This window comes from Phyllostomus discolor, chromosome 1, assembly GCF_004126475.2.
Source record: "Phyllostomus discolor isolate MPI-MPIP mPhyDis1 chromosome 1, mPhyDis1.pri.v3, whole genome shotgun sequence".
Taxonomy (NCBI): domain Eukaryota; kingdom Metazoa; phylum Chordata; class Mammalia; order Chiroptera; family Phyllostomidae; genus Phyllostomus; species Phyllostomus discolor.
This window is the reverse complement of record NC_040903.2, coordinates 179,742,268-179,886,446: the sequence shown is the minus strand read 5'-3', so window position 1 is coordinate 179,886,446 and position 144,179 is coordinate 179,742,268. Positions and strand designations below refer to the sequence as shown.

At 42.1% G+C, this 144,179-nt stretch overlaps 2 protein-coding genes and 1 pseudogene across 2 annotated transcripts; 2 read left to right on the top strand and 1 right to left on the bottom strand.

Annotated features, from left to right (window-relative positions):
• Positions 1 to 48,216: 48,216 nt before the first annotated feature.
• LOC114492178 lies at positions 48,217 to 49,652 on the top strand (annotated as a pseudogene).
• A 17,686-nt stretch (positions 49,653 to 67,338) lies between these two features.
• NID2 (nidogen 2) lies at positions 67,339 to 124,263 on the top strand. Its single transcript, XM_036010031.1, has 19 exons — positions 67,339 to 67,759; positions 68,397 to 68,708; positions 76,686 to 76,918; positions 82,168 to 82,325; positions 93,802 to 93,936; positions 94,376 to 94,621; positions 96,008 to 96,208; positions 97,599 to 97,829; positions 105,546 to 105,689; positions 108,889 to 109,008; positions 109,962 to 110,192; positions 113,643 to 113,864; positions 114,466 to 114,635; positions 117,504 to 117,633; positions 118,353 to 118,524; positions 119,199 to 119,356; positions 120,836 to 120,959; positions 123,615 to 123,727; positions 124,048 to 124,263. Exons 1-19 carry the CDS (start codon positions 67,529 to 67,531, stop codon positions 124,056 to 124,058), a joined length of 3,342 nt encoding a protein of 1,113 aa, XP_035865924.1. The 5' UTR covers positions 67,339 to 67,528; the 3' UTR covers positions 124,059 to 124,263.
• Positions 124,264 to 124,858: 595 nt separating this feature from the next.
• On the bottom strand, positions 124,859 to 141,104 carry RTRAF (RNA transcription, translation and transport factor). The gene is made up of 8 exons (XM_028505810.2): positions 140,933 to 141,104; positions 139,344 to 139,468; positions 136,564 to 136,663; positions 131,697 to 131,783; positions 130,266 to 130,354; positions 127,589 to 127,657; positions 125,311 to 125,359; positions 124,859 to 125,186 (listed from the first exon to the last, which is right to left on the bottom strand). The coding sequence occupies exons 1-8, from the start codon at positions 140,991 to 140,993 to the stop codon at positions 125,032 to 125,034; spliced, it is 735 nt and encodes a 244-aa protein (XP_028361611.1). The 5' UTR covers positions 140,994 to 141,104; the 3' UTR covers positions 124,859 to 125,031.
• Between the last annotated feature and the right edge of the window lie 3,075 nt (positions 141,105 to 144,179).

Here is a 144,179-nt window from a genome sequence, read left to right as displayed (position 1 = left end):
ATTTTAGAATCTATTCTGAGGAGATCATCAGGCGTGGATATGCAGGGAGATTTATGCACAAGGCTATTTCTTGAATGTCTATAAAAATGAGATTTTAGAAAAACTTAACTTTGCAAAAAGAGAAATAGTTAAATAAATGGCTATCGGTAGGCATAAAATGTTTCAGAAAAATATTTAGTCACGCGGGGAAACACAAATTTATAAATACTACATTAAGGGAAGTGTACCACATTATCTCTATAAATACCACATTATCTCAACTTAGAACCACATGTTATTGATGTAAGAAGTGTTTCTTGAGTGTCAGCTAAGTGCAGGTGCTGGAGATACCACAGTGAGCTAGTAGTTGCTCTTCCTCTTGAGGACACTCATCCTAACGCAGCATCCTCTGTTAACGAGCCAGAGGAAAATGCTTGTGCATATCAATGGCCACTATGTATTGGAATGTAGACTATCGTGATTGTTTACATTTGTTTGTATTTTTTACATTTACATTTTTAAAAAATGTGTTACCTTCATAATCAATAATATAAGATACATGCAACAAAATTAATATATCAATAATTGCATGCATTTTATGGAAGAATAGAGTGCAGTAAAGAAAGCCAATCAGGAAGCAGTACAGCCTAAAGTTTCAAAGGTTTCATTTGAGTCTTGGCTCTGCCACTTACTAGTTGAGTGAGAGCAGGCAAGTTCTTCACCCAAGAGGTTAAAAGAGTTATTAATGTGTAAAGCATGTGGATGAGTTTCTGAGACATATGGTTGTCCACTATTATTAAGATCATATTTTCAAGAAAGTTGATGAGGTTTAAAAACATAGTATGTCCTAAATGATCATGTGTTTATTTTTGCTCTTTTTCAAAATGCCACTAAGTAAAGGATTTTAAAAAGTAGAAGTCTATGCCCTGACCCATATAGCTCAGCTGGTTGGGCAACATTCCACAAGGTGAAATGTTGCCAGTGTGATTCCTGAACAGGGCACTCGCCTGACAGATGTTTCTCCCTCACATCCAGTGTTTTTCTCCCTCTTTTCCTCCCTCCCTTCCCCTCTAGGAAAAGAAATGTCTACAAGGGACAAGAGAAAAATGGAAATGTAGCACATAAAGAAGGCAAATGGATAAATATTCAAATCAGGATTTGTCCAAAGCCAGGGCCAACACCAAACAACTTCATCATTGATTGAATTTCTAGAATACAAAAATAAATCTGAAGTTCTATCACATTTTAATTATTTTAATTTATTATATAAAGTGTTAGTAGTCAAATATGAGAAATGTAATGCTATTGCAAAGTCATGACACTACAGATTGGCGATACTAATGAGATGGCAGGCTTGTAACTGAGGAGGGGAGAGCAGTGAGAGTGTAGTAGTAGCAGTGACAGCAGTAGTGGTGGTTTGACTAGTTCTCCCAGTGTGATGCTATCACTATGTTATCAAGTCTTTGTCGCTAGAGCTGCCTAAAGTAAAGAGCTATCTATCTCCTCTCTGATGCCTGCACATTAAAACTTAATTGATAGTGATGATGCAATTTCATTGAAGCAAACTGCTTCCTGAAAAAGATGCTGAAATATTTTCAGAAACAGACTTTATATTGCTGCCCTCATTTCTCTTTCTCTTCTCTCTTCTTTCTCTTTGTCTTCTCTTCTTCTCTCTTCTCTCCCTCTCTCTTTCTTTGGGTGGGGAGGAGGCGGTTTTGGGGGTGAGCACTACAGGTATTTTATGGTTTCTCACCTGAAAAAAAAAAATGTGTCCTTAAATCCTCATCTGGAAGTGTGGTGATAGATTGATGATGCCATTAGCTCTGCAAGTTTTAAGAAGATCTTTGGGTTGCTATCTGTGTCTCAACTTCCACAGCATGCCCTCTAATTTCAGCTCTACCCTGGACACACGGATAGAAGGCTCTTTGCAACAGGCCTCATAATGTAGAAGATGCCTCCCTGGCAACTCAGGTGGGTGTGGTGTCCTCTTCAGTGTACTCCAGCATGCTAATGCTTTCTCTGGAAGCAGCTATTGAATTTTGTTCCCACTAAGCTGTCCTTCCAAAATAATTTCCTGAATTATATTCTGCTCTGTGTTATTTCACAATGTCCTGATTCTGTAGACTGTATCAGACATTTGGACACATCTCATGTGACATTTTGGTGGATGAGTGCTGGTTATTGTTGGATTTGCTTCTACTTCACTTGGCTGCCAAGAAACTTGTAGGTCTTACATGTCTAAAATTACAGTGAATCTGATTGAAGAAATATTTATGTAATGGAAAATTAATGAAGTATCTGGTAGTTGTCATTGACAATGTGACAACCACAAGGGAGGCTATAAATGATTTAGAAACCACAAGCACATATTCTCCTCTTTATAGCCCTCAGAAAGTAATTATAACACAAAGCAAGGTAGCAGGTCTTAGCAGTGAACAGGAAGAAAGTGGGCTCCCCCTGTCAGTTCTTCCTCCAGTCCCTGAATCCTCCAGGGAACCAGGAGCTGCCATGCCATGTACACATCCATCTTGTTGACTTAAGACTGAAATAGAAGCTATTCAGTGTTAAAGCAGCTATTTGAACAAATGCAGTTCTTTTTAAAAACCCTCACCCAAGGATATGTTCATTGATTTTTAGAGAGAGAGGTAGGGAGAGAGAGAAACATTGATCAGTTACTTCCCATACACACCCGACTGGGGATTGAACCCGCAACCTTTCAGTGTATAGGATGCTGCTCCAACCAACTGAGCCACCTGGCCAGGGCTGAAAAAATGCAATCTTAAATTGACCTTTATATGTAACATTTTTCAGCCCAGCTGGACCAAAGTTCACTAAACTGATATGCTTGGTTTTCTATAAGGAGCTTTGCACCTAGAATTCATAGCTTAAGCAAGTTGAAAAAAATATTTTGTGTTCAACTATTAAACATCATGTCAGTACACAGCAATCATTTTGACAAGTTTCCATTTTTTTACCTCTATAGACTCAAAATTATAGTGTTGCCTTCTTAAGGCAGTTTTGAAAATTCTGCTGTTTTGAAGTTTGATTACTAGTAACAACATACTTGATTACCAGAAATATTTCTCCTCTTCTGCATGTGCTTTTTCTCTTTATTCTGATTGTATGAAGATGACTTATTATGCACACTGTAGTTCAGAATTTGTAGCTTTTTTCTTTCTTGTGAAACTTTTAAGTGGTGAACTTTTTATTCTGCTTCCTACCCATTTTCACAACATGTGAGCAACAAATAAAATATTTTCTTGAAAGACTCATGACCTACATGGAATGAAATAACTAAAATTTAAGTATAATTTCTCTGATCTATTTTGTCTGATGTTACAAATATATGTGTACCCAGTAGTGGTGCAAAGTTTGGAACTATAACTAAATTTCTATTACTCAGCATCACATTATTACTGGAGTTCTCATAAATATTTGTTGTTTCTAAAAGGATATATTTTACTCCAGCTAACCCATCTTCTCTCAATATGCACATTAACTATTACCCTATTTCCCTGTATATTCAACTTTTTGAAAATTCTTACCTCTTTTTGTACATAAAATGAAAGCTTTCACAATCATTAATTATTGTAGAATTTGCTTTTGCAGTAATAAATATGCCTACATACTGTGGTAAACTGAAAGAATTTCAATATACAGGCACTCCTCTACTTATGATGGGGTTTATGTCCCAATAAGACCATTATAAGTTGAAAGTATCATAAGGTGAAAATGCATTTAATGCAATGAACCCACCTTAGCCTGGCCTGCCTACCATGATCGTGCTCAGAGCATGTACACCAGCCTACAACTGGGCGAAGTCATCTCTTTGCCTCTGCCCTGCATCACCACAGAATAATAGTGTGAGGCACATTGCTGGCCTAGAAAAATATCAAACTCAAAATTCAAAGTATGGTTTCTACCAAATGCTTCCACACTGTTGTCAAGTCGAAAAATCGTTAAGTCAAGCCATCATAATTTAAGGGCTATCTATATAAAGTACATAAGGAAATTCTGTACCTCAAGTTACAGCTACATGTTTTAAACTGAATATTCAGAAACTAACAATACATCATAATAACTAGTTTTATGTTACTAACATGCTTAATCTCATCTGATATGATGGTAACTTTTTCAGCAACCTGGTCATTGATCATATACAGACTGAGAGGACAGAAATTGTGTTGACATAGTTGTTTGGATTTTGTCTTTTCAAAAGTCAGGACTAAAGCCAAATAGTATTTTTTTTTTTAAAAAAATTACTTATTTTTAAGAGAGGGGAAGGGAGGGAGAAAGAGTGGGAGAGAAACATCAATGTGTGGTTGCCTATTGCAAGCTCCCTACTGGGGACATGGCCCACAACCCAGGCATGTGCCCTGGGCTGGGAAACCTACTGGCAACCCTTTGGATCACAGGCCAGCACTCAGTCCACTAAGCCACACCAGCCAAGGCCAAACAGTAGATTTTGATAAATAGCAAAGGTGAAGATAAAGTTCAACATACTGCCAAAGAGATCTGAAGACTAGAAAACAGTGGATGGGAAATGGGAAGGCTTGTGGAGAGGTGGCTGATAGAGCAAGGCAGAGGAACTGAGTACCGAAGTGCCTACAAAGGACATCCAAGCCCCCTTGGCCACATGGCCCTGTGGATTCCTGGAGAGACTCAGAGCCTGGGGACCTGCAGTACTGCAGAAGGCAGTGGTGACGTGCGAGGCTGACGACAAGGAGAGAAAGCTAAATGTATGTGGGGTGACCATCCCTGGTCTCCACTCACCCTGCAGTGGGAAACGCTCCTGCCCCCACATCCTTCCCCACCTACCATCTCCAGGGGATTAGACATTTATTTGCTTGTGTGTGTGTGTGATGGGTAGAAAGTAAGACTAGAGAACTGCAAATTCCAGGTATAGCCAAGTAGAAAAGTGAGGAACAAAACTTAAAAAAAAAACTTTAAAGTGTGGGAAGCTTCTCCCTAATCCCCAGCACACGCACCACTACCACAAGCAGCCCTTTCCTTTTCCTGCCTTGCATGGGCCCGGCATGCACCCTTTCTCATGAAGAGAAGGGTGAGGGTGCACTCTCTGAAGAAATCACGTTCATACATTGGCCTTTGTGGGCCCCCAAATGCAAAAGCCTGTTTGTCAGCCAGCACCTCACAGCAAAGTCATCGGTGGACAAGCCCCAGCCTCACATGCAGAGTTAGCACTTAGCTTTTCAGGTCTTGGTCTTAAATGTGAAGAGTCTGGCAAGACTCCCCAGACTTTTGAGGAAAGACTCCATCCAAAACATATCACAACAGGAAGGACGCCAAGAGCTTCAGGAGAAAAAGTGAGCAGAAAAAAACCTGCTTCCCTGCACGTTACTTGAACTGCTCCCTCCGCTCCATCTTTCCACCTGGGGACCTGAAGATGGTGTGCTTTCGAATCCACCTGAAGCGTTGTAGCTCTCCCCCATCATTCCTAGTGAGATTCCGTCCTGCCTTGGCATATACGAAAACTCAGGTTAGGCTCAGCTAAACGAGGAATTATTTGTTTTATGACTTTATCATGAAAAGAAAATACAAAAGCTGGCAGAAGCTTTGAAACTGCAGTCGCTCTTTATGATAGAATCCAGGATCAAATTCCTAGGCACACAGTCTGCCCACAGAGGAGGCTGCAGGGGCACGGGCTATTTCCTTCTCCTAGATGATTATCTTACAAACTTTGAAGTGGTTGTGATTTTGTTTGCTCAGCTGTCCCCACTGCTGCCACACGCACGCAGTGACTGCCGAGCTGAGGGGAAGCTTTTCCCTGGGCCCCAAAGCTCTTTCGGTTAACCTTAGACTCTCTTGATTTCTAAGTGCTTCAAGAGCTTTGCTGCCCCTGATCTATGATCTCCTCCTCCCTGGAGGACATGCACAGAGCTCCACCATCCGTGGGCCAAGAGCTGCTGGAGGCTGGCCCTGCTAGCTCACCCCTCCAAAGGTGGGTCGAAGTGTCTGAGTGGTGACACAGCTCTGCTTCTCATATCACAGTGGCAAACAGGCCTCTGGAGGCAGCACACTGGTGGTTGATTCAGAGCTAGACCCCAGAATTCCTGGACTTGGTGCATTATTCTCTCTACTCCCTAAAATAAAGGGGCGAAAGCAGGGTCAAGGAGGCAGGAGACGTACCTGAAGGCAGCGAAATAGCACAGGTCTGGGTGAGAAGGGCAGTGAATCTAGAAGGAGACTGAAGGGGCAGATTCCTGCTGTGAGGATGACAGGTGCCACCAGGATCCTGATGACTTGACTGAAGATTGTCTCACAAGCCACAGCCTTTCCTGACCCGCAGCCCATTTCTCATGGCCAGACATAACTTCTGGGCAAAGGAGGGCAATCCTGAAGGAGGGCTTACTTCCCTAGGGCCCATGAGCTGGGATCTGGAACTTCTTATATTTTTTTTAATCCTCACCTGAGAAGATGCCTATTGGTTTTAAAGAAGGGGAAAGGGAGATAGAGAGAGGGGGAGAGAAACATTCATGTGAGAGAGAAAATTGATTAGTTGCCTCTCATCCGCCCCTACCAGGGACAAAACTGCAACCTAGGTATGTGTCCTGACCCAGGATCAAACCTGTGGCTTTTTGGTCTATGGGGTGATGCTCCAACCAACTGAGCTATACCAGCCAGGGCTGGCACTTCTTCATCACTGTTATCATCCGCCAGGTTTCCCCAAGCAGAGCTGGGGCTTCAGAGACACGGAGATTCGGAGATCCGTGAAGCAAAGGAACCAGGACTGCAATGAGCCATCCCCCCAGGCAGGCAGGAGATGGAGGAGGGGCCTGCAGAGGAGAAGGCGCAGCCATAGGGAGGGAGGACTTGAACAAGCATGTTGCTGTGGGAAACTAAGACTCTCAAAAAACAGAGTCAAAGATGCCAAATGCTGCAGAAATCAGAGGTGAGGACTACGGAGGTTTAGAAAAGGTTGTCCCTTCAAGAAAGTAGTCTGTTGTGCTGGAAGAACACTCTGGTTGCAAAGAAGGAAGTGAGGTGGGGGTTGTGAGATGGGGGTGGTAGGTGAGAATTTGCTACTATAGGAGCCTGGTGTTGAAGGAAGTAGAGAGACATTTAAGAAGGGCTGGCAGATAACCTTGGCCTGCTTACCAGTGACAGTTCAGTGTATGGTATTTGATATATATGATGCACCGCCTGGGAAAGCTTGTCCCTTTGAGGAAGGGTTTTAGAGAAAAACTTTCAAGATTGGGGAAAAAAAAGTCTCTGCTGGTCTAATTACAAAAGGTGGGACACCAGGTGCATTGTTGAGTGTAGAGGTGCTCTAGCAACATCCGCATCTGAGGCTTGGCCAAAGGACCAAGCTTTGAGGGGGCCAGCTGCAGTCTTCTCCCCAGGGTGGCAGAAGGAGGACCCTGCCCCCTTCTCCCTCCCTTCCTTCAGGCTGTCAGTATATCTCTGCCTTCAAGGCCCAGAGGTGCAAGAAGCACATTGCCTAGACTGCCTCCTGTCCACACGTGCTGCAGAGGACCTGGGAGACAGAGGGGACTCTTTGGTAATCCTAGTTATTTCAGGCTTGTCTACCCTTTAGCAGGGGATTGGCACCTGCTCTTTTATTTCCATAAGGGAATAGATAAATTAAAACTTGCAGTGACATTTCTGAATGGTTAACAACTCCTGATATAAATCCCATAAGGAGTGGCCTGTGACAGAATGTCCAAGGTAGGGAGGAGAAGAGATGAAGGGAGAGCTGAGGGTTGGTTTCTCAGCTCTTGTAAGGTCTTAGAATTGATATGAGACTGGAATTGAACTGCCCACTGTCAGTGGCCTCTGAATTCTCTGCCTTGGGAATGTGCTTCAGTTTCTATCGCAACTTATGAATTGAGACTTTAAGTGTGCCCAGCAAGGCACAGGAATGTTCCCTGTGAAGACACTCTGCTGAGATTTGATCTTCCACAGATGGAAACTGGAAGAAACTAGACGGTTCTGCCAACAGTGGAAATTTCCAGATGTTTGACATGGGCTGTCTTTCGCTGTCCAATTTGATAGGTGCCACCAATGACACAAGCAGAACTGAAGCCTTCTGGGTAGAGACTCAGGCCTGTTTTTTCCCTTAGGCAGGGCGCCCTGTCTTATTCAGGTCCTCCAACCCAAGGACCGCCCAAGAATCACGGATTAGCCTGATGAGGAGGAGGAGGTGAAAGAGAAGGCAAAGGAGGAGGATACTGCTAATAACGAGAACTTAACTGTGTGTCAGGCACTGTCCCAAGTGCTTTGCAAATATTGCCTCTCTGAATCCTTCCACAACCCAACAGGATAGCGACATTGTCATTTCCATTTTGCAGTTGTAAAAGGGGTGGTGGTGAAAGCAGATCTCCACCACTTACATTAACTATATGTCAGCTTGTGTTAACATGGCATCTGCTCTGCTCAGTAACTCTGCCAGATGCTGGAGACCAAAGGAATGTGTGCAATGTGTTATAGATGGTATAATGCGCGTGGGGTCACGTGCAGGCATTGCAGTGGTTGAGTGCAAGCCTTCGTATGGGAATCCCTGGGTTAGACTCTTGACCCCACCCCCTTGGGTAATTGACTTAAGTTTTCTGTGACTCTCTGTCTTCATCTGAATCAAGGCAACAATAATGCCTTCCTCTTAGGAGAGCTGGGAAGATGAAGAGAGACAATCAATGTATAGCATTTAGCACAGCACTTGCACACAGTAAATTCACTAGATATCAGTTGTTATAACCATAGTTCAAATGAACTATGCATTTGTTAGAAAAACACCACGGAGTTAGTAATCTCCAAGATGTTGGGAGATAAGAAGGTGGAACACTCTGGACATGCCTTGAAAACAAAGAACTGAAACATAATGAATTCAGAGTGGTTGTAATATGCATCCCTTGTTTTTGCCTGCACAGCACATACTCTCTCTTCCTCTGGTGAAACGACCCAGCTTTACTTGGGGGAATGGGTCTTCCTGGTTCCGTGGGGTTCTGGCCTGGTTCCTCACCATCGGGCTCCATGGGCTCCATTCTGTTTCCCTCCTGATTTTCTAACCTTCTGGGATGGCAGCTGGGCTGCTGACAGTGCTCTTCCCTGGGCTGTGAGGAGAGCCTGCTCAAGGTGGGGAGAGCGAGTCAGACTGAGCCAGAGCTCTGAGGAGCTTATTTGCACCACTGCCTCCAGATGTGCCTGAAGCTGCATGCACATCGGGTGCCCACGACTTGTGATTTTGGTAGTCCTCTTTTTTTCCCTTAAGTTATCTGAACTCAGCTTCCATCTTTGTAATTCAACAAGTACTCCAGATATAGTTATAAATGCTATTTGAATATATCTCTAAATCCTAGGTAGAGTGCAATTTTATATTTTATTACTCACAGAATATTTTTGTATGCACACAGCTTACAAAAGGTAATAATAATAATTCCACCTATCCCTGATCTCTCTGTCAGTCTGACACAAGGTTGATTAGGTTAAGTAATTGGTTCAAGGAATAAAAAACAGAGGCAGGATTCAAACTCAAGTTTTCTGGCTGTAGAATCTATGAGTTTCCTACCACAGCAAGCCTCCACGTCACCTGGGGTAAAAATTTTTTCCATCTGAATGCATTTTTTACATTATTACAATATAAAAGTCAGTGAATAAATAGATTAATTTAGCAAAATTCATTTTGAATGTCTTTTGTGGATCACTCTTTTTTAGAAGGACAACTGGAAGTGGAGCTTTTTATTGTCCTACTCAAGTGCACCCTGCCTGCCTCGGGGCTGTCACTCAAGCCTCGTTTCCTAGGGAAGAGCTTGGTTTCCTCTTCTGGGAAACTCTAAATTAATATGTAGTTTACAGTCACCTCTGTGCGAGGTAAACTATGAGGAAATGGGGCTGAGAGTGGCCTTTGCCTTCAAGTGGCTTGATCTCCAGTGGGGAAGATACAAAGGCAGTGAGCTGAATCTCTTATGATCAGCACAAACGGTGGGCTGTAGCCACAGAGGCAGTTCCGAGTATTGGTGGGAATGGGTCCATCGGGGAAGAAAGGCTTCCAGGAAGAGAAGTATTGAGCAATGTCTTTAAGGTGAAAGAATTCCTCAGAAGAATGTATACTCAGGTGACCTAAGAGTTTACAAAGCTGGATCCTAGAACGCTCTACGGTTTCCTTGTTGGCCGGCTACCTGCAGGCATCGGGGCTGGGAGCCCGGAGTACAACAGGGATATAGACGGAGTCCCCACCGTCACAGGGTTTTTAGTTGGGTGGAGAGGACCAGCAGGGGGATTCAGTGAAGGGCAGTGAGAGTGAAACTCGAGCGAACGCAGGGTGCTGGGAGCATGCAGTAGTGGCGCTGTCTTCGAGGTCAGTCCTGGAGACTCGTGGTAAGACGACCCACTTAGGGAATGGCAGGTGGTTTGCTAGAGCGTTTCTACAGGGGCTGGAACTGGGAGATGAAGTGAGAGCGGATGTAGGAACCAGACGGAGACTGGAGAACTCAGGGAGGAGTTGGGGTTGTCCCTAACCCCACCCTCTGTCACTGACATTAGGTAAATGTGAAGGGTTCGCTTCCAGTAAAATGGATTCGAGGCTTGTAACAAAGAACTCTAGTTATTTCTCTAGCTCTCATTATTTAATCCCTCCTTCCTCAGCTCATCCTCACAAAGAGTTTCCACCTCCTTCTACCTTATTTGTTACACACAGGCCCAAACCGACATCCCTTACCTGTGAATAACATTGCAGGAATGGCCCCCTGGAGATGGCAAAGCAAGTGTCTTTCCTCCACCCCAGCCCCGTGGCATTTCTCCCCTTTTCTCTGAGCCTCGTGGAAGCCTCGTGGAAGACGGGGATTAAGCAGTACAAAAAATAGTCATGGGGATGTCAAGCACAGCACAGGGAATACAATCAATAATATTGTGATAACTACGTATGGTGTCAGGTGAGTACTAAACTTATGGGGGAATCACCTCCTAGTTACATAAATGTCTAACCTTTCGCTTATACATAAGTAGTTGAAAAATACAAACAAACTTTAAAAAAGAAATTCTTAAGCTATTTACACCAAGTAGGACTTGTTTATTCTCCTGTGCAAATTAAAATTAAAATGAGATTAAAAGAAATGAATGCCACTGCTATCAAGAAGGAAACCGTATTCCTCCGTTGCCTTACATAGGAGCAGGCCTGCTGCATATCAGCTGTAGTATTTAAGATTCACCACTAGGTGGCAGAAGGGGATAAAAGTTTTCCTCCGAAGGACCTCTGTCAAGTGGAGTAGCAGACCTTCTGGTTCTCTTCTAGCTTTGTTTCTCCGGGTTTCTTTCACGCTCTCTCAGGAGAGGTTTGGGACACAATTACAGTGCAATTTTTGAGGCAGAAAGGTTGTCTAGGTCAATGATTCTCCAAGTGTGGTTCTCAGATTCCTGAGGGTCACTGAGACCCTTTCAGGCCGACCATGAAGTCAAACTTTTTTGAACTAATACAAAGACATTATTTGTCTTTTTTCCCTGGGCCAACATAGCTGCGCCAATGGCGAGGAAACAATGGTGGTGTAAACTGCTGACATGTTAGCGTGAAGCAAAATACCGGCGCCAAACTATCAGTGGTATTCTTCATCACTGCACATTTGTAATAAAAATAAAATAAAATAAAATGCTAGTTTCACTTAAGAGTGTCTTTGATCAAGCAGTATAAATATTAATTTTACTAAATCTCAACCCTTTGATGGGGGGCTCAAATGTTGGGAAAAAATTTAGTTTTACATAATAGCTAATAAGCTTAGCAATCAATGTATGTAAAAAGCTTTTGTTCCAGGAACTGAAGGGATGACCCACCCTGACTGCAGGAGACCATAAGCAGTTGCACCTTTGTGTCCCAGGAGGGCTGCAAGCAACTCAAGATGGTCCTGGAACCACTGTGCTCCAGGGTGAGATGACCACCATCCAGGGCACAGATAAAGAGACCACTGCCCACAGAACCAATGAAAGAATGCTGCAGCCTTTTATCTGATTAAGTTTTTCCCTGAATTCCAAATCCCTTACCTACCCTTTCCTTCTCCTTATAAAAAGGGTTGGTTTAAAATGGAATTTAAGACAGTCTGTTAGGGTTCAAACCTGCCCTCTTCTCAGGTCGCTGGCCGTCTGAATAAAGGGCCCATAAAAATTCAGTCCCTATCTTTGCTTATAGGGTCTGGTTGGTGACTGGCAGCATGAAGGCCAGCTTTCCTGGTTTCACCTTAAATGCATGTCTTTTTAGTGTTTAGTGAGACAAAACTGAAGTACACGGAAAGCAGTTCTGCGCATCAAAGTAGGATGGTTGTCTTGGAGAGAACCATTTGTACAAGCTCAACAAGATTCCCTTTTTTGAGCACCATTTTTACTTAAAAAAACAACAACAACACAGTCTGGCAAACAAATTATAGTTTCTCATACTCCAGGTGTTTGGCAGGTAATTTATTCATAAGTAAGGTGAGCTAATCCCTTTGAGAAAAACAGCTAACACTATTTGTGCCAACAATAAATTTTGAACTTTCTAGTGAAATGAGAAATTTGGAAATCTTGGATCTAGCATAGTGAGCTTCACAAGTTTTCTATATTTGAAATTTTCTGATATATTTGGTGGCGACATTAATGAATTTGATATATTTGAATATTGTATGATGAAATGTGTCAAAAATCTGATTTTCATAACCCATTGAATCCTGAGTAAAAAGATCTATTCAAAGCACAAGAAAGATCAATATATTTCAATGTAACAGAATACAAAAAGTTCATCAATATGGCTTCAGATTCCATGTTGTTACTAAACCTTAAGATACTAATATCGATAGTTTGGTATTGTACCAATAATTACAAGTATATCTGGAACACCTCAACCTTTTCCATCTACTTATCCGTGTGAGGCTGGATTTTCTTCACATGCGTCTAACCACCAACTCCACGGTGTTTGAGGAAGTGAATGTCTTGATTTGTTCCCTTGTCCTTTATCTGTCCTTGTGCCACAGATAAATATGTGTCCTCCTTTGTCTACAAACTCTCTTCTTTAGAAAATAAGATCTTGATCTAGTATCTTGATCTAGTATCTTGATTATAAGATAATTTTGCTTGGCTATTTATGCTTTGCCAACAGCAATCTGATTCTATCACCTTGTATTGTAAATATTTTGCAGTTTACAAACACCATGTGGTCCATTCATATGCCCTAAGGGAGAGGAGGTGGAGAGGGTATTTACCTACAGCCGTACTAGCTCTGGCTTTGGATTCATTTGCTGCCCCCATTACACGGTTCTTTTGGAAAGCAGTTATCGACTTGGGTGGCTTGTTAGAGGAGGGAGGGAAGAAATTAGAGACCAATCAATTCTGCATTTGATAAACACCTAATCTGTGTCGCTTAGGCAGGACTGACAAGGGTGAGATTCTTGTGTGTGGCGGTAACTGTCCCAACTACACGCAAATTCAGATTCTTTATTCAAGTGTCAGGGAGCCCTGGGAATAGGGAGAACATCTGATTTGCTTCAGAATCAAAGGCAGTGGCTCCTTCCAGTTGAGCCCTCGAGGGGGCACTAGAGGGTTTAATTTGTCTGTGTAAGAGGAGTGGCCTGATACTGGCCAAGGGTACTGGGCTCTCTTCTAAATTGCTGTGTCTTCACTTCATCCCTTGTTACATCTTTGTTTTAAGTATAAACAGAGCTGCAGAATAACCTCAAGTGAGGGAAGCTATGAATACAGTCAGAAGGATGATTTCTTCAGAAGCTAAGTGTAGTTTGTGTAATCTGTCATCAGCGTCTCTTCCGTTTATTCTGTTTTCCTCCTTTAGACAACTCATCTCTACACTTGGCAACTTTAGCAATATTTACATTTGTGTGGCCCCTCTCAGTTTTCAAAGTATTTACACAATCATTAGGAGACCGGATAGTGAGAGGCCAGGAAAATTCCTTGGCAAGTGGAACAGGGAAACTGAGACAGACAGCTGAAACAATGGTAGAGCAAATTACAGCCAGGTGCAGGGGGTCATCAAGGGCTTAGGAGCCCTGAGTGCCCACCAGGGGGCAAAACTGGGGAAACCAGGACCTCCCCCCCTGGTAACCTACCTCTCCTGGCCTTTCCTGCCTGGAGATAACATCTAGGCCTCAGTGGCATTTCACTCCAGTCCCTGAAAAGCAGCAAGACCAGGGGAATGATGCCAGGACTTCTGCAATGAATAAAGACACACCCCCACCCACCTGGCGCTGACCAATCAGTGGAGACCACGATCCTGAAAGAGCATATTGGGACAACTGATGAATATCCTACTGAAACCCTCCCCTGAGGTCACCCTTAAGATTCTGGCCTGCAAGAGAGAGATAAAAACCCTTAAGGCAAAGGACCCAGAATGCACTCTCCCTCAGGGGAGCAGCCCATACCATTCCTTTTCCTTTTTCTTCCCCTACTTCTTTCCCCACAGGCACATGTCTCCTAAATCCTTAGGCAATGGGAAGATGGCAGGTTGTCCCAGGTTAACCCCCTGAACCTGCCCCTAAGGCCCCCTTTTCTCTGACTTCCCAGTGAGCTAAGGCAGCCCTGCCTAGGCGGTCCTGTTGCTTCTTCCATGCTAAGCCCTTCCTTGTCTTACTGTCCCCAGCTTTAATAAATGTACCCTCGTAGTCTCCTGGACTCATGTTGTGAAATCTTTCCTACATGAAGTCAAGAACACACTCGCTACGGGCTGGCCCTAGGCAGACCCACTCAGGGCCAAGCCCCTGTCCAGTAACAATTATGTTCAATGAACTTGAGAACAGAGCCTTGACTCTGTGAGGAAGGTCAGCTCGGTGTTATTGGCCTGTGGTACCTTGGTTTTAAAATAATATACAAGATTGCTCTAGACTTGCCTGGACAATAAGCTGGTAGGATGAGGAGGAACTATACCAGTGCAGCTTCCCACAGGCCCAGCACCATCTCCCACTTAGAGAGGAGAAAGCACCAGAATCCAACATTCCCCAGACCAAGGAACCAGTGTTTCCGATTCACTCAGATCAGGGTGGGGCCTGAGAATGTGCATGTGTATCAAATTCTCAATAGATGCACAAATTGGCAGTTACAAAATAGTCACAGAGATACAGAGTACAGCACGGGGAATATAGTCAGTGATGTTGTGGTGACTATGTGCAGTACCAGGTGGGTCCTGGGAATGTTGGGGGAGCACTTCGTGAAGCGTATGATTGTCTGGCCACCATACTGTACACCTGAGACGAATACAAAATAATGTTGAAGGTGAGCTATTATTGAAAAAAAAAATTCCCAACAGATGCGACGGCCTGGGGGACTGCACTTCGGTAACCACTGCTTGAACTCATACCACATAGGTTTGCAGAGTTGGTTTACACCCTTGTTGCTGGGCGGGTGGCATCCATGTTTATAAAAGAGCCAATGCATCTTTTTTTAAAAGGTTTTATTTATTTATTTTTAGAGAGAGAAAAAGAGAGAGAGAAAGAGAGGGAGAAAAACATCAGTGTGTGGTTGCTTCTCACACACCCCCTTACTGGGGGCCTGACCTGCAACCCAGGCATGTGCCCTATCTGGGAATCAAACCGGTGACCCTTTGGTTCACAAGCTGGCATTCAATCCCCTGAGCCATACCAGCAAGGGCTGAAAGAACCCATCTTTTATGAATAGCCCTTTTTACTGATGATGAAGATGAATAGGGATTGTTATTTGTCCAAGGTCACATTGATAAAAATTTGTATTCTGAAGTCGACCCAAGACCTTCTGATTCCTAATCAAAGGTAGTTCCTAAAACCATTAGCCTTGTGTAACTTTATAGCAGACAGAGATGACTGGCAATTATTACTACGTGCTCAATAAATATATGTTTAGCTGGACTATTTTGCCAAGCATGATTTAAGAAAACAGCAAAGAAAAATAGTTTTCCCTATTTTTACTCATGGCACATTATTTTAGACATGTCCTTCAGCACAATTAGAAACATCAGGTCCGGACATATGTAAAATATTTAATTTCAGCTCTTTAAAATCACATATTTAAATGCTCTTGGATTTCCAAAGATAATGATTTTAACCTGACTTAATACAATTTTTTTTTTATGTTTACTCTGAGCCAATAACTCTGCTGGGCTGTAAATGAGAACTGGTCATTTTCTTAAAGAAATGTATCATCCAGTGGGAAGAAGCAGAATGTTCACAGTCAATGGCAGTACTACTGCAGATGGAGAGTAGCGTCCCCCAGGCCAGAGGCCCACAGTGCGCAGTGCGGGGAGACAAGGCAGGGAACAGCCTTCACATAGAAGAGTTAATGAAGGATTTGTGGAGGCAGTGGCATCTAAACTGCTTCTAAAAGGTAGGGGCACGTTGGCTGGTAAACCAAGAGGAAGCATCCCTCGGCAGAAAAAACTGCCCAGGAAAACATACAGGTACACACACGGCTTGCGTGGGGAGCAGCAAGCTTTTCCATGTGGTCTGGGAAGAACACACAAGTGCATTGTTGAGTACAGCGGGAATATCATCGGGAACAGCCGAGAAGCATCCAACGGTTCTGAGCCAGGAGAGACACTGTCAGAGGCGTGCTGCTGAGGAGGTGGCCAGGGTGGGCAGCAGCATGAAGGACAAGTGAAAGGGACGGGAAGAGACCAGTGAGGAGGACACTTCAGAAGTTGACATGAGTGAGAGAATGGGTGTTGAGTCTTTCATAGAAAATCTGTTTTTGAACGTGGTTTCACTTACCTCTGTGACTTCAGCAAAATACAACTCTCTGAGCTTTAATTTTCTCACTTGTGAAGAGGGAGGGTAGATGTCAGCTACTGTCAGAAATCCCCAACATTCTGGGATGCTGAGACTCTTATTTGTCCTCTGCTACAAATCTACTTCCGGATGGCTTGGGTAAATTCTTCATACTTTAACTTTGCTAAAATTAAGTGTGGTTCCAGTTAAAATCACAAAGTGAAATAAGATGCAATTGAGGGGTCTCATGGATCTGGCCATACTTTGGGGTAGAGAGGAAAAGATAAGATTCTTGTGTTAGAAGCTATTCAAACCTGCCTCATTAGACTTATTTCAACTAACCAACTTTTCAGGCATGGTGGATTTGCAAAAGAGAATATTTTATCTTGCTGAATTCACAAACTCATGGGACAGGAAGCATGATTTCAACTTTAAAGATGTGGTAAATTACTTAGGTTACTTCTTATAAACATGAGGGTTTACATCAGGGGTAGAGGTCAGACTTCATGACTATATCTGGAAATCTTAGGGAACACATGAATCATATAACCCATCACTTCAACCGGAAAGCAAATGTATCCTACTGCTCGAGTTCATCGCAAAGTGCTGTGTGAAGTATCAGGGAGCTGGCAGAGCACGCGGCCCACCCCATGTATGGGTGTGATGGTCTAGCACGGGCTCCAGCCAGAATACCGAATATTGCCTTTTGTTCTTTCCTAGGGGGTGGAAGGATATGGAAAACAATGCTCTGGCCATGGAGAAGATTCAAGGGAATAAAAATGAGTCATCACTGGCCTCCAGGAAACACCAGGAGTTCTCTAAATGGAATAAAGTCCCCCTGTACCTTGGATGGGAGGAGAGGGACTGAGGGGAAACAACAGCTGGCAGGGGAGTCACAGCTGGAGAAAGGGCCCCCCGCTGCCTGACAGGCTCATGACCATGGGGCAGGAACAGACCCAAAGGGATGTAGTTTATGCTGGTTTCCTGTGGGTCCCTTAGGGAGATTTTTTTTTTCCTGAGCTGCCCTTGTGATTTCCTAATCAACTGCCCCAGCCTCCAGTCTCCACCCTATGCAGTGTCATCTGCATGAAAATGTGGAGAATGTGACCAACTATTCTCAGGACCGAAGGGCTCTGTGAATTATGAGGCTGCCTGTGCAGCCTGCTACACAAAGGGCCAGGCACAAGCTGCGGCCCTACGGCCCTACTACGCAAGAAAGGCCTGAGGTCAGGAGACATCTGGAGTAGCTTCCAGGCCCTGAAGCAGGGATTTAGGGGAATTTCAGGCACATCCTGCCGCTTGTTGGAGCTGGAACATGGGGTTTGAGCTGGATTCTTTCTTGCTTTCTTGTGCTCCATTAATTAATTAATTGCTTTTTTTTTAGCATCCTATATCTCTCCATTTATTTGGGTACTTAATATTTCTAAATAAAGTCTTTTTTTAAGATTTTATTTATTTATTTTTAGAGAGGGAAGGGAGGGAGAAAGAGAGAAAGAGAGAGAAACATCAATGTGCGGTTGCTGGGGGCTGTGGCCTGCAACCCAGGCATGTGCCCTGACTGGGAATCGAATCTGCGATGCTTTGGTTCGCAGCCCACGCTCAATCCACTGAGCTACGCCAGCCAGGGCAGATAAAGTCTTTTTTAAAAACCTTTCTTGTTAAAGACATTACAAACAGACAGAAAAGTGACAGGGTTGTATGATGAACCTGCACCACCTACCTTCAACATTTATCAATGTTTTGCCAAATTTGTTTTACTTTTGTCTCCTCCATTTCCCCCCAAGAATATACTGAAGCAAGTCCCCAAATCATATCATTTCTACTGTAAAAACTTCAGAATATATTGCTAGCCACTAAGGACTTTTTAAGAGCATAACAACAGGACTACCATGTGCAGTAACATCGGCCATTGTTAACATCACATAACACCCAGTGTTCTGCTCTCTCCAGTTGTCTGAATACGTCTTTGGTAAAGATGGTTTGAGAGGAGGTCTCGGATGTGTGTGTGTGTTTCCAACATTACCAAGGAATTCTCCAGTTCTCAGCAGACACTGAAGGGGAGCCCTACAAATTTCACTCATTCTGACACTGTCTACCTGCATCAGACAGCATCAGATCCCACAGGGCAGGGCTCAGTTCCACAAGCCTGCCCCAATTCCAATGTCAGCTGCAAGTCCAGGCTCTTACCTGCGCTCCTGACTGGCTACAGATTGGAGGTTTCTACCACTCCCTCTTCAGGCTGGATTAATTTGCTAGAGCGACTGGTAGAACTCAGAGAGATGTTTAGTTTTGTTTACCAGTTTATTGTGAGGGACGCAGATGACAAACAGCCCAATGCAGAGATATGCGGGGGGGGGGGGGGGTCCAGATGGCCCCAAGAGCAGGAGCTTCTGTCCCAGTGGAACTGGGGGGCACCACCCTCCTGGTATGTGGATGTCTTCACGGATCTGGAAGTTTATCAATTTTTATTGTTCAAGAGTCTTTATAGAACTTAATCTGTAGCCCAACTGCCCCTCCCCATGTCCCCATCCCAGAGCTGGGTGGGTGTGGCTGAAAGTTCCAACCCTCTAATCACTAGGTCATTCTGGTGACCATCCCCATCCTAGGGCTACATAGGGGCCCCCACTGTAAGTCACCTTATTTATCATAAACTCTGTTGCACACTAAAGCATTTCCTTAGAATGACAAAAGACACAAGCATCCAGGAAATTCCAACAGTTTTAGGAGCTCTGTGTCAGTAACCATGGACAAAGACCAAATAGTATATTTCTTATTATATCGCAGAACATAAACAGGATCTACACTTAACACACTCTTTTTATGACATTTATTTGTAGATGAAATTAGGTCATAAGTTTCCATAGAATTTCCCACATTCTAGATTTGGCTTAATGCATCTGTGGATGAAAAGGAGGCCACATACCAACCCTGACAACCTCAGGGGAGGCCTGCTCGCTGGGCCTTACAGACCCAGAGATGGAAAGTAACCACATAGAATGGTCTGGACATGAAAGTTCCGAAGTAAAAGCAGGTCAAAGTGGGCAGTCACATCCTTGGCCTGTAGCTTCCTTGACAAAGGTCAGTCTTTACCTTGGGTGAGACTGTCCCTTTGCACCTAAGATAATGTACCCTTCCAATGTCAGTCTTGTCCAGACTCCGCAGGGCACACCCACTGCACCAGGGCACAGACCACAGAGCCCCTCATTGTTCTCTCGCTCCCCACACACCATCTCCGTGTGCTGTAAGTATTATTTATTAACTATCCTGTACCCACCAATGTAAAAGAAGAACATGTCTCTCTGTTTTACCTTTTATCCAGTCCCAGAGATTTCCCCAGTTTGCTCTCTCCTGCCACCTTAATCCGCCACCAATGGATTTCATGTAACCCTCCGTCTACCTCCTTCTTGGAGTCTGATGTATAAAGTGAGCTACAAACTGTCCTTCCCCAGAGCATTTTCTCAACCTGTGGTCTTATCGGTCAAATAAACTCATACAAATTCTCTACTGGTCTAGAGCGTTCTTACATCGACAGATGCTTGTGATATTGTTACAGAACACAACAAGGGGGGCCTGGGATGATATACTATTATTGAAAGAAGGCCCCGGGTCCGTTATGTCCGCCGCCAGAGGAAAGACGTCTCTCAATGCCAGAGATTCGTGAAAAGGAAAGGAAATGTTTATTTAATGCTATACTAACTTAAAATAGTGACCTAATGTCTTTATCAAAAATCCCAAAGTCCCTTAAAACACCCATAAACAGACACAGTCCTTCCTTCCTTCCCCCTTTGCCCAGTCTAGAGTACCGTATCTCAGGAAAGGAAATAAAAGTCCATGGCTCAGGCAGTCCTCTGGTTCTTCCCAGTTAGAACTCCATCTCGACTGGGAGACCTCCCTGGATTCCCAGCACCCTCGGCTGAGTCGCCTCGATCTCTGCTAAAACCAGGTGGTGGTTCCCCCTTCTAAAGCTGTGGGGGTCCCCACTCTGCTAAAGACACATGGTTCTCTCCCTCAGAGCTGCTGTGTGGTTCCCCTCCAATGGCTGCACATGGCTCTTCTTCTCAGGGCTGCGCATGGCTCTCCTCCTAAAAGCAGCATGGTTCTCCTTCTCAGGGCTGCCCATGGCTCTCTTCCTCAATGGCCGCCCAATCTGGGTTTAAATCCCCAAGGCCAATCTTCCTCTGCAGCCTCATTTCCAACTCCTCCCACACTCGGCTTCACATGCCAGAACTCGTATCCTTCCAGCTTTACTGGGCTGCCATCATGAGTCTGGGCAGGTGTGGCCCCATGTCCTGGAGCCAATCCTCTCTGAGCTCCCACACAGGCACCGTAACTCAGGGGACCCGCCCCCCCAGTTACATCTGGGTGGGGAAGTTACTTCCATTCCCCTGACTTAGAGCTGATCACAGCTACTTAACATGTCTATGCAACCAGTCAAAGGTTATAGATCTGCCAAACGACCACGCCAGAGGTTAGCTGCAAGGCTGTTGCTATGCTAAACAGCTCTCAATGACCCTACTCCATTTGTCCCTTCCCCCAACCCACACCCTGGGCGGGGGGATGGAGACATCCCAAAATCTCCTGGACACCTTAAGTTCTGGACCGCATTTCACATGCCCATTTCGGGTCCCCCCTCTTGGCTGCACCCTGTAACAATATATTTTTAAGAATCGTTAGTTTCTCTTATTTGGGGAAAGTTATTTAGAGACTGCCTTGTGGATAGAAGCGATATTCTTTGCTACCATATTGTCTTCGTTTTTGGATTTCTCAGAGTAGACAGGGAAGAAATACACCTTTGAAAAGGAGAAAGACTGAGTTCCTGTTGGTCACAGAATTTTAACTTCATTTATTGGGTTTTATATTTGTATCTTGGTTTTTCCTTTGCTAACCAACCTGATTTCTATGATGATAACAATTACTTATTAGCTGTATTTGCAACATTACAGAATGTAGGTTGAGATTGCTTTGCAACAATTATATGGAGGCAATGTCTATTATGCTTCTGAAGATATAGTTCCTTTCTGCACTGAGGTTTTCATTTTTTTCAATATAGTTTATTGATTATGCTATTACAGTTGTCCCATTTCCCCCCTTCACTCCCCTCCACCCTGCCCACCCTCTCCCACCCACATTCCCCCCTTTAGTTCATGTCCATGTGTCATACTTATAACCCCATAATCTCTCATATGAGCAGCAAGTATCAGTATGAACTATTAACCTAAAGATAGAATGCTAAAGTGAGAGACCACAAGCATTTATCTGAGATCTAAATGAATAAATAGCTCTTTGGGAAGGACTGATTCAGGCAGAAACCCAAATAGTACTCCAACTAGGAGGTGAAGGCAATGGGTATTTATGGGAAAGGAAAGGGGAGCAATTACGTAGACAAAAAAGATTCTATAGGTACAGATATGCTAACACAGTAATGCTAATTCTGAAGAATGCCTTTAGTTTTCAGCTTGTGGTCATAATGTCTGCTTTCCTGTTAGCTTTGCAAAGAGTTGTTTTGAGTACAATGCTGCTTTGGGCCCACTCTGAAGGTTACTTTGCCCAGTTTTCACATCCCAAAGGTTTGAGGAGTAAGACTTGCAAGGCAGTTCCCCTTGAGTGGCAGCTCCAACTCCATTTTGACATAGTTCCCTTTGTATTATTTTTATACAGAATTCATTTTTTCTCTTAAAGTAAATAAAAAAATACATATTTCATCACTCTGCCCCTTGAAAAGGCCTAGATGTAATGACAACCCAGGAGTAATAAGCACAGTAAATGTTTGGGTTGTGGTATCTAATTACATTCCCCACTAAGAGAAACTGGAACTTTCTGGAAAAATGCCTGATTCCAAGACTAGGGCAAGAAATTAGAGAATAAGTCTTGGACATTGTTTTCTGTCAAAGAAGAAACAAGGAATCCTTTCCAACCAAATGGGGTCACATCAAAAGCCACAAAAGCCACTTTTGAGGCTCCCATTGACCGGGGATGAGGAAATTTGAGCATGAAAAGAATTAGAACATGTCAGATACCTAAAGATTCATGAATTTATTTATTTTTTTTAAAAGATTTCATTAGTTGTCTTTGGAGATTGCCTAGGCACCAACTCATTTCTTAAAAAAGTATTGAAAAGGAAAGTATCAAGAGTTTGTCCTGCCTTTTCTATACATGCTGATTTCAGGATAACCAAGTTGTTGATGAGGAAAAGTACTTTATAGAAGAATTCCAACCAGTACATGCAGAAGGAATGAGAGAATTTTAAAAATCATCATTCTGTGACACCTACTGAAATAATGAATCTAGGCAACAACAATCAGGGTTTGATGAGACAATTAGGTGAAAAGCCAGTGAAGAACTTCATGACAGAACTCTTAGACTGCTGTCACTGGAGCTCGCCGATCGATCTTGTTCTCATTGTAACAACTGAACCAGGTAATCATGCCCTACAACAGAAAAAGCCCAGCACACCTTAGGAAGTATTCTTGCCTAAAAAAATTAAATCTGAATCTTATCAAGTTGGTAGATTTAATGATCTCTAAATAAGCAGAGTTTTAAAGACAATAGAAAAAATAAATCTTGGTAAACATAAGGGAGAAAAGGAAACTGGATATTTTCAAGAGAAAAGTTAAGTGAACACAATAATCTGGTGAGCCAACCAGCTCCTCTACAGAGCTCCGTTTCTCTCTACACTGTCACTACCAGTGCCAATGGCCTCTCTTCCACATGATCCCGGTAATACACAGACATTCAACTGTTATGACTCGTTTATTTTTTCATGGCTATCTTCCTCCTTTTTGTATTTGTAATGCCACCTACTCCATGCCATGATAAAAATCTCATGATTGATATGATTTACAGGACCTCGATTTGTTTTATGTACTTAGATGCTAGATTTATATTTCCTGAAGTCACTAAAGGGGAATTGCACAAGGAAGCCCTATCTGAATCCCAGTGCCCGTGGGGCTTAGCTCCATCCTCCTAAACTGGGTTGGTTCTTCTCCACTGGCAAGTCCTGGAGTTGCCACTGAATTCCTGACAGCAAACTGGGGACTCATTTTTCTCCCAAGCCTGTTACCCACCACCCACTTACTACAGTGACTATAAGCAGAATTTTTTTTTTTTGGTTTTTAAAAACTAGCCTATTTCACAACACAGCTAACAACTAGCTTGATTCAAGAATTAAACCTCTCCCAGTACAGACTTCTCCTTCTCCTGAGAGGCAGGGGCTAGGAGGAAACAAATGAGCCTTGTGCTCTGCCCTCAAGGTCAGCACATTGAATGTGGCCTTGTGAGCGTTGTGAATGTACAGTACATGACATCATACATATTCAGTGGGCTTTTCCAACCACCCGTCTCACTAATGACCAAAATCTCTCTTTTTAGAGGAGCACTCATCTTTGCCTTCTGAGACGATTTTACTGTCTTGGGACTTTTACCTTTTTTTTCCATCTTAACCATGAATATTCTTCTTCCTGACTTGCTCCTTCTTCTTCCTCCTCCTCCTTTCCTCTGCTCTCCTTTTCTTCTTCTTTTCTCTCCTTTCCTTCCCCCCGCTTGCCCTGTTCTCTCCTCCCTTCCCTTTTCCTTCCGTTCCTTTCCCCATCCTATTTCCCTCCTGCCCTCTCCATTCTGCATGTATAAAACTAATAAAGATGTCTGACCTCAACACTTAATTTTAGGTGGATACATGGAAACTTTGTATATCACTTTCACCAAGTTCCAATCCTGCCTCTCCACCAGACTACTGAACACTTGTATTTGCATATCCCATTATGAAATCTAAGGTAAAATTTATAATCTCCCAGAAAGACTCTCCCTCCCATTTTCTTTGATGTTGTGAACTTGGAGTTTGGAGTTTGGAAAAACTTGGAGTTTGGAAAACTTGGAAAACTTGGAGTTTGGTCTCCAAGCTGCCCAGTCTTGGAGCCTTGTAGCTCTCTCCTGTTCTTTCACTCTATTGAGTCAGGCAATGAATTCTGTTCTTTTGGTCTTTAAAATGCATCCTCGTCCCTCCCTCCTTTCCACTTCTACCATCACCAGGTGGTCTAGGCCTTGTCATGGTGAATTATAATAATAGACCTCTTTATGCTCCTCCACCTTCTACTCATTTTTGTCCTTGGGTTCCCGGGATCCACTGTTCCCCACCCCCAGATGATTCTCACTTGAACACTGCTTAACTCAGGTCACACCTAAAACCTTGGGTAAATATTGAACGAAACCTTCTCTTCAGCAGCCCAGGTTGTCAGGCTGGCATTTGACCTTTCATACTCATTTCCACCCAATCTGCTCACCCTTCTTTCCATCCAGATATTGTATTTACAATGCTTATTTCCTGACAGAATCCCACCTTGTACTTTTATTCTCATTGAGGATGCACACTGCTTCTTCTCCAATGTCTATGACCTATGCATTCTGCAGGTCCACGCAAAACCTTCAGAAAGGATTTGTGGAGGAAATGACTGATGTTTGGTTTTGCTTTACAATAACCCCATGGGCGGTGGGAAAAACAAACAAACAAAAAAATGTGACTTGGCCACGTGTTGGTGTGTTAGGTATGCAGGGGTTCATTATCCTAGTCTCTCTACTTTTTAAAAAGATTTTATTTATGTATTTCTAGAGAGAGGGGAAGGGAGGGAGGAAGAGAGGGAGAGAAATGTCAATGTGTGGTTGCCTCTTGCATGGCCCCCAGGGGGGCCTGACCCGAAAGAAACCCAGGCATGTGCCCTGACTGAGAACTGAACTAGTGACTCTTGAGTTTGCAAGTCCGCACTCAATCCACTGAGCTACATTAGCCAGGGGCTCTAATTTTTTATATGTTTGAAATCTTCGTTATTAAAAAGTTTAAATGAAAAATGAAACATGGACAGGAAACAGGGTGTCCTGTACCAGCAGGACTTAGCAACGGCCAGATTCCAGCAGAATGGCAAGTTGGTCATGGGGAGGGCTGGTGGAAAAGAGGTGGCTGATGGCTATGTAATTTCCTATAAAATTAAATCCTACAGGATTTGTGGCTATTCTTTTATTGCACATGGAATATTCGTAGCCTTACAGAGTATTTGTTGGATGAATTTATTGAATGAATAGATGATCTATAAATCAAGGTAGATCTGCCAACAGTTTGCAAATCCACTCTGTAAAAGAAACCGGCCATGTTTCCCTTGGGCTCCAAATCGTATCACAGCGTACCTCAAAACCACAGGTAAAGGTACCAGGCAGCTCACCTATATGGAAAGTTGTCATCGTGTTCTCTTTCTTCACCTGTGAATGAAACGAAGAACAGAGAAGTCTCTGCACTCTAGGGCTTTTATAGTAGAGGAGACACAGACCAGAATACCTATGGTCCGGAGAGAGAGATGCAGAGTGAGGCACACAGGTTCATGGGCGCACAGAAGAGGCACAGCTGACTCTGGAGCCCCAGAAAGGCTTTGCGGAGCTGAAACCTGAAGGATGGGAAGGAGCCAGCTTTGTGAAAGGAAAAGAAAAAACTCTTTCTAGCAGAAAAAAAGAAAAGTTCGGAGAAGAGAGGAAGAGATGAAAGAATTTTGCCATGGATGAGTCACAGAACAAAGAGGATGGGGTGGGGTGGTTGTGGTGTGGCAAGAGATAAACTGGACAAAAAAGCAGGGGCCAGATCCTGTGGGGTCTTGTGCGTCACTTTAGGAAATGTGAACTTCATACAAAGAGCTCAGAAAAGACATTACAAAGTTTTGGAGAAGTCAGAGTGAGTCATCGGATTTTGCGTTTTAGATAGTCTCATCAATCTAAAAGTGCAGAGGACAGATAGAAGGGCAGGGAGTAGGCCCTGAAGATAAGAAAAAGAGTTCCACGGGGCAATCATTTTAGGAGATTAGGTAATGAGTCTTTACTGTGCGTAGAGTGGGAGTACAGACATTTTAGAATGCATGGTGAACCCCAGTTTCAAAACAGAAAATGAGGAAATAAAGTAGGTATCTATTTGTTTGGACCTTCCTCACCCATGCAAGTTTTTTCTAAAATTTCTTTATTTGGGAAAATAAAGAAATGTCTCTAAAATGTTCCTACTATATAGGGAGCACCCAGTTTAGGAATGGATTGCAATGTGAAGAAGGGGAAAGACTGGCGGCCTGAGAGGAAGGAAACTGGGTTCTAGTCTTTAAGGGCTGTTTAGATTGTTCCACTAACTTTGTTTTATCACCTAAGTTCTTCTGCTTCTTTCTTCATTGTCTCCATTTATGGAGGCTGATTTTCTTATGTGCTCCATGTATCTTGTCTGTGGGCTTATTTTTGTGGTTGAGAGATTCCCTGTTGGATTCTCAGTCACATCTGCCTCATGGTTGGCCTGGGAAAGAGGCAAGAGTTGCCCTTGTAACTTGCACTCTGCTGTGCTTCCGGTAGGAGGAAGGACAGGCTGTGTCATCTGGCAGTGCACCTTGCTGGTTGGTCTCTTAGATGTTGGTACTCGCCATTCCCTCCTAAGATCACATGGGCTACCTGCTGCCCTGTCTCTGACCTGATGGAGCCTAGAGGCAACCATCCTACCGTTGCTGCCTGGCTGCTGTTGCTATGGTATCTGCACTCTGTCTGTTGCCCTGGGCTCCTTTCTGCTGCAGGTTTACAGGGCCTCCGGGTGTACATTCCCATAGTCTGTTCCCACCTTTCAGATGGGTCTGGACTACAGATATTTAATCCAACCTCCTCAAATTTCATTTTTTAAGTTATTTATGACCAAACTCTTTTTTTAAAAAAAATTACTTATTTATTTTAGAGAGATGGGAAAGGAAGGAGACAAAGAGGGAAATAAACATGGATGTCTGAGAAATACATCCACCAATTGCCTCTCACATGCCCCCAATCAAGGACCTGACCCACAACCCAGGCATGGCCCCGACTGATAATTGAACCAGCAACCCTTTGATTCACAGGTGGGCACTCAGTCCACTGAGCCACACAAGCCAGGGCCAAACTCCTAATCTAGTTTTTAAGCACAACAGTTTCTAAGATTTTCTTTTTGAAATGAAAGTCTCAGTACTCACTAAACCAACCAGGTAACTCAGAAGCCAACCCTGAGATTGGCATTAGTGTTTATTCATTCATCTTTGCCGATAAGAAGAGGACTGACAGTCTGCTTAGGGAGCAGGAAGAACTTATTTTCTCAACGCTGATTTCAAGTATACATATACTTGAGTGGGAAGTTAGAAGTTTGCATCCAAAAGAATATCCTTAGGTTGTTGGGAAATGGGTCAGTCAATGTCATAAACACACTCAAGGTCAGAAAGAAAGTCCTCTGCTTGCTTTTTGGAGTTTGGAATTATATAAATCCCCAGGTGAGTGAATTTCAAGCCCCTGGTTCTGGCAGAGCTGCCTCCTCGGGACTGAGAAGCACTTTAGTTTGGGCAGCTGGAGAATTTATGGGCCCCTGCGTCCAATTGAACTGAGCGGGAGAGGAACCAGCCACGCACAGGGACTGGTCAGGCTACAGCTGGGAAGGAGGGATTCCCCAAGGGGGAGGGTCAGCCGGAGGGGCTGACTCATCCACACAGAGAGTATTTGAAGGGCTCTGGAATTCTCCTTAGGCCTCGGTGGTAAAATGAAATTGGGCTTTGATCCTCTGCGAAGAGGCAGACCCTGCTGAAAGACATTCCAACCAGAGGCTACTCTCTGTTTCACGGGAAAGAATTACAAAGTCCAGAAAAAGAAAAAAGAAACCTTTTCAAGTTCTCTCTCTCTTTAGTAGGAGTGTATCTGTCCATTGAGATACAAGGTACATGGGATTTAATAACTTGGTTAAGAAATCATTGCTTTATTTTCCAAAAGTTCTATAAAAAGATTCAGGACCACTTGAACATTTTCTAAAATGTAAATGTGTGTGGCCTGCACAGGGGTGAGGGTGAGTAGGTGGAGGCCTGTGAATGGACAGAAGGATTAACTGTGGTGCTTAAGTTTCAGAGTCTTCTGTTAGAGTCCCCACCAGGACCCTGACTGTGTTCTCCTGGTCAGATCACAGGGCATTCAAAGGCATTTTGCAAAAACAGGGGTGGAGGTGTATTTTGGGATATGGCCAACAGGATGCTAAATTAAAGACACATTGAATCTGAGTTCAGTGTAATGTATTTATGTATTTTGCAGACACTTCTGGTACAGTTATTCTCACTGTTTCAATATAGGGATGACTTTCAAGAATGCTCTTTTTAAAAAATTGATATATAATTCATATACCATATAACTGACCCTTTTAAGGAAACAATTCAGTGACTTTAGTATGTGCGCAAGGTTGACTATCACAACTACCTAACTCTAGAATATTTCTGTCATGCCCCAAAAGAAATCCATTCCCTCCCCCACCACCCTCCACACACACACAAGCCAGTTTCCAATCTTATAGTCCTCCCCTAATCCATTTTCTGTCTCTAGGAATTTTCTTATTCTGGATATTTTGTATAAATGGAATCATTTGTGTGCCTTTTCTGTTGGCTTTTTTCACTTTATATGTTTTTAAGGTTCATCCATGTTGTAGCATGGATTGGTGCTTACTTCCCTTTTATGGCTGAAATATTCCATTTTGTTCTCCATTCATCAGCAGATGGACATTTGGGTTTATACATGGAGTGGCCTTCCTAACCAATGTGCTAACTCGTCCAACACGAAGGGCCAAGGCCAGTGCGAGTGCCGTGCTGTGAGCAGGGCCTGGGGTGCCCGGTGCCCGAAGTGGAAGGCTTGTGCGAGAAACAGGCTTGAGGTACATGGAGTCAGAAGTTACCATGCTAAAGGAAACCTATTTTTTTCTCTGTAGAGAATGACATTACAAAATTGTCAAATAAAGAGACCATCCAAATTATTGGGGCCAAAAAATGTAAAAAACACATTATAGAGCTGTGTCAGGTAGTTAGTTAATTAACGTATCTTACTTTTCTAGATTTGGGATATGTTTGGTAATTATCAATTTTTTTCAAAATTTGTGATTTGTGGATTACTTTCTCATTTTAAATAAGCACTTTAATCTAATTTTATATTTGTAATTTTGTCTTTTTCCTTAAAGGAACCCTCCCAAATCATTCATATATATATATATATATATATATATATATATATATATATATGCTAGAAGCACCTGAAAACCAGGATCCACTCTGCCCTAGGGCAATACTTTCAACCTGCTTTCTCTGTCATGTACTTAGAATTTGTGTGAAGGATTTCTTCCAGGGAATTATACAGCAAGCTGCTGATTTCGTTGTCTTCCACCCTTTTTGTTCTCAGCTCTGGAGCACTTTCAGGAGAAACTAGCTCATGAAACACCTTCATTAAATGTGCAATACCCTGAAGAGTTGCTGTGGTTTAATCTTGTTCAGCAAATATTCTCTTCCCCTCTACTTGGAGGCGGAGTCTATGTCCCTCTTTTTCAGGCAGTGGTCTGCACCATGTGACTCATTTTGGCCAATGAGATGTGGACAAAGATGCCCACATGACAGATGGAGTACTAGCTTCAGGAGCTTTGCAGGTTACCTCATTAGATCACGCTGCAGAAGCCTGTGGTCCATCAGCGTACGTCTCAGAAGAAGACATGCAGGAGAGACCTGCCTCCTGTAAGCCCATATTCAACTTGAAGAGGAGTCACTGCTACTGACCTGCAGACCAAGAGTGAGAAACCAACATACGTTATTCTGAGCCAGTGAGAAGGGGGCTGCTCTGAAGCATAACAAAGTCACAGCAGGAGCTAACACAGTACACATCCCAATCTGAACGGAAGAGTGAACATCATCTATCTTGCAGGAGGCAGCTGAGCTTAATCTCAAAGCGCAAACTCTCAAGATCTCTGACAGCAGTCCGATATATCACCTTTCCAGGTTCCCACCCGAGCGTGCTTCCACCTTTCAAGGAAATCCATTTGTGAGTTAAGGTTACGTCTCCTTTTCTCCTCCTCCCTTCAGCCATGATTTTATAATTGATAATGTTCCCATCTGAAGCAAGCAAAGAAATAAAATCAATAAAATTAAAATGATAAAATACAGGAAGGAGATATAACAGTAAAATATTTTGAGGTAAAATTGTGAAGCAATTGAGGGAATTCTCCGAAGGGCAATGACTCTTAGTCATATAAAAGAAAAAGCATGTGTGGTGACTAGGGAAGGGCTAACTAATGAACACATGGACTATTGCCTTTGCTGAACTACAGTATTGATCATCATGGCTCGCTGAAGAGCATGCTGTCTTGAAGAGCATGTATATAAAATAGTAGGGTAATATTTTTAAGCGTTAAACAAAGGCATCTGCCATCCCAGAGTCCAAGATTGAGTTTTAAATTCAATAAGATAATACAAAACTCTAAACTTGCCGACAGTTTGTACCTGGCATTTTGTCTGCAAATACAGCAAGACGGTTCAGGAAGGAGCTACATGGGAAGGTGTGAGAGAGAAAGGCAGCCCCGACATCCAGGAGCTGATGTGGCGCTCACGGCTAGGCCTTGTTCTCTTGTAGAACAGGGGCAGTTCACAGAATGCTGACATCAGACAAGGCCATTCTATAACCACAATGGATCCTAAGAAACACACAACCACTCTGTGACTATGTCTGAACACAGGCTAAACGTGAATGTTGCCCAAACCACAAAAACAAGCAAACATCCTCCTAATCTGGCTAATAAGAGTGAGTCCTGCCTCCTTACCAATCCCAGCTTTAGTTACCTTCATTTCTCTCACCTTCTAGATATGATGCCAAATCATAGAATTACCTGTTTTCTGATAGCATTCAATCTAGAGCAAGGCCCCGCTTCCCTAACCCTCCTCAAAAATGATATAACACAAGCCCAAAATTGTGAAGCAATCAAGTAAGCTACAAGGGATCACACAGTAAGCCTGTCCAAACAAAAGAGGTTAGAATGGTGGCGTGGACAAGAGAGCGTAGCGAGAACTTCTCATGGGGCTGAGGACCCTACTGGATAGCCACAGGCCCCTGGGCTTGGCCATCCCGGAGCAGAGGAGGTAAACTAGTGGAGTACTGGAGCAGCTGATTGCATGCATCTATTCTTGACCGAATTCATTGAAATCAGTTATGGTGTGAGTATTTACACCGTAAAAATCAGCAAATGCTATAAATCAGGGCTGCTATCCTCAGAGAACCGGGCACATCGCTGAGATAAATCATATACTCTTTGAGGGAAAAAATCTAGGGACACGCAAGAAGTCCTGGCAAAAGTTCAAAAGTATACAAATCCTTCCCGAATCACTTTGCCTCACTCCTTTTGCCCCACCCACCACAGTGCCCCAGGGCTCTCAGAAAACCCACCTCCCAAACACTGGCTGGTTATGCCCAAGCAGGAAGTCCCCCAGGGTCAATTAGGCCTGAAAACAGGGTACATTCTCAAGGAGAGCAAAAGAATGAATGAAAATTTGACTCCTGCCATGCATAGGGCATGCTACCTCTAAGCACAAAGTGAAACTTGAACTATCCCTTTGAACTTACAAGGAAAATATAAAGGAAATTAAAAAGGCCTTTAATGGCACTTGAACATGTAGAAGAGCAAACCTAACTTCCTTTATACTTTTTCTCTAACATCTGCAGCTCTGTCTTGAGTAGAATTGCAGATGGTCTTTTGTAACTTTTTTTTTTAATGTCTGGAGAAACAACTCAGCTTTCAAAGTGGAATTATTAAAATAACTCCGGGTAAATGTAAAATCTTCCACTTTCCCCAAGCCATCAATTCTTTCTGTATTTTCATAAATTCTCCAGCATAGTTACTTCCCTCCCTCCCCTCCTTGGCTGCATTCTTACTACAATGGGCTTCAAGGGATGTGATTCCTTCTAACTGGGTTTCTATGAGACGAAAAGGCAAAGAGTTAGGGAAAGAGAGAGAGAGTGACTAGACAGCTCTGACAAAATGACATACTATTTTACTGTCTACACGGTTGTCATTTTTTATGCTGGTGTCTTCCAGTCTTCTATCTATGTATGATCTCTCAGTGCTGCCTGTAACATCCCTTTAAGAACAATTAAAAGCTTAAATATCCCTTTAAGAACAACTAAAAGCTTAAATGGCTACAATATGTAAAGAGGAATAAAAAAAAAGCTCCTGATCCTGAGCATTATTTTTTAGAAGATAAACTCTACTTAGGTGAAAAATAGTGCTTTAATATTTCCATTATAAAAGCATCCGAGCATATTAAAGAAAACTTAATGGACACATGGAAGATAATAGGAATCCCCCAGAGTCCCATCTTCCAGCCGCAATGGCTGTTTTTGTTTTGATGGGGTTGTTTCTAACATCTATCTGTGTGTGTGTGTGTGTGTGTGTGTGTGTGCGTGCGCACGCGTGCCTGTGTGTGCTTATTCATATATACAGCAGAAGATGCAAATGGGTAACCTTTGGTCCAAAATAAGTCTGGCATGTTTTATTTGGCCCATGCAATATATTTATAATTTAAATTAGACTTTAGCATGTACAAATAAAATCCAGATTTAAAAGTTTTCTAGAAAAACTGAACCTGCATTCCCAAATGACCAGAGCTCCAGAGAGGCTGTTGCCCTCAGAAGGGGCAGGTGCCTGCCAATTTGAAAACTGTTTCAACACAGTTTTGTAAAAAAAAGTATTTATGCTGTCTGTTTGGCTCCAGTAGGTATTTTAAGTTTTATGCCCTTGATGTGGAGTTTTGTGGCTTTTAAAAATATATATATTTTATTTATTTTTAGAGAACATGGAAGGGAGGGAGAGAGGAAGAGAAACATCAATGTGTGATTACCTCTCACACTCCCCCTACTGGAGACCTGGCCTGCAACCCAGGAATGTGCCCTGACTGGGAATCAAACTGGTGACCCTTTGGTTCACAGGCCCACGCTCAATCCACTGAGCTACACCACCCAGGGTGGGGCTTTTTACATAATTGTACTCATTTTCTATATGTGATTTTATGCTCAGCTCTTTTCCTTAGGCAGTATATCATTAATCTTGCCATATGTTTTCCCTAGCGTACATATAATTGTGCATATACAGTGCATAAACATAAAGTATTATTTGGAATATTTCCTTCCAAATTCTTTAATGCAAATATTCTTTTTTAATAGTGAGAATCATATTGTAATACAATTTTTGCTTTTCCTTGTATTATGAATACCTTCACCATTGATCAGCTACATGCAGCTTAGTTGACTGAGTCTTCTCCCCAGGGCTGAATATTTAGGTTTTCTTTTTTCTGTCATAATGAATATTTTTGTGCCAAAAGCATTTGTATTATTATTATGAAAGATTCTTCTGCTAGGACATATTCCCAGAAATGGGCTATGCAGATAAAGGAAGAAGCAATCTTAAGACTCTTGGAGGGTGTTGTCAAATTGTATCCCAACAGGGCTATCCAGTGTTCTGATTTACATGTACACCTGCATTATGTGAGGATGTTTTGTGACACCTTTCATCGCATTAAATGTGATATACATTGCCGATTTGATACAGAAGCATAGTACCTGCTGGTGCTAATTTGCATTCTTCTCCTCCTCAAGAACCCAAGATTGTCTTTTGAAAAGAGAAGGTCACCAAGGAAAGAGAATCCCTGATTGCAAAGGGCAGCTGTGGGACAGCCACAGCAATGAAGGGGGGAAAGTGTTAAAGGCAGAAACCCAGAAATCCCCAGCGGAGGCAGCAGCTAGGAGCAGGGGCAGGATGAAGACAGGGTGTGGCAAAGGAGTGGAGGCCAGAAGAATCAGCTCTGGGAAAACCAAAAAGATTTAGGCAAATGCCTATGACCCACACCTCAGAGCTAAAGCCCACAAGAGCTAAGTCCAAAAAAAAAAACTGATTTTTTTCGTCTTCTAGTGTGTTATGTTTTCAGGTCCAAAGTCATAATGAGGCTGGTCGTCTAGGGACCACTTTAAATTTTCCACCACAGGTAATTTCTCCATTTCTTTATCCTTCTCCCCAAGTTATCCTACCAACTGAAAATCCCTCTTGAAAAAGGATTTGTCCAGAACCTACTGCCCTGAATCCAAATCATTTATTTAAGTCACAGAAGCGTGTAACCAAACTAGAAACCAAGTATTACCACTGACCTGGACTGGGGCGCCTGAACAAAAATCCCCCAAGACAGGAAGCAGAAGCCAGCATGGCCAATGAGACTTCAGAGCCAAGGGCAACACGGGGAGTGGCTGGTGCTCACTGCCTGGAGCTATTTATTATTAAAACAGAATCAAAAATCTTTTCACATTTTTTTCTGTGAACATTTCATAAAGCCAAAGTTTGAAGGGAAAAGGGAAATATGAAAATATGAAACCTCATATGAATAAATAAATATACTTAGCTACAGCAATCTGTAATCAAACCTGAAGGGATCAGTTGTTTCTACATTTAATTTGAACTTTATTTCATTAAAGGTATTTTTATTAGTTTCCTCCTCTGGGCTTTAGGATTTGACTCTACTGATCCTAGTGCCTGGAATACCGAGAGAGAGGAGCGTGAAATTTATAGTTGTTCCTAGCTTACAATATATTCATGTAAGTATTGATCTCTATACTAGGGCTAGCAAAACTTGCCAAATCTGGCCTGTTTCTGTACAGTCTGTGACCTGAGAATGGCTTTTAGATGTTCAAGTGGTCAGAAAAGAAATCAAAAGAAAAATGTTTTGTGACATGTAAAAATTATATGAAATTCAAATTTTTGTGTCCATAAATTAAGCTACTTTGGAACATAGCCATGCTTATGTATTTGCTTATGTGTTGTCTACAGCTGCTTGGTTTCTCCTTCTTCTTCTTCTTCCTCTTCTTCTTCCTCTTCTTCTTCTCCTTCTTCTTCTCATTCTCTTTCTTCTCCTTCTTCTCCTTCTCCTTCTTCTTTTTCATCTCCTTTTCTTTTTTTTTAATATTTTTATTTATTTATTTTTTAGAGAGGGAAGGGGGGGGAGGGAGAGAGAGAGAGGGAGGGAGGGAGAGAGAGAGAGAGGGAGAGAAACATCAATGTGAGGTTGCTGGGGGTTATGGCCTGCAACCCAGGAATATACCCTGGCTGGGAATTGAACCTGGGACACTTTGGTTCCCAGCCCGCACTCAATCCACTGAGCTACGCCAGCCAGGGCTTCATCTCCTTTTCCTTCTCCATCGCCTCCTCCTCTTTTTTCTTCTCCTCCTCCTCCTCATTCTTTTTTTTTTTTTTTGCCATAGTGGCTGAATTGAGTAGTTGCAACAGAGGCTGTAAGCCTTGTAAAACCTAAAATATTTACTCTAAAACCTTTTACAGAAAAAGGTTGCTGACTCCTGCTATATTGTATTTACATACACGACCTCGCCCAATTTTATACCCTCACTGAGGGCTTCTATTAATAGTGGAAGATAAGAGAAATGTCTTACATGACTTGAAATCAAGTATTGTACATCTGTTGGCCAGATTTGTAGATGCCACTAAAGCAGGCAGGACAAGGGGGGAGTTGTTAATCTCGTGTCAGAAAAAGAATTAGAGATAAATAAGATAAATGATTATGTTTAAGTGGGCATTTAGGATCTAAATGAAATGTTACAAGTCCAAAATGAGGAAAGCCTGAGGGAGAGTCTGGCATTAACATTCTGAATAATGTTGCCAAATTGTAGTGTGAAATAACATCACTCTCTCAAGGGGAGTGAACATGGACAAGCTTTTGCATGGAAAATGGTCAAATCAGCTGTTGTACTTAAACTCAGGAATAAAGAAGAAGCAGCTCTGATATTGTAGAGGCAGGACTGGGTATAAAACAGAAGGCTTGGTCTTTAATGGCAACCTTGCCACTTACTAGCCATGGATTTGGATCTATCTAAGCTTCTTTATCTGATTAATAGAAATAATATCTCCTTAAATAATTCTCAAAGGAATTAGATAAGGTAACATTGAAAGAGCTTTGCAAATTCTAAAACACAAACAAATGTGGGACAATGTTATTGCTAGAAAGCCAGGCTGCAACGATGACTATTCTCAAGGACTGAAGAACATTCCATACAACTGCAGGGTTTGTGCACTGCACAAAGGGTGGCAGCCAAGTGGGCTGTGGGGGCTTGCCACACTGCTCTGCTGAGGCTGAATTCATCAGGAAAAGGAGCATTCTTTTTCTCCTACTGAGGCATTTCCTGCCTATCAGAACATGCACTGATCCAGAGCAGGTATCTTTCCACATTCATTCTTATAAAACTGCTCTTTAGGTTTCCTGTATTTACACATCAGTATACAGGATTGCATATTTCAACAGTAGTCAAGGGATGATGCTAGATAGTTGTTTTCCATCTTCCTCAGAAGCGATAGAATATTTGCTGAATTTGCAGCAAAAAAGATCTCAGCCCAGCAAAGAGAAGCTTTCTGCTGATCTAAGCAAGGTCCAACATTAGACCACTTGAGGCAAGAACAGAACATCTATCTTTGCAAACTCTTGCAAAATAGAAAACCTAAGTGACCACCTTCTAAATGTCCCCCTAACACTCCCAGTTCTCTGATTCTCACGTTATTCTGAGACGGGAAAACACAGAGACTGCCAAGTGGCTTCCCTGTGCTTCACTCACCAGAAAATGAAATGGTTTCTTTTTCCTCATTAAATCTGTATTTGTCAAACACCAAACTGTGCTGCATGGTGATGACAAGTAAGGAGAAAAACACACAGGGAATGTTTGAAGCATTTTGGAGTCTTTACAAATATCTTATGTCCTGTGCATATATCTTATTTATATTTCCCCTGACATTTACTGATTAATTAATTCAACTTTTTAACCTAGTTTGTAAGAAATGATTCCCATATGGTGATGCTTCCTCTGCATTTGCAAGAAACTCAGTGATCAGTGAGCAATACAAGTTTATAGCAACATAGGCATCAGCAGCAATAACACTGCCTGCTCTGAGGCAGGAATTGACATGAAAGCAAACAGGTAGGCTGTTGGCCTGAGCCAGATGTGACGCTGAATGATCCCAGCATGCTGATCTCTCTTTCACTTTTGGAAATCTTGCATAAATTGTAGCTAAACTGTTCTGGGAGAAAATAATGACTTTCTTCTCAGAAATACTTTATGCAGAGGACACTGTGCTTTCAACATTTTTTTTCTTTTTTTTGCAAAGCAATGACCCTGTCATCTGTACCATAGAGAGCCATCTGATTTTTCAGTTGACGGCAAATGTCCCACACCACAAATACTGCTTAAAATGCATCCAGTGACTGAAGGGGTGCTCAAAAACATTTAATATGGAGTAGTTGACATTATATATGCCTTTCTCCATTATTAAATGTTTTAGAACAACTCTGTGAGATGCAGACAGATATGGCCCTTGTTTAACAGATGAGGAAATACAGCTGGAAAGAAGTTAAATGTTGGATTCAGGATCAAAAACTTAGTAGCTAAATCGGTTACTTGAGAGTAAACCCATTACTCTTGGTCAGGTCCTCTTTGGGCTACCCTCGCTGAATAACAAGGAGAAAAAAGAGACTTATTCAGAAACTATTCTGAAAGACAAATAAGCAGGCACCACCAGTTCACACTGGATGTTCCCTATACTGATTCAGTCAACCTCCTGGCTGTTGCATTTTCTTTTTTTTTTTAATTAAATTTATTGGGTGACATTGGTTAATAAAGTTATATAGGTTTCAAGTATCTAGTTCTATAATATATCATCTGTATATTGTATTATGCATTTTCTAATATTGCATGGTTTAAAAATTATTTTCAGGGGTCTTATGAGTGAAACATAGAATAAGATAGAAAGATCTTGACTTAATTTTAGTTATTCTTCATTTCTCCAGATTTAAACCTCTGTTATATTTGTTCCATCATCAGCCAGTAAAAGTCCCATTCATACTGAATGCCTGCCCTTGGGAAATTTATAATCATGTCAAGGAGTCAGATTATACATATTCAAAGTGGAAAATATAAGTGTAATTGCAGTGTCTCAAGCTGGCAAACGCAACTGTGGTCCCAGTTGTGCACATGCGAGTCTTGATGGCAGCTGACTACAAAAAGCTCTTCCAAATCCTTTTTCCCCCAAAATAAATCTTGGAATTTTCAGAGATGCTCACTGTGTCCAAGGCTCAGTTTCAGTTATTGAAGCAACTGTGGATGACAAAGCCCGGTTCCCGAGCCCCTGGTTCTGACAGCCCCCAGAGGTGTCTCTGCTGACAGTGGAGTGTTGCTGGCCCTTCATGACCCCTGCTGGGGCCATGCATGTGAAGCGGCCAACCACCAAGAGATTGGCTGACTGTTCCTTCCAGTGTTGGAGTGCTTAATATTGTTCTCCATCTCTGTTGGGGAAGCAAACCAAGCCTACCTGTTCAATGAATTTTTACTGAGCAACTAGTGCATACCAGACACCACTACATTTAGGCACTAAGGGCACAGCAGTGAACAAGACAAAGTTCCTTTCCTAGTGAAGCTTGTATTTTCAGTAGAGGAGAGAGAAAATAAAGAAGCACACAATTTTGTCAAAACAAACTCCTAAAGAAGCAATTTACCACGAGGGCCTCAGTCTCTTTTTGATGCAGTGTCAGCACTACAGGAGTAGTGCTGAAAGGCCCTCATTCTATTTGCAATTATCCTCGTGAGATAATTACAAACATCAAAAGAACACTGGAACCCATTTTGCATTTAATTTTCAGTCATCCTAGGGCCTAATCAGGAGAATAAGTTTCAAAGGATTGACTTGATCAGTTTTAATTAACCAAGTGATTTTTATCCTCTATATTGATTAATTGTATTGTCTTTTTTAATGTATTTACCTAGGTATAATAAAAGGCATTAAATAGCATTATCAGACTCCATATTGACTAGCCAATAAATAGTCCAAGGAATTTTTATTATTTGGGACTGTTTTAGCCAACAAAGTATACTAGCTTTGTGAGCAACTCAAGTTTGTGTTTTTTTACTTGATATTGGGGCCCTTGTCAGAGAAAACTATAGATTATGCATTACAGTTCAGGAATCCTTTTGTAAACCAATGAAATTTACTGTATTGGACAACTCTTGGTCTATTACTTTACCAAGCTCTCAGTAAAATGTGAACAAATGAAAGAATGGTTTTGAATACTAGGAAAGACTGAATTACTATCTCCAAGACCGGATCACACTTTGATATGGTAAGAACAAGAAAACTGTTTCATATTTCAAGAATAGACTCAAGGATATCCATTGAGGTGCTGTTTAATGAGATGCTGTTTAATAGATACTAGTAGCAGTCTGATCTTCATTGGTCTAATTGTGGAGGAAAAAATCCCAGGGAGAGTTAAAAAAAATACTTCAATGATTCCTGAACAGCTTTATGGGACAACAATTGGGCCAGTTTGCATAATTAGTCACATGTCTCCCTATTTTCTGGTGACCTTTGGTCCCTCTGAAGCTCTAAAAAATATCAGTTACAGCAGCTATTTGGTTGGTGCCTAGAACCCCACTGAAGCATACAGATGTGCCACACTTTAAAATATATGCATACATATATATATGTACATGAGTGTTGAGGCTTTATGTCAAATTGGGTGTGCAGGGTGTAGGGGAGTGAAGGGGGGAAATGGGACAACTGTAATAGCATAATCAATAAAATATATTTTAAAAAATAAATAAAATTTAGAAAATGTAGTAGTTACTGACATTCTTTGAAAAAGGCAAATTTAGGTCAGAGAATTTTACAAAAAGTAAATAGCTAAGAAGAGAGCAAAAGAGATTAACACAAAAGGAAAGCGATAAGGAAGAAAGAGACAAGCAATAAATCTTCAGTCCAGTGACAAGCCCTTTGACCCAATAATGGGTGTTCATTCAAAGGTACAGAAAGGAGACTGTTTGTACATGATGTCCCCTTTTACATCCATGTAAGGTTGGGAAGGAAGCTGATGACTTCCAGAAGCCGTTTACTCCTGGAAGTCTTTGGGGAGCCTTGAGTCAGGTACACAGGGGTCTAGACCGTGGGCGCCAGATGGAGGACCCTGAGTGTTCACCAGTAAGCATGTGTTTATGTTGTGTGTCTTGGAACTTAAGAACAGTATTTTTGTTGAAAAGTACTGAAAAAGACCCTTTTCTGTGTGGTTTTAAGGCTGATTTTCATTGGAGTCTGTTTGAATGTATTTGGTCTTCTACATCTATGTCATGTGGTGGTGAATTCAGGCATGTGCCTTCGGAATTTCAAGTCACATCTGTTGGACCTATGACTACGTGCCACCCTGATCATATCTGACAAAACCAGGATGTTCCAAATGGCTTCTGTCAGACAAACAGTCAAGGAAGGCTCACAGGACTTGAGCTCCCACCAAAATGGAAAACCAAGATAGTTTTGATTGTAAAATACCATCAGCTCATTTTCTGTTCTTAGAGTTTCAGAAATAGTATGTAAATGACACATTTTTAAAAAATGTTTCCTTAACTACTTTAACTATAAAGTGAGATTTTTAAAAAATCACCTGGGTTTTCCTGGATTATTATAATTATAGATAAGGCAAGGTTTAATTACCTATTGAGTCTCTCAGGTGAATTTTTTCCCACCCAGAGTTTTGTAAAGTCTGAACGAATTTGACTGGGCCACTATCACTTGGGTTATTTTTTCATGCCTGTGTATAAAAGACTGCAGATGTGGTTTGGAAAGATATCCAAGGATGTGAAAAAATTTTGAAGTAGTCAGTACCTTTTTTTGCTAGTGGAGTAAATTGTTATATTTGCGTAAGTCCAGATTCTTCAGAAATAGGATTGAACAACTTACTGTCTTTTAATAATAACATCACTAAGGGTTATTTGTTTTGCTTAATAGTTGACTGATATATTTCCAATTTTAGTGTATGTGCTGCTGAAGTGAGCACCGATATATTTTCTTTTAGAATGGGCTTCAGTCTTAATTACTGAGATTTTCTTTAGATGTTGGATTGTTCCAATGCACAGATATTAATTTCCGTTTTAAAAATTTGATTAGGATGTCCCAAGAAGTTAGAAAAACCCTGTTTTAAAATTAAAATGTCAAAATCATGAAAAATAACATTGACAATGTTCTTAGACTTGCCTTAATTGGAGAATATCCATGTCAGAGCTATCTGAACAGAATAAGCTATTGGTAACAGAATATTTAGAATGCATTATTCATATAGCCCAGAATATGCATTGACTATTCTTAATATGTGAGCGATTATCAAATAGTATAACATTCAGGCTGTCATCAGGTTGAGCGTCGGTCTTTCAGTAGCTCTTATATGTAATGAGGTTCACTTACATTAGGAAGGGAAAGTAGAATTACTGGGTCCAGATCAGAGCAGCAGGGAAAGTTTATAAGTGATAATCAAATGACCTAAAGGGTTGGTTTTGTTGGGCTGTCTCCAACAGGTAAATAAGCTTTAGATGAGGGGTTGAGAAAAACATAAGCAATGGGCTTATGATACACGTGTAGTGTTGAATAAGTACTATTACAGTATAACTTTGCCCTTAATGCACAAATTGTGAGAAGGAGTTAGTGTAAGTCAAAATGTCCACAGTAGGGTTAATCTAGTTTTTGCTTAAGAAAGGAAAAGGCTCATTTGACTTTTGGATCCGAAAAGCGGGCACAGACACAAGTACTTCAGTCATTCGTATAGTTGCTAGAGCTAATTAAAAAATGAAGAACATCAAAACCCTGGCTGGCGTAGCTCAGTGGATTGAGTGCGGGCTGCGAATCAAAGCATTGCAGGTTCGATTCCTAGTCAGGGCACATGCCTGGGTTGCAGGCCATGTCCCCAGTGGGGGCCACGTGAGAGGCAACCACACATTCATGTTTCTCTCTCTCTCTTTCTCCCTCCCTTCCTCTCCCTAAAAATAAATAAATAAATAAATCTTTAAAAAATGAAGAACATCAAACATATTATTTTAGTATCACTCCTTTCATTAGGTGAGGAGCTAAATCTTCTTTGGTACCCAGGGACAATCTGGAAAACCTCAAAAATACATTAGATGAAAAGAATCTTAACTTAAGTTTGAGTTTCGGATTTAAATTTAGGAAAGACCAAAAGTATTTCTATGTATCAGGTGATGCTGTAAGATAATTTAGAGTGGAAAGGGTCTGCAGCCAAGGAAATCAGGAAAATATTGCGATTGCACAGGCCTGTGGTGATGAAGGCCTGTCCTCGAGAACGGAAAGGAAGAAACAGATCTGCAGCATCAGATGAAGTGAGAACTGGCTGGATTTAGGATTGCCTGGGGGAGAAGGCACATGGGAAGCCAAAGGTGATGTGTGGCTTTTGACCCTGGGTCACAGGGATTAAGAAGGAGACCCCAGAGTTGGTAGTATGGTGGAGCTGAAGTAAAAAAAAAAAAAAAAAAAAGGCAAGGAAAAAGGCAAGTGTAACCTTGTGAAAGAGGGGATAGAAGGAAAGATATATGTGCTTTCATTCATTTGATACATCACTTCATTCCACAAGGATCTGAAATCATTTCTAAAATTACATAGAATATAAGTACATGAGGGAATTGGTAGATGAGAAACATAGGCACAGGAGATATCAAATCCAGATGTGGTATTAGCACATAGGTTTGTATACCATAGACACTACACTGCATGTTACCAGGGTGATGGTGTAAATTTGGCTCTAAACTTCTTAATGACCTGTGCAGGCCCAGGAACACTACCAGAAGAGGGTTCCAGTATCCATAAAAATGAATCTGCTGTTTGGTAAGAGCACAGCTTTTCATGATACACTTGAATATTTTCTTGTTCACAGAAAAAAAAGACGCGGTGATGCAACAGATGATGTATTCTCCTGTCTAATCCCTTCAGGGATTTGAATGGAGCAAATGTGTTAATATATGAATGCTGCCAGCCTTTCCCTCTACCCTGCTCTTTAAATAGTATTTTGGGTTTGTTCACTCAGTTCCTTCTCTTCCTTCACCACTTAAAGACAGTTTTGGCTTTGCAGACCTTCTCCCCCTGGATTTCGTTGCTGACTAATTGAGAAGAAAAGGAGAGGAATGGGAAGCCAAGATATATGTGAAGTAAGGTTGGGGGAGGACCCTTAAAGAGTTTTTGGAGAGGCTGGTTCAAGAAGAGCCATGAGGCATGAAAGGAGCACCAGGAGAATACAATTATTTTAAGAAGCATTGCTGTTGATTATGTATCTCCCCCATAATGTTTGAACAATATTAATCAGGATAGTTTTATTTTGAAATCTTAGTTTGGTTGTTGGCTTTTTTTTCCCATTCACGCTGGCACCATTCAGAGACTGTGCCGTGATGGGAAAGTGAGGTGGCAGCCAGGGGAGATGCGGACCTGTATTGCTGCATGCTAGACTCTCACTCTGTGCTAGACTGAACATAGTACTGAACATAGCAGCTGAGAGCCCAGCTTCCTCTCTGATGGTTAGGCTGAGAGTACAGGTGATCTTGCAACACTGAAACACGGACCAAACTTAAGACTTGATCCACTTGGAGTTGCAAACTGAGAGGTAATGTATTGGTGTGTGTTCACAAAATACAGTTGTTTCAATAGAAACCAAACAAAACAAGAAGACTCAAGAAATGACCAACTTGAAACTGGTTCCTACGTCAATATGTATGAATAACTACTTTCTTAAGAAAACTCCAAGAAGAGGTATAAACCATATCCACGCTCTGCATGATTGAAATTGTCCCAGCAGTACATTCAATGATAAGACATTTCTTTGCGAAGGCTGCAAAGACTGAGTTTTCCTAGCTTCTTCTTCCCATGCCTCCACCCCTCCTTACAGAAGAGTCTGGCTTTTGCTAATTAGTTTCTTTCATCTTCCCCTGTTTCCTAAGCTGGGTCCTGTTTTTGGTAGACCAGTTCTTCTGAGGTTCGTGATGAAGAACTGATAGGAAAGGGGTGGGATGTGAAGGACAATGGGTAGGACAAGTCAGGAATTTTCTGGATTGGGAGTTGAGAGGCTCTGTAGAAACTATAGAGTATGGTAATGGAGCACAGGTGGCATTTTTTCCTGGAAGCTTTTTTTGTTACTTTTTTTACAACTTTATTGAGGTATAATATACCTCATACATATAATAAATTCCATATATTTAATGTGTACTATTTGGTACATTTTGTTATATGTACACACCCATGAAATTATCAACACCATCAAGGTAATAAATTTATAGATGAGATTTTAAAAATATGTTGCTGTGAACTGTGTATCGCCTTTACTATGTTTAAAAAACACAGGTTAAGAACTTGCATTATTTTGAAATTACTTTTTGGTTGTTGGGCCATGTTTCTTTGACTTGGGCTCCCCTCAGATTCCGGGCCATTGCTTCAGTAGGGTTACATACAACACAGAATTTAGATGGTGGTTTCTTTAATATTTTTCAATTGAAAATGTAACTACAAATGTAATGTTATGGCTGGTAGGTGACTTGGGAGAGGGAAGGAAGCAACAGTACAGCCATGGTTGCTGGGAAGGCTGCTTGAGCCAAGGGCAAAGCATCTCATCTCCAGTAGAATGATGAATTATGTTCCATTTGGCAAGCTCCATTCTTAAAACTGAGCTTTGGATAAATCTTGGACTATAAAGTTGAAGGTTGTAATATTTAGCAAAACCTTGGAGTGGAGACTTCTGGGTTCCTAATTTAAACCATATTGGAATGCTTTGGCAATCAATGAAACTGAGGATAAAACTATGATCCTCTTCCTGAAATTGAGTAGCCTGATCAGTTGTCTGTACAGGTGGCTTCCCACCACTGGATGGCAGAACCAAAATCATCCTCAGGAAACAAGTCTAGGTCTAATAATTTATAGATGACTCCAGGACTCCGGAAATCTGAGGCATAGAACATACCATGTTAGGCTGAAACATTTATGAAAAAGATAATATTATTTAAGATTGTATTTATTTATTTTTAGAGAGAAAGAGAGAGAAACATCAATGTGCAGTTGCTGGGGGTCATGGCCTGCAACCCAGCCATGTACCCTGACTGGGAATCAAACCTGTGACACTTTGGTTCGCAGCCCGCACTCAATCCACTGAGCTACACCAGCCAGGGCTTAATAAACCCTTTACTGTTTGGGCCAGTTGAGTCAGGTTCTCTGTTACTTGCAGTTGAAAGTCTCCTGATTACAGCAAGTCAAACTAAATGGTTTACCTGGGGATACAATTTACAATTAATTTATATTGAAGAGCAAACATAAAGGTACATTGCTTAAAATCAGAAATTCCTGATTTTTACAAATTAATTGTAAACTGTACCCCCAGGTAAACCATTTAGTTTGACTTGCTATAATCAGGAGACTTTCAACGGCAAGTAACAGAGAACCTGACTCAACTGGCCCAAACAATAAAGGGTTTATTATCCCCTATAAAAAATGCACAGCTCCAAAGTTGGTTAGTTTAGTAACTAAAACACATCATCAAGAATCCAGGGTCTTTCTAGCTTTCTATTATGCCTTTTTAGGGTAGCAGCCTCATCTTCAGGCTGGCTCTTGTCCTATCACAAGATGGCTGCACAACTGCCAAGCTTCCTAGTTTAATTCAACAACATCCAGTGGCAATGAATTCATTCCTCATTGTGTTTACATTTTTTAAGACCCGGTATGTTTCCCCAAGTCCCCTCAGTTGGAGCCCTTCACATCGCACAGCCAGAATGGTACCATGCATCTACACCTCAATGAATCACTAGCAAGCTTAAAGGGAACACCTTGAGAGACTTAGACAAATCAGGACCTAAAACTGAGTGACTGGGGGCTCCCGAGACAAAAATCAGGATTTTGCTAACACGGAAGAGGGTGCAACCACATCTGTCAGGCAGAATTATAATTATATCTGATTGAATATTGGAAACATATGCCAAAGTTGATTATTTTCATTAAGATTCATTTTTAAGCCATTGTTTCTGGCAAAAAATTTATTAGCAAGAATAATAATCTATAAAGCTCAGTCCTAGTACATTGCAGTAAAGCCATATTCTTTGCAGAATATGGTTTTAATTCTTAATTGCAGCCATTTAGTCATTAAAATTCAAGTTCAAACGAAGCAGGCATAGAACATCTCTCTTTGTAGTGCCAAAAATGGTTATCTGATCAATTAGAAGATCAGTCCTATCAACACTGACCCTCAGGAGCTATTAAAAGTTTCCTATGAGTATAATTACCTGGACACTCAGTATTCAGGTTCATGACTATAGAACCACAGGTCAACAAAAGGTCAATATCAACTGCAAATAACTTTTGTCCTTCCTGTCTTTATAAGGAAACAGAGAGCAGGATACATGTCAATAGCAGTTGTATCAGACACCAGCATCAGGACTCACCTGGTTTTGTTCAGGCGCCCTGTGGGAACAGCATTGGTGTGGGCCCAGACAAACATTGTACAACTGCACTCTGACGGCACCCCACCTGCTCTGCATGCTGTGCCCCTCCTGTCTCCAGCCCCATAGCCTCTCTGTTGAGGCTGAGGTGTGGCACAGACCCCTATTCAGTCCTCACATATACAACCAGAAAATGCAGAAAGCAGTAATGCTCCATGGGGAAAACTTCTGGCCAATAGAAGAAGGGAACTGGTGGATAAATTCTTCCTCCTTTACCCTTGCCCGAGACAGTTTATATCATGGCTTTTTAATGGACAATGTCAACAATATCAAGGCATCCGTTGAATTTAATGACAGAAAACTCTAACAAGTACCTTATATTGGCTCTCCTTCCTTCCTGCCTCACTCTCCTTATCTCTCATGCCTGCTACCTGAGATTGCATGCCCTAGTAAAACAGCAACATATAAAGCTTCCGGCTCTGCTGGGGAACTGAGGTTAAAACCTACCTGCTCCTTGTGTAAAATAGGGGGATGAGAAGCCCAGGCTTATCATTAATAATGGAGAAAACTGACAAAGTTTAAAGGAGACAGTTATTTAATACATATAATAAATAAAATACAATTTGGGAGGGAGAAAATTGCCCTGTTTACAATAGGATAGGTTAAAGTCTGGATCCTTCTAGGAAGAGAGGTAGATTTAGGAGGATGTAGTATGTTCTACTCCTCCTTTTAGCTGTTGTACCTCCTTTATGCTATCTGAAGAGTAGACACTCCCTTACACTTGTTGAGTGAAAAAAGGAGAGGAAGTGACCAAGATATTTTAAGTGGTGAAGGGGATGTATGGTTAGAGAGCAATGTGAAGGCACCGAGTCAAAAGGAAGAGGGCATTGTGCTCACCTCTGCCTGGCTGCTTCTATGATGTTGAGAAAAGTCCCATTACATCTCTGATCTCTACGGCCTCATCTCTAACAAGGAGATGACATTTTACCTATCTTATGGTAAGGTGTAGGCCAGGTAGGTACCTAGAGTACTCTTCACTTCTGAGTGTCGGCGATCTTGATTCCTTCTCTGTAGAATGAGAGTGTTGAATGACATTATCTTTAATGAATTTAGTCATTCTTAACATGCTATGACTTGGAAGTTCTCTAGGCTTTCAGAGAGGTATTGGGCAGGGGACAGAATATAAAGAGAACTGTGTGAATGGGAAAAGCCTAGCCCCGTCTCAGTGTTGAACATTGGATGAGAGTGCAATCAGCACCCGGCTAAGGTCATACGAACCCAGCTGAGCCAGGCACCTTGAGATTGAAAAAAGTCAAGGGCTGGAGAGACCAGACAGTCAATATGTCTGGGAGAACTATGAAGCCAAATCTTGGGTTTCCAGCCTCTGCATGGGAAGAAGTGAATCCAGAAAGAGGTAGGTGCTCATAGAAAATGGAAGGGGGAGCAGTATTGCTGCATGGGAATTTGGTTCAAGGTAAGCCTGAAGAAATAGAATTCAGAAAGTCAGTTCAGAGAAGGAGAGTTGAAGTTTAAGGTCTTGGAGGTGAAAAGTTGCAGTCATTGTGTGGACTGGGAAAATTGCACTTGGAAGTAAGTAAAAAAAAAATCTGAACTCTAAACACAGCCAATCAATGAGCTGTGCAATCTCAGAAAAAAGATTTCACCCTTTGGAGTCCTGTCAGTGGAACAAAGTGCAATTCAACGGTCCTGTCAGTCTTTCGGATTCCACAGCAGTGGGGCAACAGTGGTAGGACTCATGATAGGGTTGTGCCAGGGAAATTCTGTGTAAGAATCAAGAGGCAGCTGTCCATATAAAAATCCTGATGTTTCCCTGCTACAGAGTGCATAAATGCACATGTGTTCCTGCCAGTCCATCTAGCAAAAGGAGGAGGCGGATGGTGGAGATAAAGAGGAAGTGTTACTGTTTCCAAAGTTGACATCAAGGAAGAAGGTGTGTCGAGAATTTGAGAATTTCTGGAATCATTCCCTGGAGCTCATAAGCACATTTTTCACCTACATGATGTGGAGTTACACGATCAACAACTTGATTCTACCAATGAGCGGCGTGTTGCAGAAAGACTCCATGAAGGAAGTTCTAGGGAAGTGCCACCTGCTGGGCCAGGTCACAGAAATGAAAGCAGTCAACATTCCAGGGAAGCCTTCCGATCTCTTTAATGTCTTCCTGGTGGAAATGCCCTTAGCTCCATTCTTTCAAACTGCATGTCTGAAAATACCTTCGGTGAACTCTATATTGAAATACTGTGCAAGTATTACTGCACAAGTGTTACCTGGAGGCATCCTATAAATTCTGTAGGAATCATGATGATGTCACAGCAGAAATTATGTGTCCCATTCTTGAGTCTGAGGCTGACAGATGTGATTTTATCATCACTCTTAACTCGTTCAGCACAGAACTGAGCAAAGATGACCGGAGGCCCTCTACTGGACCTGTGGCAAGCTCTATCCCATGGGGCTGCATCTGCTGGGTCAAGCAGAAGACTTCCAACAGATGAAGAGAGGAGGGAACCACTATGAAATATGCAAGCCTTTGAGGCTGTGGGTGATGGCAGTGGGGGAAAGTCATTGGAGGTTGTGTTTTGAGCATGAGGTAGAAATGACATGCCGGTATTCAACAAGCAGTTCCAATGTGGCTTGTTTTATGCTTACACAAAATCGAAGGAACAAGAAATGAGACACACTGTGTGGATTGCAGAATGCATCTCACGAAGACATTGAACTAAAATTAACAGCTACATTCCTATTCTACAACCCAGCATGGAGCCTTGGAGGCAGAAAATTAAAAATGTGAGGAGGATGCTATTGAGGAAAATGAAAGGAATTGTGTTAGATTATCTAGGTTGCACGGAAGGAAGCCACATGGCCCCTTTGTGAATTGAAGACACACTGGAAGCACATAAAACCAGTCCTGAAACAAAGCTCTCATTCCCCCAGCTCCACCCCCAACACACAGCCTTAAATCTTGCTTCTCCATTTATGTCTCACTCTTCACTGAGCCTTGGACATTAATTTTAATTAACCCTTTGGTACTTTCCCTACTTTTATTTTGTTGTGTTAAAAATCAAATCTAGCCCTGGCTGGTGTAGCTCAGTGGATTGAGCGCGGGCTGGGAACCAAAGTGTCCCAGGTTCGATTCCCAGCCAGGGTACATGCCTGGGTTGCAGGCCATAACCCCCAGCAACCGCACATTGATGTTTCTCTCTCTCTCTCTCTATCTCCCTCCCTTCCCTCTCTAAAAATAAGTAAATAAAATCTTTAAAAAAAATCAAATCTGATAAAAGTATTTTACTCTTACTTAAAAAAAAAAAGAGAAAGTGGTGGAACTTCCCCGGAACACCACAGGACCGCAAGGAACCATTTTTTCCACATTCTTCCTTCACCAGCTTATGGGGTGTGGCTTCCGGGGCTCCACCAGCGCACTTACATCATGTTTTTGCTCTCCTTTTTTCGGCCCCACCCCTGCATGCCCTGGCAACAGAGCAAAAAATTAGTGAATGGCCCTTCACCCAACTTCCCAAATGGACTGCCTTGAGCCACTGCAACAGGCCTCTGCCAAGGGCATCAATTGGAGGGTGACCAGCTACTCCCTTAATGATGAGGGAACTGAGGGTGAGGCTTGGGAGGGACAGGGAATCCAGCTCTGTGGCTGTCTGGGCCATTCCTACAGTATGGCAGGGGGGACCTCAGGCCCAAGGCCTCTTCACAGGCCTCCAAACCACAGAGTTTTAGGTTTGGGATATTTCTTTCTCTGAGCTCTATGTGTTTGGATACTTTGAAGGATTTTACATGCCAAGTTTTTAAGCTACCTTTTTTTTTTAACAAAAAGGATGAAAGCCTAAGACAGTCTGGAGAGGAAGATCTTCTTGTTGGCATTGTATCAAATTCTTTTCTCTGGGGGAGGCCAGCTGTGGAGGCAGGGTGGGGTGGGTTCATGAAGGTTGTAGTGTGTTCTGGTTTGGGGGCTGAGATTGTTGAAAAAATGCTCAGAGGAGACTCAGAGCACTTAGATTTTTGGCTTTAAAACTGTCTTTGTTTAGATGTTCATATCTGTTTAAATGTTTTCTCAAACAGAAACAATAAAGGAACTTAAATAGAATATTTTCCATGAAACAAGTTTTTTTTCTATCTTAGGCTGACATGTTCACTCTAAAATCACATTCATGTTTAATATATAAGTATGAAAAATAAGTGAAATATATAGGATCCAGCTGAGTTTCAAAATACTCCAAACTTTTTACAATAATAGTAACAACCACTTTCAGCTACTATTTGAGGTTGGGTCCCAGATCCTATTCTAGTAATGTATATTTCATATACATTATATCAGTATTTTCAACACTCTTTAAATAATGTATTATTATCCCCATCTTAAGGGCAAGGACCCAGAGACTCACAGCTCAAGGAGCTTGCCTAGGGCACACTAACAAGCATCGGAGTTTATGTTTGTATCCAAACCTAGATTTGTTTGACTTGAAAGCCTGATCCCCGTCAGTGGTGTGTTGGTGAACGTTCACAGCCAGCTCTCTGGTGGGGGAGGGGAACACTGCTTTATAGTGTTTGCCAATTTACTGTAGTATAAATATTCCCAATGTGGCTGATTTCAAGCTACCAACTTGACCTCACTGAACAGAGTTGAGGACACACAAAATCCACTCTTGCTGATATCAGCTGCCTCCAGCGCACCATAGCTTACCTTGTGTATTATGTTGTGATTAAACACCTTTTGGAGTCTGGGGTAAACTTGTATCACTCACCATTGAATAGCAAGATCCATGGTCTTTCTACTCTTTGTATTCAAATACACTTTTTCTTGTAGGGTTCCTTCTTGGAACATGCTGCTGAGTACTACTTGATGCAGCCAAGCACTGCCCCAAAGGCTTTGCATGCATTTTTCTCACCTGATTTTCCCTACAGCCATTTTGAGGAGACTACTCTTGTTTTCCTTATTTCACACAGCAAGGAAAGAGAGGCTCAGAGAGTTGAAGTCATTTGGTGAATGCCACACAGCTCACAAGTGAGGTGTGGCTAGCCCAACACTAGACCTGAGTCTGTGAGTCCTGTAGACAGTGAACTTTTCAGGAGGCACTGGGGAAATAAATAAGATGCTGGAGCGAAGAACTGTTAGCCAAGTAAGATTGGACATAGGTGAAGTTTTATCTATATAATGCCAAAAAAGGTATCGGTCGCTTGCCTCTGGATGATAACAAACATCAGAATGATTACCTGTGCTTTTAATTTTTTAAATGTGGATAATTGGGGAAAAGCAACTGTGGTACAATGAAAAGAATATGGAGGAATCGAAGGGTCTGGGTCGAGTCTACTCTCAGGCAATGGACAGCTGCGCGACCTCAGACGTGAACCTTGACCCTTCCTAGTTTTGACCATCTCATCTCCAAAATGATTGAATAGGCACTGACTGAGACCATTTAAGTGAATGGTGTTTAGGGCCCAAGTGTTTGTATAATACTGAGTTTTGGAGTTGAACAGACACAGCTGAACAAAAGGAACTTCTTTTTGTTCACAGTCTGAACTTTCAGGAAAAATGTTAAAAAGTCCAGAATTAGCTCAGCTACTGTGTAATTTGGAGTTTGATAATAAAAAATGATACATAATTGTTTAATCTTTAGTTTTATGGAACTAAAAAGTTGTGAATTTATGCATGAGTATTTGGAACCAATCCTCTCCAGGAGGACTTGGCCTAGTCATTTTATTCAGTTTCTTAGAGTTCTGGTTCTTGGTGATTTGAAGGTTAGGGTAGAACCACCTGAATCCAGACGAACTAAACGGTTGCTCCAGGTTCCTTCTTAGGGTTGTCTCTCTAAACTCACTTTGCATGGAGATGGCAGATGCATCTAGTCACAGGCTTGTGAAAGTTTTCTCACACATGCAAATCACAAGCAGTATTAAGACTTGATGCTTAAGGAATTAAACCCTCTACATTCTCCTTTGACCAGAAGGAATGTTGAGAAATAAAGTATGGCTCTGTTTCCCCATGGATGTGATAAAGTCTGAGACTTGCAAAAGAGCTTAAGTAGTACAACTTGTGTAAGAAGAATTCTTTGGGTGCAGTTAGTATAAACAAAGGGTCCTTGGCACGAACAGAGAACTAAGCAGCTGCAAGAGATTTGCTTAGAAAACTGAAAGATTAAATACTCTTAGGAGAGAGAGGAAATGCCCACTAAATTCTCTATTTCCTTTTTTCTTTCCTACCTCTGTATAGCGCTTCTAGGATTAAATATACCTATCTGAGGCTAAAAAGTCCAAAAGAATGATCTATTTAAGAATGACCATACTGTCAGCATTTTTTCTTTATCTTCTTAAATTTAAGCACGCATATGAATATAAAGTTAAGTCACAAGAAGTAAATTATTTACATCCTTTTGCCAGCATATGCTTGATGAGATCATTGATAAAAGGGCACTGATAATAATTTAGCCCCCATTAGAATATCATGAGTTAGTGGGAGTCACTAATGCAGAAAGGAATTGGCTTGAAATGAAATAACTAAAAGTACATACGAGAATCAGTTTATTACAGAAAAATCCTGGTCTTGATATTTCTTGTGATTCAGCAGATACCCATATGCCAAGTTTCTTAAGGCATAAATATGAAATTAATTGGACCTTTTTTTCATATTTCCACATCATTCAACTGGTCACATTTTTGTAAAATGGTCTTTATTGCTGCTGCAACATAATCAGTTCAAAGCTGGGAAATGTGCAATATATAATTTCATCAGAGAGTTTGTACAACAAAATTTTACTCAAATGTTAGAAATATAATTCCTATTATGCTGAAACATATGGAGTTGTCAAAATATGACCTTTTATCTAAAAACCAAATTTCTGCTTTGTTGAAAAACTGTAATACAGTACATAATTGAATAAAACACAATTGAATACCATGACATGGATGTCTATCCAAAACTATTGTTAAGTGATAAAAGCAAGTTTTCAGTTTGTATAAAATGCCACAATTTTTGCACTTGTTTAAATACGTCATATATTAGCATACACATGGGGAACACATGGAGGAATATACACTAAGCTGTTAACAGTAGTTATAACTGGAAAGCAAAATTTTTGAAGGTAAGTTTTATATTCAATATAAGTTATTTCTGTAACATTTTAATTTTTATAACAAGCACATATCATGTTTGAAATCAGATACAGACTTTTAAAAATATGTATATACAGGTGGCAAATAAAAACATGAAAAGATGCTAAACATCATTAATAATTAGATAAATATAAATTAAAATCCATACTTAGAAAAATACAAATTAAAACCCACAATAAGCTACCAAAACACATCTACCATAATGATTTAAGTAAAAAAAAATAGTGGCGACATCAATGCTGGCAAGGATACAGAAAACCCAGATGACGATGATGATGGTGATGATGATGATTCCTGTTGTTATTAAACCCAGATCATTTATATACTGCTGGTAGGAATAAAATGGTAACAACCACTGGGGAAAACAGTTTGGCAGTTTCTCATGAAGTTAAACATACATTTAGCATATGACCCAGCATTTCCACTCCTAGGACAAGAGAAACAAAACTTATTTTCACACAGACACCTATACATGAATATTTGTGGCTGCTTTATTTATAATCCTTAACATCTGGAAATAACTCAGTGTCCTTCAACTGGTAAGTGGATAAATACACTGTGGTACACCCATAAAACACTACTACTAGGCAGTAAAAAGGAATAAACCATGATACATACAACATAGATGAATCTCAAATGCATCAGTTTATATGACGTTCTGGAAAAGGCCCAACTCCAGGATGGGAGAACAGATTAATGGTACCCGGGGGTTAGGGGTGGGGTGAGGAAAGTGGAGGCAATGGTTTAGGGTGAAGGAACTTTCTGTGTCTTGATTATGGTGGTTGTTATATAGCTCTAAGCATTTGTCAAAACTTACAGACCCATACACCAAAAAAGTGAATTTCACTGGGTGTAAATTTTGAAATAAGTTTAAAAAAATAGTATTGGAAAAAAGATTTAATTAATGTTTTAATAAAATAAAATGTCTTCAAAAATCTTGATGCATCCCATAATTTTCTGGGTAGGATTAAGGAAAAGAAACTGCTTTTAAATTGACAAAGGTGGTTGCCAAGTCTAAGTTAACTGTGATATTCTTCCTACTTGTGGAAAGACTGGGAGTTCAGAGCCAGCGCTCACACACTCTATGTAAATGCCAACTGTCTGAAGTGTAGATCAACATGCAGTCACTTGCGAGTAGACGATACAGATGGTGGATGATACCCGTTAAGGCTTTAACATCAAGCAGCTCCCCCTTCACACCTGAGGGCTGCTTTTCCTTACCATCAATTAATCACATGCAAAATGTTTACAGACGATCAGTCAGATGTTTGTTCACGGTTGTCTTAAATTCCTATGCTCCTCTTCCTTTTGTTAAAACCCTGAGTAAAGAAGGCCCTTGAGGGTCAGAGGAGCAAGGTTCTCTCTCCTCTTTCCTCTCACTGCGTAGCAGTCTGGGCTCCACAACGTGAACTGGAACACTTAGGTGGGCCACATGAGAAAAATCTCTTTAGCACCTAGCATGGCATTTGGCAAATAAAAGCGGCATTTCCAATTATATTTTATTCTTGAAGTTTGTCTTATGCTGAGGCAATTTAAAAAAAAAAAAAACAGGAAAAAGAAGGAGGAAGAGAAGGAGTAAACAACGACACAACAAAATCTGGGACCCGAAGCTGGAAGACAGCTTTTTTTGGTCGGGTTCATATTCTAGCTCAGCTTAAAAATGACTCCTGCCCTGTTCACAGGGGTTACTGATGAGCCAGGCTTGACAAATTTGGGTTTGTAAATAGAAGAGACTGAAACAGATTGTTCTGTGTAAATAAGTCTGTAAAGTGGTGCCCTAAGCAATAATTTTGATGTACCAGATGTCCTTAATGAAGTGACCACGTCACATAACAGCATGCCCAACAGTCTAAACTGAAGGAAGCTCCACCATTGCCTATCATTTTCTTTCCTTTCTTATAATAGGATACCCTTTCCCCCTGTCAGAAATAACATCGGGGAGCTAGCTTGATGCTTATTTGACTCTGTCTATTGTTTACTGTGGCCGCCAGATGCTTCATGTAGGGGCTTAAAGGCCTTTTCAACCCAAACTCTCAAGATAATGCTGCCACATCTAAGTCAAGTGAATAAGGACATACTAAGCCCTTCCTATATTCTTTGTCTTTGAAGAGATAACAGCCAAAAAGCTCAGGGCAGAGTGTGTCACTAGTGCTTTGAACTGATCTGAGAGAGAGTGCTTCCTCTCCTCGTTTCTGTTTATCCCTGGCATGACGTACGATGGCAAGGGCTAGAGCCGTGGTTCAATGATCCCGAGCCTGGGAACTTGGAGACTCTATGACGGTGCTGTGATGTTTGAAAGTGTGACTGAATCTTTCTGAGTCAGGGTTTGTCACACTAAAGCCGGAGGGTTAAATTACAGGGTTTCTCAGGCCCCTTTGAAATAAGGGGGGGAAATATATGAAACCCAACGACATTGAATCAGTAATGGAGCTTGAGTATACATAATGCTCAGGATTCTTCCTGAATCATTAAACTCACCTGTTTATCAGTATGCTGTTCATTCACCTGTTCATTCAGTATACAGAATAAAAATTAAAGAAGTGGCAAGCTGACAAATGGCACTATTAAGGGGGACAATTTAGAAAGATGGGGCCGTTTCTAAAGTTTTAGGGCATATAGCATAATGACATTAAATACTCAGGTTTTTGAGTCAGCCTGCCACATTTGAATTTCAGTCTCCCTAATTGGTACCTGTGTATCCTTAGCTGAATTTCTTTCTCTGGGCCTCAGTTCATCAGGTGATAACAATATTATCAGAGATAATATTGGGTTGGCCAAAAAGTCTGTATAGTTTTTTTCTGGAAAATAAGATACATCTTTCATTTTTACTAATATTTTTATTGATTTGGATATTTTGAGTATGTTGGCTATCTCCTGCATGGTGTAACATTGATTGTTCTCAATTAATGTCTTAATTTTATTGCTATCCACTTGAACTGGTCTACTTGACCTTAGAGCATCATCCAGCCAGAAATCTCCAGCATGAAACTTTGCAAACCACTTTTGACACATATGATCAGTCACAGCAACTTCCCCATATACTGCACAAATCTTTTTTTGCATTTCAGTTGCATTTTTACCTTTCTTGAAGTAATAAAGCATAATATGCCAAAAAGTTGCGCATTTTCTTCCATCTTCAATATTAAAATGGCTACACAAAAATTCACCAGTTTTTATAAGTTTTTAAAAAAATGCATGCTGATATGACAATCTACCAAGATTGTTTTGAATGAAGTTAAAGACAACTAAGTGCTACTAGAGCCATCCTATGGAAAAAAAGCAAATGAACTTTTTGGCCAACCCAATATTATTCACCTCAGAGAGTTGCTGTAAGGATTTAATGAAATAATGCATGCTTGCCTGCATCATGAAATATTTGATAAATCTTATATATTAGCACCCCTACTGCAGCTGCTGCTACTACCACATATAGTACAGAGTGGATGGTGCTGGGGAGAAGGGACAGCTGTGGTGGAGTGACTAAGGTACCAGACGTGACAGCCAAAGTCCAGGGTTTTAGTTCAGAATAACACTGAGATAAAGAATGTTCCCACAAAAAAAATTCCACAGTGCAAATTACATGAGGCACATACTGTCTCTTACTAGCTGGGTGGCTCTCCCAGGGTATTAGAATGAGCTGCATGAGGTAATGCATGTGATATTATGTATTATAAACCACAAAGCCCCTGCAAATGTAAGGATTGTTATAAGCTAGTGAAATTATGAAGAAAACCTATGACAGAAGTTTTTCTAAAATGAGATATTCATTCTTCTGACATGCTGACTTTGCACTTTCCTTCATGACTCAGCTATCTTCATGAACATCTATTACTGACAAACAAAGCATACCTGTCTGTAGCACTTTACCATTTTAATCTGCTTTCATGTACATATAACCTCTTTCGTTCCCACAACCTAAAATGCATGGGCTCTGTCCCCATCCTGATCCTGTTCTTAGTTCTGATCAGTGTCTGCTTCCCAGCTGCCATGGTCTGGCTTATTACCCCACTTCTCTTCACTCACAGAGTTGTTATTCGAAGCATATGTAAGAATAATAGCAAATACTTCCCTTGAGTGCTGGGTCAAGGAAGAATTTGAGCAAGAAAAGGACATGCTCGGGTATTTTGGAAAACTTACTTAGCATCAGTTGAACTCGGATAGACTGGAACATACGATGAGAACAGATTAGAGTATCATTCAACATGAAGGAAAAGTGGTAAGAGTGATGGCGGGGAGGGTGGGAAGGAGCCTAAAGACTAATGAGACTAGGAGATAAGGAAGTAAATCTTTATTGAACATTCACCATGTGTCAGGTATTGCACAAGGGGCCAGGGGCACATATGAGTTGGACAAAGATCTTGATCTCTGTGTATTTATGGTCTGTGGCATTTGTCCTGTATCAGTGAGATGGGAAAGTGGGAAGTCAAATAGAGGTGACTGGGGTTTCCAGCTTGAGTGTCTGGAGAAATGATGTAATTGAATAGCAAAGGGAGGCAGGAGAAGGACTGGATAGGTGTGAAAAGTGACACATTCAAGTGCTCAGCACAATGCACTTGAAGAATTGATATCTAATTAAAATGCTTTTCTAAAATGAAATGAGCTCTAGATTTAACTCTTGGGCCCTGTGGCTGGCACCAGCTGATCTGCGTGGAGTTGTGTAGTTTCTTAGTGTCCATTGCAAGACACACCCCGGTTGGACTAGAGACACTTACTTCCTCATGGCCCCAAATTTTCGGGGCCATTTTTCTTGTAAGCTTATATGAGAAAACACATTAAAATAGATAATATCTTTGAATATAGTTTTATAAAAGGATAATAAAATGTATATCAAGTTGACTTATCTCATAAAGACCTTGTATAAAAGTTGAGAGCATAAGATTAAATGTTAATTCAGTCAAGGAATTTTGGGGAGGGGCAGTAAGATAAAATAATCCAAGTACATGTATTTCTGATTATATAACTTAATATGGGCATAGAATATACAGAACATGTCCTGTAGGCTGTGTTTCAAACATCAGCTGTGTCTAGGAAATTATTGCCAAGGACTGATTTTGATTAATTCCTGGTTAAATTCTCTGCCTCATACCTGACACAGTAATATTCAGTGAGGCTCATAAAAGAAAGCTCTGGAGGCCGGAGATGTACACTAACAGAGTTGATCTGCTGTTGGGAAATTTAGAAGCCTTGCTTTTTTATTTTCCCAGGCCAGCAACCATTCTACTTCCTCATAGAAGTGGCCACAGAGATGGAAAGATCATTTTCTTTTGCTTCAAAAGTACATTGAATCTCCTCAGACTATTAAAGGATTTGTTTAAAACTTACCACTCTATACCATAATCTCTAGAAGAGACTGTTTTATCTTAAGAAAAATACTGAAAGTAGGTTCAAACAGTCAGTCACTTATAAACAGGTTTTTCTTAGGTCAAAGTGACTGCTAACATAAGCTATTTAGAAGGTGTCTGTAGAGCAGTGGCTTTTAACCTTGGCGATATTTTGAATCCTCTTGAAAACTTTCAGATATACTGATACCTGAGTCTGATCCCAGGGGTTGTTTTAATTGGTCTTTGAGAGTTCAAACATTTCCCCAGTGATTCTGATGGGTAGCTATTATTGAGGACCACAGCGGTAAAGCATCTTCAGTAAGACCACATCCCAGAGGTCCTTGCCAACATAAGCTACCTGAAATATTAAAGTGCAAATGAGGTGACCTATTAGAGATACTTCTTTAAAGTCCATGCTAGTAGCTTGGTCCTTTCACTGGCTCCACTTGCTGTCACCTGTCCTAGGGCTTGTCCAGAGATGGAGCTGTTTCTGGGTCTGCTCCAGCTTTTTGCTTATAAAACAGTGCCGTGGAAACGTACCCTAGCCAATTCATGGAATGTCTTTATCAGGTTACATGTATCTGGTAAGAAACAAAAAAAAAGAGAAGAGGGGCAGCCGTGAGACATAGCCCCATAGCCCACTTCACATCATTTAGAATTTGAGAGCTTGTTCTTACCCATGCTAATTTTGGTAGTCATTTTACAACATGAAAAAACATGAGTAGTGTCTGATTTGACATTTTACTGCTTAGGAATGTATCAATATATTAAGGGAATCAACAATATGGAGGAGATTTTATAGTCTTCACATTTTTTTTTGGTCTTTTCTTCATTTATTTGCTATTGTTTTGTTGTTATTTCTGATGTTCATGTCTGAGGGCTTACTGGCTTATTTTGGTGCTCACAGTCATTTTGGATGGTGTATGGACCAAGTTCCTGTCAACAGATGCAGGAAGCACAACTCTGTTTGTGTTTGATGTGGCCCTTGGGGCCATCAGATCCTAGCTCAATACTAATAGCTGTTGCAGCCTGAGCATGTCAGTTAAATTCTCAGAATCTCGTTTTCCTTGTAGTGTTGTTGTAGGGATTATAAATAATATGTTACAGTGTCTACTGCATGATAAATGCTCAATAAACTATAGCTATTATTATCTCCAAATCTAGATTGCAAACTCCTTAAGGGTCATGTTTTCTCTACCAAGTTTAGACATTTGTAATTCTCAAGCATACATGAGATGGTGCTCAAAAAAGATAACATGATTCCAACTTTATGAATGATAGGGAACATTAGAACAAATTACCTACGCAGGCTTGCAGAATTAGAGGAACAGTTTACAACCTTGTCACTGAACAGTGTGACTGGTCCACCACAGAATAAGATCCCCAGTCTCAGGAGGTTAAAACCTGGGTCCTGAGGTCAGATTGCCTGAATTCTTGACCAGTTGCTTTATCCCTCTCAGCTCAGTTTCTTTATCTACAATCTGGACATGTTCCATAGATGAATGAAATAACACACATACAGTTCTTTTTTTTAAAAAAAAAGATTTTTTAATTTATTTTTAGAGAAGGGGAGGGAAGGAGAAAGAGAGGGAGAGAAACATCACTATGTGGTTGCCTCTTACATGTCCCTATCGGGGACCTGTCCCACAACCCAGGCATGTGCCCTAGGCTGGGAATCGAACCAGCCACCCTTAGTTTTGCAGGTTGGCATTCAATCCACTGAGCCACACCAGCCAGGGCTATTCTTAACTAGAACACTATAAAAGTTCAATTAAAGTTTGCTATTATTATTTTTGGCTTTATTAGCATTGTTCTGATTTATGCGCTAACTTCTAGAGAAAGCAACAGTGGCCAGCAGGTTACATGCAACAGAAACAAGGTGACTTAATTGGGTAAGAAGCACAGGATGTCTAGGAAAAAAGTACAGATGAAGCCAAGGACAACAGCCTTTGGAAACACAGCCACAGTCACTACCCAATGGAGTGGGTACACTGAGCACACACTGAGGTCACTCTTGGGCATTCATTCAATTCAACTGAAGTTGACCAGCCTTTATTTATTCAACATTGTGTTAGATAGCTGTGGGAGTCTTAAAGGAAGTGAAAAGTAGAACCTTTGAGGAACTTAGAGACTGAGTGGGGAGAGAAGCCTTCTCTCCCCACTCAGCCTCCAGTGTGAAGACAAGTCAGCACTTAATTATATAACATTGTGAAGACAATGGAGGCTGATGTTATATAATTAAGTGCTGACTTGGTGGTTTGGCCTGTGCTTGCGTAGTAGTTAGAAGAGGAGAGAGAGCAATACTGGCCTGTCTACACCATTCTTTCTAGAGGAAAATAATGCTACTAGTAATGACTCCTTCAACTATAATTAAGCGTGAAGGTATCTTATCTACCAACATAAAAGTCACACCTTTTAATTTTTACTTTTCCAGAAACAATCCAGAACATAACTAACATGTGAAGAAACAGGAAGTGGATTTTTTTAGGACACAGTACAAGAGATATAAAAAAATTTCTTTATAACACTTTTCTCAGTTTAAATGAACAATGGTTGATTATAGAGCCCAGAATGCTGTGCCAGATACTATGCTAGACCCATGAGATTTAGAATGAAAAAGATACAGTTCTGCCCTCCAGGGCTGGTTTACATTTTTGTGGTCATGTGAGACTATCAAGCCCTGTGTCTCCCTATGCTTGGGCTTGTAGTAAAAACAGTCTGACACAGAGATACTGAGTAGATAAGGGTGCATAAGAAAAGAGAAGACAAAAGTGTGCCTTTACATGAAAACTACCCCTGAGGCCTTTTAACCATTTGGAGGGACAGATATAAGAAGACCATTTCCTTCATATGTTTGGTGGGAAGCTGAGATGGGGCTGTGCTCAGGTGTTATAGCTGCTCAGAGGAGACATTCTCTGCCAGGACGCAGGGAGGCTGCCACACTGATGTGCTGTCTGAAATGAATATTGACGAGAATGAAGGGTCACCAGGAGTTGGGCCTGGGGTTTCAGGCAAGGAACAGCAGAAACCGAGAAACCCTGGAGTCAAATTACTTGTGTGGATGGGGAACTACATACAGTTTAGTACTGCTAAAGGTGTGAGGAGGAAATGACAGAGGCCAACCACCAAGGCCTTTATAGCACTGCTGGGCAGCTTGAATTTCACCCTAAAGGCAAGGGAACTCCACCAAAGGGTCTTAGGAACTTGTGATGGTCAGGTGTATGTATTAAACACATGTAGAGAAAGGATTTAGCAAAGTATCAATTAGGATTGAGTACTGTTTCATGGAACAGTGGCTTAAGCCAATAGAGGGTTTTCTCCCCTAATAAGAACTCTGGCCCTGGCTGGTGTGGCTCAGTGGATTGGGTGAACCAAAGAGTCACTGGTTTGATTCCTGGTCTAGGGCACAAGCCTGGGTTGGGGGCTGGGTCTCCAATGAGGGGAGTGCAAGAGGCAACCACACATTGATGTTTCTCTCTCTTTCTTTCTCACTCCTTTTTCCTCTCTAAAAATAAATAAAAATAAAATCTTAAAAAAAAAACAGAAGTCTGGAGGTAGGCATTTACTCACTGCCTCAGACACTCATCTCCTTTCTATCTTTTTGCTTTGCCATGCTTTTGTCTTCACAGTTGTCACCTCATGCTCAGATGGTTGCTGTCTGAACATAAAACATGACATCCATATTTAAGGCAGCAAGAATGGTGAAAATTCAATTATTCCCTTTAATAACCAATGTGGAAGATCTAGAAACCACCAGCCTTTCATCAGACAGCTGGCAGTTAAGTCAGGACTATTCTAGATGGCCTCCTCTAGCTGCAAGAGAAGCAGAGCAAGCAATCATCTTACTTCTAGAGTAGATTTCTGTAAGGCAGAAGGAGGTTGGGAATAAGCGGTGGTAGCTAACTTACCTAACACTTGATAATAAAGAAGGAGTGGGTGTTGTTGCCATTAATTGAAACTAAAACCTCAGAAATTCTGAGTACTGCATGTAGTTCTCCTAGATGTGGGTTTGAAGGATAATCCCAAGGTGATATTCATCAGGAGTTGGATATAAATAAAAAACTCAAGTGAAGGCATAGGGATTGGGGTGTATTTGGAGGTCGTTAGAATGTAGCTGAGGTGTAGGTGGGATGCCCTACATTCTAACGACCTCCAAATATATCCTGAGCACTATTCAGAGTTTCTGAGGAATACGTGGCTTTTCATCCCCCTAACATAATTTCAGTTTATCCCAAGTTTGTGGAGACGTGCTAATTTACACAACTATGTTTTTCTACATGCTCACACACCCACCCTGGAATTTAAAGGATAGTAAAGTTATGCAAAGAATCACTGTGTGCAATGAGAACCAGAACTTTCTCTGCCAAGCCCACCTCCAAGACAAACATATACACACATAAGTCAGTGCTATACATAGAACTTGCTCTTAAACACCCACATGTATTTCACACTGTGGAGCAAATGTGTTTTCATTCTCTTGGTTAAAATAACAGGAACTATCATCACACTGGAAGGCTTGGTATTTAATACAGAAATATAACCACACAAAAATTACAGCTGTGGAGACTCTTGTTGAGGTCTGTTGGGAAGGTACCTGGTACCATCCCTGGCTTGGGGTAAACATCTGCATCTAAATAATCTTACATCTCAAGCAAAATTCGGATCTACTGTGAAGACCCAGCCCAAGAGGACTTAACCTTCAGCCTGAGAGGGGCCTCTGCCTCTTTAGCCAGCCTGGCGGGTCACGGAAATTCTACTCTGGAACTGTGAATACAAGAGAAGTATTTCTTCAGTATTTACTTTGACCAGTGGAATAGCTATGACAAATTTTTTCTTTTCCCCAAGACACAAAGTGACATTTTAAAGGAGAAACCACTCTTTTGGTGCCATAGAGTCTTTTAAAAATATTAGAGTAAGAGCTCAAAGGAATGTCTACTCAAGCACAGCTGCCCAAAGCCTCATGTTTCAAGGAGAATTCAGCCACTTTATGCAGACAGGGAGCCAGAACTGCTCACTTCAGCCGTTTCCCTGGTGGACCTACTTTCTAGTCAGCATGAGATTCAAAACCAGTAACATCTTGGTTCAAGGGCCCCTTTTCCCTGTTTTCCATGCTATCTGGCAGCATTGATTTTTTCCCCCCTGTATTTCCTGGATCATGTGCTCTTTAAGGTTAGGGGGTCACATCTTGTACTCGGTTATTTCTCGCAGAGTTATGTCTGCTTTGGTAAACCTGCAGGAAATAGTTATTAGACGAATTAATGAAAGAATGGAGAGCAGTGGTAGGTGAGTTGCTAAGCAGCCTGGTAAAGAGGATTAGAAAACTCAGGTCAGGTTAGCAGGAAAGGTGCTGTAGGGGAAAGAATGTTTCACTGAGACAGCAGACATGGACCCTAGCCCCGGGCTGGCTTGCCTGCTTTCACTCATTAAACAAATACTTCTTTAAGCTTCTTCCAATGAGCCAGGCAGGCACGGCTACAGACCATTAATAAGACAAAGTCCCTGCCCTCAAAGTGTGGTGGTGGTGGTAAGGGGCACATATGACTATCAAGGATTATAGGGATATGTGTGGTTGGAGATGTGATAATGGCCAGCGCAGGGCACACGGTGCAAGAAGAAGGGGATTCTAAGTCAGACTGTGGTTTCCAGAAAAGTTTCCTGAGGGAGAAGTATTTTGATTCAGGTCTTAAAGGATGAGTGAGTGTTGATTAGATGAGATTGATTGGGAACAGCATCACAGGTAGAGGGACTTGTATGTGAGAATGTTCCAAACCAAGTGAGAACTAAAGCCTCAGTGGAAAGATTTGCCATGGCTAGAGCTGAAGTTAGAGAGGTAGGCACGAACTACCTTCCCGAGGGCCTTGTGGCATCATGGTTTAGTGCGTAAGAGCAGGGGTTTAGAAATCAGACAGAACAGAGTTCAAATCTCAGCTCTGGTACTTGCCAGCCATGTAACAATAACTGACTTTTTTTTTAACCCCTCTAAGTCTTAGTTACCTTAGGATAGTGTCTAGCTGTATCACTTATTTATTGCTGCATAACAAATTATCCCAAACCATAACAGCTTGAAACCATACATATTTACTAAATTCTCAGTTTCCATGGGTCTGGAATCTGGGTCCTACTTATCGGGGTCCTCTGCTTCAGAGTCCCTCACAAGGCTGCAGTCAAAGTGTCAGCCACAGCTAAGGTACCATCTCAAGACATGATGGGGGAAGGATTCACTTCCAAGCTCACTTACATGTTTGTTGGAAGAATACATAGCCTTGCTGGCTGTTGGCTAGAGGTTGCCTCAGTTCCTTGCCATGCTGTCCTTCCCAACATAACAGGTTCCTTCATCAAAGCTACTAGGAGAGTCTGCTGCTATCAAGATAGATGTAGCTGAATCACTGAAGTGACTTCTCATCACTACTACCACCTTGTGTGGTGTAGAAGTCACTAGGCCAGCCCACACTCCAGGGGAAGGGCTTATACAAGGACATGAACACCAGGAAATGGGGATCATTGGAGGTCACCCAAGGGTCTGCCTGACCCTCTATCCTAGAGCTTCTTACAACTAACTACATGTTAGCTATTATGTTCAACTGAGGGTTGGAAAAGCTAGAGAGCCAGTAAGGGGGTTCACATTAAGGAGTAACTTCAGGTGACTATGGGCAAGTCACTTCATGTCTTTGAGCCTTCATTTCCTGAATACAATAAAAAATACCTAACCCCCAAAGAAATGAGGATATATATATAAGCACAAATACATTTTGTAACACCCAATATACAATTCTTCACCCTCTGTGGAAGCAAACTGCTTTGGGCCAATTTTCCATTTTGTATTGATTCTGTGAATCTCACAGTCTGACATCTTCAAAGTTTTTAGGGCTTGGCCTTGTGGGCCCAAGAAGATTTGTACAACTGGAATAAACTTCCACGCACACATGCACGCACACACACAATCGATCTTTTGAGTATCCCTTTAGACCAGGGGTGTCAAACTCATTTTCACCCAGGGCCACATCAGCCTCGCGGTTGCCTTCAAAGGGCCGAAATAATTTTAGCACTGTATAAATGTAACTACTCCTTAACAGTTAAGGAGTTGAAATTACATTCGGGCCTTTGAAGGCAACCGCAAGGCTGATGTTGCCGCGCTGAAAATGAGTTTGACACCCCCAATGTAGAAAATTCCAAAGGTTTGCTTTTTACCTTCTTTTTAAATACCTTTGTTTCCAAGGACCCCATGAAGGGGCTGGAGAGAGAAAACAGACTATCTGGGGAATTTCAAGCTCTTGATAATAAAAATGGTAATAAAATGTGCTCCGACTCCTGGTGCTTCGCAGAGGGAATGTGAGTCCCCTCACACCCTCCCAGCCGGTTTGTGCGGGTTTCCAGTCCCACTATGCGGCTCGGGTTCTGCCGCGGTGTCGGCGGGCAAGGGCAGCCCCGACGCCTGTAGGCAGCGGGTGAGAGGCCCATGGTCCCCCTCCTCCGCGGTTCTTCCACCGCGTCTGCTCGGTGCCCAAACGGGATGCCTCATCCCACGCCCCAAACGGAGCCGATCACACAGAGTCGCTTTTCATGTTCTTCCCGGGTGCGGTTTTTCCCTGGGGAAGGTAAACAGCGCTCTTGACCCGGACGGAACTTTGGAGTCTGCCCCTCTGGCTTCCTACGGAGACGCGCTCCTCTGCAGGGCGTCTCTGGGCGGAGAGGAGCGGTCAAGGAGGGTGCGACTGCGACAAGATCCCTTGGCTTCTCGGCCAGAGCAGCTGGCTTCGAGGACAAGGGGTGCCTGAGCACCCCCAGCACACACCCTCGCCCTGCCCGCTGCAGGGGGCGGGGGGGGCGCTGCTGCACACAGGCCGCTGCGGGGTCCCCGCTTCAGGCCGAGGTCAGCTCCTCGCAGCGCCGCCGCCTTCGGAACCCTCGAGCCCTTTGATCCCGGAGGCAGGGCTCCAGGGGCAGGCGGGACGGCGGGAGGGAGTGCCCCCGGGAGGGCTCCGGGAGCGGAGGCGTAGGAGAAGCAGCAGCTCCGGGAATTCCCGGGCACGGGCTTCTACCTCTCCAGGGGTAAAAGCCGGCCGCTTCCGCGACCCCTGCCTTAGAAAACTTCTAACGAGAACCAGATGTGGTGGCGGCTGCCGAACTTTCTCAGAGCCGGTGATTGGTCCCCCGCTTAGGGCCTCAGCCAGTCAGCGCGCAGGGAGGGCCTGGAGGCCCGCCCCACTCCGGCACCCGCGGGTGTCCAGGTTGGAGGCTGGAGCTGAGCCGCCAGTGGGCTGGCGGGCCAGGACGCACTGTGCTGCAGGGCAGCCCGGGGGCCGAGCGAGCATGCGAGGGGACCAGGCAGCTGGGCTGCTGGCGCTTTTGGAGCTACTACTGCAGCCGTTGCTGCTGCTACGGCTGCTGTCCCCGGCCGCAGCGCTGCAGCCAGGCGAGCTCTTCCCCTATGGGCAATTCCAGGGGGACCAGCTCCTGAATGAAGGCGACGACGAAAGCTCAGCCGCAGTGAAGCTGGCGAGCCCCTTGCGCTTCTACGATGCCCAGTTCAGCTACCTCTACGTAAGTTCGTTCCCCTCTGGGTGCGGGACTCGGCACATTTCTCGCAGCTTCTTCCCAGGGGCCCATGTAGTGTGGATCTCCCCGAACCTCCTCTTCGGAGGAGAGGAAACAGTGCACTCGCTTTGCTGTCCCGGAGCGCCCCTGGGGTGGAACCTGGCTTCTGCTGCCGAACCCGCTGCTTTTTCTTACCTCGAGTGAGAGAGCAATAACTGTTCGCGGCCACATAAGCGTTCCAGACAGAAAAGAAGGTAGGGTTGCTTTGGCAGCCTGTGGGGTTTACAGTTAGGGCAGTGAGAAGGCTGTGCACGTCTGTAGAGCTGGGGTGCTCCCGTCTGGTCCTGAAAGTTTTCTCCAGGGTTGTGCGGAATGTGAGAAAATGTGAGAACGAGTTTTAGAGCCCCTGGATCTATTGCGTCTCGCTACAGGGTAGGAATGGGTAGGTGGGACACGGGCAGAAGTTGCTCTGGTCGCCCTGAACCAGGAGTCGGCCTACCAGGCTATGGATTGGGAGACCTTCTTGCCCGGAGCCTCCATGAGAGGCAGGGTGGGCGCACGTGTCTGGACCTGTGGTGGCTGCCCTTGGGCTTCTTGCTGAGTTAGTAACCGGCAATCACCTTTTGTCCCCCTCCTGTCCCAGGTGGGCACCAACGGCATCATCTCCACCCAGGACTTCCCCAGGGAGACCCAGTATGTGGACGATGGTTTCCCCACGGACTTCCCGGCCATCGCTCCCTTTCTGGCCGACATCGACACGAGCCAGGGCAGGGGCAGGATCCTCTACCGTGAGGACACGGGTCCAAAAGTGCTGGGTCTGGCCGCCCGCTACGTGCGCGCGGGCTTCCAGCGCGCTGCAGCCTCTGACTTCACCCCCACCCACGCCTTCTTGGCCACCTGGGAGAAGGTGGGCGCCTATGAGGAGGTCAGGTTCGGGACACCTCCCTCGGGAGAGGTAAGTGACAAGGGATGCTCAGCTGCTGAGCCAGTTGAGGGATGGGCTTGAATTCTGGGCTGAGACCCAGAGACTGGCTTGGAGCCACTTTTTCTGAGTCTGCTCCTGAGCTGAACCTGATGTATCCTTTGATGGCCCCAGGGCTGAAATGGCTTGGAAGTGCAGCCTTCAGGCTTCCACTGAGGATCTGAGAGGGGGTGTCTTTCAGCAAGGAAAAGTGCTTAGGGGAGGAGAGGGTCCCAGTGCAGATGCCATGCCGAAGGCCTTCAGAACACAAGGCGGTTTGCTGTTTGGTTGTTTATTTTTAGAGTCACCTCTAAGTATACAAGAATTATTTCTAATTATATGTTCATTGAAAGAGAAAAGTAAATGCAAGCAATTTATAAAAGAACAACCTCTCATTTTCCTACCACTGAAAGATAAACCACTGTTAAACATTTTCCTGTATATATTCTAGAGTTTTTTTCCCTATCAATATCTGTATTTATGTCATTTTCTGTTAACAATGATGGGTTCACAGCACACATAGTGTTTTGTAGCCTACTTTTTCCCCCACTAAATAGTATATTGTGAATATGTTTCAATGCCAGTAAATCCATTTCTACAATGTTATTTATAAAGTCCGCATAATATTCCAACCAGTAGATTTACCGCTGTGTCCAGTGGTTATTAAGGTTATTTCTAATTTTTCATCATTATAAATAATTTCGTGAAGCAGTTTTTAAAAGCTGAATCTTTGTGCATGTCCTTAGTTGACATTCCAGGATTTGGAATTGGTGGGCCAGTGGGATGCACTTTTTATAAAGTTCTTGATAGCTGTTGCCAGCTTGCCCTCCAGGTTTACATGCCCCCTAACTTACAGGAGACTGTCTTCAATTTGTTTTATAGTCTCTACCTGAGAAGAAACCCAAGCTCCCAGTCTTTAGGCTTTTGCAGCAACATTTAAAGTACTCCCAGTGGACATCAGGTGGGGCCCAAGTGGCTTGGCAACTGGTGAACTGCCTTGTTCCTGGAGTAGACAGGACTTCCGAAACTAGACCTGATTCTAAAGTGTCATAGTCCAAGGGCTGAAACGCTCGCAACTTCTCTCTGTTTGAACTCATCACAGTGTTTCTTAGCGACAGAAAGATGGCACATCTCCTCTCTGAGAGATTAAGTGGCTTGCTCACTCTCACTGAGTAGTTCAAGGTGGTAGCCATTCTGTAAAGGCTGTATTGAGCAAAGAAGATTTAAGAATAAAAATTGCTTGAAATTATGATTATTTTTGCCATTCAGTTTTTTGTCAGGCAACATCTAGTTTTGTTTATTAATTTTTAAAATGCATGGTTTGACATTTCAATTATTCAATTCAACAGAATACACTCAATTCAAAAAGATATATTGAGCACCTCCTTTGGGCAGGGCACTGGGCTAGGTGGAGAGCTGCAGAAAGTTGAATCAGGTAAGGCCCCCACCATTAGGTTGCATTCACTTATTTATTTTTGCTTATATGTTTAAAAAAACATTTAAAATTAAGTATGACATACCTATAATAAAACATTTAGAAAATAAACATTATTTATAATTTCACTAACCAGAGGTCACCACTGCTAATAGTTTATTTTCTTCCAGTCTTCTTTTCTAAACCTATATCTTATATGTGGCATATTCATATATGTGTGTGTAAGTAATTTACATTTAAACATAGTTGAGATTTATTCATCCAACAAACCTTTTTTGCACACTTACTATATGTCAGAACTGACGTAGACTCCATGAAAGGACATACTCTTTACTCCCAAGGATCTTGAAGTTTAATAGGGACATTGATTATTATTCACTATGGTAAGTGTAGTAGCATTTTGCCTTAAGAAGACTAACTCTCCCCTACCCTGGTTAGGGGACTCAGTTGGGAAGGGTTTCAGTGAAGAGATAGCTTTGAATCTGAGTTAAGCAGAGTGGAACATTCCCAAAAGAAGGACAGCATATGGCACATCACTCATGTGTCCTAAGGTAGAATGTGCTTGGGGCATTACGTGTGGTACATATTACTGAAGAGGAAGGGTGGTGGGAACAGAGGCTGGAAAGGCCATGGGGTGGGACAGATCATGCTGTGCAGAGAGTTTGGACCCGGCTTTTCGGCAGTAGGCTGCCTTTGAAGGATTTAAAGCAGGAGATTGATAGTGTTTGTTAAGACTGCTCTTTCTGACTGTATTGAAAAGGTAAGGGCACAAAGGAAAGACCAGCTACTCAGATACAATGATATAGATTGTTTATTTAAGTTATCTCGTTAATTCTGATAATAATATTTTATCATACTGTCTTCCCACAACAGTCCTACAAGATAAGTACCACCTGACTTCTTGTTTACATTCGACAGATAACAGCAAATAGAAATTAAAGCTGTTGCCCAAAATTCTGCTCTTAGTGAGGCAAAGGTAGGTTTAGAATACAGATTTCTTGATTCTTAGCTTTTTAAAATTGCTTTTGCCTAGACCTTTTTCATGCAAGACCCATTTCCTTGGCACATATGATGAAGGAAGACATAACAATAAGTGTGCCTTTTGCTCAGACTCACAATAAATAAGGCTGGAGTTTTAGTGTCTTGATGTGATCTTGGTACCAAAAGAGCCCGTGGAACCATATTGCACTCAAAGGAAGAATGAACTAAGAATGAAATCCACTGCCAAGGACACTGTTGAATCCAATTAGTATTCCAACAGTCTGGAGAGAATCGGCTGTTTCTGTCTCACTTTTTCAACACCGAAAGACAAAGCTGAGTGAGATGAGTAAGGGAGAGGAGTAGTTGCGCAGAAGCTCTGGGGTGATGAAATCACGCTGGAGCTTAAGTTCCAATTTTGTCAGGGCTCATTTGAAACTGAAAATTATAATACAGACATGACTTTGTTAACTATTTTTCTCAATTTCATCTGTAGTGTGAGAATAATGCTTCTCTTATCCAACTTGCCAGGTGGCTGTGAAAACAATGACAATAAAGATACTAAAAACATTTTGAAAGAAAAAGTATTTATGAAAAGGATATCCAGTGATTTCGGAAACAACAACTCAGTCTCAACCTTAGTTTCCTAAGCTGTGAAATGGAGTAGCAATGCCTACCTTACAGGATTGTTGTGAGAATTAACTAAGGTGATGTTTTCACATAGCTACTGTAGACCCTTAGACCTAGCTGGTGTGGATGCTCAGCCAACCCATGTTCCCCTTCATTGGCTTGATGGGACTAGGTTCTTGTTCTTTTATTTCTCTGTCTTGTAAGGATGCTGTGATGCAAGTCCTTTACATAAGGACTCTTTAAATACAAGGTTTTCCAAACTGCAGTTTCTGTCTGGACTTTTTTGGGGTGGGGAGTGCAGGAAGATTTGTAGATTCCATCTCTCTTCCACTTTTCTAATTAAAATCAATCTTCAGACATCGCCATATGCTGAGTTGGCTTCAGGGTTTGTTTCATTTAGAAAGGAGATGAGGATTCTGTTAAAGAGGGAATGTTTTTTCAATTACCAGTGTTGAAGGGTGTTGTGGATACTTTAAAGAACTCTGTGACTTGAGTTCTTGTTCTAATAGTTCTTTAGAGGTAGATTTTGGCAAGTAATCTACTTTGTTTGAAGGAGTTCTACCTGGCTTTCTTAAACCTTGGCATATTAACCATATGTTGCAAAGTCACTGGGAACTCAAAGATATTAGAGGAATAGCATCTTCACCACTTAACAATTTCAGTTGTCCTTTCCCTCTGTGAATATTCATGGTGGCTGTGACAGGGTGTGATAGCTGATTTTGCAGAGATGTCAACATGTAACTGCACCTAAAAATATGAACACATAGCATTTGTTAATCTGAGATTCCTCAAACTGTCATAGGTAGTTCACAGAGCAAAGAAGTCATGGTATTGACATTGAAAGAACTTACTTATGGGAGACATAAAGAGAGCTAGTGTTTCCTTTAGCTATGCTTTTTTGGGGAAGGGGAATATTTTTTGGTTGTTGTTCAAGGATGGGTTTTATAGAGAACTGGTTACACAGATCAGTGAGGTACGGGGAATGTTTTCTTGACCTAAATTTAAGTTGGGCTGAAAGAATGGATCTTGACGATGAGGCAGCAGGAGAGACTGATCTGAGTTAGGGCGTGGGAGAAGGCTGCTGGGACAGCTGAGGCTGCAGAGTGGATGAAGGAGTCATGGGGCGGTAACATAAGATGCGCTGAAGGCTGCCCATTGGAGGCCTCGGTGCAGGGACGGAGGTGTGTCGACTTATTTAAAAAGGAGGGTAGTCATTGAGAGAGGGCATTGGATCCACAGAGAGAATGAGAGGTAGAAGCAGGACTCTGCCGTAGCGTTTTGACTTCTGGGGCTGACGTCTAGAAGAGGGGAGGTCTGCAGTCTACCAGAAAGAGTGTAACTAGAGTCTGAGATGTAGCTATGAACACATATACAATGGGACATAGAAGGAAAGTGGTTAAAGAAGTGTTGAAGTTTTGCCAAAGACTAAGGGTCAGGAAGGATATGAGAGTACTGAGCACTTATGTGAAGTTTGGGCAGGGTCTATAGGGTTTAGGACAGAAGATGAATGAGGGGAAATCATGCACGTGACAGTATCGTGCAGGTAATGGAAGATGGAGAATTATACCGAGGAATGGAGGGTAGTGTTGACAATGAACACTGGGGGCCAGAAGTCAGCGATGCTGCAACTGTAGAATGCATGTGACCCCAAGAAGGAGAGAAAGGAGAACCTGATGATCCTTTAAGACTCACCCTACTCATTAATTTTCATTGTAACTTTTGTAAGCCACTATAGGCAAATCCCTTTGGGACAGGGATGGCATCGTTCTGATTTTTTGCTAGATGACTGAAATTAATTAAATGGATTGCAAAAATTAGAAACTCAAAGATCGGCATGTTTTATGTACATCAGCTGAGCTCTGCCCTGTGTCAAGGCAATATTGACTGGTCACATCCTATACCTGTAAGGGAGTTAGACTCCTGCCTGCTTTTTGCTGAGAGCTCTGGCTTTTCTCTCTTTCTGATAACAGGATGGCGGAAGCCTTGAAACTCAGCAGTCACTGGCCCTGATCCTCTGCCCGTGGAGGCCCCTCTCTCCTCTCTGGCGTCCTGGAGGAGCTGGGAACCTGTGACCCTTTTGTAGGGTTTGGCAGCCCATCTGAAGGTTTCCCCTCAGAGACAGAGCATGTGGGGTTCTTGCAAAGGCTTGTCTCTAGGAATGTGAAGACCTTTCCGGTCTGGAAACCAGTCAGGAGTGCTTGGGGGGAGGGGCAGCCCTTCAGGACTTGGGAAAGCCACTCTTTAGCAATCAGATGTAGAGTTTCATGGAAGTGAGTGAGAACTTTAAAGATGATCATTTGTGTGTGGGCCGTTTTTAAGTAGACAAACTTTTGGCCAGTACTTTGAGATCCTAAATTCTATTTTAAATTCTATTTATATTTGCCTTTATTTAAATGCTTGCCACCTGTAATAAGTGCTTGTCTCAGGGATGGCTTGTAAAAGACATTGAGTAAATTTTTATTGAAATGAATTTGTTGACTGACTGAAAGAATGAATGAAACTAAGTGCTAAATGCCCAGACCCCAGTAAAAAAGTCAGACACTCCTCTTCCCAGCTCTGTTTACCTTTCCCTTCCCCGCCTCCCCCATCTCCTTCAATTCCTTCACAATCTATAGGCCCTCCTTATCTCACAGAATTTCTCTAAACTTAGAACCAGGATTTCTTCCTATCTCACATTTGTTGTGGGCAATCAATGTCAGGAGCTTTGAAAGCTTAGCTTTTACAAACATTCTTTCTCCTTCCGAGAGTACATTTCTTTCCCTGGTTGAACTTTATTTATTTCTGACTAATGTAAAGCTCAGCAGTTGCTGAATCCACATTAACTGATGGTGTAGAATATATTATGTATAGACATGTCGCAGAACGGTCTTTGTTTACATTCGACAGCAGTTCAGGCTTTCAGCTTTGAAAAATTCTAGAAAACATGTTTTGCCTTTTGTTGTTGTTGTTGAAAAACTCAAGCTTTGCTGGTGAAACAATTAACAACTACAACAATAACAAATATACTAGCCCCTCTCCCCCTACCTCTGTAAGTCTGTGAACTTAAAGAAAAGCAAAGAGCAAAGCCAAGCAAGGTGACCTTTTCAATGTTAGAGACTGCAAGAAAGGCTGCATATAATTTTGTTTTTTCTTGAAAAGCATTTAAAAACCTGTGTGTTTTTCTCTGATAAGCAAAACCTCAAAACTATATCTGGAAATTAAACATTTGTGGGAAGATTTAACATTAGGAGAGACCTTGAGCACTATATGGGGAGGGACCCAGGACAGAACAAAATGCAGGGCACACTCCTCCTGTTTGCTGTTTTATTTAGGAAACTGGGATGTTCTTCTTTGTGTCTAATTTTGACAGTCTAGCAAAATGTGGCAACAACACTACCTGTCAGTAAATAATGTTTCTATGAGTCACATTATTTAAAAAGCAGTGGTCTTTATAAATGCTTCCCAAATTTCCTACTAAATTGTAAAAGGAGTGGGATTTAGTGAGAGAGCTATTCTCAGAGTCCTCAATATGACGTCTTTTTAAGATAATCAAGCAGCATTAACAGATCATTTTGGTGGGGTGGGAGGAGATAGCTGGCTGTAGATAAAGGCAAGAGAAAATGTCTTATTGAAAATATGAGAATAAATTGTACTTTAAGGAGGGATTCCATAAGGACATGCTTAGGTGTTGAGTTAGTGGCTAAGTTAGTTCCTTGCCCCTCTTTCTGGTCTGCTTTGGCTCCTGCTGTGCTTGCTAACGTTCCCAGGGCCTCCCTACCCCTGCCCCTGCTGCAAGGTGAGGTCTCGGGCACAGCATCCTCCTCTGCAGCCTCTACACCCTCTTGCAGTAACTCTCCTAGAATTCCAGCCATGGCTGTTTCCCTCTTCTAAGCTGTGAGACCGTCATGGGCACAAGCTCCTTTGCTTCTTCAGCACCAAGCATAATGTCTGGTGCTTAACAGGCACTTGGCTGACTGAATTACTTACTGCACAGATGAATCAATAAATGGGGTTTATAAACACATAAACAGCTAACCAGGCAAAATGAGGTGAATGCTAGCCAGAAACACTACAGTGGCATTTAGAGGGTCAGAGGACAGAAATAAGTCTACACGGAATCACACAGAGGGGCAGCACTAGAAGGTGAGGAAGGTTTTAGGCACAGGGAAACATGATCAAAAGTACGGAAGTATCAGAGTACACGGGACAAGTGGGGAATGTCAAAAAGTTTGATGGACACACAGCAAATCTGAACCTGGGAGGAGAGTAGGGCAGGTTCCACGTCACTCTGAATGGCGTGCTAAAGAGTGGTTGGAGTGGCCGAGTGGCACAGGAAGTGGACTCTGATCTGGCTGGCCAGCCTGACACCCTGAACTGGCAACCTGAGCTTGGACAGATTTGTTAGCCGCTGTGTTTCTCTTTCCTCATCTGTGACTCTGGTGCTGGTGTGAAAAGATCGATGGACAAGAAAAGAGAGTGAGGCTGTGAGACCAGTAAGGAGGCCTTTTGATTGGCCAGCACCTAACATCGTACCTGCCCACAATGGGCATTCAGTAAGTAGGTGAATGAGTGAATGATCCAGGTGAGGGCCCAAGGAAGAAAACTAGGGCAGTGGCAGTAGGAATGGACAAGGCCAGCTCGCTACTTGCTCTCAGCTCTGAAAGAGACTTGGATGGGAGAAGTTTGAAACCTTAAAAGGTATTATTTTTAACTTGTATTTTTATCTATGCATATTTCAACTGTTAATCTAAATTGATAAAAGATGATTATAATAACAGCTCATAAAATTATATTATAACTTGAAGAGGAAATTTAAAAGAATAGTATGTATAAAAACAATTTGAAGAAATCCTAAGAAGGAAAAACCCTTTGTACTTTATGATGCTTTGTTTGCATTGTCTCTTTGTTTGTGTGTTTTATTAAGAATATTTCCCTTTTTTTTTCCACAGTTGAATACATTCCAGGCAGTTTTGGCATCTGATGAGTCTGATACCTACGCCCTCTTTCTCTATCCTGCCAATGGCCTTCAGTTCTTTGGAACGCGCCCCAAAGAGGCCTATAATGTCCAGCTCAAGCTTCCAGCCCGGGTGGGCTTCTGCCAAGGGGACACCGACGACCCAAAGAGAGAGGGAGCATACTTCAGCTTAACTAGCACTGAACAATCTGTGAAAAATCTCTACCAGTAAGTACCATAGGGCTTCAGCCCTTTTCTGTTGGAATGTATGGACCCTTAGGAGCTTCCCAAGGTTGAGTGGCCATAAGGCTGTGCAGTAATGTCTGGGTGGTTTCCAAGCAAGGCATCAAGTCAAAACCTGGACTAGACTAGACACTGAGAGGAGCAAGTTTCACCACATAGAAAAGGTGATTTGTTTTTCTTGCCCTTTTGTCTAAAGATACCTGCAGCAGAACTGCATGTCTGTGTGTGTTTGCTGAGCCACTGAGGCTCGCTGTGGAAAACATTGTTCTTGGAACCACATAAAAATACCCAGTAACGTAATTGCCCAGACTGAAGTTTTTCAGGTTAATTATTTCATAGGAGCAGATGTTGTGAGTTCAGTCTTTTAGATAGATAACATATTGAAAGTTGAAGTAAGAGTGATGTAATTTGGGAAACAAATAAAGGACTGGTAGATCTGTAGAAGTCTCAGGCTTCCTCTGTGGATTTATCATCTGAAATCGTACTGGCTGGTTGTCCGTGGGGTCGCCAGGGCTGACTGAGCGCATTCCTCAGCCCCACGAGCCGTTTACTCTGTTCGTACAACCCTAAGCCCATTTCCTCTTTGTTGTTCCATGTCAAGCCAGTGTAGGGGTTAGCACCTCTTGAATTTATTAATTTCAGGGCTTTAAAAAAAGTCTTTTTTTGTTCATTTCCTGAATACTGATCTAGAAACTAGACAGAACACATATGGCTACTGAGCTTCCCTTCCTGCCTCTCAGTTTCACTCCATTATTCCTGGATATTGGAACACGTTACACGTGTGCCTGCCATCTGCTCTGTTCAGCTTCCTGCGAGCCGGCCCTACAACCAAATGTGTTACTTGAGCTAACATTTATTGAGAGCTTACTATTTGCCAAACATTGTGCCAAACACTTTCTAGAAGCTGTCTTAATTAAAATTCACAAGAATCCTAGGAAGTAAGTTATACTCTTTTCTCAATTTGACAAATGAGCTTAGGAAAGTTACGTTGACTATAACCTCAGTTACGACGTGGCAAAGCCAAAATGCAAGCGCAGGGCTCAAGCTCTGAACTACTTATTCTATGCTAAATCCTGGTTTTCTTTTCCATTCTTATGATCTACTTTGGGCATCTCTAGGTCTCCACCTAGGCTGCCTTTCAGTCTAGATTCTGGAGAAAACTTAGCTCCTTGCTTTTTCTCCCAGGGTTCCACCTGACTCTTTTACCCCGGAGGCCACGGAGTCTCTGTTCCTCAGATATTATGGAAAGTTCACAGGGGACCAAGCACTCGAAAGACAAAAATGACTAAGGCACAGGCCCTGCACTAGCAACTTGCCCTCTAGTGGGGCTGACTGACAGACCTATCAGCAGTTCCAGAGCATTAGAATAAGTGCTAATGTCTACACGGGGCCTACGAGGTGGCAGGAGCCAAAAAGCCTATAGGAAGAGCAGCTGTACTTCCCCACCACAATCATAAACGCCCCTCAGGACATACACGCACGCACTTACCTCCTTTCATGCCTTCCTTCATTTTTATCTTTGATGCTTCCCAGAAACCTCTGAGTAGCTTGATGAGAGCAAAATAGTTGTGGGGCCACGATGATTAACAGAGGAATTTTTCTTTAAGCGTAACCCATACCTAATATTAAAAAATAAAATAAATTATAAACCATGCACAATAATGTGAAGTAAAAGTAAAAATTGCCCTGGCTGGTGTGGCTCAATGGATTGAGTGCCAGCCTGTGAACTGAAAGGCCACTGGTTCGATTCCCAGTTAAGGGCACATGCCTGGGTTGTGGGCCAGGTCCCCAACTGGGGGCCTGTAAGAGGCACCTGATCGATGTTTCTCTTGCACATCGATGTTTCTCTCCCTCTTTTTCTTCCTCCTTCCCCTCTCTCTAAGAATAAATACGTAAAATATTTAAAAACAAGTAGTTGCCTGGTATTACTACTTTAAGTGATAGTTAGTGCTAATAGTCCTTCTTGAATTTTAGGTATATGTAAAAAATTTTAAAAGCCAAAATAGTTCTTTTGCTATACATTGGGTATTTTCCCATTTATCACTGTCTTATAAACCTCTTTCAGTACATATTCAGTAATATCTGTTTATATTATCATTTTAAGGCTATAAAACATGGCAATATATATCCTGTATTATTCAGACAACTTATTGATGAACATTTAATCTCTTTATGGTTTTTCCTTTTATAAATACCATACAGTAAACAGTATAATATAGAGAGTGGGGCAAAAATAGATTTACAGTTGTAGTTGTATGTGAAACACAGAGTTTGTTTATTCTCGTATTATTTTTCATTAATTATCGTACAAGCAAGTATAAACCTACTTTTGCCTCACCCTGTGCATTGCTCAGATTCTCGTTTCTCTTAAAAGTAGAATTGCTGAGAAAGGGTATATTTAGCCTCACATTTTGATGTGTGTTAACATACTGCCCGTCAGAAACTTTGCACCAACTTATATCTTCCCCAGGAATGCGGGGCAGTGATCAGCAGCATCTGTTCCCTACAAGCTTCGGTCCTGTGTAGTATTTGTGAACTTGATAGGTATAAAATATTCATATTTTAGCTCTAAACTCTTTGATTACTAGTGAATCTGAAGATGTTTTCATATGATTAGTAGCCATTTATCTGTCATTTTGGTGATTTATCTGCCCATGTCCTTAGCTATTTTCTGTTGGAGTATTTACAAAGAATTCTTAAAATAAGAAAACATATGGTTAAGATCTCAGTCCTTGTACATGCTGTGAGTATTTTGATCCACTTGTTCATCTTTAAAGTTACTCATGACCTAGAAGTTCAACTTGTATTGAGGGTTGTCAAAGTTATTGGTCTTTTCCTGTATTATTTCAGGTCTTGGTGTTATTCTCAGAAAGGTCTTCTCTACCTCCAAATTATAGAAATGTTACTCAATTAAATCATCTCTATTATATTTCATTATTTAGACTTTCAAAAATATAGAGAAATGGAGAGCCGCTAAATGAACACCCAAATGCTTGTAATATAGATTCAAGTTGTTGACACTTTGCCATATTCATCAATTCTTTTTTCTTTTTTGCTTAAGTGTTTTAAAGTCACACACACCATGCCATCCACTCCTAAACACTTGGGCATACACCTCTAAAGAATTAAGTTACTTTCCTAGTCAGAGGAATCTTTGTCTTCCTCAATCTTATTTCATCATTATAAACTCAAAGGTCATAAATTGTATCATGAATAGTGTATTTGCCATAAATCTGAAAATTTAAATATGAATGCAGACATTTGCATTTTTGAGATTGCACTTTTCTGTTTCCTGGCAGATAGTAGTTGCTAACTATTTATTATATGTACAGGGCCCCATGCTAGGCATTTTATGTGATTTTCTTATTTAATCCTCCTAACAGCCCCAGGGAGGATGACACTGTCACCTCATTTTGTAGTCTTGTTTTTCCTTTCTAGGAAATACATTCGTTCAATCACTAAGCTTTCCAAATGGCCTTGGATTTGAGGATGAACTCAGATTGGTTACTGTCCCACCAGACACAGTGACAAAAGCCAAGATAGTGATTTCGATTTACTTAGGAGGTTATTTTATCTAGCTTTTATCTGTCATAATTTGTATTTTTCCACTTTTTGAAGCTTTTAGTTTTTTTATTTCTAAGATCAGGCAGAAATTTCGCAGCTGTAACACCTCTGATGTGATAATAAACTCGGTGTCCTGAGATCTTCAGGGTTCTCTCTTACCTTCTGCAGTGTTCCTTGTTTGCTTGCCAAGAAACACCGACATCAATTCTCAGAACTTACAACAATACATAGCATATTGCACAAAGAATCACAGTTTTGCTTTTTATATTCCTGTTTCCCTAAGTTAATTACAATAGCAGCAGCAGCCACCACCACTATAACAATAACACACACACACACACACACACACACACACACACACACAGTGGGAGAGATCAGATAGAGATGGGGGATGGAGAGTGAAAGATTCATTCTCAGAATTGTATGGAAATATCATTGCTGTAGAAACATATATGTATATGATGAGCACCTCCCCAATGAGTAAAGTTCTCTTGTCATTATATGAGTCAATGAATTCTTTACTAACTTATTAGTTCTTGAACTCTTATTCCTCGTTGACTGACTTTTGAGGAAATCCCATAGCGTGGGAAGCTCTGAGTCTGGTATTTTGTGCGTACACCAGAGGAACACACAGACTGGTGTATTTAAGCTTGCCAGACTCTTGTTTGTTCGAGCTCTTCCTTATTTTAGAAATCTTATATACCGTTGTTCTCTTCAGAAAGTATCATTGGCTTTAAAATAAATGATCATTGGGATATTTGGGAGACTGAATAACCCATGTTCTTTTCTAGTGGAGTGAGCTCTTGATTTCCGGATATTTGTGAGTACTTTCTACCTATGACACATGGCGTTTTTATTAAACTATTTTCTTATTTCCCCCTTAACCTCGTTCTATACTTGCTCAACGTTTTAGACTTGTGCACTTGTATTTCTTTGAAATTTTTTTTACACTGACTCACCATTCCCTGTGAATTAGTTAATTGAACAATCCATATGACTAAACAGTGAAATGTCTTTAATATTCTGTAGAGTAATGATAATTCAGATGCTGATTATGGTGTATTGGTTTTTGGACATAAAATAATTACTATTTTATAAGAATATGAAGTCCAAGTGTGGAGCATGGGTTCTGATGCTCGTGTTGAGTCCAAGCTCTGTCAATCATTAAGATTAGTTAGCCTCCCAAAACCTATTTTCTCGTCTGTAAAACTGGGCACGGTAACCGCCCCTGCCTTGCAGATTGTATTGAAGAATGCTAAGCACTTGGCACATAACTCACTCTTAAAAGCATGTAGTGGTCATTATTATTTGAGTGTTTGGCAAAGTTTTTCAGCATATGTTTTCTTAGAAGTAGAAAGAAGATAAAATATTCCTGCATTCCCTCTTTGTTTTTAATCAGCCAGATTTTAGATAAAATGTGGGTTGTAGAAGAGATTATAACTTGATAGGCTAGCATTCTGTGAAACAGAGCCTTTGAAAGTGAATTGTTTATATCAAAATTTTAGTCCAGTCCTTTTAGTTAACATGTAAGTCTCATTTTATTTTCTGCACCATTGAAAACTCTGAATCTGATCTTAATATTCTTTAGGTTTTAAAATAAATTGCTCACCTTTGTAGGAGGGTGAGTAAATGGCCACTTGTGTTACCACGCTCTGTTCCTTTTTGTGCAGACACAGCAACCTGGGGATCCCTGGAGTGTGGGCCTTTCACATCGGCAGCGCCTCCCCTTTGGACAATGTCAGACCCGCAGCAGTTGGAGGGGTTCTCGCCAACGCCCGCTCTGCAGCGTCCCTGGAACAGCCCTTCAGCCACGCTTTGGCCCTGGAAGGCAAGTACAGTGAGGACAGTTTGGGTTGTTATGGTGAGAATGAGGAGGAGGTTGAATCCCCCTGAGTGAACCAGAGGAGGTGTTGAAAGGCCACAGCAGTATCAATGTTTCCTTCCACCCAAAAGCTGATGCAAGGCGTGTAGGACCTGGTATCTCTGCTCCGAACTCCAACTTGGCCTCCCCTTGGCATTCAACACCTAGAAATATGCCATTCTACCCTGAAGGAGAATCTGCCACCTTGGACCCCCAAACCAAAGAGGGCACGCGTGTGAAGGAGATAGATGCCCCAGATAGAAGAGGCCCGGTTGAGTCTTCAGAATAGCCAGGGACTTGTGGCCTGGCTCAATCAGAGATAGAAGGAAATTCACTGAGTCCTTTCCAGGGAGCTCCACCTCCCTACCTTGAAAACAAGTATCTCACCCGACCCAGACAGAGGGGTACTGCCTTCAGAAAGGGATGTTCCTCCAGCCCACCCTGAACAAGAGGTAGTTCTGCCCGATTACGCCATTCCAGGTCACACAATACCATGGGATTGTGGGCGGCACGTGGAAGGGGTGGAAGAGGGCCATAGTTCCCACACAGGGGGTAAGTGGGTCACACAACTGGGTGCTAAGATTCCATTTTTTAAAAACTGGTTTTGCAGGGAGTCATGATTTTCTCTCAAGTGAGTACGTGGGAAGTTTAGCAAAAAGAAGATTGGAACTGATTTTTGAAAGCATGTTTCAAGAGATAGAATATCTCTCCTTTGCCAAATACATCTTGGCAGACAAATTCCGTTTGGAATCTCTTGACGATTAATAATGTTTTTAAAAAACGGGCCTCATGAAGTGAGCGGGAAAGGACTGGTTTGCTTGTGCCAGCTACGCTCTCAAGTGTAATAAAGTATTTCAGTTTGAAAGTTCAGCAAAGGTAAAACGTTCTGGGGCTTCATGCACATTGCAGTGATGGAGGGCAGAAGACTTCAGTTTTGAGTGGCTAACATTCCAGATTCTTACTCTTATGGGGCAACTCTTGTGCTCCCCTTGGTCAGAGCTACTTGGTGGTGTATGGGAAAGGAGACCCACAGGGAAAGAAAATGAATAACCACCTGTATCTTGTCATTTTTGGTTCATGGCTGTGCAGCTGTGGTATTCACCTCCCTGGAGCCTCGTGCTCATTTCATGACTCACTGACCAGAGTGCGGGGCCAGGAGAGAAATGCCGGGCAGAGGCAGTGGTTATTTAATGTAGACATGGAGCCCATGTCACCTTCTTGTCCTGGTTGAGACTTGTCATGTCAGCTCTTTCTTCCCAGGCAGGGATGGAAACATGTGAGTGGGGAACTGACCACTGAGTCATTTCATTTGTCCCGGGGCCGGCTCATCTGACCTCTAGTAGGAGGAAAGAGGTCAGAGGTGAAGGCATTCTTCGGGGCCTTTTTTTTCCCTTTCTTGTTCTGTTTCCCATCCCTTTTGTGAGAAAAGGAAAAAAAAGAGGGTCTTCTGGGTCCTTCTCCTGTGGTGTTAAATGTGCTTGAGGAAGTGTTTATTTCAGGGGGAAGAAACTATTTTGTGACATTGTGTAATGATTAGAAGGTGAGTGTTGGTGTCAGACTTAGGTTGAGTCCTGGCCACCACACCCCTTGGGGGCAATTTACCCAACCCCCAAGCCTCTGATTGCTCCAACAATGTTAAGAGGATTAAATGAGATAATGAAGTTCTCAGATTAGTGTCTGTATCAGCTGGTTCTTCATAAATGGTGGCTGCTATTGCTAATTATAGAAAACTTACAGCAGCAGGAATGAGGTGAGGGATGAGTAGAGAAAAAAGAATGGGCTGATTAAATGGCTGGGTCTTAATTTGTGCCTAAGGGCTACATTTCTGTTAAGTTGAAGATGTGAATTTTATTGGAAGGCTTCATTCGTCCTTGACAATTTCCTGACTTTTCAGCATCAGTTCCATATATCTAAAGAAAATTTAAAGCTAAGTATCAAAGATTTTTAGCAAAGGAATTTTGAGGGGTAGATGTATTTCTAAATGGTGTTTTCCCTTGTGATTCCCTGGCCTGGGAACAGGTTGGATTTCTGAAAGAGTGAAGAGGAAGGGGCCTCACCCACTGCTTGGGGCTGGGAGAGGCTGAGATTGCTGGAGTCACGTGGAGGAGGTTTAGGGGACTGGCCTCGGAGAACTGAGGCGCAGCCATGACCCTCCTGGGGCATGAACTATGATATTTGTCGGCTGCTGGATGGCATCTGCTACTGACATCTTAGAAATGGCAAGATGTATATGAAAAAGCTGGTTAATACACTGGGACATTTAGAAAAAAAACATCTAACTAGAATTTTTTGAAACTTGGAGGAAAAAAAATCAGCAACCACTATGTTAGAGAGAAGAGAGGGAAACCTTGAAAACATGAAAACAGAGAAGGAAAATAAGGGAGCCCCTGTCTGCACCTCAGGTTTTAGGAAGACTACGTGAAGTATAGAACCATGCAGTTGTGAGATACGGGGGTGGGGGAATCAGTGAACTTTTTTTTTTCCCCAAATGGAACACTCGCACCCCAGAGATCCAGCGGGCGGAAGTGGACTTCCCCTGGGAAAGCTGGTGGGTGAGGGTCGCAGCGACACAGAACATGCCTCTCACCTCCTGGCCATGACCCATCCGGCCTGGCTTTTTCTACTGACGGAGTGGGAGAGTGTGGATTTTGGTGTGAGGTGGACTTAATCTTAAGCTTGATTCCCAGCTCTGCTGTGTGGTTTGGGGTAAGACGTGTGATTTGTTGGGTCACCATGTCCCTCAGTTCCAAAATGGAAAAGCTGTAAGCTTCATCAAGCTGTTGTGAGCATTGAAACTGGGCATCGGAGGCACCTTGCCCAGTGAATTTTAGTTTCCCCTTTAAGCTTCATAGTAGTCGTCTTTCTAAACAAGAAATTAAGTTAAGATTTTGTTCAAGTCCCCCTTGATTATCTTTCTTTTCTCTTTTTATTTTAATTTTCTGCCCTTAGGGACTCTTTTTATAGACTTGTCTTTTTGTTGAGAAATCTAGATTCTTTTCACATCTTGTCTACACCAGGCAAGAATGTCCCAGTCATAAGCTAGTTCTGGCCTCAAGTATGTTATTTGCTTTCTTCTGTTTTCATAGCCACAGACAGCAATAAAATGAGTGTGCAAGCGTCCTCTGAGGGGGCTTGTTTCTGCAGGGAGCTCTAGGAGCTTGTGGTCAAACCAGAAAGTTTCCTGAGCACCTGCCACGTGCCGTCTCTGACTGAGGCCCTAGTGGGCATTCTTGCTGGCGAGTATGGAGTGCCCCCCACCCCTGGGGCTTGAAGAGGGAACGTTGCTGTAGACTGTGCTATCCCAGTCAGTCCTCAGGATTGCCCTGTGAGGTGGATGCTATTCTCCCTCCCGTCGTACAGAGGGGCAAACTGAGGCCTGGAAATACTGAGCGACAGGTCTGAGTAAGAGGCGGACCGAGATGACACGGACGTAAGCTGAGAAGTAATGCAGTGAAGTCAGGGAAGTCATTATGAAGGAGGAGGGGCTTGGGCCAGGCCTTCCGGTTAGAGCCTGATGTTAGGGAAGGAAAAAGTGGTCAAAGAGGTGATGAGAATGGAGATATGGAAGTGAACAAGGAGAGAGAGAGAGAGAGTGAGTGAGTGGACGGGGTGGGCATGTGAGAGGAGCTGCCACTGAGGGCTACAGTTCACTAGGACAGGGACTGTCTGTATGTGGGGAGCAGAAAAGATAGACATCCTTCTTAGACATCCTGCAACTGGCTGAAGTGGTGCTATGAGGATCTAACCTCAGTCTGCACGATGAATGAGAAAGGAGAAAGGACATCTGGCTTTCAGAAAGCTCAGGTATTCACACTCCATTGAGGGAACCATCTTGTTTCTCCTTAGAGCACAGGTGGCAAACACAAGGCCCACAGGCTGAATCCAGCCCTACACCTTATTTTATCCGGCCCGGCACCTTGTTTCTACCTGGCGGCAGCACTGAGCTCTCACTTAACCGTTAAGGAGTAGTTACATTCACACAGTCCTAAAATTACATTCAGCCCTTTGGAGGCAACTGCAAGGCTGATGTGGCCCCTGGTGAAAATGAGTTTGACACCCCTGCCTTAGAAGGTAGTCATGCTGGGACAGCCCGGGTGTGAACAGATTTCCCTGTGGCTTTCGGTCCAGCTGCACGTGTGGCCTTGGGGAAGGCGGCAGGGGTGCCGCTCGTGCAGCTTCTACCCTGGAATGAAGTGGAGTAGGCTCTGCTGCCCAGTCCAGGTTTCCAGGCAGGAAAGCCCTCTCTGGGGGCACCTTCAGGTTGCTGTGGGTCTGTGAGAACCTGCATGGGAGAGCCTGCTGGTGTCATGACCGTGGCTGTAAACCCCCTGCCCAGCCAGGGCCCTAATAACTGTTTGCCCAAACAGTATTGTTATGCAACAAACACATACATCAAAAATAAACAAACATCTTCCGGCAAGATGGAGGAATAGGTGGACGCACCGTGCCTCCTCGCACAACCAAGATTAGAAAACCAATAATTTACAACAATAATTTACTATCAGAATAACACCCAGATCCGGCAGAGGATTTATCTGAATGGAAGTCAGGCAGCCAAGAAGTTGAAGTAGACGCGTTCATCCGGACTGGTAGGAGAAGACGAGCCGGCGGGCGCCGGGCTGGCTCGGGTCGGCGGCGCACGGAGGTCGGGGGAAGGTTTGGCGCGAAATCAGCGCAAAAGCCATCTGGCGTGCAAGAAGGCAGTGGTGATCCCTGAGTACGCAAGCTGCGGCTGGCAGACCCAGAGGGGCAGCGATTGTGGACCAGGGCAGAACTCACGGCCCGGAAGCCCAGACAAGGGTCTGAGTCCAGGGGAACGGAACTACCCCCATTGTTTTCCCCCCGCCCACCCCGCCCCCACTTATAACGTCACAATCTAGCGACTGGGGTACCCAGCCCCGGTGAGCACCTAAGGCTCCGCCCCCCCACCGTAACAAGAGCAACCAGACCGGAAAAAAAAAAAAGGAGAGACAGGGGGAAAAAAACAAAAAACAAAAAACTATGTTTTCAACAGAGCAGATCAGTCCCCCAGGACTCATCCTTTTGAGCGACCAAGAACTAGCCAATCTGTCAGATGCGCAGTTCAAAACACTGGTGATCAGAAAGCTCACGGAACTGGTTGATTTTGGACGAAATTTAGATGAAAGAATGCAGATTACCATAAAACAGATGCAGGAAGACACGCGGAGGAGAGCCAATAGTGAAAGGAAGGAATATGAGTCTCAAAACAATACAGTGGACCAGAAGGAAGATAGAATCAACCAAGCAGGAAAGCATGATGAAATAAGAATTCAAAAAATTGAGGAAAAGATTAAGAGCATCCAAGACACCTTTAAACGTTCCAATATCCGAATTATAGGGGTACCAGAATCGGAAGGGGAAAAGCAACAGATTGAACATGTATTTGAACAAATAATAAAGGAGAACTTCCCCAATCTGGCAAAGGGAACAGTCTTCCAAGAAATCCAAGAAGCTCAGAGAGCCCCAAAGAAGTTGGACCCAAGAAGAAACACACCAAGGCACATCATAATTACATTAGCCAAGGTAAAAACGAAGGAGAGAATCCTAGAAGCAGCAAGAGGTAAGGGGACAGTAACCTACAAAGGAGTTCCCATCAGACTGTCGGCTGATTTCTCCAAAGAGACCTTACAGGCAAGAAGGGGCTGGAAAGAAATATTCCAAGTCATGAAACACAAGGACCTACATCCCAGATTGCTCTATCCAGCAAAGCTCTCATTTAGAATGGAAGGGCAGATAAAGTGCTTCTCAGATAAGGTCAAGTTAAAGGAGTTCATCATCACCAAGCCCTTATTTTATGAAATGCTAAAGGGACTTATCTAAGAAAAGAAGATAAAGAAAAAACATGTATAGTAAAAGGACAGCAAACTCACAAATATTAACAACCACACCTAAAGCAAAACCAAAAGAAACTAAGTAAACAATTAGAACAGGAACAGAACCACAGAAATGGAGGGCACATGGAGGGTTAGCAGCAGGGGGGTGGGAGGAGGAGAGAGGGGGAAAAGGTATAGAGAATAAGTAGCATAGAATGTAGGTTGAAAATAGATAGGGGGAGGGCAAGAATAGTATGGGAAATGTAGAAACTAAAGAACTCATAAGTATGACACATGGACATGAACTAAAGGGGGAAATGTGGGTGGGAGGGGGGTACAGGGTGGAGGGGAGAGAAGGGGGGAAATGGGACAACTGTAATAGCATAATCAATAAAAAACAAACAAACAAACAAAAAAAAAACCACAGACCCTGGAATCTAACTGACCTGAAAAAAATAAAAAATAAAAAAAAATAAACAAACATGTAAGATGGAAGAAAAAGCATACCACTGTTTTTTGTTATACATTTGGATGTGGTTTTTCTTACTAGTCCATCATTCTGGGAAGTGGGGAAACTTAGCAGACTCTGTATTGCAGTGGAGATGTGGGTCCTTTTTCTGGAAGTACAGTAGAACTTGTGCATCAGTAGCCACACCAGCTGCCTGGGGCAGCCCCATGCAGGAGGCCCTCCATCCCCCTTGTATCTCGCAATGCACTCGGTCTCTGCCTTAGAGCCTGGCTGCCTCCCATGGGGCTGGGCCAGGGCTCTGAGTGAAGGAGGGCAGGCCGGGGGATGAAGACAAGTGCTTAAGTGTTTCTGGAAAAATGAAGATTGAGGGATGCATCAGAGCAGGTGCAGAGAAGTTTTCTATTTTTGTGGGGGAAAAAAACCCAATTAAGGATAAGGGTCACGTACTTTGGCAGTGCCTTTGCTTTCTTTTTCCTCTTATGTATCCTCGCCTTATTTTTTTTTCTATTAAGGATATGTGAAGACTAAAAAAACATTCAATGGAAAAAAGAAAAGAGATTTTAAAGTCCTCTTAAGATTCCTTGAGCAATTACCTACCTTTAGCTGACAAAGCCTTTGCAGACTGAGTTCATTGAAACCTGGCCAGCCTCCGCCCTCCCGCTGTCCTGAGATGCTGGCAGACCTGTCGTTTTGACTCCACGACAGCGGCTCCCTGGCAGAAAGTGGGGTCCCCAGTGGGTCTGGAAGACAGCCTGCCCTGTGGGTAAATTCAGCAGAGAGGAAGTTGTGGAATAAAAACTATTTCTCGAAGTGTGGTCTCTAGTCCACTTGCATCTAATTCAAGTGGGGCCCTTGTTTAAAATTTCCACACTGGGCCTCTAGCTTGTGAACCAGAATCTGCATATTTAAAGCAGGTTCCCTGGTGATTCTGAAGCCCACCACACTTGAGTACTACCGGTGTAATGGAAGGAGCATGGGGTTCAGAGCCAGAAGATCATGTAATTTCTGTGGAGCTCAGTTTTCTTATCTGCAAAATGGCAATAATATATCCTTATCAGAATAGGAAGAAGTGTGTGTGAAAATACATTCAAAACTATGATGTAAAAGGGCATATAAATAACCACTGGGAAAAAAATATGCCACTTTGTTTTTGGAGATGCTCACTGCACTCTCATCCAGCTGGGATCCAGGCACGAATTCCACGCCTTCAAGTAGTTCAGCATCTTTGAAACTCCCTGCAATTCCCATAGAAAGCTGAGAAGTCACATTGGCCAGAAGTTCAATTTTTCTTGCCCTGGATAGACAGCCACACGCACGTGGGGTCACGTTTCTAGGTCCAGATCTCCCTCTTAGTCAGGGAAGGCACCTGGCCTCTGTACCCCTGGATTACCTTCACTAAAGGGTCTTCATGTTGCTTGTTTGTGCCTCTGGGCCTTAAGGGGGCCCTAAGCACTGAAATCCTTTTCTCAGCCAGCCAGGAATGAATGGGAGAGCATTCTCTGAAATCCCACCCACCCCAGGAGCTGCTAATTGGTCAGATGAAATCCATGATCTACATCAATGAGCATTCTGTAGCTCAGAATTGGAAAGTTTGCAAATACCCTAAACATTGTCAGCAGTGGGGCGTGGCTGGGGTGCAGATTCCTGGGATCCGCCCACAGAGTCTGAGCTGGCAGGCCTGAGGTGTGCCTTGGTAGTTTGCACTTTTAATAGGTACCCACGTGGTTCTGATGCAATGCAGAATCCACAGGGACAAATGCAGGGCTCCCTCTGATTTGGCTGAATAGTGGCCTGCTTAGGGGATAAGTCCTTGTCAGAGCTGGGTTGGAGGTTTCCTGCCTGAAAGATGTGGCTACAGCTGATCCTCCACAAACGTGCTGCTCTGCAGCCTCTCGGTCTCAGTCAGTGGAATCTCCAGCCTTCCAGCTTCCCACGCCAAGGCTTGAACGTCACTGTGCACTCCTGTGCACTCCTCTTTCTCTCCTCTCCCTCCCATCTTCCCTCTCTGCCACCACTGTTTCTCCCTTCTTTCTTCCTCTCTCATTCTCTCCTCTCTCTCTTCTCCTTTTTCTCTCTCTCCACTCTCCTCTTACCCCCTCCATTTTCTTCTCTCCCCACCCCTCCCTCTACTCCCTCCAGCAGCAAACCCCATCAACTCCACCTTGAAATATTCCAGGCCTGGCCCCATCTCCTCCCACCAGCACTTCTTGCTACCATGGCACAGGCTGGTTCCTGAGGTGCCAGAGGTCCTCGGAGAGCTGCTGGGTTACCTCTCTGCCTTCTCCCTGTCCTCCTGCAGGCCCACCTGCCCAACAGACTGGCTGTCCCTGCCTCCCCAGTCCTCCCCTCCTCAGGCCTCTGCCCGAAGGCCACCTTCTCCTGACACCCGAAGTGTGCAAGTTCACCTCCCCCCTCTTCTCCTGCCCGGAGTTAAGTGTCAGCATAGCTCTTGACACAGTCCTCCATACTAGGTAGCTTACCTGTCCAGTGACTCCTGCCTAAAGAACTGTAAGCTTCAGGACAGGAATAAATTGTCTTTTGTTCCCTGCTGTAGCCCCAGTCCCTAGACCAGCAGCAGGCCCATAGTGAGCGATCAATGAATATTTGTTGAATTATTGAATGCATGAAGGAAAATTGCCACAAGCATGTACTTTTCACCTAAGAAGCCAACAGTGTAAGTGTAAGTGAGCATGTCATCCTGAGGATGTCATCCTGATTTCAGAGATGAGGAAACGGACAGATACTACATTTTCTTAGTTTCTGCAGAGCCACCTGAGCTATGGTGGTGGTCAAGTCCAAGCTTGGGACCCTCTGCCCCTGTCCCTACCCTCTGCCCTTGTGTTCTAGAGGAGAGTCCTGAGGGCGGCCAGGCCCTGAGCACACTTACAAGTGTACCAGTGCCTCCAGGTGCCACTTCTTTGCACTTGGTTGTGACTTTGAACTGGAGAACACTGAGACTTTGACACGCCCAAGTCACATTCATTTCTTTTTACTTAAACTGGCCCTCCCCACCCCCACCCCTTTTTAAACCAAAGGTAGACAGTGATAAGATAGCATTCCTCACAAGGACTTATTATAATATTCAGCATTATCCATTCTGTTTTGGATTTTTGTCATTTTTCTATTTTAAAAAATGTCCCGGATTATGCCTCATTTTCTATGTTTATCAAGCTGGAATTTCTCAGCTCTGTCACCAAGGCCCTGGCCCAAGTCGTGAGTCACCAGCTCCATTCCCACCATGTTCCCGGTCAGATGCTCCGTTTGACTCCAGATGAGCTGTCCCGCCGACCCCTCCGCTTGCTGCTTGGTCAAGAATCTGTAAACAGCACGTCAGTACTGTCCAAACGTTCGCGCTACAGTTGCTGCTCTCACTTCTCCTCACCTGTGTTTTGTCCTAGAGTACAGTGATATCCGTCTGGGTAATCTCTGCTGTATCCTGCCATCGAGCCTGGTTTATGTCTCAGACCTTCTGTGTTGGAAAGCTTCTGTTGACTAACCTCAGACACCTGGCCAGATCCTTAACTTAGCTGTTACGATGCATGGACGTGGGCTCCACTGGAGGGGTGATAGAGGGTGGTTGTGAGGAGTCTGGAGCCAGATTTTCTGGGTCAAATCCCAGCTCTGCCACCTCCTGCCTGTGTGACTTCAGGAAAGTCACTTTAACCTGCACCTCAGCATGTTCATCTACAAAACAGGAATCAAAATGGTCCCCGGCTGTATGGAAATGAAGAGTTAGAGTTCATAGGATAGTGTGTGGCATATACAACTCACTGTTTCAGTGTTCACTTTGTTTTTCCTTGCTGATAGTCTTTATGGGGGCTGTATTGTGTCCTGTATGGTGCTGCATCTTCCCCCTATTGGTTTGTTTCTGTTCTTTCCTGGAATACGGGCTAAATAATGGATTTTTCATTATCTTCTTTACCCTCTCATTTCCTCTTTTTCAGACCTAGACCTGGGACACAGCTCCCACCTAGGTTTTCCTAAGATAGGGTGCCTGTCTTCCTCGGCAGCTGGCTCCTCACAGCAGCGTCGGAGCCTGGAACTAGTGTTCTGTGCCATTCCCGTTGGTCAGCCTGCTTCTGGGGTCTCCACCCAGCTCCAGCTCCTAGGGACACAGAAGCAGGGGGGTGCACAGCCCTTTGCCTCCTGGCGGCTATGCTTAGGGTTGGCACCATCCCTGGTGTCAGGGAGAAAGCCCTCGTGTGCCCATCAGTGCCCCCGCCAGCCACATCCCACCCACTTAGCCATTTCCTCTATGGTCACTGCTGTCTGCTCCAATTCCCCTGTTCCTTGGTAGCCCAAGTGGCCCTCTTTCTTCTTCTTTTTCTTTCTTCCTAAGTGGGAGATGGAAGGAACTGGAGCATTGCTCTTTCCCGGGGCTACTATGGCTTCCTGGCAGAGTTGTGACGGTGGCCAGGCTCTGGACCAATGCCTGGGGGTCCTCCTCGTACCACACCCACCACAGGAACTCTTGCAAAGGCACAGGGCAAAAAACAGCAGGGTTAATTCCCTGGTCTTTTCCCCTTCCCAGCCAGGGTCTCTCTTCTCTCTTCCCTTAAAGGGGGTTGAGAGGGGTGTTCTTTAAGGTCCTTCTCTCAGAAAAAAAAATATTTTTCTGGGTAGTGAGATAAGCTATAGGTTATTCTCTTTAAGTTCAGGGTCACCTAAAAGAAGGAAAAATAAGTGGTCAGACATAAAAAGGCATTGTTTCTTTTGTCATCTTCTCAGGGGATCATTACTATCAGGTTGAACCAAAATTGCTGATCTTTGGCCAATTTCAACCCACAAGATGGCAGTTTTGTACAGTTCAGCCAGCCTAACATGTTCTCACTGGCTGGCACTCACAGCAGGGCCAGGTGGCTCATCCTAGTTCACCAACTTGGCGGTGAGACCAGATGGGAGCAGTTAGCAGTTGTTCTTGCTGCAAAGACCAAGCAAGTTAATTCCCCTGGGTTGAATGTTATTCCTGTCTCTTAAACATCAAAACCCCATGTGTTTATTATTGCACAATCTAAACTGATTTCATGGAGCAGATGCGCCGTCCATGATGAAGCCTGAAGCCTGCAGCATCGATGATGCTGGAATTGCATAGTCCTTTTTAACGCAAATTTGTTTTACTTTCTGGTCTTCATGCGTGAAGCCTCCAACAAGGAGACCTGTGAACACAACCACAGACAGTGCTCCCGACACGCCTTCTGCACTGACTACGCCATGGGCTTCTGCTGCCACTGCCAGTCCAGCTTTTTCGGAAATGGGAAGCACTGTCTGCCGGCAGGTGAGGCGTGCTGGCTCGAGGGGCTGGGGCTGCTCTGCATGTGTTTCTGCTGCTGGCTTGTTTCTAGCTGTCACTGTGAGCTCTGCTTATAGACCTCGTGTTTCCGCTGCTTGAATCAAAGCCCTAGCCACTGGCAGGTGCTCAATAAATGTTTGAGGAATGAACACGTATGGGCTAATTTCCCAATCCGAGGATTAACCAGTCATGTTTCTTCCTTCCTGCCAGCTCATTAGAGCCAAACTAGATGGGAGAGAGGGAGGACAGGAGAAAAGAAGTTGAAGACAGGTGCATTTCTCACTTAGATGGGTAATTGTTTGGTTAGAGAATCGTGAAAATGGCTAAAGATTGAGTTTTGGGGGTTGCAGTGGAATTACTTTTTTCAGTGGGCCATTCCCAGCGTGGGTGATTGTCAAGGTTGACTGGATTTGCTGTTTTTCAGGGGCACCTCTTCGAGTCAATGGGAAAGTGGACGGCCACCTCCATGTGGACCGTACGCCTGTGACCTTCACTGACGTGGACCTGCATGCTTACATCGTGAGCAATGATGGCAGAGCCTACACGGCCATCAGTCACATCCCACAGCCCGCGGCCCAGGCCCTTCTCCCCCTCACGCCAATCGGAGGCCTGTTTGGCTGGCTCTTTGCTTTAGAGAAACCAGGCTGGAAGAACGGCTTCAGCTTCACAGGTAAGCAGGGTCCCAAGAGGGCTGACAGTCACAACTGGCCTGGTGCCATTGTTCCTTGGGTTTTCATTCAGTGGAAAAGGATTTACTTTGTTCAGTGGTCCAGAGCCACAGGTGTGCACTTTTCTGTCTGGAGGTGGTTGGGGGTGGTTGGGCCTTGCAGGGCTGTTTTTTAAAGATGGTGATTTCTTCAAAATGGCATCTGCTCCGATTTCTTTGTTTCCTGGTAGCACAAAAGGCCCTTGTGTTTTAATGGGCAGAATAAATGGGAGATGGAAGGAACCGCTGGAGCACTGAGCTACCCTGGCCCACTAATGGCTTCCTCCAAGTCGTCCTGACAAATAGCATGATTCCATTTGGAACACTTGTGCCTTCTCATGACAATTTGTTGGGGCTTGTTTCTCAGACTTTGTTTAAATGAGTTGTTCTGTACAGATCTGTCCAACTGGGATGCACAACTGGTAACGATAGGGCACCTGGAGAAGACTGTATGTCGTGGGAAAGGGCGTGCCTCTCCTCTTCTCCCACCCGCAGCACTCTGGCCTATGAGAGGACAGACCAGTGCTGGTCAGACGTCATCCAGCACACACATCACCGGGTCCCACTCACAAAAGTCCCACTCAGTAGCCCAGGGTGGGTTCTGTAATTCTGTTTTCTTAGCAAGCTCCTGACAGATGCTCATGCTGGTGTCAGGACCACCCTCCAATAGCAAGAGTGTAAAGGGTAATTTTGGGCTTCTCACCTCCCCAGTTGAAAAAAAGCTTGTTTTCTAGTAAATTTATCCTATTGCACATAAGATGCTGGGAGAAGAGTTCTTCCCCACCTCCAGCTGTAGAGCTCAACAGCTGTAGTAGGGTCTTGCTCTTAATCAAGGTTTGAATAAAACCTTGAGTCAAAAGTAGATGAGTAAAATCAAGTGTACCCAGTTACACTTGAATTTCAGATGAACAATGCATAATTTGAATAATTCAGTATAAACATGCCCCACATATTATATGAGACGTGCTTATACAAAAAGAAAATCATTATTTACCTGAAATTTAAATGTAACAGGGTATCCTGTTTCTGTTTGTTTGTCTGTTTTTGCTAAGTCTGGCACTGTTGGAAAGAGGAAGGTCAGTGATGTCCCCAGGAGTTTATTTCTTACAGAAGACAAGCTCCTACAAAGAGAAATGGCGTGAGGTGTGGCAGGAAAAACCGTACTGTAATAGAAGGTTAGAGAAACTGGTTTAATTAACAGGTGGCAGCACTCAGTCTGGGATGTCAGATGCTCCCCTTCTGCACCTTCTCCACCAGCAGTAGGAGTGGGAGGTGGACACTCACACAGGTAATTATTACTAGAAGATGCAAGGCCTCTTTTTATCCCTGTACCCATTTCCCCCACTCCAGGTGCTACATTTATCCATGAAATGGAAGTTACTTTCTACCCAGGAAAGGAGAGGGTTCGAATCACTCAGACTGCTGAGGGGCTTGACCCAGAGAACTATCTGAACATAAAGACCAACATTCAAGGCCAGGTGCCTTACATCCCAGCAAATTTCACAGCCCACATAGCTCCCTACAAGGAGCTTTATCACTACTCAGACTCAGGTATGTGTAACCAGTCTTCATGTCTGTAAAATGGGAATAGTACCTATCTCCCAAGGTGGTTATGAGGATTAAATATTACTGCATAGAATGTCCTTAGACTAGCCTGTGGCACATGAGATAAGCTCAATATAGTTTTTATTTTTGCTGTTAATATCAAATATATATAGTGTAAATGAGCAGAGCATGAGCTGCTGCACATAAGAATCTTCATGTTCCTACCCAGTGCTTTCAAATAATAATAACAATGATGATAATAATGCAACCAACAACAGCCTTATCTTTGGGTGTGGGTAAGGATGCTGCAATCATACATAGTTTTTAACCATCCTGCTCTCTCGGCCATGTCAAACTATTGATCATTGGAATTTATACTCAGCCTTTAGCCTTATTTACGTCTGCTTTAAAGTCACAGAAAGAGAGGCTGCACAGTGTTGTAAAATCAATGCTAGGTTTGGAGTGAGAAGTTAGAAAATCATATCCTGGATTTGCTGCTTAAAATAAGTGAGGAAAATGTCACTCATCTGAGAGCCCATTTGTCTTATCTCTAGAATGAGAATAATAACTCCCTTTCTCAGTACCTTACATGGTGGAGATGTGTGAAGTGATGTGTTTTGTAAAGCGCCACCTGAATGCAGGATGCTGCCTCAGTCCCAGCTCTGTCCTGCAACACAGCAGTTTACCTTGAGTTGTGCCTTTCCCTGGCTCTTGCTTCGCCTACTGTGCGAGGACTGGAAGCCGGGCAAGAGATGTAGGGAAGACAATGGCTGCTGAGACCTGGACTGTACACAGAATAGTGGATGGCCACCCAGATGACTCGTCTGTACTCCCGACTTTGGGCTCAGGTTGAGAGAAAAGACCCCTTCCTTTCCCTGGAGCCCTTAGACTTACTCCAGCGCAGGGTGTTGGAAGCTGTCACCTCTGTGTGGTGTAGAGGATGGACTGGTTAAAATCTTGGGGTGTAGAGGCAGGCCAACCTGAGTTTTCTTGCCAGTTCCACCACATACCAGCCTTGCATCTTAGACTACTTCTTAACCTCTACAAGGCTCTGTGCCCACGATTGCAGGACTCACCTCACGGGCTGTTGTGAGGAATAAACGAGGCAGCATATATAGAGCCCTCGGTGCGGCTGGCACGTAGTAGCATTTATTGTTCACATAATGACAGGCAATGATTGGACTGCCTCCCTCAGCACTTTAGCTTTGTGTTCGCTCAGGTTCTTGGGATTGCTTTGCAGGTTTCCCATATAAACCCAGGAACTTCCCAAGAGAACATGTTCCAGGGATTAGATGAAAAACTATGTGTAGAAAAAATCTACTCTCTGTGAAAATCTCTATATATAACACATTTCAAATTTACCAGCTTTACCAGCTGTATAATATGTCTGTTGCAGCTGTGACCTCCACAAGTTCCAGAGACTACTCTCTTACCTCTGGTGCCGTCAACCAAATGTTGTCCTACCACATCAACCAGAACATCACTTACCAGGCATGCAGGCATGCCCCCCCACCCCTGGGCATGCCTGTCACCCAGCAGCTGAGTGTGGACCGGGTCTTTGCCCTGTACGATGATGAAGAAAGAGTGCTTAGGTTTGCTGTAGCCAATCAAATTGGCCCTGCTGAAGGTACAGTTCCTTTTTTTGTTGTTCTGGGGCAAAATTATATGTAACCTTTCTAAATTCCTTTTTGAGTAGCCTCAGAATGATTCACAGAGGTTACTGAAGGTTACTGTGCCAGGTTCTCTGTTATGTGCTAGATGTAAAGACGAATAAAGCAGGATCTTGTGCTTGAGGTGGAGATAGAGGCAGAAGATATAGAACCTCTAGAACAGTGTCCTTGCCAAGCTCAGGAACAGAGCATGATATGTGAGGCTAGGTTTTGCAACAATTATGAGCACCAATCTGTGCTGGGAACAAGGTGGGGGCAAGTGAGGAGGGAGAATGATGCTGACAAGTAATTATTATAACTGTGACAAGTGTAGGGTGCTGTGAGCTTGGCCTGGAGGTTCAGGGAAGATGTCCCTATGGATGTGATGTTTTAGCTAAAACTTAAATGATGAGAAGAATTTCATCAAATCAAAGTGGGACAAAATCCAGTGCCTAAACAAATAAAACAAAATAGAATGGGCTGAATGAAAAACCCACATTTCACATCATACTTAGTGTGGAAAGACTGGATGCTTTCCCTGTAAGATCAGGGATAAGACAAGGCTGTCTGCTTTCCTAGTCAACACTGTGCTGTAAGTTCCAGTCCAGGGCTCTAAGGCAAGACAATGAGATAAAGGGCATTGGAAAGGAAGAAGTAAAAGTATCTCTATCTTCATATGACATGTTCTTATATGTAGAAAATCTAAGGAATTCACATGAAAAAAAAACAAGTTTAGCAAGGTTGTATGATACAAGATCAATATGCAGGAATTAATTGTGTTTCTATATAGCAGCAATGAGCAAACTGAAAAGGAAATTAAGAAAGCAATTCCATTTCAAAAAGAATAAATTAGGAATGAATTATAATTTTTTTTAAAAAGTGCAATATGTTTACATTGAAATCTATAAAAAATTTTTGAAAAAATTAAAGAGGTGCTAAATAAATGGGAAAACACACCATGTTTACAAATCAAAAACTTAATATTATAAAGATCGCAATGCTTCTTAAATTGAACTATAGATTCAACACAATCCTGTCATCTGGGTTTTTTGGAGAAACTGATGAGCTAATCCTAAAACTCATATGGAAATTTAAGGGACCCACAAGAGCCAAAATCATCCTGAAAAAGAACAACAAAGTTGAAGAACTCATACTTCCTGATTTCAGAACTCGGAGTTGTCAAGATTGTATGGCCTTGGCACAGGATGGACACACGGGTCAATGAAACAGAAGTGGGAATCCAGAAACACACTTCTATTTACTGTCAGTGGATTTTGACAAGGGTGCCAAAACAGTTGGTTGAGGAGAAAGACTAATCTTTTTTACAAATGGTTCTGGGACAACTACTGGGTGTGTGTGTGCAAAAGAATTAAGTTGGATCCCTACACCACACCATGTACAAAATTAACTCAAAAATGGGTCAAATACCTTAATGTAAGAGCTAAAATTTTAGAGAAAGACATGGCGTGAATTTTTGTGACTTTGAATGTGGCAGTACCTTCTAAGACAATGATACTAAAACCACAAGCAACAAAAGAAAAAATAGATGGGTTAAATGTCATCAAAATTAAAAACTTTTGTGCTTCAGAGGACATTATAAAAAAAAGAAAAATATTTGTAAATCATACCAGTAATGGATTTGAATCTAGAATATGTGAAGAACTCTTACATCTTAATAATAAAAAAATAACCTAAGTAAAAGATAGGTAAAAATTATGGATAGACATTTCTCTGAAGAAAACATGCAAATGTCCAATGAGCACATAAAAAAATATTCAGTGTCATTAATCATCAGGAAGAGGAAAAAATCAAATCCACAGTGAGATACTATTTTACATGAATGTGAATGAATATAATAAAAAACAGATAAGTGCTGGTAAGGATGTGGAGAAGCTGAAACCCTCATTCATTGCTGATATGAGTATAAAATGGTGTATACTGTGGAAGACAGTCTAGCGGTTTCTCAAAAAGTTAAACACAAATTTACAATTTGAGCAATTCTAACCCTCTCTTTATACTCAAGAGCAATGAAAACATATGTCCTCACACAAACTTGTACATGAATTTTCATAGCAGTTATTCATAATAGCCAAAAGGTGGAGAAAACCCAAATGTCCATCAATTGGTGAATGGATTAAAAAAAAGATTTTATTTATTTACTTTTAGAGAGAGGGGAAGGGAGGGAGAAAGACAGGAAGAGAAACATCGACTGGTTGCCTCCACATACTTTACAATATGGATGAACTTTGAAAAGATGCTAAGTGAAGGTAACTAGCCATAAAAGACAACATATTGCACGGTTCCGCTCGTGTGAAATGTCCGGCATAGGCACATCCACAGAGACCGAAGATTGGTGGTTGCTAGGGCTGGGGAAATAATAGGGAAAGCGGGAATCGATGGCTAAAGGGTACAAGATTTCTTTTTGGGGGAGTTAAAATGTTCTAAAATTGATTGTGGTGATGGATGGTTGCACAACTCTTTGAATATACTAATAACAATTTAATTGTGTACTTTATTTGTTTCCAATTTAAAAAATTTCCATTTGCATGGAGCGTGTACTTTAGATGGGTGGATTGTATGTTATGTGAGTAATATCTTAATTTAAAAAAACAGTTGTGGAGAAAAAAACCATAACTCTAAAGCACTGGTTCTCACACTTTAGTCAGCATTAGCCTCACCTGTAATTCTTGATAAAAACGAAGATAAAAATGTCTATCAAGGCATCGAAGGACATGAGGAGCCTTACATGCGAATAGCTAAGTGAAAGAAGCCATTCTGAAAAGGCTGTGTACTGTATGATTCTAACTATATGACCTTCTAGAAATGGTAAAACTGTAGAGACGCTAAAAAGATCAGTGGTTGCCTGGTGTTCAAGGTGGGGAGGGGAGGGAAAGGATGGATAGGTGGAGAACACAGGATTTTTAGGGTGGTGAAACTATTCTGTATGATTCTATGATGGTGGCTACCTGTCATTATACATTTGTCAAAACCTGCAGAATGTACAATACAAAGAGGGAGCCTAATGTAAACTACGGACTTTAGTTGATACTAATATTCCCATATTGGTTTACCAGTCACAACAAATGCACCGCACTAATATATTAGTAGGAGGAAACTGCAAACTCGGGTGGGAATGGGGTATAGAGTCTGTACTTTCTGCTCAATTATTTTTGTAAACCTAAAACTGTTTTAAAAAATAGTCCGTTAATTTTTAAAATGTCCTAGGCAAACCGGAGGATAAGCCTGTGAAGCCAGGGAACTCTGTAGATAGGAAATGACGTCAGATCACGGGGACATTTTCATTCCGAAAACCAAGAGGTGGTGCTTTGCCCCAGAACGCAAGAGGCACATCAGGGGAAAGAGAATGTCTCCCTCATTCAGCGTTTTATATTGAGACTGCTGAGCCCAGAATCCGTGCTTGGAAAGGGAATTCTGTAACTGACGGGTGATTCTGTGCTCTATACCCCTCTGGAGGGGAGGGCTCCCTGAGCCGCCTCCGTCTCAGTGTGCAACTGTCACTTCAGCAATATCAAGAGATTCAGGCAAGAGGACCGGACTCTTCTAGGATGCAGGAGTGACTTGAAACGAGAACCCTGAGCTTGCTGGTTTGGGTGGGAAATCGGTTTGGTTTTAGGAAACTTCGATGGGGCACAGGCATCCGGTGTCCAAGGGTGAGATTATAAAGTAGTGAATTAAGATCATCAAAGTGTCCCTTGATTTTAGGGAAACATTTACATCAGAAGGAGAGACTTAAACAAAAACAACTGGGGAAAACATCCTTTACCTTGGAATTCCAGTCAGGCCCTTGGCTGGGGGTAAGTGTTTGATCTGTGAAAACAGCTATTAGCGAAGGAGCCTCCCAACCTGCAGACCCCATTCTGATCCCAGAGTCATTCAGGGAAAAGATTGACCTCTGGGTGGGCTTTTCCTAGAGACATACCACATGGGAGTAACAAAGGGTCAAAGAAAGGCAGCAAACTGGCAGGTACCAAGTTGCTAATTTGTCTTTAGAATTTTATATGATTTCCCCTTCCACACCAAGTCTGATAATAACAATATAAGAGCAAAGGATGGATTACTTGGTGCCAAACACTAAGTACCTTCATGAATTAACTCATTTAATTTCTGCGACAAATTCAACCCAGTAGGGGGATTATTACCCCATTTTACAGAGATGGAGGTGCAGATGGGAAGTACCTGCACCTGGTCACAGATAGAAGGTGGTGAGCCAGACTCAAACCTAGGCACCAGCTCCAGAGCCCACTCTCAACTCCTCCTCGTGGCCCTGCTGCTCCAGTGGACTCTGCTGGCCTTAGGGCTGCCTCATAATTTAGACCAAATTTTACAACAGGGAATGTGTATTTTTAACCCTTTATGTCTGCACCCTACATAGGAGAAAAGAAAACCTCTTTTTTTTTCTTCTCTCAGTGCATAGCAGTATCTTCTTAAGAATTTCTCACTTTTTCCAGAGGGAGTGATTATCTGGTTGGAATGTCTGTGAAACAGCACAGCTGCCCCCCCCCCCCCCCCCGGGGTGTGGGAGCTCCCAGCTTCCCAGCAAATGGGGTGGGGTAGTGCTGTGGTCTTCCCACTCAGGGCTCAGGGCTCCCAGCCACCAGCCGGCCCTCCCCGAGTGTTTGAGCTGCAGTGCGGGTTGGCTGTCTCCTGCCCTTGCTCCCACTTTGGGGCTCCTTCTGGAGAGCAGAGCAGACTTTGGGCAGAGGGCCCCCGCACTGAAGCTGTTCCTTTAAGGAAAACCACTCTTCCCTATTTGATTAAATGAGTAAATTAGTTCCAGATCCACAGTCAGAGAGTCAAGCTGTTTAAGAGGGTGAGGGTGAAAGAGAAAATGCCTTAAGAAGGACACTGCTGGTCTTTGCTTACTATAATAGGAGACAAGCTAGCAAGCCATAGAGAATGAATAACCACATGGTTTTAGAAATGAACTTTTAAAATAATGTTTCTGAAAACCAAATTTGGTAAATAGGGCCCCATAGTGGGAAGGACTTTAACACTTGGTTGAATGCTCTGCTGTTGTCTTCTTGAAACTCTTAATAGTTTTTGAACAAGAGGCTTGACAGTGTCATTCACACTGGGCTCTGCACTGGGCTCTGCAAATTACAGTGGCAGGTCCTGTCAGTGAAGTACATTTCAGATCAGTATCATGTAATTATGGACATTCTCCCTCAGTTTCAGGTAGGCCGGTGTATCCTGTCCAAGGCTGCAAGTCAACGTTTGTGCTGCACTTTTTGTGGTTTTTTTTTTGTGCCTCACAGGGTGGTAAGCTCTGATATGCTCACTAATCTTTGCTGGAATGTGCCACAGTGAAAACTTGGTGCTGGAAAGCACTGAACAGGAAGGCTAAGCATCAGTATTTATAAATTGAAACATTTTGAAGTTCACATCCCCGTTTGGCTGAGTAGGCCAGGCATTTTGTACACACTCTTGTCAAATGTGGAGAAATGATAATGGGGGAGAATCAGGTCTGACATTGGGACTTCAGTGAGGACATGACCCTGTCGTTAACTGGAACGCATGCTGGGGACTGACTCAGGAACTTGGTCTATACTATTAAGCTAACCCAATAACCACAAGCCTAGTGCTGTGCTTATGTCTTCTGCCAAGAGGTCCAAGAGGAGGAAGGAGAAGTGTCCCAGGATGTCTGCGTGGTCTGGGGGGCTAGCTCACACTGGCATGCTTAAGTCCACTAGGTTTGACAAGTGCTGGAGTCATTTGTTGGTTGATCCTCATCTCTTGACAAAGCTGGTGCTCCAGCCAATGTCATTGAGGTGAACCGAGGATAAATCCATGGCCTGCCATATATTTTTTTTCCAGGCCATAATATGAGAATCAATACCATGAGAATATTCCACTGCAGGAACACACTGTGGTGTTTCTTATAAAGCAGATGGTAGGAGTTTACCAGAAAGCAAGAGTGTCCCATCAGGGACTCTGCCAAGGCATCGCAGTTCACAGAAAACTGGAAGAATCCTAGTGTGGGCAGCGCAGCAAGGACTGGGGAGCTGGCCAGGCATCCAGAGGCCTGGCAGGGAGTCCAGACTATGGGGCAGGCGAGAGCAGCAAGCGCTTGGGTCCCCATTAGGAGTTACTTTAGGCAGGGCCCACCTACATGAGGGAAGGCTGGTAAGGAGACGTGGGTGAGAGAGAAATGGGAGGGAATGCAGAAGGAGGAGGTACTGGGAAGTTAAAGCAGGAGGTACTGCCACAGTCCCTCTGCAGAGGCCAAGATGCTGGTTTCTGTGGAAGTGAAGGAGCTGTGAACAGCCAGGCAGGAGTGTACTAAGCTTGATGTCAAGACAGGGAATCAGGCACAGAAATCCAAGTGATCATGACTTAGATGGAGCCCCTCTGGTAGCAGAGATGGCTTGATGTAGGGCCTGGGAGATTTGGGTGGGACTCCTGAAGTCTTTCAAATCTAAGATCAGAATTAATTCTAGGGATTGAGACAAAGGTAGAACCTCAAGTGCGGAAGGAGAAGGAACACAGTCGCTGGGAACTGGGTAGGCCTGCCTGCGGGGAATTGCTTTTCATACACGTTGTGCTGGGTTTTCTTTACCTTTTTAGTAGTTCTGGTGATATAAGCATTATTTATATTCTCATTTGACACATGAGGAATCAGAGACATAAATGGAAGTGCCCGTGGTTAATGGATTCATCCTGTCTGGGCGTTTGGGGCCCTTTCCGACATGAGCACCTCTGTGTCCTTGGCTTAGACTAGATAACTTTATGAAGTTTCTTTGGTTGTATTTGTAGCAAAGTGGTGGAAAGCATGGTCCCTGGAGCCAGACTGCCTGGCTTTTTATCCCAGCTTCCCCCGTCTCTTCTGGCTGTGTGCCATCGGGTGGGTTACTCGGCCTCTCTGCACTGCAGTAGAAATGAAGGTGATGATGATACCTTTCTCACAGTGTAGTCTCGAGGATGTAATAGGATGGTATGTAAAGGGTTTAGAGTAGTGCCTGGCATATCTCGTATAGTGTTCAATAAGTGTTATTACTACGTTCTATCTAGAAATAAAATTACTTATGGAAGATTTCAGATGTTAACAGTCATCACTACTTAGTGGATGGAGGCTTCCGTGGCAAGGTTAACCGGAAAAAGTAAATAGTGTAAAAATCATTCCTCTTTATTTTGTAAAAGCAAGATTTTCTCATTAATCGAATTTTGACTTACAGTGAATTTTAGTGAGAAGTTTCCCAGTTTAGAAGCAGAAATTTGGGGTATCCGTCTTTGCTCTACAGCTTCCTGGCTTTGTGAACTTAGGCAGTTTTTCCTCTTAGTTTCCTTATCTGTAAAACTTACTAATAATGGGGATGACAGCCCACCTTATTAAAGAGTTGCCCTGAGAATCACATGAGATAATAGACCAAAAGCATTTTTAAATAAAAGGATGTCAGGTACTGGATATTGTTAGTTCCTGGACACAAGCCTACTGTATGCAAGAACAGGTTAGTTGTATGTAAAGCAGGCAAGAGGAAGCCATTCTGGAATTTAAAACTACAATGCAAATAATCCATCCTAGCTGTGGGTATTAACAATTTAGTGAGGTTGCCACACGGCCCCCCACATAGACAGTGTACAGTTATTTCCGGCAACTCTTGGATCTCCCTCCTGTGCCGTTCTCTTTAACGACAGCCAGATTTTGCTTCTGTTTTTTATTTCTTCTCCCCACACAGAAGACTCAGCCCCTGCGCCAGTGAATCCTTGCTATGATGGGACCCACATGTGTGATACGACAGCTCAGTGTCATCCTCGGACAGGCGTAGACTACACCTGCACGTGTGCGTCTGGGTACCAGGGAGATGGACGGAGCTGTGTGGGTAAGAGCCACACTCCGTGTCTTTCATGGAGTCCTAGTCTAGCACTCTGTTTATAAAAGACAAGTGTCTGTCTTCTTAATGATCTCCACTGATCCATGAGGTTAGCAGCTGTTAATCTAAGACAGTGATTTAAGAAGTAAGGTGTATTCTGGTTAGGTTTGTGAGGACAGTTTGGAGGGGGAGGGAGGAGCTAGGGTCCATTGGTTGGGTTTGTTTCAAAGCGATTTCAGCTGGTTTGGGGTGTGGGCTCAAAATTAGGGCAATGAGAAGAATGTTGAAGCATGAAAGAATGAACTCAAAGTGGAAGATATTTAACACATTTTCCAAACAGTTTTTTTTTTTGCCAGCTTGATGGATGATAGAAAGGAGAATTATGCTGAGATTGTGTCATCCTTTGCTATCTGAGTGGGAAAGGAGCTCTACTCTGCCTTCAACATTGTTGTCCTCACCTGCCCCTAGAGGCCGCTGGCAGTGGTGGTTAAGCATGAATGATCCCCCTCCCCTAGGGGTACAAGGAAAGGTACAAGGAAAGCCCCTCCTTCAGCAGGGAGTCCCTGCTGGACGTCTTTTCACACTTTCTCTCCTGACACCTGACATCCTGTGAAATAGAGGAGAATTCTTCTACACAAAAGCTCTAGTTATGCCCTGGCTGGGTGGGTCCCTTGCTTAAAGCGTCATCTCATGAACCAAAAGGTTACGGGTTCAATTCCCAGTCGGAGCACATGCCTGGGTTGCAGGTTTGGTTCTCTGTTAGGGCACAAGCAAGAAGGCAACTGATCAATGTTTCTCTGTCTGTCTGTTTCTCTCCTTCCCTTCCCTGCTCTCTAAAAATCAATAAGCATGTTTTCAGGTGAGGATTAAAAAAAAAAAGCTCCAGTTACTGCTGAATCCCTCAGTGTTTGCACTGCTGAGGGGGCCGTAGCCTGCTCTGACAGACCCTGGTGCGCGGCCCTCCGAGGAGGTGTCCTGGACTGCACTTCGGGGAGCTTTAACCTTCCCCAGCTTTTGGGGGACAAGTTTCTCACTTGTGATGCTTGTAGTCTCTTCATGGACGTTCTTTCTGTCGGTCATGCATAACAGTTACTACTGTCTGCCCAGACTTTGGTGTCTGTGGGAGGACGCCTTGCCCTTTCAGGTCTGAGCAGAATTCTAGGCCACAGGCTTGAAGAACAGAAGTAATTGGGTAGCTCTGGGGAGTCCCCTCTCAAAAATAATCACAAGAGACTGATCTGTGGGTTCTAGAAATACGCCTTGTATCTCAGGAATTCCTGCTTCCTGTCATTGCCTGGGTTCCTGTTACCATGAGAAGTACTTTTAGCATACCTATTATGAATAGCTTTAATTTCCTGCATTTGGCTGGGTATTAATTTTCATAGCTTTGGTTTTATAGCTTCTTCCAGGCCCAAGGAACTGGATGGTCACCAGCTTTGCCCAACTGGGAATTTGAATTGTGCTTTAGAAGAGGCAGAGGGCCAAATCTCAGGGATAATTAAATATGGCAATATAGGACTCAAATTCATTAGATTGGAGATAAGGTTTTTGTTGTAATTGTTTTCATTTGGTTTATTTTGGGTTAACTGAGGAGCTAGCCAGAAAACTTTGTTTCTAACCTTGCAGATGAATTTGTAAGTACATCTGCCTTTGAAGGTGAAAGGAAGTTGAGCATGGGGGCCAGTCGCTCATGTGAGCAGAGCCTGTCTGGGTGGCATTAAACTTGGTTGTGTCGAGCAGTCGGGAATTTTTTGGACTTAAGGGAACTAATTTATATTAATTAACCTCCCCCGAGACTGAGGATAAGCAGAATGTTAATTCGCTAATTAGAAAGTAAGAGATTCCTCTGCTGTGAACAGAAAGTCTGTGTTGGATGTCCAGTATATCTGCTTACTGGTACCTGGGACAGCCCCCTGGTCACGGGAAAGGGTCTGAGAGTGTGGTCACAGCTTGGGTGGCACTGCTAACGCTAGAGGAGATTCCATCTCGGTCCCGGGAGGTTGGGCAAGGGGCCACGTCTGTCCTCAGCCAATTCACGTCAGATTAAGGGCTGTAAGTCTCCAGCTTCCCAGGTCCGCTGTGTCCCTGCCGTGGGCTGGCCCACACTGCTGCAGTGCATACCTTCTGGGATTCCTGTTTTCTAAGCCTCACACTGATCATCCCATCCCAAAATGTGTAATCTCCTGTGTACACATTTTGAAAACAGGTTTTAGGTGGCACTGTGGATGTGACTATTTGCAGTGGAGCCTTGATCAAACCTACACCTGCATCATCCTCTTAAGTCTGGAAGATTTCCTGTCTTGACAGACACCTTATCTCAACTATGGGGCATTGGTTTTAACAGTTAGACTCTTAGGGAAGTTTTTTTCCTTTTTGCGGGGTTGGGGGTGGGGGAAAGAGGGGAATTGCCTTGCTATTTTCAGCATGTGCTGATTTCAGTAAATAAAAGGAATACGTGTTGGCTTTTGTTTGCAGTTTTAGGATGTTGTAGTTTTGAGAAATATGAAAATTCTCATGGCACCACAGAGGGAGGCAGGGTTCCTGAATTGTTTGCGCTACAAACCTGATAAACTTAAATTTTTTTATGTGTTGTTTCAAAACCTCTGGTAATAGTTTTCTTACACTATTCTATTTCTTCTAAAAATAGAAAGCAAGGAAAGTTGCTGATGAACTGGGCATCCTAGACTGTAGCTCTGGGATTAAGCAAGACTTCTTAGATTAGTGCTTCTTAGCTGAAAAAGTATCTGGGGCCTCACCGGGCTTCTCTGCAGCTGTCAGTCAGTGCCATTGGGAGACGGAGCCAACAACCGAAAGGGAAAAGCTATTGTTACGTATATTTATTGTATCGTTACTGAAAGGAAGGGAATATAATTTATGGTCTAAAGGTTAGCGCCTAGGTAATAACTTCCTGGACTTCCCTGTAGATGGAAGCTGCCTGGGAAATGTATTGCAGGCTCTGTTTTTCAAGTGACCACACATTTGATTTCTACACTGAACACCCTAATGGATTAACTCACACGACCCCGACCATGTGCGGTTAGGCTTGCCTTTGGGTGTCGTATATCTGCTCCTGCCCAAAGGTCTTCTGAAGTTGACCCCTCACTGTTGATCTTTGGTACTAAAGGCCAGGTAGAGCACAGACTGAGTGCAGTGAAGTCATGCTGTCCTGCCCCTCCCCCCCACTCTGTCCCTGCTCTGACCTCTGCAGATGTTGATGAATGCTTGGAAAACAGATGTCACCCTTCGGCTACCTGCTACAATACCCCCGGCTCCTTCTCCTGCCGCTGCCCACCTGGCTACCATGGGGATGGACTTCAGTGCACACCTGGTAAGGTTTGGAGGTCAGATTGGGCACCAAGAACTCCCAACTCCTCACTCCTGTGTATAATGCACACCCATGGTTTTGTGCGTATGATACACTGGGTTATTATACCCATGCATAATGTGCATCCTTATTTTTCCCACAAAAATTTGGGTACAAAGTATGTGTTATACATGGCAAAATACAGGATTTTTCTACAGCACTTCAGCCCACTCTCGATTTATCCAGGTCTAAGGCCATAGTTAGTAGATCTCCAGGCTCTGGATCTTTCCCTCAGTTACCACCAGCTGCTTGGGTTTCTGAGAGTTCATTGTCTCTTGGCTTTCTGGGAGGCCCAGAATGTGACCCATCTATTGTCCTACCTAGTAGCAGTCCTGGGTAATTGCCCTAGTGATCTTCTTTGCCTCGATAAGTGCAATTTAGAAGAAGCGTTGAGCTTAAGTTTACTCAGCAGGAGTCATGTGCACTGGTGAGTGGGGAGCAAGCTCCCATGGGACTGCTCTAGAAGTTGGGCAGCATGGTGCAATCTAGTGACAGCTGTTAACCTGGAGCTTCTCAGACTGAAACTCTGGACTGCAGGGGATGAACAGAGCTTGACTTCTTTTCTCCAGAGTCTTGTGGGGTGTTTGGACGGAAGGCATACTTGTTCTTCATTTTATTCAGATAGCAACAGGAGCTGGAGGGCTGAAGGGAGGGGCTGTTTTACAGTATAGTCTGCCCAGGAACTTATTGGGTAAACTGTGAGAACTGGGAAGATATTAGGTAGTTAGTAGCATAGCTAAAATAAGAACACAGAACTCCAAAATGCCAGTAATTTGCTATTTTCCTCACATTATGCAGCCTTCCAATTATAGAAGAAAAAACCTCAGACAAGAGACCTTGAGGTTGGTTTGTAATACTGTCTGGGTTGCAATGCCTTCTGTCCCTGCTTTGTGTCTCCTCTGCCCCTGCCCTGGAAGACACCACGTCAGGACTGACAACCTGTGAACGTCAGCAGCGCGACGCCCAGGCTCAGCATGCCTACCCTGGTGCCAGGGTCCACATCCCCCAGTGCGACGAGCAGGGCCACTTCCTGCCGCTGCAGTGTCATGGCGGCACCGGCTTCTGCTGGTGCGTGAGCCCCGATGGTCACGAAGTCCCTGGTACCCGGACACCACCCGGCTCTAATCCGCCTCACTGCGGGCCACCAGGTGAGCCAATCTAGAAAGAAACCTTGTGCCTGGTTAGGCCTGGCACTTGTGAAGCAGAATGGCATGGGCTGTGGGGTAGATTATAACCCCTGCCCAGACCATGCAGACTCAGGACTGAGCACCATCCTCTTCCTCCTAGGAAAACTTGAATGATGTGCACACCTACATGCACATTCACATTACAGGGACATAGAGACATGCACATGTGACATGTGAGATCACTGCCATGCATTGTACTCCAGCCTCCTAGACCCTTGTCTAGTACAGGACTAGAAGTTGAGGTTGAGTGTGTAGGTACGGCTGAGGCCACTGCCCTAGACCTGCTAGGGCAGCTTTGAGATATTAGAGCTAGAGGATCTAGCCAGACCGGCTTTTGTCTAAAAGAAAAACTGCCTTCCCATGTAACTTTATATCACTTAACATTGCCTTCTGAATTGCAGGAAACTGTCTGAAGGTTGTTTTAATACCCTTAGGAAGAAGAAGTATGTCACTGGTGGGTGGGTCCAGCTAGTTTGCCTGAAGCTAACAACCCAGCCCTGTCTGGCCAGCCCAGCATGTCTGTGGGGGACACCCTTGTCCCAGCTGCCTTCAGAAGGGAAGCAGGAACCTGTCTGGGTAGCCCATGTGATCCTAGACGCTGACGACAGACGTGCCTGTTGTCATCTGAGCACTCCCCACCCTGATGGGGCAAGGCTATCGAGTGAGTGCTCAGTTTGTGCCAACCACAGGTCGCCAAGGCAGGCTTCTGCTCCCCGCTGAACTGTTCAGAGATGGAAAGAACTTTAAAAAAAATACAGAAGAACTTTATCATGAAGCATGTAGGATTGGTATGATGCCACTTTCACCAAAATAATTTCTGTGTCAATGGGCTTGCTATTCAAAGATCCATTTTTAGTATTGAAAAGGGTTTCATAAATACTAGCCTTGGCTTTTTATTACCACCAGTTTTGATCCCTTTAATAATATTAATTGTTATGGCCAGGACATCAGTGATTCTAAGACTCATGTAGGTAAAAATTGGTAATGCTTAATCTAGCCGCCCATGTTTCTACAATGACACTCCTAGTTCCTATTCTCTGTCCCTATTTTAAGGAAAAGATTTTGCAGATCCTCCCCACCCCTCAAAAAGTGAATACAGAGAAACTCATGCCTACTGTTTTAAAAACCTTAGTTCTAACTCCAGCTGGGATTTGAAGAAATCAGATGGTTGGGAGGTTCCTTAGGAGAATGGTTCAGAATTCTATTGTTTATGATGACAAGCATGTGTTAGGGATAGCGATTCAAAAGGGAGCCAACAGAATGGGAAGTTGATGACTAAGAGAGGGTCATGCCCTCTGGGGCAGACTCTGCCCATGACCGAGACCTCCCTCTGGCTGCCGTGTCTGACTAGTCTCATCTGCATAATGAGGTCAGCTTGAAGGAGGAGAGAACACTTTCTGGCCATGATTTCAAGATATTTAAAACCTGGCCAACCAGAAACAGAAGAAAAAGAATCCCATGGTTGGATTGGAAAGGAGCTGCAAATAGTAAGGAACGAGAGGGCTGCCCACATGTTGAGTGAGGTATGGCACCCATTTACCAGAAGCTGACTGTGCTGGGTGTCCTCATTCCAAACAAAGAGATGCTCCTCATTGGGTGGTCCCCCGAACCAAGAATGGGTTCTCCAAGTTTGGAATGTGGACCTGTGGCAGTGCTGGGCACTTCTCCAGGGAACAACCCCCCTCTCCCACCCTTGTGATGGACAGCATGTATTTGAAGAAAGTGGCATTTCCCTCTCTGGGTTCATTGAGACACACCTGGGTGAGGAAATCAGAGTCTTCCCTTCTCCATGAGGTCTCAACATGTGCTTCCCATGGGTCATGAGCCGTGGAGACAACCTGAAGAGCATCCGCTTCCCCCAACTTGGGTGAGTCTTATAGTGGAGCTAGTTGGGTTTGAGCCCTGCGGATCTTAGTCACCATGTTCCTGCTTTCCCAGAGGAATGGTAGGTGCTGGAGCCCAACTGTAGTATTTCCAACTTGGTTCTTTGAAGCTGTTGGAGGTTTTGATCAAAGGAATGACATGAAATGACTGGGTTTTAAAGGGACTCTTTCTGGCTGCTGGCTGAGTTTATGTTAAGGAGCAGGGAAGCAGGAGTAGGGAAGCAGGAGCGGGGAAACCAGTGAGAAGGCTACTGTAGTAATCCTGGCAAGAGGCGATGGGCCTTTGACCAGGATGGCAGGGTTGGGTGAGGCGACTAGATACTCTGAGTGTGTTTTGAAGGTACTGCTGACATTTCTTGACATATGGTAAGTGAGAGGAAGAAAGGAGTCTAGGATGATTGGATCTGAGCAATGGAAAGATGGAGCTGTGATTTACTAATAAGGAGAAGTCCAGGGGCCATTTTTGTTAGTTCTCCTCTGAGACTCTGTTACTCATCCAAACAGTGGTATCAAGTAGGTACTTGGCTGGACGATTCTACACACTGTAGGCTTTGAGTGGCAGGAAATAAAAGGGAAGTACTTTCTACTTCAGTTCCTGCAGGAGATCCTACCATAGATGGCTGTAAGTTATTTCGGTGGTGATGATAGAGTTCTCTCAGAGATCTGCTGCTCTGAAACAGGGCCATGGTGGCCCCGTCAAAGCAGCCTGGGAGAATTGCAGGCAGAGAAACTGCCCTGCAGGAGAAGGTATTGGGAGTGTGTTCAAGCATGGTGGTGAACTAGGAGGGAGGGAAGTGGGGGAGGATGCTGGAGAAAGGAGACAGGGCAACATGGTGGCAAGGTGAAGCCCACAGAAAAAGGTTCAGCTTTGAGGTAATCCCAGGCAGTGTGGCCAGAGGACTACTAGGAACTGGAGTGTCACCACCGCTGCCATGCTCCCATACACTGATTACAGTAAGTTACACTTTCACACAATATAGTCTTCCAATGGACAGACACCGAGGCCCACACAAGTCAGACATTCATTAATGCTTTCTAAGACAAACAGTAGCCAGTCAGCCATAAGATAACCCTCAGACGCAAGTCCTAGAGTTGAAGCAAGCGAGAAAGAATACATACTGGCTTTGGGCATCACGTCGGCCATTGTGCCCCACAAGTGTTCTGTGAGCCGAGGCCCTGGGCCTGGGCAGAGTGTCTGTGTGGGCCTGTCCCTTCTGGAAGAGATTGTCCCCCTTCCCAGGGCGAGTGAGCCCTGTGCCCCTGATCTCATCTCCTTGTTCTTTCCTCATGTGGTGGGGCCTTGGTGGCAGGTGCTTCTGGCCTGGGAAGACAGAGCATCAAGATGACCTGCTTTTCCTGATTCCTGTGGAGCTTTACTGCCCTGGTCCAGTGCTCAGGGGCTTGGCCAAGGCCTCGCTAATGCACACGAGGATGAGGGCCAGGAGGCCAGGTGTGGGGATCTTGAGCTACATGCTGCACTCTGTCCTTGGCTTACAATCAAAGGCTTTTTTTTGTCCCATCTGCTCAGCGCCCACCCAGAGGGCCCCGACGGTCTGTGAGCGCTGGAGGGAAAGCCTGCTGGAGCACTATGGTGGCGCGCCCAGGGACGACCAGTACGTGCCCCAGTGCGACAACCTGGGCCACTTCATCCCCATGCAGTGCCACGGGAAGAGTGACTTCTGCTGGTGTGTGGACAAAGACGGCAGAGAGGTGGAGGGCACCCGCTCCCAGACAGGCGTCACTCCCGCATGTAAGCACCCAGGGGCGGCTCTCACTCGCCTCAGCTGCATCTGAGGTTTCTCTGCAGGGAGGCGGTGCATGAAGATGGGCAAACAAGGGCCAACAGATCCAGTGAAAAAAGTCACTGCTGTGCTGTGTGGATTTATAATCTGATCCACCCGAGATCCCAATTTGGATTTAATGTTTGGTTTTGTCATTAGCAGTTTCTGTAATTAGAACATCTGGAACTCAGTTCAGCATGCAGTGACTCCCCTTCCCCAGCCCAGGGTGAAAGGGGACGTGTGTCACCCTGGGGCCCCAAAGAGAGGCTGACAACACTGGCCCTGGTTTTTTCCCCTTAAAAAGAAAAAACACCCCAAACCTGCTTTGTTCTGAAGGAAATGTGTTGTTTTCCTCCTTACTAATTGGCAGTGATTTACATAATTGATCCTTGAAAAAAACCTAGAAATTAGAATTTAAAGGAACATCTGGTGCACATCTGTCTAGGTTTAAGAACTTTTGATGTTTTTGGAGGCTCTGGTCTGTGGGAAAATAACTTTTCCTCTCTCCCTACCCACCCTTGTTTCCTTTCCTCTCTGCTCCTCACGCCGACCTCCTCTTTCCCACGGCAGGTATACCCACGGTTGCTCCACCCTCGGTCTGGCCCGCGCCCCGGCCTGATGTGACCCCTCCGTCCGTGGGCACCTTCCTGATCTACGCCCAGGGCCAGCAAATTGGCTCCTTGCCCCTCAATGGTACCAGGCTTCAGAAGGACACAGCCAAGACTCTGCTGTCACTGCATGTAAAGTGGCTTTCTCCTGTGGGGGCGGAGCTGCACGGGGTCAGATCTGAAGGGCCTGACATGGAGGGAGGTTCTGAAGGATTTCTGGGCTGCAGTCTGTCTCCATGGGCCTGGCACCAGCACCACAAAAAGTGCGGCTGTGTCACTCAGACTCTGACCAACCAAGGCTGCAGCCTCATTGGTTCGTGGGGTTTCAGATATGTGGCAAGGATATGGGGCATTTCAGGGTTGGCAGGATGCTGAGACAATATGGTGATCCAAGGGAAAACCGACAGACTCTTAACCCGAGTCCCCAGGGTTCTTTCAGTGCCCAGACATTTCCAGAGACCCAGAAATGCAAGGACTGGAATAGCTGCAGGGTGTGGTTTCTGTGGTCCGTGGAGAACCCCAAATGGAAACCCTACAATGCCTCATTGTGGCAGCCCTCTCCCCTCCCATGGTGGTTCTTTTCTCAACTTCTCTGGTTCCTTCATAGATGAAGATCTGGGGAGAGTGTGATGCTGGAACAGGAGTGGATGGAGCTTTCCCTAGGGGATGCTTGCAGCTTCCTGAGCCAGCAGCCTCCCTATTGTCAAGGCACTCCATTTTGGAGGAGAGATTTCTTCTCTAAAATGAAGAAAAGGGAAGGGAGTTCACCAGAAAGACAGTGACACTTATAATGGAAAATGGTCTGGTTCCATTTCTAAACTTTATGCTCCAGGTACTTGCTTACCTATGGGAAAGAATGGCAGTGTCCATGTTTACATTTACTACTGTTGATGCACTAACTCCTTATCTGGTTCCAAAAAAGTTTAGAAGCAACCAGTGTTCAGAAAAAATATGCCCTTTCCTTTTTTTCTTTTTTTAAAGATTTTAGTTTCTGTGTGTGTTTTCTAAGCAAACACTAGCATGCTCTTTTTATAAAAGTTTCAGTAAAAGAGCTTGGAACTCAGAAGTTATCACAAGCTAAACGACTATTTAATCCTAGCCACATCAAATGGCTTCACTGCATTTCTGAACTTGACTCTCATGAGGACAGGGTGGTGGTGGAACTGGAGCAGAAATGGAACATGGGCTATAGGTACACTGTGGGGGAATTTACTTAAACTGGGACTTTTTTTCCTGAGTAATTTTGAAGTCATTACATGGGTTAATGGATCCCATGACTCCCTGGGTTAGTGGAAGCCCATATGATGTGCATTCTTGCCTGAGACAGATACTGTTTAGTTTTTTTTAAAATATATTTTATTGATTATGCTATTACAGTTGTCCCATTTCCCCCCTTCTCTCCCCTCCACCCTGTACTCCCTCTCCCACCCACATTCCCCCCCTTTAGTTCCTGTCCATGAGTCATACTTATGAGTTCTTTAGCTTCTACATTTCCCGTACTATTCTTGCCCTCCCCCTATTTTCAACCTACATTCTATGCTACTTATTCTCTGTACCTTTTCCCCCTCTCTCCTCCTCCCACCCCCCTGTTGCTAACCCTCCATGTGATCTCCATTTCTGTGGTTCTGTTTCTGTTCTAGTTGTTTGCTTAGTTTCTTTTGGTTTTGCTTTAGGTGTGGTTGTTAATAATTGTGAGTTTGCTGTCCTTTTACTAGACATGTTTTTTCCTTATCTTCTTTTCTTAGATAAGTCCTTTTAGCATTTCATAAAATAAGGGCTTGGTGATGATGAACTCCTTTAACTTGACCTTATCTGAGAAGCACTTTATCTGCCCTTCCATTCTAAATGAGAGCTTTGCTGGATAGAGCAATCTGGGATGTAGGTCCTTGTCTTTCATGACTTGGAATATTTCTTTCCAGCCTCTTCTTGCCTGTAAAACTGTACTTTACCTTCAGACCCTACGCTCTTTATAAACTGTTCACTTTTCCACAGGAGCCAAAATCCTGCTTGTACAGTGTTTCTTGTACTGACTCCTCTCCCAGAGGCGTAAGGCAGGCCAGCCCCAGGCTTGGTTAGGCAAGCAGGAGCTGGCATGACCTCAGGGACAGCCAGATGGCCCCTAGATGTTGGCTTTGCACATCTGCTGGGCTTCTCAAAGCAGGAATCTGGGCTGAAAATTGAATGAAGCAAGTACTATTTGAAGAGATTTGGAAAGGAACATCACTGACTCAGCATTTTAAACGAGACTTTGCAAGTTATTTAGAAATAAGGAACAGGGAAACCTTCCTATCCAGAAGCTGGGTGACTGCCATTCCCCAGTTCCTTAACCCCTCAAACCATCTTTTATCTAGGAGTACAACCAATGACCTGCTTTGCAATGAGGGCAGAGATGGGGGTAAGGGTGATTGCATCTCACCTAGGGGAAAGATCTCACTCATATCTCAGGGCAGGGGAGAGATTTTATGTTGGCAAATTCTAGAAAGGCTCATTCAAAAAGTGCTGGTAACATTTTAAAGGAGTCACAATTTTTACCCAGTAAAATATTAAGGCCTTACTGCCCCAAGATGAACATTTGTCTATCAATGAATGGGCTTTTTTCATGAATTCACTTTTGTTTTTAATGCCAAAAGTAACAATGCTTATTGAGGGCTTACTGCATATTAATTACATAGTAGGACACTTTGTAAGCATTTATGGTATTCATTTTTATAGCAGACAAATGAAGTGTAGGTACTGTTATCTTCATTTTAGAAATGAGGAAACCAAGACACAGCAAGCTCAGGTACCAGTCCCATAGCTAGTTAAGTGGCGAAGCCTGGCTGGCCTTGATTCCAAGAAGTCAGACTCCATAGCCTACGTGTCTAACCACTCAGCTTGGCTGCCCATAAGACTTCGGTGTGGAGTTGTTCACAGCAGCCATGCGTGAGCGAGGCAGCTGAGCATGCACTCAGGGAATGTGAGAGTCCTAATTCTTCCAATTCCGTGTGCTCATCAACACAGGGCTCCATAGTTGTGGGAATTGACTACGACTGCCGGGAGAGGAAGGTGTACTGGACAGATGTCGCTGGACGGACGATTAGCCGTGCCAGTCTGGAACCGGGAGCAGAGCCTGAGACAATCATTACCTCAGGTCAGCAGCTTCACCCAGAAGACACAATTTACATTTCACTTGCGTCTACTAAGTCCAAGATGCTTGCCTGTTTTATGCCAAGGTCTCCCCTCTATTTTCATGTGACAGGAGCAGGGGTTAAGTTCTTTCTGTACATCACTTTTTTTTTTAGCTGTACAAAAACAGCCTCTCTATAAACAAACACAGAAGCAATGAGAAGTTGATTCTTACATGGGCCCTTTCTATTGTGAATTCAATGGAAAGGGCTCACAGTAGAATGAAGGATGTGGCCATCGTTGATGTGGCCAACACAGCGCTGCGGATGCCTGGGGCCTTCAGGTTGGGTTGCAAGAATTTTTAAAACGTATAATACCTGACTATTTAGTCAGGGGCACTGACGTCTTTTCCCTTAGACTGTCAAATGAAAAATGACAATAGCCAACACAATAGCTGTCCAATGTGAATGAATCAAAATTATACTTTTTGGGGGGGGGTCAGATCGGCAAAAATATATTTTTTGGTGTGCCGCAGAATTGTAGTAGTTGATGTGTGTCATGAGGTGAAAAAGGATGAACATCACTGGTCTAGAGAAAACTAGAGGTGGCAGGAAAAGTTAAAAAAAAAATTTGTTCCTCCATTAACCCGATTCTTCCCACTTAGACTCTCAGGACTTCATTTTTTTTTTTAACTGTTCAAACATAAATCCCTCTGCTCCAGTCCTGCCTTTGTTTAATTTCCAGGTCTGATAAGCCCTGAAGGACTTGCCATTGACCACTTTCGTAGAACGATGTACTGGACGGACAGTGGCCTGGATAAGATAGAGAGGGCCAAGCTGGACGGTTCTGAGCGCAAGGCTCTCTTCCACACAGACCTGGTGAACCCCCGAGCCATCGCTGTGGATCCCATCCAAGGGTCAGCTGGGGTTCCCTAATTCTCCATTACCTGCAGATTCTGACTTAAAGTGCTTGGAGTTTAATGTGGTGTGGGGAGGGTCAGAACAAAAAGCAGAAAAGCTCAAATGCATTAATTTAACAGTATTTATTGAGGATCTACTAGGTGTAAGGCACTGTTCTACTTTTTATCAGATGAGGTATGTCCTGTCTGAGGTTAACACTTGAACAGGAATGAAGTGGGTCTCCTTCAGCAACATATTAGGAGGTCATAGTGTGAAAACCACAGTAGGGTGTGTCATTAATTGGTGAGAGTAATCAAAACACACACACCCAGCATTTTCTTTCTCAGGCCTCACTTTCATTGCAGCAAAAATCAAGAATAAAATGTTCCCTGTCCATAATTGCTAAGGGCATCAGCTGGGACACATAACTTGGTCGACGTCTCAGTACTTGTTAGAACCAGGGAGGATTTATACCTTGACAAACTCTCGCCATACTTAACGGGGCTTCTACCAAATGAAATTCCAGAAAAACCCTTCAAGCAGTAAAGAAAACATTCAGCTTAAATTTCAGTGAAGTGTTTTTTGACTCAGAAATACTTAGTGAAAAGTCTCAAAGATGGTTTTGAAATTTGAGTTCTTCTACACATTGAGGAATATGTATTTTTCTGTATTCCATTTAATTTATCCACAGCAACTTGTACTGGACAGACTGGAATCGAGAAGCTCCTAAAATTGAAATGTCATCTTTAGATGGAGAAAACAGAAGAATTCTGGTGAATCATGACATTGGGCTACCCAATGGTTTAACCTTTGACCCCTTGTCCAAACTGCTCTGCTGGGCAGATGCAGGTAATACTACTCGTGGAACGCAAACAAACACTTCATTACAATGGTGCCAACACTCAACAGATTTTGCAACAAAACCAAATCCCATCTTTTAGATCATCTGGCTTAAATTTGTAACGGTACAGCATAGATAATCAACTACTTTGGTATATAAACTTCAGAAGAACACTTTGTAATGAACTTCCTAGTGTTTTAGGGTGTGCATGTGAACTAGGCCAGTAAGTTCAAGGGCTAGTATTATCCGACTCATTTCTGTACTGGATGCCATTCCCCAACATGACTGCTTGGCATACTTTTTAAGTTAAAAAGAAACATTACCCACTGTTGGAACGGGCAGACTTAGATAAGTGAACAAGAGGTGCAGGTGGTTTTTTCGTTGGCCAGTATTATAAATTTATAAATGTCTGTTCAGCAGTCAGTATGTTACTATGCCGAGGAAATTCTCTGGTAAGTGATGTGGCAGCATGGTTTCCTTCAGTAGCAACTTTGGGTTGCCAGTATGTACACTAACTTTTCCTGTTGTGTGATTTCACTATTAGCACAACTGAAAAGATGCTATACATCTTGTTATAAACTAAAGAATGTGAAAAAGGCTGTTCTTGAAGAATTAAAAATCTAATAAAAAGGACTACAATGCACATGGATCACTATTATAACCCAGTTGTCCAAACAAGTTACATTTCTTTAAAGTATTTGAAATTTGAATCCAGGTTCCATAAGAAATGTGAAACTTGGAAATTTTTAACTTAGTTAGCTATTGCAAAATCTTCACGATGGACTTCCTTTGCACTGAAAAATATGAGCCATGTTGCCACTTTACTTTTTATTCCTACCTAGAAATACAGCATTTTTAAAAAACTTACAGGGTTTTAGTTAAAATGCAGCATTGGCTATTATACATTACTTACAAAGGGCACATATTTATCCAAATGTCATCATTTATGAGCGTGGTGGCAAACACAAGGCCTGTGGGCTGAATCCTGCCCTCCACCTTGTTTTATCTGACCCGGCACCTTGTTTCTACCCGGTGGCAGGGCTGAGCTCTCACTTAACTGTTTGAGGAGTAATTACATTTATACAGTCCTAAAATTACATTTGGCCCTTTGAAGGCAACCACGAGGCTGATGTGACCCCCAGTGAAAATGAGTCTGATACCCCTAACACTTGAAATTATATCAATTAGAAAAAAGTTTAATGCCCTACTTTGGGAGAAACTTGGCCAGATTTGTGTAAATCCTTTCTTCCAAAAAAGAATTATGAGTTTAAACTCTATTAAAAAATAGAATGCTATTAAACAAATTAAAGACTGGTAATAGAACAAAAATTTTTTGTTTTTAATTTGCATCACTGCAATGGGAATAAGATAACTGTATCTTATTCTTTCTTTAAGACAGAATCTACCTGCCACTATTATTTTTTGCAAGTTCCCCCCTGCCCCATGGTATGGAAGTATCTCACTTGCCCTTTTTGATGTTTTCAAAGGAACAAAAAAACTGGAGTGCACATTACCTGATGGAACTGGACGGCGTGTCATTCAAAACAACCTCAACTACCCTTTCAGCATTGTTAGCTATGCAGACCACTTCTACCACACGGACTGGCGCAGGTGAGCTCCACACATACTGGATAAGCCCGAAAAGGCACTCTTCTGGAGGACACATTTGTTTTACCAAATGTCAGTGACTTTAGTAATTAAGCCCTCTACTGAAATTTTCATTTTGTTATCTCTTCATTAGTAGATATCATTCAAATATTACCCAGATATTTAATGGTGTACTCATATGAAGCTGAAATGTGGCAGAGCTGTTAGGTTAAGAAACTACCCAAAAAAGGAAGCTTTCATCTAAATCCAATCTTCAGAGAATAAGACAAGCTTAAGGGCACCATGAAGTATGTTAGTTATATGATTTGAATTGATTTTTAAAAATGACATTGTGTACTTATTAGTTGTCTACCAGTTTTCCAAGGAGGAACTGGGAAGCATTAAAAAAAAAAATGAGTTGGGAAAAGTAGGTTTACAGTTGTTTGCATGCAAAAAGACATAGTTTTCAAAATCTTTTTTAAAAGTATATTTTATTGATTATGCTATTAGTTTTCCCAATTTTTCTACCTTATCTCCCCTCTGCCTAGCACCCCCAACCCCCCAGTATCCCCCCTTAGTTCATGTCCATGGGTTGTACGTATTAGTTCTTTTAATTGTGTTTATTATACCATTTTTGACCTCTCCCCATCTTATGCCTACCAATTATGCTTCTTTTTCCCTGTACCTTTTCCCCCCTTCCTCCTCCCCACTGAAAACCCTCCATGTGATGTCCATTTCTTTGATTCTGTTCCTGTCCTAGTTGTTTGCTTAGTTTTTGTTTTCATTGTTTTTCTTTTTAGGTTCATGTGTTGACAGTTGTGAGTTTGTTGTCATTTTATTGTTCATAGTTTTTGATCTTCTTCAATTTCTTAGATGAGTCCCTTTAACATTTCATATAATAAATAAGGGCTTGGTGATGATGAACTCCTTTAACTTGACCTCTGGGAAGCACTTTATTTGCTCTTCCATTCTAAATGATAGCTTTGCTGGATAAAGTAATCTTGGATGTAGGTCCTTGCCTTTCATGACTTCAAATACTTCTTTCCAGACCCTTCTTGCCTGCAAGGTTCCTTTGGAGAAATCATCTGATAGCCTTATGGGCACTCTCCTTTATAGGTAACTCGCTCCTTTCCTCCCGTTGCTTTTAAAATTCTTTATCTTTAATCTTGGGTAACTTAATGATGATGTGCCTTAGTATGTTCCTCTTTGGGTTCAACTTCTTGGGACTCTGGGCTTCCTGGAAGTCTATTTCCTTCACAAGACTGGGGAAGTTTTCCTCCATTATTTGTTCAAGTAAGTTTTCCATTTCTTGCTCTTGTTCTTCTCCTCCTGGCACCCCTATAATTTGGATATTGGAATGTTTAAAGTTGTCCCAGAGGTTCCTAAGCTTCTCTTCATTTTCAATTTGTCTCTTCATTCTGTTCTGGTTGGATGTTTATTTCTTCCTTTTGTCCCAAATCATTGCTTTGAGTCCTGTTTCCCTTCCTGTCACTGTTGTTTCCCTGAATTTTTTGCTTTATTTCACTTTATCTTTTATTTGTGTATCTTTCATCAGATAGGTTGGCTATCTCGTCACTTAGCTCTTTCTGGAGTTTTGCTCTGTTCTTTCATTTGGGCCATATTTCTGTCTCCACATACCCATTAAATAAGTTGTAAGAGACTGGCCTTAGGTATTCACCTGGGCATTCAACCCTCCTTGCTGCACCAGGTTGCTACTGCCTGTGGGGGAGGGGCCTGAGAGGGAACAATGCAGTTCACCTGCTTGTCTTTAGCCCCACTTTCCAATGAACTCATGTACACAAGACTGGGTGTTTCCTCCCACTGCAGCAACCCCTGCTGTAGTCCACAGTCAGCTCAGAGTCTCTGTTTCCTGTTCAGTCAACCCCATCTGCACCATCCACCGCCTCACAGGGGTTCTCTCAGCTAGCCCTGCTCGCACAGTCTGCCATCACGGGTTCTCTCCATCTGCCTGTCTTACTGGCCTGGTTGACTATTGAATTCCTTGGTTGTTGGAGTTCCATGCAGTTTGATTTTCTGGCACTTCTGGTGGTTTACTGATTTTAGATTGGTTGTTATCCTCCTTGTGGTTGTGCAAAGAAGCAAAGTGTTTCCACCTATACCTCCATGTTTGGCTGGAACTTCTTAGTTCCAGATTATGATTGTAATAGCTTTAACTCAAAAGACTGTCACAATAGCAGGGTAAACCTACTTTTGCCCACCCCTGCCTGTAGTGTCTAAATCATTTTACCCTATACCCTGTAATTTTGATTTAATTGGTCTAGCAAGAGGCCTGGGCATCAGTATTTATAGATCCTCACGTGATTCCAACACGCAACTAGGCTTGAGAAGCACTGATTTGGATAGGTAGTTCTCAAATGTAAGCATGGCATTAGAATCATGTGAGGGCTTGTTAAAACCTACTATGGGTCCTATACCAGAATTTCTGATTCAGGCCCAAAAATTCACAATTCTACCAAGTTTCCCAGATGACGCTGGTCTGAGGACCACTTTTTAAGAACCTCTGCTATAGACAAATCTTCTGAATCTAAAGGAGTCAAAGCATTTCATTGCATTCATTTAAAAATGTATTCTAGAGGGCTGCAGAGATTATTCTCTATTGAAATTGATGTTTTCTGTCCAACCTTAAATCCCATGACCTCACTCTTCCTTTGTTACCAGAGATGGTGTTATATCCGTCAACAGAGACAGTGGCCAGTTCACTGATGAGTATCTCCCAGAGCAGCGATCTCATCTCTACGGGATAACTGCAGTCTACCCCTACTGCCCAGCAGGTAAACCAACATGCTCAAGCTGATCCTTTGGATCAGCAAGGGACAGGAGGACATATCTGGTAACTGATTACCCTTGGCCTTCACTGCCCAGACACTGGCTGCTGCCACTGACATTGCCACCAGTGAGACAGCCACTTTGAGATGGGAAAGTTAATGGCCAACACAAGGGAGTGCCCAGTGTTTACTACCTAAAGTCTACCTAGCTTAACTATACACAGAGAAGGTCAGCCTGTTAGGATATTTCCCCTTTAAAAGACTTGCTGTTGCAACTCAGTTATAAAAGACTCACCCACTGTCCCCTCCCCCGTCTCCCCTTACAGGAAGAAAGTAAATATAGCATTGTAAAGGACTTGCGTTTACAACCAGAATCTGGACCCTAAAGAACATTCACTGCAAACAAAGGTGAAGAAAGTAAAAAAGGAATTGGCTATTAGAAGTTCTTGCACATACAAGAAAGACATTTTCAGTGGACAACACCAAAAAAACTAAGTATATTTTGTGAAAAGTTTATACCTCAATCTTTACTACTGTAGTTTTAAAAACAAGTTACTGCAAGTTTTGAAAAGGTTTAATTATTGCTTATTAAAGCAACTTCTTATAAACATTTATATATTTAAAAGGTTAAATTCATTCAACTAAGAGCCAATAAGAAGTATGTTGAGACCCTAGATCTGATTTTTACTATGGGTTCTTTTTGGTCAAGAAATTGAAGAACATATGACCAGTATAAAAATAAGTTCCTAAAGATTATAAACCTTAACATATGAAGAACTATGAAGAACTGATGGGAAAGAACCAACTTATTTATAGTTTCCCAAACAAAACTTCCATGATTTTTTTTTACCTCTGCATCAGTGCATTTCTATTTATATTAAAAGGTGCTACAATGTTTCAATTTGTATTTTCTGATTCTGTAAGTCCCTGTATAGAATAACCCACAGAAATAACTGCATTTATAAATACCAAAGATGTATCAGTTCTCAAATTTTCTAGATTACACCAATAAAATATTTTAAGTTTTCCTATAACTTTTGAGGATCTGTATTGTTTCTATAACAAAGTTGGGTGTTGGCATGTACCTTAATCACAAAGGAAGATTAAATATACATAAACATAACACAGTCAAAAAAATCCACATTCCCGAACTTTATTAAAGAAAAAGCAATGATGGTAAATATCTACAACATAGTCAATTTTCTGGGATTCTTCCCTTGAAAATGTGATGTTTGATTTCAAAACACATACCAAGACATACATGGTTCCCAATTGTACTAAGTAGGTGAGAGGCTGCAATCCTAAAATGTTCATCTTCCAACTTTCCCCAGTCTGTGGTCTGTCTTTGGATCGGCAATAATTGCCTGAACAGCTACTATGGCTTCATTAATTTTTGTCTGTAGCTCTCTGAGCTCTTCTATATGTAGCAATCGCAGAATTTGAGCAGCTTCATTAAGAATTGCATCTATTTGTAAGAAACATGGCATTAATCATTAACTTTTGTATTTAAGACCATTTACTCACTCATTTCCCCCCAAATGTTCACCAAGTCTCTAAAAAGTAGTTTGAATTAAAACAAAATCACTTACCTCCTGTGTCAAAACCAAGGATATGCTTATCTAAAGCAACAGGCAATCCCTTTAAAAAAAAAATGGACAAAATGAGACTACAGTTAAGTAGCACATTCTTTTCTCATCCAAAACTGAAAAGCAGCTATTCTGTTATTTTAACCCTTTCAGTCACAGTTGCAAGAAGACTGAGAATTCTCTTTAAATTTGCATTTTGATGTTTCCCCTACTATAACCAGTTAGGGAACAATGGCCTTTAAATGTAGTGGAAAGCTAGTTCCATAACCCATGCGACCCTTGCAGACCAGGCATGTAAAACAGCTCCTTCTCTGCTGCCGTGTGGGCACAACTGCAGGGCTCCTTTGCCCACTTTCACCGGCAATAAGCAGCAGTGTACAAGGCGAATGGAACTGGACTGCTTTCAATATTACTTTTCTCAAGCAGGTTTATTTCTGAGCACATTAATTTGCCTTTCCAAATTTCACAAATCTAAAATATACATATTTTCCAGTCAGCATTATTTATCAATTATTTACATATAATTACAGTTTTAATAGTCCATTTGAAGTTACTTTGAATAGCCTAGGAAAATGAATAGAATCTAACAACCATTTACCTAACCTTCAAGTCAGCACCTACATCTAGATATAGCAAAGGTGGTGATTATGATCATGCCAAACTGCGTGCAGTTCCTAAAACTATCAAATAAAAGTAAAGACAGGAAGTCTACATGTTCTAATGATTATACTGGTTTAATCATTACAACCAACTGGTAATGGTTTAAAATTATTACCAGTAGTCACTATACTTTTAATGCTACAAATACTAAGATGTAACTACTTAATTTTTGTGTAATGTATTAATGAAAAATCTACCTGGGCTCCATCTGCTTCAAAATAGTTAATAATAAACCCATTATACAAGTGCAGAAACAAATGGGTATGGAAATTCGGTGAGCAAAACTACAGAGTAGAACTGAACTGAGTGGCATCTATGTTAGTCTGGTACCAGAGGCTCCATTTTCCCCTTTGTCTGACAAAAGACCAAGGAAGAGCTATGACCGAAGATGACCACATGCTAGTTATGTATGGTTATGAACGAGAACACAACTATAAAACTCCACTGCATTGGATTATAGCATGGTATCCTTTGAAGTAACATTAAAACTAAGATTTATGTGGAACATCCAAAATAAAACTAAGTTACTTTGCAAACAGCAGCAGTGATCTGGCTATACGCTTATTTGTACTGCCTTCCAAACCAAAGGCATAGTTTTACTGAATCAATGAATTTATTATGCCAGAACAATTTACTGCCTGTTCTATAATGTGGGAGAAATAGGCTGATCTCTACTCCAATTTCCAGTGGCTGGAGTCATGCATAATTAATAAGCCAGTAAGAACCTTTAAAAGAAACCAAGTGTCTTTCAGAGGGGACTACACTTCCCTGGCATAAATAACCTTTTAAACTGCTGAGCCTTGCTAAAGACAGGGTCAGAGGAGATAAATGACACTGGGGAATTGGGTGAGGCAAAAAGGATCAGGGTCCAGGGTGGTGGCTGTACTAAAGGCACTCATTGCAACATCTACACAGCAGGAAGGGGCATTAGCAGACACCCACAGCTGCTGCTAGCCCATGAGGACATTCTCTGTACTGCCCCACAGTTAATGAGACTTCAGGGACATTTAGATTTCTGGTACAGTTAATCTAAAAACACCCCAGTATTATTAAGGGAAAGTTAGTATTGTGTAGTTTTTCTCATTCTACAAAGCAGGATGGAAAGGTAAGTAGGTCTCAGTCACCTGTACCCTGAACCTTATGCTCTAATAGCCCTTCTATCCCCGCTTTACCTGGGACATCAACTAGCTCATGGAAACCACCACATTCGGGCCCCTTTCCCCACCCACCGTGACAGCAGAGGCTCTTACATCAGATTGTCTAAGGCCAACCATTTATCAACTAGATGACCTTAGGCAAGTTGTGTTTTATGCTAGGAAATAGAAAAGATAAAGAGAAGAGATTTCTCTGAAGAAACAAAAAGAGCAAGGATAGGATTTAAGTCCAAAAGAAATTAACAGAGAAGGTGTGTCCTGTTTCCCAGCAATTAGTCAAAATAACCCAGTCCATTTCGCATTCAATCCCCTTCCTAAAAGAAGAAAACTATCCTTTCACTGGGCAGGTCTAACACAGAATAGGTATCTTAAGTAGACACATGCAAAGTTTAAACCCATGACAGTACCAGAAGAAACTTTCATTAATTACTTTAGACTTTATTTAAAACACACACACACACACATACCTCTTTTGTTTGATTTGCTTTAGCAATTGCATCCTGTGTCAGGCGCTCCTGGACCAAAATGCGAATTGCCTAAGAAGCCCCAAAAATACTGTCTTTAGTTTTTATCAGCTATTTGTCATTTTTTCTTCTGTGTCTATACAATAAGGACACCCAGTTTGATGAAGTTAGAATTACTTAGTTCATCAACAACTCCTCATTACAAATAAAAAACAAAACTGACACTATACTAAAAGTTCTCACATTTAATATTTAACAATGTGGAATGATGCTTAAAACAATTTAAAGTACTTTTTGAACAGGTAACTCATGTACATGGTAAAAAAAATACATACTATTTTAAATAAAGAAGAATACATGGTAAAAAGTTGGTCTCCTTCCCATCCAAGCCTCAGCCATCCTTTCAGACAACAATCATTTTTATCAGATCCTTAATAAATTATAAGCACACTGAGGCAACGATGCAACCTCTGACCAAGGGAAGCACATTATACACACTGCCATTGCTTTTTTCACTTAATTATAGTAAAATGTTTTGAGATCTTTCATAGAACATACTGCTTTTTCCACCACCAAAGCACTGTATTATGGCAGACACAAGTGCATGTGTGCACCTGCACAAACTCAAAAAAAGATCTTTTAATGGAATTTTAATTGATGACAATGATATCTCAAAAATAAGTGTGAAAATGAAAAAAATTTATAATTTTTTAAAAAAACCTTACTGATTCTAGGGCAAGGGGAGGGAAGTGAGAAAGGGAGAGAAATGTGAGTGTGAGAGAAATGTCAACTGGTTGCCTCTTGCACACGGCCTGACCAGGGACCCAACCCGTAACCTGGCATGGACGCTGACCAGGACCAGTGACCTTTCAGTTTGCAGAATGACACCTAACCAACTGAGCCACACTGGGCAGGACTGGGAAATTTTTTTAAATCATAAAAACAATCCAAGTGCTATATCTGAAAAGAATAAACAATCTTTAACAGTGGTTGCAAATGTAAACAGTCTGTCAAACAGTTAATATACGGATTCTGATACTTGGCAAAACTATGAAGATGTTTTTCAAGTCGCTATGTTACTGTCTGATTGCTTCTTAAAATAACTCAAAGGACAATCATGCGGCTAGGATTAGAATTTTATTAAGCTTATGATTATAGCTTTCACTTTTTCCAAATGGGTGTTTAAAGTCTAATGAAAAGTATCCCCAAAATGCTAACACTGTCTATTTCTCCTCCCAGTTATGATTAAAGCTGATGTTAAAACTGTTCCAAAGCAATTTACATAATTGCCTGAGTAAGGAACAAGCCTTTTGAAAGAGCTAAATTTCACTAAAAACAACTTTTTGTCTCTTAGTATCCAATGTGATTTGAGACAATCCAAATTGACATTCAAATTCAATATACAGAATTATAATAATCTAAGAACAGAACAGTCTTTTTCCTTGTTATAACTGCCATTTAATATATAACAATTCTAAAAGGTACAATGAATTATGGCTTAATCTCTTGTGGGAGAGTGAAATTATTTAATTTACTGAAAAGTAGTTTAAAAGTAATTTATATGCACAAGATGTAGATTTTAATGAGAAACTGAAATTTTAATTTCACAGAAAAGTCAGTGATTTCTAAAATAATTTCCAAGTCTGGCATCTTAAGTACCACTCCCCTTCTCCTGACCCCACTGTACTATCACAATTACTTAACATAAATCTTCTGAAGTATGAGCGTCTTTTTCCTCTCAGAAATAGGAGACTTTCTCTTTCAGACCACTGGGTGGTTCCCTGAGGAGGAGGTATGAACTGAAGGCCAATCTCAGATGGGTGACTTGGAAGGCAAAACATTCATTCTCCTCTCAGAGAGATTTTAAGTATGTTTTTATTCACCATTACTAATTTGGCATTATCACTTTCTTAAATGAATACATACCAGAATCTTTAAAAGGACTGATTAAACATAAATGAGGTGATATAGGAAAAAGAATGAACCACAAGGTCAGATTTTAATGCCTACATTAAAATCCTGGCTCTATCATTTTTTGTCATCTTGCACATTTGTTCTCTTTAAGTATGTTTCTTCCTATATATATTAAAAAGACAAATATTAGCATCCACCTCTAGGACTGTTGGGAGGATTGAATGAAAGCATCTTTGCAAACGGATTTCAGCACAGTGGTAGGCACAGAGTAAACACTCCTTAAAATTAGTTATTAGATAATCTAAAACAGGTGAAATCTGCTTTATGTCCCACATTCCTCCACATTTTAGTCATTCAACCATAAATTTAAATATCAAAAAGTCAATTTTTTGAAAATGAAGTTTAAAAAATATACACAGTTTCTGTCAAGAATCAAGAATATAGGCTGGAACGGGAGTAGGGGGGAGAAAACTGTACTTGAACAATGATTGAAATAAAAAAAAAAGTCAAAAAAAAAAAAAAAAGAATCAAGAATATGGAGCCTTGGCTGGCATAGCTCAGTGGATTGAGCGCGCGCTGCGAACCAAAAGTGTCGCAGGTTTGATTCCCAGTCAGGGCACACGCGTGGGTTGCAGGCCACGGCCCCCAGCAACCGCACATTGATGTTTCCCTCTCTCTCTTTCTCCCTCCCTTCCCTCTCTAAAAATAAATAAATAAAATCTAAAAAAAAAAAAGAAAAGAAAAGAATCAAGAATATGAAGCTCACCTTAAGCATTACCAGGTAATCATCATGACGCTGTATCTGAAGGAGGTTAGCCAAAGCCATTACACCAGCCTTAAAATCAGGATTATTTACTAGGAAAGATTAAAATGAAAAATCAGAGCTCTGCAAACATATAATTAGGCACATATGTAAACTTACAAAAAGGATTCTGAATTTTCCAGTAACAAATCCCAACTTTTAAAACCAGGGCTGACAACAATTACAGGGGTATCAACAACTAGGTAAGGATGAGATCAATAGTTTTCTAATTAATCAGCCAAACTGAACAATTCAATAAGTGACTAAATTAACTCACAATAGATTTGCCCTGTAACTTTTTCTGCAAGGCCCATTTATGCAGCACTTTTAATTAACATTTCTTCCCAAGGCTATTAACTTTAAAACACAGATCCCTTCAATGGACAGTTTCCCCAAAACCTTTTCTCTAAGCAGCAGCTCCTGAGCATCCAAGTAGCTTGTTAGTTCATAAGGATAACTCAAATCATAGGTCACAATGAATCAGTGAAAGAATTATTTAACATACTATTATAATCTAAGTAATTAGACCCTTTACACTTTGAAAAGGAGACTTATTAAGACAGCTGGGACTTAAAATAATGAAAAATTTTACCACTTTCTCATAGTGTCACATTAGATTAGAAAAACATGTTATGCACCCTGGAAGGCAAACAGTCATCACTATGATTAAATACAAATCAAGACCTCCACATTGCTATAAGAGCAAAGAAGAGCATTTTAATGTTCAGATATTCAACTACAAGGCGGGAAAAAGCACACTGTAACTGACAATGAAAAACATTCATAGAGAATAAAATATCCTTGCAAATGCTTCCTGCATGAAGCAGAAGAATATCAAATAAACAAACCCACACCATTCTAGTAGTAGAAAACACTTAAGGAACCAAAATAGTTTATCATTTTTATGAATTTACATAGTCATCTCCCGCTTTCCAAAGGTGATCCATTCCAAGACCCCCAGTGGATGCCTAAAATTGGGATAGTACTGAATCCTATATAAACTATGTTTTTCTTCTACATATACACATCTTTTCAATTAAAAGAAGCACTTTAGGACTTCTCTTTGGCATATCCAAATTGCCAGCAACAAGACTCTTGTGTTTTAGGGCCAGTAAGTAAAATAAGGGTTACCTGAACACAAGCACTGGGACACCATGCCGGTCAATCTGATACCCCAACCAGCTACACCGAGTGATTAAAGAGCATGGGCATGCTTTTTATTCATGGACCAGGCAGGATGATGCAAGGCTTCATCATGCTACTCAGAATGATGTGCAGTTTAAAATAAATTGTTCACTTCTGAAATTGTGCACTTAATATTTTTGGGTAGCAGTGACCACAGGTAACTGAAAGCATGGAAAGCAAAACTGCCAATAAGGGGGTCACCGTACTTACCATCCAAGTTGATCAATGGCTCTGCGTTTTTAGCTACATTGTCAGCATTTTTTGTATTATCAGATACTGAGTCCTTGTATTTTTCAGCTGTAAAAATAGGCAAAAATCCAATTTGTAAAACTGTAACCTAAGGTAAAACAAACATTGCTTATTTACTGAATTTGAGCCAAACAGGTTGTAAGACAACTCATCCAATTAAAAGTGTTTTTGCTATTAAAAAATCCAAAAACAGAAGTGTGAATATAGCTTTTTAATTAAGCTAAAATGATTAGTGAATACCTTACACAAGTATCTTTTCATTAACATCTTTAAAAGTAATACACTTCAAGTGTTACCTTATGTGTTAGCAGAGAAAATCTGCTTTTACAGCTTCCTCTGATAGAACAGGAAGATGGTAAATCTAGTTACATGAGATTAAATGCAAACTCACTAAAAAGTTTCTTCCAAAATCTTTTGAATACTATACAGAATCCAAAATCTTTGCTTTCTAAAAAATCAACACTTCAGCCCTGACTGTTGTGGCTCAGTTGGGCATCATTCCACAAAGCAAAAGGTCACTGGTTTGATTCCTGGACAGGGCATATGCCTGGGTTGTGGGTTCCCCGGGTGAATGTGAGAGGCAACTGATCAGTGTTTCTCTATCACATGGAAGTTTCTTTCCCTCTCTCTAAAAAATAATACAATCTTTAAAAAAAGTAAGCACAAAAAATAATACAGCATCATATACAAACTTTGACCTATTTCATGGAGACTTGAAAGCCAGAATTCCAAAAGTAGAGTTTATAACTTTTATTTGAAAAATATTTAAGAATACACAAAACTTAAGGTCTAAAATGCCATGTGTGGCTATAATGCTTGTATGATATGCTAATGAGAAAAGACAGAAAACAAGAGTGTTAAAATTTAAACCACACAGGAGTTAGCTTAAGGGAGCTCCCACTGGCCAAATCAGGAACAGTCTAAATATCAAAATACAATACACTATGACAAAAAAGATTATGACCTATTGAGTAAAATAAGAATCCACATATCCACACTGATTTAAATAAACAAACTGGAAAGACAGGAAAGTTCTTTCTTAAGGTAGAAAGCCAACAAATGTAGAAAGAATGACGGAATTAGACAAACATCATTTGGCAATCATGAGCTACCTGACTGACTCAGATGAGAATTAAAGGAATGCTAAAGCTCAGGGGGTAGTCTGAGGAGCAAAAGCTTAGTGACATCATCTCAAAGTATCTTCCAACAATAGATGTATTTATTACAAAGGAGAAATAATAACTTCAGAATGAAGAAACCCTAGCCAAGCAATCAGAGTAATAGGACCAGTAATCACACATATTACTGACACATGCCTCCAGATACCATGCATTTAAAAGAATACATCACTTCTGTGTGATTCTTAATAGAAGTACAAAACCTAAATCTAATCAGGAGGAAACATCAGACAAACCAAGACTGAGGATCACTGTATAAAATATATGTCAGTGTCTGAAGCACAAATAAAGACTGAGGAACTTCTCCAGGTTATAGGAGACATAACAACGGAATGCAACACATGATCAAGGATTGCATTTTTGTTTTGGTATAAAGAATATTATTGAGACAATTGGTAAAATGTGAGTAACAGCCATAGAGAAAAGTATTGAATCAAAGTTAATTTCCTGATTTTGATAACTGTCTTGGGGTTATGTACATTTAGGAAATGTGCATTAAAATACTCATGGGTAAAAAGAGAATCACCTGAAATTTAGTATTAAATGGTTTAGAAAAAAACATGTATGCATCATATAGAGAGAAGGACAAGGCAAATGAATTAAATGTTAATATTTGTGAAATATGGGTATAAGAAAATTCTTTATACTATTCTTATGCTTTTTCGGTAAATCTGAAATTAAGTCAAAAAAGTTAAAAAGGTCGTATTTTAATCACCTTGACAAGCTAAGAGCATGCTATAAAACTATTAAAACAATAAAAATTCACAGTGGTTTCATCAAAGAATGAACTTTTAAATAACTTAAAAAGTCAAGTCTGCCAACATGTAAATGTAAAACCACAAAAGAACAACAGTGCCTTCTACTGATAAGAGACAGTATTACTACTTTAGCCCCTTTCCCAAAAAGTCTGTTCTTACAACTCTGAATTTTAAGTCTACACAAAAACTTGTTTTCTACTTTAGACTCTTAATATACTTTTGATATCATTTACTTTCCAACTATAACTAAATTTCAAATAAAATTCAACTATAAATTTCAATATCAAAAATTTATTTTAGCCCCTGGCTGGCGTAGCTCAGTGGATTGAGTGCGGGCTGAGAACCAAAGTGTCGCAGGTTCGATTCCCAGTCAGGGTACATGCCTGGGTTGCAGGCCGTGACCCCCAGCAACCGCACATTGATGTTTCTCTCTCTCCCTCTCTTTCTCCCTCCCTTCCCTTTCTAAAAATAATAAAATATTTTTAAAAACTTATTTTAGATACAACCTCAGTCTGTTTATCTTATTACTTTAAAAATACCATGCTATTACTGAGAAATAATTGTACTTCAGAGATACAGTCAGTTGTAAGGATATATGATCATATGGTACCCACAGTTACTGGTATCTAGGTAACCTAAGTTGAAATTATAAAAATGGGACAAATGGAATAAATAAAACAAATATATTTGAGATGTGACTAAAATTTGGGAATAGCTGAAAAACCACAATAAAGAGTTTCCTAAAGGTCCTACAATTCAATGAATGTGACCAAGGCTTATGACTTTAACACTTATGCATACATATTTTCTTTTTAAACTAAATTTCAAATAAAAAAATAAAAGCCTGGAGATTTTCTTAACATTTCTGCCATAAGATTTCTGAAATATAAGTCTGAAAGTTGGTTGATGCTCCGTATTAGAATATGTGAACATTCATATACTGCATTTGACAAACATCTCTTAAAGTTGATAAAGTCATCTATTATTATCAAGAAGCTGTTACAGAAAGAATCATGGCTTCCCATTCCTCGCCAAAGAGGCCCATGTTCCCAATCCCTGCAAACTGTGAATGTTACCTTATATACAAAAAGGACTTGGCAGATGTGATAATAAATTAAGGAACCTGAAATGGGGGGATTACCCTGGATTATCCAGGTAGGCCCAATGTAATCACAGTACCCAGATAAGAGGGAGGCAGGATGATCATCACAGATATGACAATGGAAATAAGAGTCACAGAAAGACTAAAGATGCTAAACTGTTAGATTTAAAGATCCAGGGAAAAAGTCAAGGAATACAGGCAACCTCCAGAAAGTGAAAAACACAAAATGGATCTTCCCCTAGAACCTCTAAAAGAACCTGTCAACAACCTGACTTTTAAGTCCAGTAACACAGATGATGGACTTCCAATCTCCCAGACTATAAAATAGTAAGTCCATGAGTTTGTGGTAATTTGTTACACCAGCAACAGGAAACTAATAGAGATACCGTAAAAAAAAAACTGAGCATGAACTTATAATTTAGTGGGGCAAATAAGACACAAGCAAAATGGAAAGGTAGTGAATGACTTAAAACATAGAGTTAAAAGCTGTGAAAGTCCAGAAGTGCTAATTGGTACTTGTGTTAGATCTTAAAAGAATGAACAGGATTTAGATGTGTAAAGAATAGAATGAAACGGCACATTAGAAGAAAAATGTTTGACAAGAAATCAAGGGAAGAAAATAAAATATAAATGGGAACAGCATTATTCTAGTTTGGCTGGGATATCAAGTATATGAATACTGGCTTAGGAGCCTGGCATTCCTTTTGTAGAAAATGGAAAAGCATTAACTATTATAGGTGGTATTTTTGGAAACCGAGCGTAGCATTCTAACAGATTTATGTTTCAAAAAGTTAGCTCGATGGGCCACGCAGATGAAAATATATGATGATGCTAAGAGACCAAGTATGAAAGATACAATAATCTCTGCAGAAAGTGCCAAGGGGCTGAAATAGAGTGATAGTACTGGTAGTGGAGAAAAGATACATCAGACATGGAAACTGGATTGGAAGAAAAAGGAGAAGTCAAAGGAACCAAAAAAGCTTCAAAAGCAAACAATTAAGAGAACTGGAACTGAGAGTCCCATAACAGAGAACATAAAATGCAGAGGATGAAGCTAAGATAATCAGATCTTGCATTTACATGTTAGCAGGCTTTTGCAAATGAAATGATCTAATGAGAGGAAACATGTTTACTGCAAAACTTTTTTTACTATAGATACTAATATTCAAAAGCTTTCAATAATACAAGTATCTGTAATAAAATAATACTACACAGAAGTAATAAATGTATTTTGGTCTACAGCATACACTGGCATTACCCATATGTTTCAGTCTCTTGTGAAATTCCCTGCTGCAATCAACATTCTCAAATCCTATCAATTCTGGGCACTAACAACAATTTAAATTGAAAGCCTAAGGTGCAGACTATGAAAGACGGCGAATTTACCAAAGTAACGCTACTTTGTGAGAACACATTCAATTAGCCTTCTCCAGAAGACATCATTTCTAAATTCTAATAAAAAAAAAGCTGTAAATATCAATGAAAGACAGTGCTTTTAATTTTTTATGATAAAAAGACTAATTTTAGCAAAGAAAATTCTTTCCCAGACAAGTTGGGAGTTGTGGGGGGGGGGGGGGGGGGCAGTTAAGTACTAAATACAGAAGAATGGTTCCCCTCAAAAGTAAGTTCTTAAATAGATGCTGAAAAGGAACATGAGGATATATAAAACTTAAAATGAACCAAAAACACAAGACAAAGAAACACAATCTGACGTTCCCTACAGTTTTGCATTCCCTTTCTGCCTTTTCTCCCCTCTCTTTAAAACACATTTCCCCTCCAACAAAACATACCATTATCTCCATATTCAAGTCTAACAGCTAAACCAAGAAGCCAGTCAATTGCTTCTTGTCGATCTTGAATCTTGAAAGGACAGTTAACATCTGTGAGATACTGTGAGGGGGAAAAATTCAGTTTCATTATTAATATAAAGTCAAAGAATCAAAAAATGATCAAGTTGAAAGATACCTTAGTTTGGACCTCAAACAATTCCTTATAACCTAAAGTGAAGTATTTCCAACATGCTTTTTGGAATACTTTTGCAGATTCCAGGCAGGGCACCACTGACATAGAATTACTTCCTCATTTTTTAGATAAGAAAACTTCCTCATTTTTTAGATAAGAAAACAGAGGTCAACACTTGCCAAGTCACATGAGATAGATCTGGGACCTGAATCTAAAGTTTCTGATTTCAGGTCTCAATACACAGAGTAGTTAAATTTTAAAAAACTCTAAAAATAAAGATATACTATTAAAGCAATTATCTTAACCTTAACTATTATGTAAATGCCACGGAAGATGGTAACTTATGTAACATACATGTACAGTGTAAGCTAACATTTTAAATAAATGGCAGAAACTGTGTATCAAAATTAGTATTATAGGGGTTTAAAACCTAATTCCAGCAACAATGCTATTACTCAGAACTTAGGGAGCTCGTTTTGGGGGTAATTAATCAGCATTTTCAAGCCATAGCTCACTTTCTAACCAGATATTTTATTCCCTGACTTTAAAAAAACAGAACAAAACACCTCATTCACAAGATTTGTTCATGATCTATAAAGTAAATTCACCTTCAAAAATTTAAACATTGCCACATTAAGAATATTCAAAAAATGTCTCATGATCTAAACGTAATTTCAAAAAAAGTTACAAATATGGTTTAAACAATGACATCACTCCAAAGAGACCAATGTGAAAGACAGTATCTATTTGGATGTGTAAGTTCCAATACATCTATCTTTAAGTCATCCTACTTTATGTTACTTTTGGGTGTTTTTCTCAAAATCTTTTTATATAGCACTTGCCCATTACCCACAGAGAGTATGTTCTAAGACTCTCAGTGGATACCTGAAATCTCAGATAGTACCAAACCCTACATGTACTACGTTTTCCCTTACACATACATATCTATGCTATAATGTATAAGTTAGGTAATATAAGAGGTTAACAATAATAAAGTAGAACAATTACAATATATCGTAATAAAAATTATGTGAATGTGGTCTCCCTCAAAATTGTATACTGTACTTACCCCCTTCTTGTGATGATGTGAAATGACACAATGCCTGAATTAAATGAAGTGAGATGAACAACACAGGCATTGTGATGTTGAGTTAGACTACCACTGACCTGTCAATAAAGCTTACTTAAACACAAGCACTGTGATACCGTGGCAGCTGACCTGATAACTGAGATGATGAGTAAGGGAGTAGTGCAGAGAGCATGGATACACTGGGAAATTGGAAGATTCACCTCTGGAAAAGGGTGAACATCGTGAGACTCCACCATGATACTCAGAATGGTGCACAATTTAAAATTAATGAATTATTTCTACAATTTTCCATTTAATATTTTCAGACAGTGGTTGACCACAGATAACTGAAACCTCAAAAACAGAATCCACAGAAAAGGGGGGATTACTGCATTCTCCAAATACCCTTCTACACATGGAACTTTGTGTAGTCTTGTACACATGAATTGGCCATAAGAAAGATATGATATAAACAAATGTAAAATCCTAATAACAGATTTCAAAATTTTAAGAACCTTGTAAAATTTTTCAAAATACTTTTTAAGAGCAAGGGGAAATAATCCAGGAGTAACAATAAAGGCAGTAGAGGCAGTGGAATAAACATACAGCATTTGCTGTGGGCCAGGCACTCTGTAAACAGGTATATTATAATCACTGATTAACAACACATGCCACCCCTATGATACAGGTACCATTGTTATTCCCCTTTACTGATGAGAACACTGAGACACAGAAAGGTCAATAAACTTGCCCACAGTCATAGAGCTAGTATGTAACTTATACAATCCTCTAATTTATTAAAATCTCTGAGTCTAAGGACAAAGTTAGGTACCTAATCACTTTGCTTCAGCAAATGAAAAATTCGGTCTTTTTCATACTTTTTAAAGGGAAATACCTTACTCATTAAAGTACAGAGCCAATAAAAATGTTTATGTAATGATATTGCATAATGTGATTTTTATTCTAAATTAGAAACAATTCTTTTTCTGCAAAGGCATTATTAAAATTAAACAGTCCATGTAAAAATTATTCTACCCACAAAAATAAGATAAACTATATGTTTAAGTTTATAGAATAAAATAATTTTATATATAATTTTATATAAGGCCGTTTAGGATTATTTCTAATGTACATAAGGTACATGTGTGTACATTAAATATAACTGTAAACAAGACAAGTGTCTTTGTTTTCAAGCATATCGATATCTTATTTTAATCTAAGTATTATTGCTACAATTGTAGTCTAATGCAAAAATTGATATTTTGGTCATTTTTACCATTTATAGAATATATGTATCTCACTATTTAAGGAACCTCAAAGTGTTTCCAGTCACAAATATTTCTAATACTGAAAGCTTGGTAGGAAGAGAGAATGTAATTTACTCTAAAAGCAAAAGAAAGTTAAATCCTGAAATCCAGCTCTTCTAACACTGATCATTATTTTTATTTTAAAAGAACAAAGTAAATTTTAAGCTTGTCTGTCATCACATAATTTTTAGAGAAGCTCTTTGTACTTTTATTTTACTTTCTAATTCATTACCTTTTCAAAGAACTTGGGCCAATCACTGCTGTGGATGTTTCTTAAATTACCTCTGTCTTCAATCTTGTAGTGTCGGATTTTCTGGTCTTCGAGCCAAACAATAAAGTTTCTAAATTCTGTTTCATCTGTAACAAAAGTACCATATAAATTAGAAGCACTTCATTTGCCACAAATGGTCTTGTGAAATTTTTCAAAACTCCAAAATAAGTTAATTGAGTGGCTCAAAGCAGGAGTTGAAAGTGCAGACTGTGGATCAACAGATTAAAAACGTCCTGGCCCACAAACTCTGGTTCCAGACACTTGATGGTTCTATAAACTTGGGCCAATCACCTAAATTTTCTGTGCCTCAAATTCTTGAGTTACGAAATGGGGTTAATAATAGGACTTACTTTATAGGGTGTTACGAAGATTAAATGAAATAAGATTACAGAGTGTCTGGCAGATAGTTTTGGGATGGGGCATGGTTATATTTATATAAAAATAAAGTACAAAAATTAAGTGATACAACAGAAAGACGCTATTGTCACGGTTACATCACATTAAGTGCACACATAAGAAAGTACATGTGTTTCATTTACTCCTTCCACATGCTTTTGAGGTAACATCTCCCTTTCAGGGATGAGAAAAACTGAAGCTCAAAGATTCAAATCCCGATCTATGCTCATCCTTTTTTGTTAAATAGAAGGCAAACTAGAAAAACAAGATTCTAAAAACTGATATACTTCTACAGGAGATCAACAAAACACTATCATCCTGCTTAGAAGTTGTTTTTTTTCACTTTCAAATTCAAGCTCCCATTATGAAGTCCTGAGAGTGATACGACGGTCTGTGTATCCCTGACTGTACCTGGATCATTTTCAAACTTACTCGTCTACTACAGACTAAGAACCTTGGAAGGAAGCACGCAGTGGTGGATAGTAGTTATAACAGTGGTTAGCAAGGTTAACACTTTAAAATACTTTAATGCTATAAAATCCCAAAACCTTTGTATTTACAATTCAACCACCTGGTTCATCTGCTATCAACTTTTTTGCACAACCCACGCAAGCTAATTAGCCCGTTACTACACCGCTTACTCCAACAGTGTCGGTCCGTGGCTTCACAATGTAAGGTCTTGATCTCAAACTACTAGGTGGTTTTTGAGCGCCCGTCACCCTCCTCATTAGTTCCTGGCGGCCGGCTAACTGGTCTTCAAACTGCTCAGCGTCTTCCTCAGTTTCCAGCCCTTCGCTAGCCAACAGCAGGTGCTCAAAGTATCGCCCAATTAATCGAAAGAAGTAAGTTAGAAAGCGAATACTTTCCTCTAATGTGCTTGGGGGCTGGGAGTGGGGCGGTGGATGTTTGGAGTTTAGCAAGTGCGGACACAGAGGGTGCTGAGGCCGGAGCCGGTGAGCGGGCTCCGACACCCAGGCCCGACTGGAGCCGAAGGAGGGGAAGAGGAGAAGAGGCGAAAACCAGAGGTGCTCGGAGGCCAGGAGAAAAGCACTGCCCGGTGCCCCAGGGGTAGACAAGGCCTCGGAGGACACGGGTAGGGAGCCCGGCGCCCAGCAGGATCCGTGGCGCGCGGCCGGCCCGGGACTACCGCCTACCTTTGCAGTTGAAGCCGGCAGGGTTGTGATAGTCGAGGGCCGTCAGCTTGCGTCGGAACATGGTCCCAGCTTCTCGCTCCGGTCCCCCGTGCTTCAGCCGGGAGAAGAGAGACGAGGAGGAGCGGCTGGAGGAGCAGGAACCGGCTACGCGGCGACAGGGCGGGCAGGCGTCTGGACGCTCCAAAATGACGGTGGCCTTCACCAATCGTGGCTTAGGAAAGGCGGCCGCCAGCGATTGCCCACCAATCGTGGCTTCGGCTGGGGAGGCGGAGCCACGTTGGGGCACGTAGATGCTCAAATAAACTTTATTGTCATCTTCCTACTTGTACAATAGGCAGCAACCCTCTGAGGAGCCAGTTTGCTTAAGTTTTCCTTGCCTTCTTCATACTGCAGAGAATAGTATATGTAGAATTTCTATTATTAGCCACACCGCTCACTGGGTCATAGAATTAATTACTCTTTAGTATTTACAGTGTCTTCATTCATTCATTGAATAATTCCTACATAATAGGTACTCATCTAATACTGCTAATAAAAAGACTTTTAGCAAGGTCCCTTTCTGACTACTTGGGAGTGATCCACAGGTAAACGTACAACCATAATACAACTTTAAAGAGGCACTGTGAGACGATGCATTTTCCTGTTAAGATGTTTACAGACTGCATCAAGAAAACCAGCTTCAGGAGTGTCTTGCCTTAAAATTTGATCACTACTGTGGTGTGTGATAGTTTTATAGTGAAGTACTAGACTAAAAAATAAACCTGTCAGGGAAGAGAAACGAATAAAGCAATTGCTTACATGCAACTGTAGATAATATATATTTTTTTAGAGGGGAGAAAAGCAACTCTTAAAATTTATTTTCTACCTGGCTGGCGTAGCTCAGTGGATTGAGCGCGGGCTGCAAACCAAAGTGTCGCAGGTTCAATTCCCAGTCAGGGTACATGCCTGGGTTGCAGGCCATGACCCCCAGCAACCGCATATTGATGTTTGTCTCTCACTCTCTCTTACTCCCTCCCTTCCGTCTCTAAAAATAAATAAAATCTTTAAAAATATAAATAATTATAGTTATAAAAATTATTTTCTAAAATTTACCCTTTAATACAAAAAAAAGATTAAGCTGTTTGTTCCTGACCTTGTCTTTCTATTTGAGAACCCTAAGTTGTTGGCTCCTTGAAACTGTCTCTGGTCATCAGCCCTGTCCACCCTCAGGTGTGTGGGAAAGTTAGAAGACGATTCAGACACACGGAATGCTGAAAGGACCTACCTACCAGTCTTGAGGAGGAGATAAAGCTAGTTTAGAAAAGAGGTAATACAGATTATCAACATTCAACCTCTTTTTAGTACTAAAAAAGACCTTCGTCTTACTTATTCTGCATTTGAAGAAGTCCTTTGGCCTTTCTTGAATGAAGTGTCGACAAGGAGTGGACCTTAGACAATTCCATTTCTGAAGAATATGCATTTCAAGAAGTAGAAACCACCTTTTTTAATCAAATGTCCTGAGCTCCAATCTAATGGTTGATCAGAGGTATTATAGGTCATTAATCATCTGTATAATTATTTAACAAAATTACTGGTAAGTATTGTCTGCATGTCAAGCAGTCTTTGAGACACTTTGGATGCATCTGTTAACTTATACACAAAAACCTCTGTCCTTGGAGAGCTTGCCACCTGGTGAGGGACAACAAACAATATAATTATAAGCAAGTAAATTATTTAGTATTATAGAAGGTGAAAAGTGATGGGGGAAAGTCAGAACGAGATAAAAGGAATAAGGAGTGGGGCAATGGGAAATGATTAAACAGTTTTAAACAGGATGGTCAGGTTAGGTCTCATTGAGAAAGTGAAATGCTGAGACTTGAAGGAAATAAGGGAGTTAGCCACATAAATAAATGGGGGAAGACAGTTCTAGAGAGAGCCCTCAGTGCAAACAAGAGATAAGAATGGTTTATATATTTTTAAATAGCTGAAAAATCAAAAGAAGAATATTTCATGACACATGGAAAGTTTATGAAATTCAAATTTCAGTGTCCATAAATAAAGTGGTATTGGAACACAGCCATGCCCACTTGCTCACTGGCTGCTTTGTAGCTCACTGGTGCTACAAGGGCAGAAATGAATAGTTGCAACAGAGACCATCTGGACCACAAAGACTAAATACAGGACTTCAGAAAAACAGTGTTGGCAATTTCACCATTATTACCAGGTCAACACAGTATTAAGCAAACCAACAAATCAGAGATACAGATAGTTCTTTGAAGGTTATTTTCACAAATCGCAACATTTTTAAAAAGTCCTGGCCGTTTTACTAGACCCCTTTGTTTAAGTTATTTTTCCAAAGATAATGAATAGAACAAGTTGGTAACACTTAAGAATATACACAATAGTTTCTATATCGCAAAGAAAAACAAGCTTGATGTTCTAATGAATGTTACCAATTTAACTCTCCATTAAATCAGATCTTTTTTAAACAAGCTGTAAATGCAAACAAAAGCTACATCCTTGGAGCTTCCTAGAGAGAGAACATCTCCATATTTTCCTGAGACTTTTTGTTAATTATGAAGAGGACGGCAACTTTTCTTGTTCTTCTTGTTCTTGTTGTTCTTTTCCTTCTTCTTCTCTTCTTCTTGTTCTACTTTTAGGTCAGGCTCTGGAATTTCATGATTTAACATTAAAAGTAAAAAGCAGGCCAGTAGAGCTCAATTTTAATGGTGAAAATGGAGTAGGAATCCCCTTAGTCATACCAGAAGCATGAAGCACTCACCTTCCATCCTTGATACTGCAGGGGGAAAACTTGCCTGACATTGAAAACAACACAGAGAAAACAGACCCAAAATGTCTTACAAGGGCCTAGATCTAGCTGCTCAGATAAGTGAACCAATAAATTCCTTTTGGTGCCTGAGCCGGGTTGGGTTGGGGTTCTGTCACTTAGAATTACATTAGTCCTTATATGAGGACAGATCCACAGAGATGGTGGCACTCAACATGGCTGAGAAGGAAATGATGGTTTCAAGGTGACCTCAGGAATATCACATATCAGAGATTTGAAGAACCATGGATGCAGATAAAAAACAGGAGCAATGGCAGAAGGAACCAGATGGAGAAGCTGCACAAACAAGTTCAGCCCCTGTGGAATTTGAGATGATGGCAGAGGTAGTGTAGCACATGAAGGAAACCAGAATATGTCACCCCAAAATATGCCATATTTTGGCATAACAATTATTTTCAGCTGAAGGCAATTAAGAAGAAA

Coding starts and splice junctions, on each gene's coding strand:
- RTRAF (XM_028505810.2), bottom strand. CDS start 140,993: ATGTTCCGACGCAAGCTGACGGCCCTCGACTATCACAACCCTGCCGGC. Junction 130,355..131,696: donor GCCATTGATCAACTTGGATG/GTAAGTACGGTG, acceptor AATCTTTCCTAG/TAAATAATCCTGATTTTAAG. Junction 125,187..125,310: donor CCTTGGTTTTGACACAGGAG/GTAAGTGATTTT, acceptor TCTTACAAATAG/ATGCAATTCTTAATGAAGCT.
- NID2 (XM_036010031.1), top strand. CDS start 67,529: ATGCGAGGGGACCAGGCAGCTGGGCTGCTGGCGCTTTTGGAGCTACTA. Junction 67,760..68,396: donor CCCAGTTCAGCTACCTCTAC/GTAAGTTCGTTC, acceptor CTCCTGTCCCAG/GTGGGCACCAACGGCATCAT. Junction 76,919..82,167: donor TCTGTGAAAAATCTCTACCA/GTAAGTACCATA, acceptor CTTTTTGTGCAG/ACACAGCAACCTGGGGATCC.